Source organism: Barbus barbus (genome assembly GCF_936440315.1).
Source record: "Barbus barbus genome assembly, chromosome: 3".
Lineage (NCBI taxonomy): Eukaryota > Metazoa > Chordata > Actinopteri > Cypriniformes > Cyprinidae > Barbus > Barbus barbus.
In genome coordinates, this window is record NC_136731.1 from 13,128,655 (window position 1) to 13,272,833 (window position 144,179).

At 38.5% G+C, this 144,179-nt stretch overlaps 7 protein-coding genes across 9 annotated transcripts; 2 read left to right on the top strand and 5 right to left on the bottom strand.

Moving 5' to 3' along the window:
- Window positions 1-9,405: 9,405 nt before the first annotated feature.
- Window positions 9,406-15,947, bottom strand: LOC306846094 (galectin-3-binding protein A-like). The gene is made up of 5 exons (XM_079379207.1): window positions 15,733-15,947; window positions 15,056-15,259; window positions 14,820-14,951; window positions 11,601-11,862; window positions 9,406-10,818 (listed from the first exon to the last, which is right to left on the bottom strand). The coding sequence occupies exons 1-5, from the start codon at window positions 15,797-15,799 to the stop codon at window positions 9,783-9,785; spliced, it is 1,701 nt and encodes a 566-aa protein (XP_079235333.1). The 5' UTR covers window positions 15,800-15,947; the 3' UTR covers window positions 9,406-9,782.
- A 3,027-nt stretch (window positions 15,948-18,974) lies between these two features.
- On the bottom strand, window positions 18,975-21,514 carry LOC306846112 (galectin-3-binding protein A-like). The gene is made up of 5 exons (XM_079379233.1): window positions 21,352-21,514; window positions 20,991-21,197; window positions 20,767-20,898; window positions 20,423-20,684; window positions 18,975-20,307 (listed from the first exon to the last, which is right to left on the bottom strand). The coding sequence occupies exons 1-5, from the start codon at window positions 21,410-21,412 to the stop codon at window positions 19,284-19,286; spliced, it is 1,686 nt and encodes a 561-aa protein (XP_079235359.1). The 5' UTR covers window positions 21,413-21,514; the 3' UTR covers window positions 18,975-19,283.
- Window positions 21,515-44,688: 23,174 nt separating this feature from the next.
- LOC306846103 (galectin-3-binding protein A-like) lies at window positions 44,689-47,202 on the bottom strand. The gene is made up of 5 exons (XM_079379221.1): window positions 47,001-47,202; window positions 46,646-46,852; window positions 46,424-46,555; window positions 46,080-46,341; window positions 44,689-45,963 (listed from the first exon to the last, which is right to left on the bottom strand). The coding sequence occupies exons 1-5, from the start codon at window positions 47,059-47,061 to the stop codon at window positions 44,928-44,930; spliced, it is 1,698 nt and encodes a 565-aa protein (XP_079235347.1). The 5' UTR covers window positions 47,062-47,202; the 3' UTR covers window positions 44,689-44,927.
- Window positions 47,203-50,629: 3,427 nt separating this feature from the next.
- On the bottom strand, window positions 50,630-60,028 carry LOC306846130 (soluble calcium-activated nucleotidase 1-like). Of its 3 annotated transcripts, none has more exons than XM_079379254.1 (5): window positions 59,881-60,028; window positions 55,791-55,870; window positions 53,871-54,532; window positions 52,287-52,490; window positions 50,701-51,816 (listed from the first exon to the last, which is right to left on the bottom strand). In XM_079379254.1, the coding sequence occupies exons 1-5, from the start codon at window positions 59,950-59,952 to the stop codon at window positions 51,446-51,448; spliced, it is 1,389 nt and encodes a 462-aa protein (XP_079235380.1). In that variant the 5' UTR covers window positions 59,953-60,028; the 3' UTR covers window positions 50,701-51,445. The 3 variants fall into 3 exon arrangements, with proteins under 3 accessions (XP_079235381.1, XP_079235380.1, XP_079235382.1); XM_079379256.1 differs by having other exon boundaries at window positions 55,791-55,927; window positions 59,881-60,010; XM_079379255.1 differs by lacking the exon at window positions 55,791-55,870 and having other exon boundaries at window positions 50,630-51,816; window positions 59,881-60,010.
- A 120-nt stretch (window positions 60,029-60,148) lies between these two features.
- On the bottom strand, window positions 60,149-64,870 carry LOC306846226 (synaptogyrin-2-like). Its single transcript, XM_079379445.1, has 4 exons — window positions 64,654-64,870; window positions 63,690-63,927; window positions 62,140-62,273; window positions 60,149-62,053 (listed from the first exon to the last, which is right to left on the bottom strand). The coding sequence occupies exons 1-4, from the start codon at window positions 64,750-64,752 to the stop codon at window positions 61,856-61,858; spliced, it is 669 nt and encodes a 222-aa protein (XP_079235571.1). The 5' UTR covers window positions 64,753-64,870; the 3' UTR covers window positions 60,149-61,855.
- A 2,745-nt stretch (window positions 64,871-67,615) lies between these two features.
- tmc6a (transmembrane channel-like 6a) lies at window positions 67,616-85,026 on the top strand. Its single transcript, XM_079379166.1, has 20 exons — window positions 67,616-67,775; window positions 68,654-68,768; window positions 68,847-68,984; window positions 69,911-70,042; window positions 70,370-70,478; window positions 70,587-70,674; window positions 71,544-71,801; window positions 71,925-72,091; window positions 72,182-72,326; window positions 74,333-74,494; window positions 76,339-76,487; window positions 77,886-77,964; window positions 78,177-78,274; window positions 78,346-78,441; window positions 78,525-78,600; window positions 80,431-80,564; window positions 81,367-81,543; window positions 81,634-81,712; window positions 83,459-83,528; window positions 83,736-85,026. The coding sequence occupies exons 2-19, from the start codon at window positions 68,669-68,671 to the stop codon at window positions 83,525-83,527; spliced, it is 2,256 nt and encodes a 751-aa protein (XP_079235292.1). The 5' UTR covers window positions 67,616-67,775; window positions 68,654-68,668; the 3' UTR covers window position 83,528; window positions 83,736-85,026.
- Window positions 85,027-88,365: 3,339 nt separating this feature from the next.
- On the top strand, window positions 88,366-91,920 carry cenpx (centromere protein X). Its single transcript, XM_079379502.1, has 5 exons — window positions 88,366-88,546; window positions 88,670-88,721; window positions 89,679-89,732; window positions 89,831-89,919; window positions 90,271-91,920. Exons 1-5 carry the CDS (start codon window positions 88,511-88,513, stop codon window positions 90,283-90,285), a joined length of 246 nt encoding a protein of 81 aa, XP_079235628.1. The 5' UTR covers window positions 88,366-88,510; the 3' UTR covers window positions 90,286-91,920.
- Window positions 91,921-144,179: the final 52,259 nt, after the last annotated feature.

Consider the following 144,179-nt stretch of genomic DNA (forward strand, 5'->3'; position numbering starts at 1 on the left):
TTTAAGAAGTCATCCATACATCCATTCTATTATCCAAGTTGGGGGCAAGTTGAGCAAAGAGACCACTTTTTTTTTTTTTTGACTGTCAAGTGCTCACTTTAAAGTTTAAAGTGTGTGTGTGTGTGTGTGTGTATTTATGTATATATATACACACACACACACACACATACATATGCAACGCTCTCATGCAACAATTTAATAAACAACAATTGCCTGTACAGTTGAATAAGACATTTAAATGTAACTTGTTGCTAAGTCTATAAATCTACGCGTTTTCTTTTGTGTGTGTATTTATTTATTTATCGTTCTTACATTTTATGCTTTATTCACAAAACGGGATTCCCGTTGTTTGTCACGCGCGTGCATGAATGACGTTGGCGCGTGAGTTCACACAAGTTCATCATCAGATCTTGGCGCAAAAGAGAATTTCGGGTTTTGTGTCCATCCATCAGAATTTCCCAGACTTCCCGTATATTGGGGTCAACCTATGTTACAGTTGCTTGCTGTCGCATAGTTATATTATGTCATGTCTTTGACTTAATATATTGTGACGTGAGTAGAAATGTCACGTCTTGCTGATTTTTTGTTCTGTTGCTTTTTTTTAAATTTATGATTAATTTAATATCTCTAAGATTTGATTAGGTGCCCTTTAAATTAGCTGAAAGATATTTCCCATCTGTGTTAAGTTTGAATTATTAGGGAAGAAAAATGTCCTTCATTGTGTAAGGATAATATTTATCAGTTTAATTTAATTCAATGAGAGAAATAGGCTAATGCTCTCATTTGGACATGGAACAACAGAATAATGTCTGTTAGGACTGCATTGTTAGTTCATTGTTAGTTCTATATGTAAAGAGAAATAAGGATCTCAGAGCAGCTGAAAGATAATGAAGGAAGTCCATCTTAAATGATTCTCTGTTGAAATCACAAGCAGATCCAGGGAAACACTTCTACATCTGGTCACTCAATCCTCCACCCACACCTTCCTTTTTCTCTTTCTCTCCTAATGACTTTCTTCAATGATGTGCACCTTCACTAATATAGGGTGAATATGGTGCTTTCAAACATATTACGAAACCAGACAACACTGCATGCTTTACCACTTAGTTATGTCTGGCTCTACCTTCATTAGAGAGGGAGACCCTCTTAGTCCTAATACGAGCTCTAGGCCACTTGTTGCAAAAGTTGGAACAAACAGGAATTTTAAAAGTGTAATTCTGTGTCAGTTTCCCATAAATCTAATTAAAAACAAAATGCAAGTGAAACAATCCCTTGCCTCATAATGTGCTATTGTGGTTCACCCTTCATTTATTAGTTTGAGAAGTCATTGTGTCATTGTTTTAAACTCTTTTATGACTTGTACATCATAACAAATGTTTGTAAAGGATTCCAGTGAACAGAATTTTAGTTTTTATGATTTGGTGGCTGCTCATTTACACTGTAGTGTAACAAAATGGTCATTGCTCATTGTTTAAGTGGATATTCCCTTCCATGTGTCCCGCAGCTTAATGCTTTCTTGCTTTGAGGCTTGCCTTAAAGTGGATTTGGCTGTACACATGCATGTGTTGCTGCCGTAAAACAATTTGCCCTTTTCGTGGAATTTCTAGTTAGCATTTATAATTCATATTAATCTGAAATCTTATAAGTAAAAGAAGAATGTGTTTAAAGAGCATAAAAAAGAATAGGTCCTGCCTGTTGGTGACATTCACGATATACTGATTCACAAGTTAAGGTCCTTGCACACTGTATCCAAAATTTTTGTATGCGTCATCCTTTCCTATCAAAATGCTTGCTATGGATGCGAAAATGCAGAAAATCGAACCTGATCCAAATTTTTATGATGGACGAAAATTTTGGAGGCAGTGTGTAAACGTGATTGACATAACGTGAGGTCGTATTTATTTTGTAACGTGTGAAAGTTTCTCAGTGTGCAATGGCCTTTAGGGAGCTAGAGAAGCAATTGAGAAGCACCCTCATATACTTTAGTTTTAGTAAAATTCTGCTTTCATATTATAGCTAATTTAGCTTTTGTTTATGGTGAAACTAGTTGAAACTATTGTTTTATAACAATTTTTTTACTTGAATGTTTTTTTTTTATGTACTTTGATTATTAATAATAGCTCATTTAACTTATGTTTATGGTGAAATTACATTGTAAAAAGGCACAAAAATAAAATAAGCAACATTTTGGCTTATGTCTAAAGAAAATATATACTGATGTGGTATGGTTTTCATAATAAATAACCATTTTACTTGAATGAATTAAATATTTTTTGATTATTATCAAATAAAAACTGAAGATTTATACCAAATCAATAATATAATTAAACATTTTGGTAACACTTATTTTAGGCTCTCTTAACTAGTTGCTTATTAGCATGCTTATTACTAGAATATTAGCCATTTATTAGTACTAATTAAGCACATATTAATGCCTCATTCTACATGACCTTATTCTACATCCCTAATCCTATACCTAAATTTAACAACTACCTTACTAACGATTAATAAGCAGCAAATTAGGAATTTATTAAGGGAAAAGTCATAGTTAATAGTGAAGTAGTGTTCCCTGTTCTAAAGTTTCTTTGTTTTTTGTTCAGTGTATCATTCATGTTCGTAGCATAAACGTGGGATGAGTTACTACAAAGTTAATATATGGTTAGGGGTTTGTTCATATCCTCAATCCTAAGCATGAGTAATAGTAATAATAGTGCACTTGTTTTTATAAAATACTTCTAACAATAATCTCCACATGTCATGTTGGAATAAACACCACAAACCTACGTAAACCACTGTATGAGGCCAATACAGACTTCTAAAGTCACCCATACACAAAAATTTAAGGTTAAAGGCCTATAGACTGTGGCATGTGGGGGCGTCAAGCATAATAGATTCAAGCTGACCACTTATCCTTCCGCTGAAGCTGCCCACATCTGGTTTGCTTCCCACATAGACTACAAAAGACCTTACTGGTGACGTCAAGTCAGAACTCAAGTCATCCCGGCTGCTGTGTAGATAAAACGTGAGGTATGTATGGCAGGGAGAGTAGCCCAAATGAGTCACAGGAATGGAAATCAGTGAAAGGGCTGTACAGCCATTAGGAGAATACTGAGTAATGTTTATAGCATGTGTCATGAGCAACATGCCTTACATCACTGTTCGCCACAGTCCCTCTGCTCTCTGTAATCTCCATCAGAAGTTTCCACTATTTCTTAATCCTTTCTGTTTTATATACACTATATTGCCAAAAGTATTGGGTCACCCCCTTCTAATGAACATGTTTGACTACTTTAGTAACTTCTATGAGTACAAATGTTAATGTTTAAGCATATAATGATATTCTAGGGAATTGTGTTCTTCTAATTTTATAGCGCAGTTTGGACAGGACCCTTTTCTATTCTAACATGACAGTGCCTCTGTGTATAAGGCACGGATCAAAAAGACATGATTGATTCAGTCAGTGTGGAAGAACTTGACTGGTCTGCAGAAAGCCAAGTTCTAATCCCAGCACCTCTGGTGTGACTTTATATGCAGACCTTGAGCCAAAAACTCATCACCAAACACCAATTTCTGAGTCAAGTAAAGTCACAGTTGATCGTCATGAATCAAGTCAAGTCACAGTTGATCTTCAAGAGTCTCGTCACGTCACTGCTGATCGTCCAGAGTCTCATCACTTCTCGTCTGTTCATCCAGAGTCCTGTCATTCCCTGTCCGTCACACCCAGATATTCAAGGTCAGTCCTTCGATATCCCAGTCTGGTATCCAGTGTGAAGGATGCACCGCTGGTGTCTGCACGCGCAGCTGGTATCCCCAAACCCATTCACTCTACCCCTCCTGTTCCTGAACTGATTCCCCTGTCTGAAGCGCTTACCATGATGGGAATCGCCTTTTGGTGTGTTTGGTCTGCGTACACCACCACAGAGCTCCCAGAGGTGGCAGCGGCCACTATGATGTCTCCAGAGGTGGTGGATGACACTGCAGAACCTCCTGAAGTAGTGCAGCTCGCTGCTGTGTTCCCCGAAGTGATGGTGCCCGCTGCAGTTTCTCCAGAGGTGGAGGCGCATGCTGCAGAACCTTTCGAAGCAGCGGTGCTCGCTTCAGCTCATTGCGTGATGGTGGCCCCCAGCAATGCACTTTCAGCCTGTCATTCCATGGTCGAAGGAACCATTGCTGAACTCACCCTGTATCCTGATGGTACCTGTAGAATGGTTCTGTAGAACCTCCAGAGGTGGCGGCACCCACTGCAGATCCTCTGGAGGTGTCAGTGGTACCCACATATGAACTGTTGTTCTGCCCTGTCACGGCTATGGAGGCCATCTGCAAATTATCGCCTTGCCCTTTCACCAGCCGAGGAGGCTATCTCTCAACTCTCGCCCCGTTCTGAACCGGCCATGGTGGCTGATATTGAACAGTCTGTCTGTCCCCTTCCAGTCAATGAGTTTAATCCTGAGCTATCTGTCTGTTCGGTTTCTACCTATGAATCTGAGTTTGCCTGTTCAGTTGTCACTAATGCTCTTGATTTTGAATTATCTGTCTTGTCCTTTTTCAATGAATAAACCTGACTGCAAATTGTCTGCCATTGTTTTCTTCACTGAAAAATCTACCAGTCCAGTTTCAGTCGATGCACCTGGTTATGAACACTCTTTCTGTACGAATGTAGCTTTTGAATCTGACTTTGAACTGTCTGCTGATCCGAGATCTGTTAATGCCAAGTCTAATTTCGAACCATCTGTCTGTCCCATGTTAATTAACAAACCTGATTTTGAACTTTGTGTCTGTCCAGTCTCAACTAATGAGCCTGAAGGTGAATTGTTTTCCTGTCCTGTTCCAGTCAATGAGTCAGGTTTTGAGCTGTCTGCCTGTCCAGTTTTGATCAGGGAGTTTGCTTATGGACTGTCTGCCCGCTCAGTTGTCACCAGGCAAAATATTGATGAACTTTTTGTGTTTCCTGCCTCGGTCCTTGAGACCATATATGCTCTCTCTGTTTCTTGTGTCTCAGTTTTTCCTAGGCTCCAATCTCTGCTGTGGGTTCCTGATCAGTCTGTTACGTCGTGGTGCTCTTCTGTTCCACAGTAGTGGGCTCCTGCTCTGTCTGCTCCGCCGTGGAGGTCTTCTGCCCCGTCTGCTCCACCGTGGTGGTCGGCTGTCAGGCTCTGGTGGTCTTATGCTCTGCACTGGTGGGCTCCTGCTCAGTCTCTTCCGCTGTGGAGGTCTTCTGCCCCGTCTGCTCCACCGTGGTGGTCGGCTGTCAGGCTCTGGTGGTCTTCTGCTCTGCCGTGGTGGTCTGCTGCTCTGTCTGCTATGTCGTGGAGATCCTCAGTGCCACCTATACTGCCGGATCTGTCCTGGGTTCCTGCTCTGCTGGCTTTGCCTCAGTTCCCCGTCACTCCACTTACACATGGACCTGGCCCTCCGTCCCTCCCCCTGTTCCACCTCCGCTCCACCACCCTCCTGTATTGTACTATCTGGGGAGCGTCTGAAAGCTGTTCCTTGGGGGCGGGGGCGGGGGGGGCAATCCCATCATCCATTGCACTGATCACACAGCTGTCACCAATCACTCGCTCACCTGAAAGCTATCACACACACACTATATTAGACTCACTCAGATCGTTCTCAAGATGCAGAGTATTGTCTAGCGTTTAGCACTTTCCTATTGTTAGCTACTTTACCAAGCCATTCCATGTTTATTTTCTGTTTAGTCTCTAGTATTGTTCTGCGTTTATCACTCATCAAGTGATAGCTGCTTTACAGAGCCTAGTTTCTAGTTCTAGTGTAATCTTGTGATTTCATGTCACCTTGTTTCCTGTTTCCTGATTCCTGACTATGTTCCTTGGATTAACCCTTGTCTCGCCGCTCTGACTCTGTTTGTTCCTCGTTTGGATTATTGCTCACGTTATTGGACTACCCCTCTTGTCAAGCCCTCTGGATACTGTTCGCCGATCAAAGACCCACACTTGCCCTAGGATTACTCTTGTGTCTTGCCCATGCCATATCCATTTGCTGTTGTTTGACCCTGCTTGCGTTTTGACTATGTTCACTAATAAAAGCTTGCACTTGGATCTGCTCGATCTACAATGGACAAAAAGGCATGCAAACCAGCTCAAATATATATATATATATCAGATGAAAATCAGATGAGTTTGGAATGATATGAGAGTAAGTAAATGATGGCAGAATTAAAATCTTTGGTTAAACTTCTCCTTTAATCTAGACAAAGGATGAAGAATTTTAATTAATTAATTAATTTATTTATTAGGAGTTATTTTAAAGTTTTGACTTTAATTCAAAAATGTGGGAAATGGTATTAATGAGTAGGTGTTTCTTTTGACTGGTGATATAAATAAATACCGAAAGGATGATACATTGGAATAAAAACTGTATAGCTCACAGTCTGACAGACTGCGTGATTGCGATCTCAATGAATAAACAGTGAAAAAATAGACTAAACAGTGACCTCTACTGAAGAATCCCATTGTTTGGTAGATTTCATTTTTACTTCCTTAAGACCCCTGAGAAAAGTGTGGGCTTACAAGAAACGAGGGTGTGGAGCTCGACATAGCAATTAAAAACTTGAGGGGAAATGACACACTCGAGATGAAATGAAAAGAAATCCATGCCTCAATTCCTCATGGCACGCCACAGCCTGAGGAGAAAAACAGAGATGTCTGCATCTGAGGACAGAGTTAAGCCCTTTTCCCAAACAGCTCATGTCTGAGATGCAGCAAGGATGTTTTTTTATCTTCTATTTTTCCATTTAAGGTCCTCACCTGACTACAGGGCTCTGGGATTCCAGGATCTAATCTATTTCAGGAATTATGGGTCATATTGTTCCACTACTGGAACTTTTTATATACAGAAATTTTAAAATAAATTAAGAGCACATAACATACTTAACATTTTATAAAGGAGAGTACTGGGGTAAGATGACTCTCTAATTTTAAGTATTTTCTGAAAAAAAAATGTTTTGTGTGCTGTTTAAAATATGTATGAAACATATAGAAAACATATGAAACTGGGCATAAAAGTTATGTAACTATAAACTCAAGATGAGCTCTTTACTCACATAACATTAAGTACCTGCTATCTGATGCATACTAATAATAATAATAATAATCTTATAGAGGGATAAAAGAGCTCATCTTGAATTTATAGTTACATAACTTTTATGCCAGTTATGTGAACTGACTAGCTCTGATCTGAACAAATAAACAAGATTATTTTCTCACAAAATGACTACTGGGTAACTACTTAAACTGTTGGTTGAAACTATCTCCACCATAACTGTAATTTTCTACTGTATTAACATTTTGTATATCACATTTTTTTAAACATTATGCAAAACTATGATGCAACAACATTAGAGAAAATCTGAAGCTTTATGTTAGAGCCCTGAAAAGAGAAGTGATACTAACTCATGTTAGTTGTGTTAGTTGTTTGTGACGCATTTATAGTGAACTTTCGAACCAAATGTAGGAAATACCACTGAAATACTATTACCCAATTTTTAAGAAATCTACTGGACCACCTTGCAATGAACCTACATTTTTACAATGATGTGGAAAGAAACCTCTGGCTAACATGAACAGTATTGTTCGATTCAAATTTTACATTTTGAAAATGTGATTTTTTAAAATTCAGTATCAATTCAGTATCCAATCCTTCTAAGTATCATAAAGCACTGAGGTCCCTCAGGGTTCACTTATTGGCCCGCTCCTCTTCTAATGATTCATAGCTTTTCCTATCATTGTTGCATCAATTACTTGCAGCTTTATACCTGTCGTTCCAACCTAACAACACCAGAGACTGTGAGTGAATCTGGAATTGTTTGTGGATTAAAGAGCAGCACCTAAAACTAAATCAATCACTAGAGAAATATTATTTTTTTGCCCCAGATATATTTATAAAATCTTGGTCTGGCACAAGACACCTGTACATAAAAAAGTTTTAAAAAATAGCAAAAATAAATGATGTATGGTAAAACATGTCCAAGTATTAATGTTTTAATTAATTAAAAAAACCCTGTGTATAGTGATCTTAATGTGTAGCTGCTAACAGGTTATTATAAATGAAGAACAAAGTGCTATTTTATCCAGACACCAATAGTGCTCACCAAGGAAAGAACAGAATTGTGCAACTGTGATGTGAGTGTGTTTTTTTATCATGTCACTGATGTGAGACATCTCATAGTTCAAGAGCCTGGCGAGACACAGAACAAGTTCTAACACAATAACTAGTTATTTAATGCATTTCTCAGACCAAGCTCATCAAAACAACATTACTCATAACTTTTGTTTTTTCAAAACTCTCAACAAAAGCTCCATTGAATCCTTACATGTATTCACATTTCCTCTGAAATGTGTCATGGTGCACTGAGGAATTATCTACATCTTCATGCTTCATGCCAACATTTAATTATTTTTAACTCTGTGGCTACAGGAAATCTTGCTTAGTCACTAGAGTGGTAAAATACATACTGCTCATTTGTAAACTGAGTGAACTAGTCCAGACGTTCAGAAGATCTCTATCAGACATGTTTATAAGATTTGTGCATGTGTTTTACCGTTAAGAGGGAACATGTTTACCAAATTTCCTTTATTGAGTTTGACCATGGAGCATTTGACACTATTCAAAAGCTATTCTCAAATGTGTTATGCATGAGAGGTTTCATCAAATCCATTCTGCTTTCTTACTGGACAAATAATTTTTTAGATAGCCTATCTGAATGCAATCATAACAAATGACAAATTACAGAATTTTTAGGCCAGCAGGAAAGAATAATTCAGTGCCTAAATTGTTTTGATTAATGCACAGGGGAATGTGAATATATGGAGCATGTTCTTCTTCAGAAAGTCTGTGCATCCATCCCCATGGAATTAAGATTTCTGTGATGTCTTGATATTATTCATTTTTTAATATTCTTCTTCTTCTTTTTTATGGAATTTTGATTTGTGTAAACAAGATTATTATGCAGTGTAACTGACAGTGTTGGGGAAAGGAATATTGCGTTGCTCCCTTAAAATGTAACTGATTGCATTATTTATATTTTATGGAAAGTAATTTGTTACGATATTTTTGCATTACTTTTTCTCATCTGGGCTTGGCTTGTTTGTTTGTTTTTAATATAAAAAGTTATATTTTTGGAAAATGTAAACTAAAGTGAAATGAATAAGCCCCAGGTTGAAGGACATGCAAATTCATGTCTGTACAGTAGAGGGCACAGCTCAAACACACCAGCTGTGCTCAGATTCTGGACACACTGACAGGAAAGCAGGTTCAACATTCTTCAGCAATATTAAAAAAAAATATTATTATTATTATTAATAAGAATAAATTAAACAGTAATGCTCATTAGTATTGCTGAACTGCATCATCGTAGGCCTACAGTAGGTCCGCAGCAGAGACATTGGTTTATAAAATTTTATTGTTCATACTTTGTCATTTTACTTAGTATATGACACAAAATGATATATGACACAGAAACTTTGTATCATCCTGTATACCGTCATAGGATGGTTTTACGATTAATTGGTTTTAGTAATATAACATATTTTATTTGTATGATTTTAAGTGCATCTACAATCAAACATGTTAATATCTAACAATCTGATCATTACATGAAATAATCAAAATGATTAAAACCCTTCACTTAATATTATAACGATCATAAACTGACATTGAACATTATAAATGAAGGTTAATCATTATTTTAATTTGATTGAACTGAATAAGCAGACCTAAACTTTACCACCGCTAGAAAATGGCATGATGTTAATAGCATGCATTCAGATATACTCTGGACGCACTACAAATCTGAAACTGTAGTCATCAGGACAGGGGTTAGGCAGACCCATACTGCTGTTATTTGGAATCACTGCCATGTTGGTTTTGAAATCTTGGACATGAAATACATTGTTTTTATTCTTACAGCTGAGAATCAACCTGTTGCTGTAGCGAATGGTGCTAGCGTACATGTTCTGATTACCATATTCGAAAAACCTTGCAACAGGAAAAGATGTACATGAAATACCATAGTTAGAGCATTCCTGGGCATTAAGAAACACCTGGGCTTGCCACTGGACCTTTTGTTCTCTGTAAAGAGCACTAGGGTGTGCTGGAGTGGAGAAGGTTTGGATTCTGTTACTTTGGCCATAGTAGTATTGATGGTATGGGTAATTGATGGTTGTGTCATTGATAAATAGACTCCACTCGTCTCCAGTGTAGATTCTGGGTAGATACTCACTACTCATGTTATCCATTTGATTCCTGATCTTAGAGAAGGGCAGAGCATTGAACTGAAAACCTCGGAGGAGACCAGTTAGGTACAGTTTCTCATGATTCTGATGGAGAACGCTTGAGGAAAGCGGTATTTCATACAGTTTATCCACTGGGATCAAGAGGAAGCGGATGTGATTCAGGAGACTGGCCTGTTGATCTGAACTAATTCCATCACCTTTGTCTTGGATCCATCTCTCCAGAGCTTCAAGAAGAAAAGCTTCATCATTCACAATCAGGTCTGAGCGCTGTAGCAGAGCGTCCATCATGTGAAAGGAGATGGTGTTCCACACTGGAGAGCTTATGAGGAACTCGCAGTTCCAGGAAAGATACTGAAGGACGTTCTCTTGCAGAACAAGATCACTTGTGCGGACGCCGTACTCGTACATGGACACCTGTGTGTGGAAGGTGTTGTCTTCAGGGATGAGTAAAGTGAAGGCCCTGCCGACATCCTCCATAAGCTTCTTCACTCCAAAGATAAATGCTAGCTGATGCAGACATTGAGCCGACGTGATGGAAACATCAATCTGACGTGTGTACAAATACCTGAGCAAAAACAGATATTGTTAGTGCTATGTACTATGTCAATATTTAATTCAGACAGGAGTCATTCTCAGGAAATGGTGTCATTTGTGTTTGTAGCTGGTGGCTACAATGACTTAAAATAATCGATTTAAAGGCTTGAATACACTACATAAAAAAAAAACAAAAAAAAAACATTGTCTATCTGCATTCTACACTAGGCACTTATACACCTCATTGCTAAGAGATGCATGACGAACTGCTAAGAGCACTGAGTGCAAGTTTCACAAAACTAACCACATTACAGCTGTTTCTTTCGTATTGGAGGCTTCAATTTAGCGTCATTTTGCCAACAAACAGCAAGAAATAGAGGTTCAGTGTTCGAATTGAATTCAAACGTATTTCGGGCAAACCACTGGTCCCTAATCACACTCACCTTCCCTCTTAGCATCTTAAGAATAGAGCAATTGGATATCTGGTTAAGAAAACGATTTTGACTGGACTGCTAATGGTAGCCATTGACTTCCTTACTATGAAAAAATACTATGGAAGTCAATGGCTACATCAACTGTTTGGTAACTAGCATTCTTAAAAATATATTTGTGTTCAACAGAAGAAAGAAACTCTTACAGGTTTGGAACAATTTGCATTTAGATTTTTAGGGCAAACTGTCTCTTTAAGCCAAAATAATTAATCTAATGAATTACCAATTTAAAAATAAATAAATAAATAGAGAGAGCCAGAGAGAGAGAGAGAGAGAGAGAGAGAGAAGAATAAAGACAGAGAAGTGGTCTTCAGAAAGTTACCTGAGAAAAGCAGAGACATGAGGATGGCAGGTCTGGCTGACATTCACTGCGAGGTTTCTGGAATCATTTGTCATGTTTAGTTCTGGATAAATAATGAGGATCATACTGTGCACACAGAATGTCAATTTTGCCTCTTCACTGATGTCTTCTACGTTAATTCTGAAATCACAACCATCTCCACTGTCAAACAGAAGACCAAGATCATCAGACAGACCCAGACTGTTATCCAGAAAGAACTGACGATCACCGGTTATGTTTGTACCTGCAAAGAGAAGGTAATAAACCAGATCAAAATGTGAAAACATTCCTCAAGTTCTTCTATCCAATACAAATCATGGTCAAAGCACTTAAACCTGCAGTCCGTAACTTTTTTGGTTAAAAATGATCCGAAATAAATATTTGATAAAGTACGGGTAGGTTTTTGCGGGAAATTCGAGCATGCTGCTGCATCATTACGTCACGGCTGTAAACATAAAGAAGTTGTCCCGGCTAGTAGGCTATCGCATGTGAGGATCTCGTTTAGCCTTTTTTCACAGCAGCTAGAATAATTCAATGTATCATTTTGATGGCGGAATGTGATCCAGAAAGGATTATGTGTTTATGAAACACAGGTGAATGAAATTAAATTATATTCCAATTTTAAACATGCTTCTGATTACAGATAGCCTGGGATTACACAAGATTTGTATTCTAAAGAAAACCATTTCAAAGGGAGCATAATTTGCTTTTGGGGTTAAGGTAATTTCTTAATATGAAATTCGAATGGTATGACAATTAGATTAGACTGTACTGAAATTGAAATCTACATGGTAATACAGACTTTACTCATAGGCACGCAATGCTGATGTTGTTACCATTAATAATTTAAGAATAAAGTATAATAATAATAGAAACCGTTTGCCCGGTTTGATGTGATATGAGCTAACCGATCTTTAGATTAAATCACCATTGGTAGCATGGTTTATGGTAATGCTTTTTTCCACAGTTGGGCAGAACAGACGTGGCAGACTTGTTACTTATTTGTTCAGATGATAATATATGGTGAAAATTCTGATTTGAGTCATATATTCCAAGACGTAGGCTAGAATCTGTGATTACATTACGGTGTGGTGACTGACAGCTACACATTTACCTCAAAACATTAGATTCATCTGCGCTGAAGCCGTGCCAGAGTACAGACCACGTAATAAAGATAATTCCGCACCTGACTACAATACCAGGTTTTCAATAGAGGTGGCGACAAAGAGGCAGAATTTGCGGACTGCAGCATTTAGGAAAACAGAGAAAAATCACCAAAATTTATTTTCTTGCTAGTCCAATGGGATTATAACCAAAAATGTTGCTTTTAGCAACACCTTGTGGCCAGTTCACTGTGAACTTCTGTGCCTTGAGAATGAACTTCTGTGCCTATTTTTTGTTAGGCTTATTATGGCCAATGAGTATTTTGCATTTATCCAAAGCCGAACCTGAGAAAGGGGGTCCAGAAGATCCCACAGCATTGCATTTCATGTAATTCACTTAGTTGTAATCAGTGTTGGGGAAAGTTACTTTTAAAAGTAATGCATGACAATATTGCGTTACTCCCTAAAAAAGGAACTAATTATGTTACTTAATTACTTTTTATGGAAAGTAATGCACTGCATTACTTTGGAGTTACTTTTTCTCACATGGGCTTGCTAACAAAAATAAAATTGATAACTCTCCGGTTGTTGATGTAACCTCAGTTCCCTGAGATAACGGAATAAGCATTGGGTTAATGCGCTTATGGGGAAACTGTTTACTCTGATACTGAAGCCTGATTTGTTCATGTGTAGCTGTATATATGAGTCGCCTCTGAGCTCCATTTCATCAGACTAACACGAGACAATAATCAAGGTAACTGAGAATGCGGATTCCCATCTGCCTCAGATTGGAAAACAGGGGACACAGGGGAATCGACGAAGGTAGTCGACCTTATCATTGTCCTTGATCTCTGTTAAATTCAAGCAAAGGCCATTTGGTTGGCCATGGCCTTGCCGTTTGCCTGCACAGTGGCTTTCGAACCATGCAGAGCCAGGTCAGTCGCTGACGTGCACTGTGTGCAGCTCCTTATAAAGGGATCAGAACTTGGGCCAGACTCATCCATTGTGCGGAGAGGTTTGACTTGGAAAACTTGGAGCATCGCCATTGTGTAGCGATGAGCCAACCTGGACAGCTGCCAAATAATCCCTGCCCACTAAAGCAGAGGTGAGGGGGGAGCTTGCCATAACCCTTTTCCTCAGCGCTGTCAAAGGATGTCCTCACCAGAACATGCCCACTGCTCTTATTTCTTCTTCTTTAAAGTCCTGCGAGGATATAATCTTCATGCTGGAGTAAATTCTGATGAAATTGCGCTCAGAGCCAACTTATATTCGCCTCCACCCCTTTTGGTGGGCTGAAGCACGATTTGTTTGTGCAAGCTACACAAATGTGAACAAATCAGGCTTCAGTATCAGAGTAAACAGGAGTTTTCCCATAAGCACTTCAATTACAATACAACTACAATAACCATCATGTTTACTCAGCAAACACAACACCTCTGCACTTCTCAATTCTCTCATCATGGAAAGAAGAGAGGTCTCAGTCAATAAAAGGAAAACGAAGCAACTTGTGTGACTTACTTGAAAAAGTAGCTCAGATATTTTGTTGTAAATTTAAAAGTAATGTGTTACTTTACACACAAATTATTCAGAATTGACTTATAGCCTGAAAGTTCTGTGAATGAGGCCCATCCTTTACATATATTTCGAAATTTACGATGATTAAGTCATTTGCAACTAAAATAAATACCTGGTGAAAATTAAATAGATATTAAATCAGTAGGGGAAAGGCAAGTACTACTTACAGATTGAAAATGCCGAAAACCGGTGGGAAATTAAATGTGAAACAGCGACACCTAGCGGCGGATGGTATAGCATAGTGGGTGACATCTGGGACCATTTTAGTTTCTGCACTTTACCACAGATATGGAGTACTACTCTCATTCATTTTTCAGTTATCGGACAATCAGTACACTTTTTAAAATGACACTGAATATTTGACAATGCTTGCTTTCATAGAAGAAATGTCATTATAATAAAACATCTAAACAAAAACAAGAGAAAAAAAATGAATACAATTAGGCAATAAAGTATTACATGGCCTAAACCTATTCCCATGAGCAAGCACTGTAATTTCAGTATGATCCGGTTGATGTCTTACCAGTTTCACAGACCACTCCTGCATCCTCTTTATGTGAGCAGTCAGTAACAGCCCAGCCTTTGAAGCAGCATTCAGACAATGAGCTCTCTGAGCCTTTACAGTTCATGTCATCCAGCCAGATTGGACCAGAGCCTAAAAAGTACAATAGAACACGGGTTACACGGGTTAAAAACAATACTGTTGTTATCACAGTGCGTAACATTTAAATTCTCTTCTCCACACTAATGTGTTTATACCTTCACCATATTGTCCTCCAGGCGTAACTGATATTGCTCCAGGAAAACCCAGCTGACGACACACCACTTGTGCTTCAGCCATGTCCCATCCGTCATCACAAGCTGTACCCCACTGTCCATCATGGTAGACCTCCACACGACCAGATGAAGCCAGATCCCCCACCAATCGCACTCTGCCCTCACGTTTAGGCTTTGACTCTTCATCTGTCACAAACAATAAACTCCTTTATTTAGAGGGTTCATAAACATTTAAAAGAAAGCCCATGTCTAACAATCTGTGAAAAAATTAAAACTATATTTAAGATAAACAACTTTGCCAAGATTTAAAGGAGATAGTACAGGCAAATGTTGGTCTTGGAGAGCCACAGTCTTGCAGAGTTTTGCTCCAACCTTGATAAAAACTCACTTGCCTGTAGCTTTTTGGTAACACTAAGACCTTGATTAGCCTTTTTTTTTTTTAGGTATGTTTGATTATGGTTGGAGCTGAAGTCTGCAGGACTGTAAACCAATGTCGGTCCTGGAGAGCCACATTTCTACAGACTTCAGCTGCAACCGCTGAGATAGTAGTATAGTCTTATATTTGTGGAGACATGCATTTTTCTGTAATATTTATATATAAAAGTACAAATGCAAATGACATTACATAATTTTAAAGCAGTGGTATATAGGCTACTAACCAAAAAGGTTCCAACGCTGTGCTGACACATGGAAAAACAGCAATGTCCATAAAATATACATGATCATTTTCTTGCTGGAAACTCTTTAAAACAACAAAGCAGGATGAACAAAATTCTTGAAGGTTCTTACTGAAGACTTACAAACTGTGTTGCTTTCATTTAAATATCTGTGCAATGAGGTCACGCATTGTGAGATATCGGTTACATCTACCGCTGTCCAATCAGATTTGAAGTCTACCTTAAGTTTCATTTCATGAGAAAGCCAAATCAGAAAACCTGAATAACTACAGTGTGCATGTTCAAACAAATCCTGTTTGAATGGCTGTTTGACTTTGCTACAAAAATATTTCACACAATGCAAAGAGGAGGTCCTCAAGCCTTTTCTCAACACTGGTGTATGTACATAAATAGTTTATACTCAAATAAACCTGACTATTTTTTGTTTTATTTTACTCATATCCATGAGAACTTTTGAATCTGGGGTTTGGCACTTCAGTGACTTCTGTGACCGGACCTGGCTTTGTAACAGATTTGAGCATGACGCAGCTGAAACACTCATGATTGCTGCAGATTATTGTCACGTATATTATTATACATAGGCTTTTATGTACTCATAACTGTAAATATTGGATCTGAACAGAAATTCAAGAGTTACAGTACAACAAAAGTCTCATAAAGTATTCATGACTCTTTTACAAGACGTTTTGCTGCAAAATGAATAAATGTAAAAAGCTTTTTATGGTCCTTTTATGATTCACTGTCATCTCAGTTTTAACAGGGTGGACCTTAATTTTTTGACGAAGAGACACCTGTTGGCAAAGGCTATTTACACTAATTCCACCCACTAATGTGTGATTGGGTTAGTCAACACTGAAAAAAGATGCTCGTTCAGCATCAGTTTTAGTGGCGTAGATGGTAAAGTTTGTGCTTTTTGACGAGATCGACCCGAGTTCGAGTCCGCCTTTTAAAGAACTTTTTTTTCTCCCTTTTCAAATCTCATATAGCATCAGAAAGGCATTCTTTTTCAATAAAAATAAAGGAAATAATCAAAAAGTTAAAAATAAAAGTATCAGGTAGGGTTAGGGTAGGTGTAGAGAGGGCTTTATTTTCCCAATAAGGTGGCATCCATTTAATAATTTGAATTAAAACTATAATTTACACTCGTTACACATGTTATTATTGCATACTGTTTTATACTGAGGTGCAGATAATTGCCACTATTTTCAATGCGTAGTATAAATAGCAGAAAATCTTGCTATTTTAACAGTGTAAACAGGATCTATAGCTATTTGCACTTATTGTAAATAGCATATCATTAAAAAAAATACTGCCTTTAATTTATAGAGGGTGAATTCATGTAAAATGGGCCGTTTAAGATTGATTGTACTGTGCTCAAATGATTTACACTTTCAGAAATAACAATTGTCTTTTATCACCGTTTCTTAGAATAATAAAACTGTTTTGGCTGATGCTAATGACAGTGGTGGGTGTGAACAAATCTCAAAGGAGAACTCGTGAAATGTAAGTTCTTTGACATTCAAATCTTTATTTCAAACTTGTAAGGTTCCTCGCTAAATCAAATATTGTGGCAGTACTTGTGTTATTTGTTAAGCACAAAGAATTTGTTAACAATTGTTTTTCTTGTAAGGTGAATATTGCTGGTATACAATATATTGCCGGGAAGTCGTGGCCTAATGGTTAGAGAGTCGGACTCGTAATCGAAAGGTTGCGGGTTCGAGTCTCCGGCCGGCAGGGATTGTAGGTGGGGGGAGTGAATGTACAGCGCTCTCTCCACCCTCAATACCACGACTGAGGTGCCCTTGAGCAAGGCACCGAACCCTCAACTGTTCCCCGGGCGCCGCAGCATGGCTGCCCACTGCTCCGGGTGTGTGTTCACGGTGTGTGTGTGTGTGTGTGTGTGTGTGTGCATTTGTTCACTACTCACTGCTGTGTGTGTGCACTTGGATGGGTTAAACGCAGAGCACCAATTTCGAGTATGGGTCACCATACTTGACAATACGTCACGACTTTAACTTTTTTTAACTATACTTTGACTGAAGTTGCTAGATGAAGTGGGCCACTTTGAACCGTCACTAATTCACATACATTAAATAAACTGACATTCACATTCATTATATTGTACATTTAGGCATTTATCAGACACTTTTATCCAAAGCGACTTACAAATGAGGACAATAGCAGCAATCAAAACCAACAAAAGAGCAATAATTTGCGCTGTGATAAGTGTCAGTTAGCCTTGCTAACGTAGCAATATTTTTTTCTTCTCCCCATGTAGAAATGATTTAGAAAACGCAAGTGTGCAGTTAGGAAATTCAAGTCAGAGATGGAAGATGTCACGGAACGGCGAAGGAAGCGCCGTGAAAAAGTCAGGGTCCAAGTGTAGGGAAGGCTCTTTTAATAGAAACAAAAAGGCCAACAAGGCAAAAAACAAAACAATATAGGAACGGGATACACCAAAAGGCAACTATAATTACACAATGCCTGTATCCCCTGAGTCGAATAAACACTAACACAATTACACTTAATTCACCCGGTCAAAGCAGCGGGAGTGTGGTGTATAAGTAGTCCATGATAATGGGAAACAGCTGGGAGTGTGAAGTGTTTACAGGTGTGTGTATTGTGACAGGTGTATGTAATTACGGGAGATGAGTCCAGGAGATGGCGGCCTCCTGTGGCGACAGGGAGAAGCGCAGGACCCGGACTCATGACAGAAGAAAGAAAAGTGAGAGCATAAGAGAAGGTGAGGCATGAGGCTGAAACTGTGGAGTGAAGAAAGAAACAAAGTAAAAGACAATGTAGATGCAGAGTATAACTATTCAAATTATGCTCACAACTAAAATTAATTTAAAGGGATTAGAGAAAACAATATGAATGTCAACATGATATCAGTTGTTTTGAATTTTATGCATGCATTGAGTGAACTTATGAATTTTACTCCTATAGCTTTAACTTACCCCTGTAGCCTAGGCTATATGTTGTTAGGTTTGCAAAATATGTTTGCTTGATAATATACATTAATAGTAGCTGTAAATTAGACACATTAACTCAAGAAGTAATACCTAGTTAATGCCTTATGAATGTGATCATTCTCATATATAGATTTATTAAACAATTACCTGCTGTGCAGCTGTGTCGTGTCAAAATAAAACCTAACGTCTTAAGTGACCACTATTTGTTCCTATGACTTACTATTCTTTCAAAATAAGACAATGACAAATGAGATAATTTAATCAATTTTGATGAGTCCAGTTATATTTAATAAACATCTTAATAATTAACACTGGTCAGTCATAGAGAAATCAAACTGATAGAGATAATGTAAGAAACATTTTTATTTTTTGAAATGCACTTTAAAAATGAAGCATTTTTATTGCTACAGCATTTAAATGAAAACTTTAAAATCAGCAGAGTTTAGCAGAATCAGAAAAGTTACAAAAACTTGATTGAATTTAATAGATTGGATTAAATTTGATTTGAACATACCGAAATGACTGTAAAAAAACTACCTGAAGCCAAATATAACTGTGCAGTCAGATATACTCTGGACGCACTACAAATCTACACCTGTAGTCATCAGGACAGGGGTTAGGCAGACCCATAGTGCTGTTATTTGGAATCATTGCCATCCTGTTTTTGAAATCTTGGACATGAAAGATATTGTTTTCATTCTTACAGCTGAGAATCAACCTATTGCTGTAGCGAATGGTTCTAGTGTATCTTTCCTGATTGCCATATCCAACAAACCTTGCAACAGGAAAAGATTTACATGAAATACCATTGTTAGAGCATTCCTGGGCATTAAGAAGCACCCGGGCTTGCCACTGGACCTTTTGTTCTCTGTAAAGAGCACTAGGGTGTGCTGGAGTGGAGAAGGTTTGAATTCTGTTATTTTGGCTATAATATTGGTAATTGATGGTTGTGTCATTGATAAATACACTCCACTCATCTCCAGTGTAGATTCTGGGTAGATACTCACTACTCATGTTATCCATTTGCTTTCTGATCTTAGAGAAGGGCAGAGCATTGAACTGAAAACCTCGGAGCAGACCAGTTAGGTACAGTTTCTCATGATTCTGATGGAGAACGCTTGAGGAAAACTGCATTTCATACAGTTTATCCACTGGGATCAAGAGGAAGCGGATGTGATTCAGGAGACTGGCCTGTTGATCTGAACTAATTCCATCACCTTTGTCTTGGATCCATCTCTCCAGAGCTTCAAGAAGAAAAGCTTCATCATTCACAATCAGGTCTGAGCGCTGTAGCAGAGCATCCATCATGTGAAAGGAGATGGTGCTCCACACTGGAGAGCTTATGAGGAACTCGCAGTTCCAGGAAAGATACTGAAGGATGTTCTCTTGCAGAACAAGATCACTTGTGCGGACGCCGTACTCGTACATGGACACCTGTGTGTGGAAGGTGTTGTCTTCAGGGAGGAGTAAAGTGAAGGCCCTGCCGACATCCTCCATAAGCTTCTTCACTCCAAAGATAAATGCTAGCTGATGCAGACATTGAGCCGACGTGATGGAAACATCAATCTGACGTGTGTACAAATACCTGAGCAAAAACAGATATTATAAGTGTCTAACACTGATAATATAATCAGTTCTGATCTACACTCAATGAGACAGTTGGATTGAGCTATGAAGTGATGTGGTCTTCAGAAAGTTACCTGAGAAAAGCAGAGACATGAGGATGGCAGGTCTGGCTGACATTCACTGCGAGGTTTCTGGAATCATTTGTTATGTTTAGTTCTGGATAAAACACGAGGATCATTTTGTGCACACAGAATGTCAATTCTGACTCTTCACTGACGTCTTGTACATTAATTCTGAAATCACAACTATCTCCACTGTCAAACAGAAGACCAAGATCATCAGACAGACCCAGACTGTTATCCACAGAGAACTGACGATTGCTGGTTATGTTTTTACCTACAGAGATAATGTAATAAAATACATTAATACAAATAACAGAAATACATATGCAAATATATGTAGTTGCTGAATTTCTTACCAGTCTCGCATATCACTCCTGCATCCTCTTTATGTGAGCAGTCAGTAACAGCCCAGCCTTTGAAGCTGCATTCAGACAATGAGCTTTCTGAGCCTTTACAGTTCATGTCATCCAGCCAGATTGGACCAGAGCCTTAAAAAAAAAAAAAATAATTGGATTAAAAATGTAAGACAATTATTTTTATCATAGTGTGTAACAAATAAACTGTGCTGTGGTGTTTATACCTTCACCATATTTTCCTCCAGTTGTTACTGATATTGCTCCAGGAAAACCCAGCTGACGACACACCACTTGCGCTTCAGCCAGTTCCCATCCATCATCACAAACTGTACCCCATTGTCCATCATGGTAGACCTCCACACGACCAGATGAAGGCAGATCCCCCACCAATCGCACTCTGCCCTCCTGTTTTGGCTGCTTTAGTCTGTCATCTTCATCCAGTGACAGAAGATTTAGAAGAAGACAAAAATTTAGAGATGTTTACAAATATATTTGTGACTTGTAGTCATTTCTTTGCGACTCGAGAAAATTATCCAAATACAATTACAAGTAATTTAATTCAAAAGCAAGCTTTTATTTACTAACCAAACAGGGTCAGACGCTGTGCTGAAACGTGAAGAAACAGTAGAGGCCATAGAAAGTACATGATTCTTCTTTTGCTGGAAATATTGCAAACAGCAGCGACAGGAACACAATTCACAACTGAATGAGTTCTAACACAACTTCTCTTCTAAATAAGGTCCAAATCAAGTCAACTACTGTGAAACTTGGACTAAATGCTGTGTAATCACATTTGAGGGCTACCAAAAGTTTCATTTCATGAAAATGCTAAATTTGGGAAGTTTCATTACTGCAATATGTACAAGTAAAGGAGTCATGAATTGAGAAATCAAATTTCTATTCATCTTTTGACATCTGGTTTCAGAACTCAAACCTTATATAAAAACAGCTTATATTGAAGCCAATCTGCCAAAACAACCTGTTTTGTAATTTGCCACATTATAGTGTGATGAAAGACCGCCTCTGCGAAATAATAATGTTACATAAACTGCCGGACACGGAGGTAGGTGTAAAAACACAGTGAGTTTATTACAGGATCAGTGAATCAGCGTTGATAGATAAGGTGATAGAGGTGAGTCGTGATGTTCAGATATCTTGCAGGTAATGTGTCGGGATTCTGATTGTGGCTTTGTTATTTACAGGAACGTGACAGAGATAGCTTGGAGCACAGGAGAGCAGGAGTATCCACCACAGCGTTGGACGATCTGGAGACGGGGAAGACAACGAGGAGGAGAACAGGAGGTTAGTATAACCAGGTAAGGAATTCAGAGGTAATACTCAACATACGGAGTCCGTTGAGAGTGAGTCCACGTTGCATGAACGAGATCGGACAACTGAGTGAACTGTGGTGAGTGCTCTTATGTGGTTCTTGATGACAGTGGTGATGGGGTGCAGGTGCGCGTGATTAGAACTCAGGTGAAGTGGATCGTGGTAGTTGGCTGAGGGAAGAGCCTGGCCGTTCTGTGACAAATAATACCCACTAATTTGTGCATATAGTATGTAAATAACAAGAGAGACAAACACAGGTTTACTAAGCAACCAAACAATAAAGAGGGCTCCGAGTATAACAAGACGCTGTACAGCGCCCAAGTAAAAAAACAAAAATAAAATAAAACGCAGTCTTTGCATTGCCTTCCTTCTGATCCTATAACATTAGAAAAGATTGGATGAACTTTATTTTAATAAATTTCCATATCATGTCAGTAAGAAACTGGTCGTTTGTTTGCTTCTTTTTTACTGTCGATTCATTTTTAAATGAGATGCAATTTGGTGCAGAATTTTCAGAGAGAAAAGACAATGATATGCAGACTATATATCAGAAAGTAATGTCGAAACACAAGTGTGAGTAACTGTGTTTTTATTATGTCACTATGCTTTGTCTGTTACACATAGCTTGACGTACCATGTATTTATGCATTGTTTCACCTAAATTACAGCAGCGTTCATCTGTGAAGTATGCAGACTGTTAAACATACACAAGTGGTAGCCAATAATAGCAGTGGGCGTTTACTTCACAGTCTACAATCTACAGTCTACCGCCACACCAAAAGTGATGAATACTCCTAAGTAAATGAAGGTGGCACAGACAGAAGGCTGTTTTAATGTTACTTGCATGTTACCCAAACATTCCAATATGCGAATGTTTTCATAACAACATGAGCCGCTTAAAATGATGAATGTGAATGAGCTTTATTGGCCAAGTATGTTTACACATACAAGGAATTTGTTGTAGTGACAGAAGCTCCACAGCGCAACAGAAAGACAGTAACAGGACAGGACACAGGTAATAAAAACAAAATAACAACAAATAGCCAATAACCAATGTACAAAGCAACAAAAAACAAACAAACAAAAAAAAAACTATATATAATATAGACAACTATGTACAGGTCAAGTATGTGCAAATTAGAAATTAGAAATGAGAAAAATAAAAATGAAATAAGTGAGTGTGGTGAATGGATAATGTTTTAGGTGTGTGCCACGTTTATTGTTGAGTGTTCATGAGATGTATTGACTGAGGGAAGAAACTGTTCCTGTGTCTGGTCGTTCTGGTGCACAGAGCTCTGTAGCGTCGACCAGACGGTAACACTTCAAAGAGGGAGTGTGCTGGGTGTGAGGGGTCCAGAGTGATTTTACCAGCCCTTTTGCTCACTCTGGATGAGTACAGTTCTTGGAGAGTGGGGAGGGTTGTACCAATGATTCGCTCAGCAGTCCGGACTACTCTCCGTAGTCTTTTGAGGTCAGATTTGGTAGCTGAGCTGAACCAGACAGTTATAGAAGTGCAGAGGATGGATTCAATGATGGCGGAGTAGAACAGTTTCAGTAAGTCCTGTGGCAGGTTGAACTTCCTCAGCTGGCAAAGAAAGTACAACCTCTGCTGGGCCTTTCTGACAATGGAGTCTATGTGAATATCCCACTTCAGGTCCTGAGAGATGGTGGTGCCCAGGAATCTGAATGACTCCACTGCAGTCACAGTGCTGATCATAATGGTGAGTGGGGGGAGAGCAGGGGGGTTTCTCCTGAAGTCCACTATCATCTCCACAGTTTTGAGCGTGTTCAGCTCCAGGTTGTAAAGACTGCACCAGACAACCAGCTCCTTAACCTCCTGTCTGTAAGCAGACTCGTCACCGTCCTGGATGAGGCCGATCAGTGTGGTGTCGTCTGCAAACTTCAGGAGCTTGACAGAGGGGTCTTTAGAGGTGCAGTCATTCGTGTAGAGGGAGAAGAGCAGTGGGGAGAGAACGCAGCCCTGAGGAGCTCCAGTGGTGATGGTTCGAGTGCTGGATGTGAATTTGCCAAGCTTTACTAACTGCTGTCTGTCTGTCAGGAAGCTGTTGATCCACTGGCAGACAGAGGTGGGGACGGAGAGCTGGGTTAGTTTATTTTGAAGGGTTTCCATGATGATGGTGTTAAAAGCGGAGCTGAAGTCCACAAACAGGATCCTCACACAAGTCCCTGGTCTGTCCAGATGCTGCAGGATGAAGTGCAGTCCCATGTTGACTACATCATCTACAGACCTGTTTGCTCTGTAGACAAACTGCAGGGGGTCCAGTAAGGGTCCAGTGATGTCCTTCAGATGAGCCAAAACCAGTCTTTTAAATGATTTCATGGCCACAGACGTTAGGGCCACAGGTCTGTAGTCATTAAGTCCAGTAATTTTGTGTTTCTTTGGGACGGGGATGATGGTGGAGCGTTTGAAGCATGAGGGGCTTCACACAGCTCCAGTGATCTATTGAAGATCTGTGTGAAGATGGGGGCCAGCTGATCAGCACAGGTTTTTAGGCAGGCTGGTGACACACCGTCTGGACCTGGTGCTTTCCTTCTTTTGTTCTTCCTGAAGACCTGGCACACATCTTCTTCGCTGATTTGAATTGTAGTTGTGGGGGAGAGAGGGGTTGCTGGAGGTGTTAATGGTTGTGTGAAGAGGTGTGGGGTGATCATTCAAAACACAAAAGAACTCATTTAAGTCGTCTGCCAGGTGTTGATTCTCCAGAGTGCTGGGGGATGGTGTCTTGTAACTGGTGATATCCTTCATTCCTATCCACACTGAAGCAGGATCACTGGAAGATAATTTGTTCCTGAGCTTGTCAGAATAATTCCTCTTGCCACTCTGATCTTCTTTTCCAGTGTGTATTTGGCCTGTTTGTACAATACTTTATCCCCCTATTGGAGAGACTTTGACTGTCAGGATCTGATTTGCAATTGGATGAGTGAACCCCCTGGGTGCCGGTTAGAGCACAATATTATATAAGGATGAGGAGACAGGCGTTGAGTTTAGATGCTGTATTGGTAGGATATTATCGAGTTACAGGCAGTAGAGGCATTAGTTTGTAGGTCAATGACTAACACCTCAATGTAACAGCGGCAGGATATCGCAAATCAACAAGTAGAAATGTCCTTTCAGCGATCGACTCGACATAGGTAAACTTGAGCAGGCAGGAGCGGCTGAACTAACGTTACTGCTCAGACGACGTCAGAATAAAAGCCCTCTCTTAAAGGAGCCTTTACAACAGCCGCCCCCAAAGATGTGAAACATCTTTGTATTCAGGAAAGGCGACTCTATACTGGAGGGTTCAGAACCCCAGGACCATCTGCAGGGAAGGTCGGTAGGACAACCAGGCGGGCCACCGGTCTGGTATAGATATGATCCTTGACCTGCACATCTGCTGATCTAATGTGGCCATCGGGACTGAGGTGGGTCTGAATGACTTTACCTACAGGCCATAATCCTCGGGGCAACTGAGGATCGACAATCATGACGTAGGTGTGCTCTCGGAGGTCAGGAGGTGAGGCTTGCCATTTTTGCCTGGTCTGTAGGCTAGGGAGGTAATCACGGATGAATCGAGACCAGAATCGATCAGCCAGGATCTGGGAATGTCTCCATCTTATGCGGCTTAACATCTCTGATTCTGGGTAAATGACTTGAGGCAAAGATCCATCAGGCCGCCCCATTAGGAGACTACTGGGGGTCACTGGGTCAGCATCAGCCACATCAGAGGATACGTAACCCAAAGGTTTTGAGTTAAGGATAGCCTCGACTTCCAACAAGACCGTCGTCAGGACTTCCTCAGGAACCGACTGGGAACCCAAAACGGTGTACAAGGCTGACTTGACCGATCTCACCTCCCTCTCCCAAACTCCACCAAAGGGAGGGGCTGATGGGGGATTGAAGCAAAAACTGATCTTCTGACGTGCAAGATGCCGCTGTAGATCAGGAGCTAAGGCGGCATATGTTCCTCGCAACTCCCGTTCGCCTCCACGGAAGTTGGTCCCTCGATCTGACCATAACTGCGCTGGGGTGCCTCTCCTAGCAATGAACCTCCGAAGGGCCATAAGAAAGGAATCAGTGCTTAGACTAGGGAGCAAGTCTAAGTGTACGGCTCTCGTGGTGAGACACTTAAAGAGAATACCTCAGCGCTTCTCTGTACGTCGGCCAATCTTGATTAGGAAAGGACCAAAGCAATCCATCCCACATGAATGGAAGGCGGGCTTGTAAAGCTGAAGGCGGGCAGAGGGTAAATCAGACATCCGAGGCACTGAAGGCTGGCCTCTCCATCTGCGACATTCCAGACAGGTATGCTGAAACCGACGAACAGCTTCACGGCCTCGCAAGATCCAATAATGTCTCCTGATCTCAGCAAACAGCCGCTCTGATCCAGGATGATGCAACTGGTTGTCGTAATGGTGAATTATCAGGCGTGTAACTGGATGCCTAGAGTCTAAGACTACAGGATGGACCACAGAATCGGCAAGGTCAGCCACTCTCCTCAAACGACCACCCACTCTAATCAAGCCGGTCGATGGATCCATCTCAGGGGCCAAGGCAACTAGCCGGCTTTTAGGTTTCACTGCCTTCCCGGATTCCAACAGGTGATAATCTTCAGGGAAAGATTCCAGTTGTACGCATTTAAGGGCATGGACTTCTGCTCGTTGATAATCTGTGGCTTCGAGAACAGTATCAGGATCTGACTCACCCCGTAGGTCTTGTGCCGTGGCATCCAGCAGTCGATCCAGGTAGGGTAACTCCATTTATCGGGGTGGCTAGAGGCTGTTGGCGAGGTAACAACTCCACAGAAGGTGGACTTCCGCAACTCAGCTGGATTGTCATTAGGCTCCGAAGCAGGCAGGACAGGCCATTCTTGAGGGTCAAGGAGAAGGAAAGGGGGTCCGCGACACCATCTGTTCGGGGAAGTAAGGTAGGAAAGAGATTTCCCCTTGGTGAGGTCATCGGCAGGGTTATCTGCTGAACCAACATAACGCCACGAGCACCGATCAGTAAGCTCCTGGATCTCGGCAATCCTATTTCCAACAAAGACCCGGTAACGACAGGACTCAGACTTCAGCCATTGAAGGACCGTAGTAGAATCTGTCCACAGCACAGTAGAATGGATAGGCAGAGTCAACTCACCCGCCAGCAACTTCGCAAGCTGGGCTGCGACGAGGCTCCCACAAAGCTCCAATCGAGGAATAGAATGTACTCTCTTAGGGGTAACGCGGGACCGAGCAATGAGGAAGGAGAGGTAGGTCTGATCAGCCGGATCAACTGTACGCAGATAAGCTACGGCTCCGTAGGCTTGCTCAGAGGCATCGGAGAAGATGTGGACCTCGCGAGTAACTCCTTCAATCTCTACTGGCGAGGGAACATAAGGCCGGGGTAAGGAGACACTAGGAAGACAGTGAAGTTCTTCTTCCCATTGCATCCAGGAATGGAGAAGGTCAGGAGGTAGGTTAGGATCGTCCCACCCTCTTTGTTTGTTCCAGAGGTGTTTAATGATCACTTTGGCGCGGGTTGTGTAAGGAAGGAGCAGTCCCAGAGGGTCATACTGGGTAGCAAGGACCCTATAAATGTTCCGCAAGGTAGGGGTCTCATAGATCACGGGTCTGTGCTTATAGGACAAGGTATCAGACTGCCAATTCCAGCTCAAACCTAACGTGGACTCAGGAACATCGGCCTTCTCCTGCGTCAGCCACAACTCCACACTGGTTGCTCGAGCCTCAGGAGGCAGGTGTCTTAGTGCAGCAGGTTTGTTACAGGCCCACTGCCTTATCTCAAATCCAGCCCCAGAAAGGATAATGCGTAGGCGATCGATCAGACTCCGGGCTGCCTCAGCGGTAGGTAGGCTCTGGAGGCAATTGTCCACGTAGAAACATCTTTCCACAGAGAAACGAATCTCCTCATCTGTTAAGGGGTGCTGACGAGTGTGGCACTGGAGTGCGTAGGTAGCACAACAAGGGCTGGAGGTGGTGCCAAAGGGTAGGACCAACCACTCGAAGGTCTGAGGTGCCTCATCCATCTGCAGGTCTCGCCAGAGGAAGCGGAGTAGAGGACGATCTTCAGGTAGGAGGCGAACCTGGTGGAACATCGCCTTTATATCTCCACTCACGGCTACAGGATGCTCCCGGAAACGAAGGAGGACACCTAACAACGAGGCTCCAAGGGTAGGTCCAGGCAATAGGTACTGGTTAAGGCTCTGACCTCTGTACTGATGGGAACAATTGAAGACAAGACGGGACTTTCCGTTGTGGCTAACCATGTGGTGAGGAATGTACCAACACTCAGGGCTATCAGGCAAAGAATCAGGTACTACACAGACAGCTCCAGTCTCAAGGAGTCTACGCATCTCTGCTCGGTAGGTCTCGGCTTTCTCAGGATCCTTCCGCAGTCGCCGCTCCACGCTTCGGAGATTAGGCAAGACTGAATCTCTCGTAGCATTTAACAAAGGCATGTCTTTATGACGAAGAAGGGGAGTGGCAAGGCGACTAACACCCCCAATCTCAACGGTAAGGGTCTTGCGGCCAAGCAACTGAAGGGCTTCTTGGTCCTGCTTGGAACGGGTAACTTCTTTACTCTCCCGGTACGGAACTGTATTCAACTGCCACAATCTCTGTACGTGGTGTAATAGCTCATCCTGGACAGGAACCAAAGAGGTAAGCATGCACTGGCGAGGGGTGGAAGGACAAACTACGGAACGAACAGGTCCCTGAAGTGTCCATCCTAGGCGGGTCCGAACAGCAACTGGAGCACCTGGGCCGCCCCATCGAACAGGCTCAGTAGGAGTGATAAGGTGGGGTTGGTCAGAACCGATGAGGAGCAAGGGCTGGACCTCAGTAAGGGTACGAATAGGCAGGCCCCTCAAGTGTCTGTACTTTCGCCGCAACTGTTCCACAGGATAAGACTGGCGCGACAGGTTAAGGCGATCAGCAGTAAAGGCGTGACTAATCTGATAACTGATCTGTGGTCGATAGACGGGAGAAATCTGGAAGGCAATGGAACAACCACGAATAACCTGAACATCGTCTCTGACTGTCCGTAACGGAAGGTCTTCAGGAACACCCTGAATACCCAGGGCTTCAACGGCAGCGGAAAGCAGGATCGTTCTCTCAGACCCATCGTCCAAAAGGGCGAAAGTATCCAGTGTACGATCCTCATAACTCAGGTGCACTGGAACTACTTTAAGCATCACACGGCCGCTAACGGAAGGTTTATCCAAGAAGAACCTATCAGAGGAGAAACTTGTAAAGCAACTCTTCTCTCCTGTAGTGGATTCCTCAGTAGAGGAAGGACTGATGTTGACATCGTGAAGGGGACGAAGATGTAGGCCACGGCAAAGACTGCAGGGCTTCTTCAGGTCACATTGGGCAGCATGGTGGGATCTGGCACAACGCCAACATCGATTGTGACTACGGATCCAGGTCTTAACCTGATCAGGGGTAAGCTGGGCAAAGGCAGTGCACTGACTCAGGTAATGCTCAGATGCATCACAGAAAGGACAATGTCGCTTCGTTCTAGTGGTCTTATCTGGCTGAACATAACCCCTACGGGACAAGGATGAGGATGGGGCTCCAACTCCATGCAGGACAGCAACAGATCTTTTGCCAGCATGTGAGCTCCTGAACATCAACTCTGCATCATAATTATGACACCAGGTCTCATAACGAAGCCAATTAGAAAAATCAACAAGGTTAGGCGTGGAACCAGGTTGAAGGAACATGTGGCGACGGAACTCCGCTCTCTGCTCTGGAGGAAGCTTACTTAGAAGGCGTGCGACATGGGAGCCACAACTTAACTCCGACTCCCCATCGTGTCCTAAGGTCCTCAATAAGCCAACTAGAGACTGGACTTGGAGAGCAAATCTTTGGAAGGCTGGGATGTCACCTCGTCTAACGTCCGGACTGTCAAGGACACTGGCTATCCTCCTCAAGGCTAACTGATGTGGCTGGCCGTACTTCTCATGAAGTGCTGACATAGTATCGGTAAACGGGGTAGGGGAATTCAAGTTAGCATCAGCTATCATCTTAGCTTCCTCTAGCCTAAGGTGGTCTACTAGGACCTGGTACTTAAACAGCTCAGTGCCATCAGGGGGAAGCAGGTTTTCCAGGGCTATACGTAGGCGAGCAAACTCACTCGGATCCGGATGCGTAAACTTAGGGATGGTAGGAGGGGGGCCACGATACACAGACTCAAAGGAAGGGACTACAGGGCGCACCCTAGGCTCTGACTGAGAAAGAAATACTGGGAGGCTAGGAGAGGCAGGCACTGCCTGGTGGTGAGCAGACCCTGGTTTGGCACTAGGAGTGAGCAACTCTCTGAGGTCTTGAGGAGTAGGAGGTGGAGGGAACTCACCAACATCAGGAACACTAGACCGAGGAGGGCCCGAGCAAGTGGCAGGGAGGACTGCGGGTTGCTGCTGAGACTCTGAGATCACAGGCCGATAGGAAGTAGCTGCATCAGACAACTCGAGGGCACCAAACCGTCTAGCTAAGGCTTCATCAGGCTTAGGCCAAGGTGGCGGAGGTAGATCAGGGAAAGGATCCCAATCAACTCCAGGAGTGGATACACAGGGCTTCACTGGAGAACTGGGCAATACTGGGGGCTGCACTGGCGAAAGAGGTTGGCCTCTGGCTTGGCTAAGGTCTGCCCTAAGGGACTGCGCTGCTTGAACCAACTCTCGTACTTCTGCATGAACTGCTCTCAACTCTCTCAGATCGGCTTCGAAGGCTGCACGCTCCTGATGTAGGTGCTGTAGCTCACTGCGATGGGCAGAAGCAATTGAATCAGCCGCTGAAGTTGGGGACGGGACCTGCGAGCCATCAGGACAGGCATGGTCACCACCAGAGAGGGCAACACATGGCTGAAAGGACAGGGACCAGGCTGGGACAGGCGTCTCCACGGTGCGGGATACACCCGATGCTGAGACAGGCCTCCCTCTAGGATACTGCACCTCATACTGCTCTAAGTAGGCTGGAGGATGAGTGAAGCGTTTAGGGCGTGCTCCACCAACAATCTCCTCATCAGATTCCATCATATCCGAAAGGAACACTCATCCGGCTCGAAGGACCACAATATTGGAGAGACTTTGACTGTCAGGATCTGATTTGCAATTGGATGAGTGAACCCCCTGGGTGCCGGTTAGAGCACAATATTATATAAGGATGAGGAGACAGGCGTTGAGTTTAGATGCTGTATTGGTAGGATATTATCGAGTTACAGGCAGTAGAGGCATTAGTTTGTAGGTCAATGACTAACACCTCAATGTAACAGCGGCAGGATATTGCAAATCAACAAGTAGAAATGTCCTTTCAGCGATCGACTCGACATAGGTAAACTTGAGCAGGCAGGAGCGGCTGAACTAACGTTACTGCTCAGACGACGTCAGAATAAAAGCCCTCTCTTAAAGGAGCCTTTACAACACCCCCTTTCTGTGAGCATCTTCTTTGGCCTGACGGAGCTGTCTGATTTTGGCAGTGAACCATGGTTTGTCATTGTTGTAGAATAGATGAGTCCTGGTAGGAATGCACATGTCCTCACAGAAACTGATATATGATGTTATAGTCAACGTTATCAACGTTACTGATATTCAAAATGGTAAGCAAGCACTGCTTTTGTTTACATTTCGTATATCTGCGTTTATCTCGTATATCTTTGTTTCTGTTTCTGACAAATATTTACTATTGATAGCTGCTAATATAGACATGTAATTCCTCTCACGTATGTGCAGAACGCACATGTTAGTTTGCAGTTGGCTATAGTCTGCGCGGTGTGTTCAAGCACAGCTTTTTAGTCTGATGCTGCTGACGCGAGGCAACAACAACGTCAGCTTTTGTCACCACTAGTTTTTTTATGTCGGCTTGGTATGTCCCAGCCTTTAGACCCACCTGGCTCTTCTGCTCCACCTGGTCCTGCCACAATGCTTTCTTTGCAAAGTCTCAAACCCCTTTCAGACTCTGTGTTTTCATCGGTGCGACCAGCCCTCCATGGCCTCCCTATAATTCTGGTCAGCTCTGGGTACTGTCAGGATTCTTCCCTCTCCTTATTCTCATTTGCTGATGTTTTCTATGTTTGTTCCAGGACCAGAGTTGACCAGGGATGGGCAACTCTGGTCCTGGAGGGCCACTGTCCTTGCAGTTTAGCTCCATCCCTAATCAAACACAACTAAAAAAATCTAACCCGTGTCTTTAGAATTATTTTAAAATGACAGATATGTGTGTTTGATTAAGGATGGAGATACACTCCAGGCGCACCATTTCTCATCACTGGTTTAGAGCTTAGCTGTGCAAGAAATTTCCCTCTATATATATTTATCATAGAACGATAATTCATTCAACACACACAGAGACAGACACACAGACACGCACGCAGACACGCACAGTTAGGCTTTTATTTGTGCAACTAACATAAATCCATCATCTATCCATAACACACCTTATATTCAGCATCAGGCACCATCTTCTGAGAAAAGGTGGGAATTAATTGGGCACGACCTTCACAGAGCATTATGGGTATTCGTAACCATACTTCAGTTGAACACTCATTATTGCATTGCATTATGGGATTTATCAAGAGCACTTGATAAAGACCACTACAAATGGCTGTCCCCTCAAAATAGTGCCCTAATTACGAGTATTGGGGGGATTTCAGACACAATCCTTGCTCTGTTAAATTCCCCTCTGTTCTTTATATACTCCCACCTAGTTTTGTCAAAAGTACTCACTCAACAGATATGTTCAAGTTCAAGTTGAGCTTTATTGTCATTCCGCTACATGTGGGGACATACAGTGGAACGAAATGTCATGCCTCGCAGGACCACGGTGCTACATAAATACAGACATACAACAATGAAGTAAAAAAACACTATAAACCTATACACAACTAACCTACTGACAGATTTAACTATAAGTATACTATATATAAGTATGTACCCTATACAAACTAAAAGAATAAAGGATAAAAAATACAAACTATACGAATGCTTCACAAATACTGTACATGTGCAAAGAGAGACATTTTGAGTCAAGCAGCTGGTTAGGGAACAGAGCAGGATGATTTGTAGTGCCTGAGCATGTAAACATACATGCATTGCTGAGTCTTTTGTGGGATTGTGTACACGCAGCAGTGTGTGTAAAGTGTCTAGTGCACACTGCACATAGAGGAGAGTGTGTTACTACAGGTGGTTTGTACAGCCCCACTCACCTGTGTGTAGCACACTTCGAATTGCACAAAAAAAAGTTCCATACAGTTTCTTTTTTGATGGGGGGGGGGCTCTGATGCTCCGGTACCGTCTTCCTGGAAGAGACTGTGGGAGGGATGGGTGGAGTCCTTCACGATGCTGTTGGTTTTGCTGGAGCATCGTGTAAGGAAAATGTCCAGGATGGAGGGGAAAGGGGCACCGATGATCTTTGCAGCTGTGTTCACTGTCCGCTAGAGGGTCTTGCGGTCAGCAGCACTGCAGTTACCGTACCAGACAGTGATGCAGCTGGTCAGCACACTCTCAATGGTAAAAGTAGTTAGAAATTCAACATTCATAAATACTGACGTTAAACACACAGGGGAAATGTGTAACGGGCGCATCGCAGATACAAACGGGATAAATAATATTTTATGTTTTGATTAATGGCAACTGTCAGCAAAACCCTAAGAATTCACTTTTTTTTTTTTTACTATAGTGCTCTCTCATTATAGTTATGTATTATAGGCTTTATGACAGTAGTTAGCCTATTAATGTCCTGCTTTTCTGTTTTGAGTTGCGCGCTCTGAAGATGACCAGTAGAAGCATATGATAGCAGGTTTTTAATCAATGAGATTTAACTCATTTATCTCATATAGAATATGCTTTGTTATTTATACAACATAATGTTAATATCACGATTTATATAGCTGCACAAAATGCCCCGAATGCATGAACGTGTCTGGGCGGCACAAACTCCTTTGTGGACGCGTTCTTCATGCAACAACGTGCAGAAACATGGCAACTAAACTCTAAAAATTCACAGCGTTTTATAGTCATTAATATTATGCATTGGTGATTGTCCTGCTCGTGCAGCGTGCTGAAGAGATAGGCTAATCACCTTAGCACTACAGTGCTTTACTGTAGCGTAACTCTGAGATATCTTATATGAGATAAATAATAGATACACAATATAGATAAACCGACTGAAATGTTTTTAAATCACTTGTACCCTACCTGATCTTAAAAAACAGTCAATCACTCTGCCCGTGTCAGCTTGAGTCTTGCTAAAGATTTAAATCCATGCCGCCAAGATGCTTTTGTCGGTCACGGATCATGGAAAGTGAAACTTAAATCTGTAGGGGTGGTTGGATTTATTCACGCACGTTAAATTATTTATTTAAAGCTTCTTTCTTTACAGATTTTTATTTTATTTACAGCATTATCATAATAGGCTATATAGCACCCCCATATAGCCAAAATGGCATGATCATAACATCCGCAAATATTCGACTGTGAGATTGGGAGTCGAATCAGGCTCCTCCTATCGAAGCAGCGAATCGTCGACTATTCGGGACCACCCCTAATATATATATATATATATATATAATGAAAATGTTAATCCAATATAAACTGAGGTCAAAGCACTTCAGGAACAGACAGAAAATTGCCAACATTTCTGTGGAAAAGTTTCTTGCTAGTCCATTTTAATAACAATTTTTTTTTCAAGTTGCAGAAATTACGCTCACTGTCCTAATGCGATTTTTCATATATATTTCCAATTTCATGATGATAAGCCATTTGCAAGTCAAATAAATACCTGGTGAAAATGAATCTGCACAACTCCATCGAGCTAGGACACCAAGAAGGCACTTAAGTATCTTTTATTTTATTTTCTACACACTCTTCTTTTTGCCCTCAATATAAACACTTTATATTGATGGGTCCATAACCTCCAGCATACTAAGAAACATTGCAAGTATGTCAACTTATTCTACTAACCCTAAACCTAATTTAACAGTCTACTCTGAGAGTTAGTGGACATGTAGACATCCATTTACTTTCGGGGTGTGCAATCCGGACGCATACACGGACAGCGTGGATGCGGATTATTTGTATTTATACTACCAAAAGCTTGCGCTGGTGGTCCGCTCCGCGGACGTGTTCCATGCATGCACAGTAAATCGGCTTGAACAGTAAACAAACATGTGAACAAACAATTGCCCAGAGTTGCACATCTGGCTGTCTTTATATTGTTTTATCGACGGATTATATAAGTGCGGGTAGCAACGACCGTCTTCACACACACGCAGTTGGTGCTTTTGCAGCCTACTGACCGCGCATACTTGTCCACGTGGTCACAAAAAATGGGAGGCACGCGGATGTCCACGCACACACTCCGATGACGATTTTTACGTCACGCATACCATAGCAGACCCTAGCAGACCCGCGCACGCAGAAAGTATAACAGAGGCTTTACGCTACAGACTCACTTCTAGCTTAATTTGATTTCAAATGGCTTATTACCACAAGAACTCACAAATCAGGCAACCAGCTCGACTTTATTTATGCACACAATTGGATTCAAGGATTCAAAGCATTTATTGTCATGTGCACAGTGTGAGTAAAACAAGTTTCACTTACACTGTACAATTTCTGTACAATGAAATTCTTGCCTGTACACAGTAAAAAAATAAATACAAATAAATAAAAACACACACATGCATACAAACAAACATAATAAAAGTAAAACTTTGTTGCAGAAGTAGAAATATAGACTATGTAAATATAGACTCTGTATGTGCGAGTGTGCAATATTAGCCCCGTTTCCACCGCAAGAACTTTTCCCAGGAACTAGGGACTTTGGGCTGGTACTCGGTGTGTTTCCACCACAGGAACTAGGATAAAAATGGATACAAATTTGCCCCTCAGAAAGTCCCTGCTCACGAGGTAGTACTTTTTCAAAGGTCCGGAACTTTCGGGGGTGGGACTTGGGCACTGAATAGGCTGATTGGTTGAGTTCACGCAGCATTGTATTTCATCCACCATATTCACATATTTTTTAAATATTACTGTAGTAGGGGTTATACATTTATAATATTAATACGTAATTTAAAGAAATAGTTTAATTTAGCTCAAAGGGAATAATTTATGATTTTATAAGGATTTGAACAGAATCAGTCTTATGGCGATTCACTGAACGAGCCTATGACAAACTCTGCACTGGATATTAACATCCAAAATATAGTGAAAACACTATTAAATAGCACAGTAACGAAATCGACAGATTAAGGCATTAACTTGTGAGCAGAAAACACAAGATACTTCTCTTTTCAATATAAATAAGATTTCATTGGTATAAACCTAAGACATAAACTAATCTAACACATGAACACAAGCATTCACACATTCACACGTTGCAGAAAGAGAGAAAGTGAGGAAAGGCTGAGTTTAAGAGAATGGAAATGTGAAATCCCAAGTTTACAGCAATATGTTCAATTGCATAGACCAGGGGCCCGTTTCAGAAAGGAGGTTAAGTGAAAACTCTGAGTATGTTAACCCTGAAATGAGGGAAACTGGGTTTTCCGTTTCAAAATGGGAGGTTTGTCAAACCCGAGAAAGCAGGGTAAGTCAAGCCTGTTTCTGAAAGAGAGGTAACTTATACTCGGAGTCAGTTACCGTAGTAACTTACTCTGTGAACCTAACTTGGTCGGGAGCAGGTTTTCTTCGGTAAACCCAGAGTTTCTTTCGGTCTCCTCCCCCTTTTTATAGTGTTAGAGAAGTTTAAATACCTTATTCATTCATTCACGCTGCAAAACTGATTTTCTTACTGAGTATTTTTTTCTTATTTCAAGTACAAATATAAAAAAATTCTTAATGTGCATCTTGTATATGAAAAATTGTCTATATTTAGTCTTTTTTTCTGGGGGATTTTCCTTTTAAGTGCCTTTTACATAAAACAAGTAAAATTGTCCACCATAGGGTAAGAAAAATAATCTTAATGCAAACGAAAACAAGAATACTTTTAATTTCTTACCCTATTGGACGATAATTAGCAAAAAAGAAAAATGCACTTTAAAACATCGGAGATGCAGAGCACATAAGTCCGCTGTATGCAGATTCTGGAAAGTGTGCATCCCTCTCACACCCATTTTGAGAATTTTTTCCTGGGCACAAATCCGTGAAAGAGGGGTTTCACAGGACTGTAAGTCAGTGGTATAAAAATTGGTGTAAATGAGGCTGATCTGATAAATGATGTTCACTTGATAACATCTTTCTGTGCCGTCTGAAAGTAACCCAATAATCCAAATTTCCTTCAGGACTTCCAGTGTGGAAGCTTGGATGCATTGGTGACAAGCATATCCCCACCATCGCCCCTTCTGAAAATTAAACTGATTACTTTATGGAATGGAAGGATGCCAGATGGAAGGGTAGTACAAGCCGTAACCACCACCACAGCTGTTAAATAAACTAATTATTCACAATTTTTTTGGTCATCTTTATTTCCTAATACAAAAGCAAAAATTATTCTTTTTACTTTAGGATTTTTAGAAATCTTCCAATACTTGACCATCTCCTCTTCATCTGTCAGTGGTGTAGGTGCAGGTTCTCCCCCCTTTTTGGGAGCCTCTGCCTTCTTGCTGTCGACAAGTCAGTAGTTAATTTTATTACTGTAATTAAGAAATGTAACTTGGATTAGAGAATATTTATATATGTGAAAAGAGTGTTAGACTATGTGGAAAAAGCTGCAGCGCATTGAAATTGAATGATATTTAATGTCAAATGTTTGTAAAGTCATTCAGCCCACACCCATGAACCTTTCATGTTTAAAGCTTTACCTGGATTGAATTGTGTTTTTATACTTTATTTTTAGCTGCTGCCACTTTTTTGTCTTTTTACGGGGTTTTTTTGTGGCCATGGGATACCATTAAAATGAATATTAGTTCAATAATTTACAGTTTTCACCTGATATTATAAAAGTTAAGTTATTGGCAGTTATTAAGAATTAAAGATACGCATTGACGGAAGTACGCGCGCTGACATCCTTTTGGCGGGAGCTGTTGCCATGGTGAATCGTAATTTCGGCGCTCCGCTGATAATGACTTTTCATAGTCATGGTGCACACGCTTAACTCAGAGTCAACCTACTTAGAGTTGAGTAAACTAACTCAGTTCAGCTGTTTCGTAACCGAAAACTCAGAGTTTCCCATCTCAGAGTAAGTCAACTCTGAGTTCAAGTTTAAACTCAGAGTTGGTTGAACCTCCTTATTGAAACAGGCCCCTGAACAACCATCAATCACTTATTTAACCCTCGCTATGAGTTTCTCAATGAGGCTAAAATTGACATTAAAGTCACCAATTCAGAACTTGGAGGCGTTGCTTGCCTGTGTTACGGGGTTTCCTTTGTGTCGTCATTGCAGACAGAGGGTTCCCCGAAGTGTCTGATTGGCTGGAAGTTCAGTAGTCTTTGAAGTGAGGTCTTGGGCGTTGGCTTGCTGGAAGTTTGAAGCGAGTGCAGTCGGAGCTGGACTTTGTAGCAAACTTACATTAACACACGAAACTCCACGGAAAGAAAAGGAACTAAAGTAAAAGAATAAAAATAAAAGGATGTAACGAGACTAAGTTGTTTTCTTCTCATTATGGCACGTGGGCCAGAAGAGAAGAAGTGAGAGAGCGCAGCCAGAGAGCGGGAAAGAGCGTAAAAGAGCAAAAGGGTACCAAGAGAGTGAATTTTACGATGTCCTGAGTTTTTAAACTCAGCTTCCAGACCGTCCCCTCTGGACGTCTTGACCAATTAGATACTGTCCTTGCTTGGGGTGTTGCTCTGTTCCTCCACCAAATCATAAATCAACTTGTTATCTGTTCAGTCAGAGGTCCAAACTTTACAGGCTCGTGCAAAGTATACCTTTTCAACATTGATTTTTATAACAAGACTATGATGCATTTGACAAAGAATTGATTGGAAGAAACATTTAAAGCATGGATTTTCAAGCTCATACATACTAAATATGCAATATTTCTCTTTAAGGCTCAAGCTATTCAATACTTATTAAAAGCAAGACATATTGAGTGATTAAAACAAGGATATTTGAATGTTCAAATGGGTTACATACACATTATGCAGTTATGCATAGAAATTATTAGTTTCATTAAACATTGAAAATGAAAGTCTTTTATGCAGTTCTATGGAGAACGACGGCATGTTCTTTAGACAAAGGAATGTTGGTTTGGTCTGTCTTCTATGTGTGGAGACCCGCCCAAGAGAGAGTCTGTAGCTAGTGATTTCCTATCACAGGTTTACATGTGAACATCAGTCTTGATTACTTGCAACAAATTTGACAGTCTCCTTCTTGAATTGGAATTATCAATAAGTGTTCGTTTGTCTCAGTGTTGCAAGCTGTTTGGTGACAGAGGCTCGCTAAGTTAGGATTGCTTCAGCTAGTTGGAGCTAGGAATCCGGACAGATTTATGATATCCTGTTTCTTGGAGCCTCTCTTTCTGGAATGTCAGCTTCTCATGTTTCAATGTTCTGATCGCAGCTTCACTTTGTCTGATTCAGTCTCTGATATCCTACACTGTTATTGTGTCATGAAATGTACTTACAGCCTTAGCTTAGTTTTAAAAGTATTTCAGGCGAGAATAGCTGTTTAAAACACAAATCTGCCCTTTTGAAAATGCGCTTCGCAGATTTCGGAGACGTGAGCTCCACACGATCAGCGGGCGCTCAGTGCTCATGTATCCCGGCGAGAGTAGCCTAACCTCAGCTGGTCCTACTGACATTTGTCGCTGGCTCTGATGTCTCTGTTGTGGTTAAACTTGAGATATAATTAATTTTGGGTAAATCTAACAGGTAATCTTTGGTCTTTATTCTATTAATATGTTAAAATGAAAATGATGAAAGGCAATACTGTTTGATATAAGATTTAATTTCATTGTAATGTATGTGCATTCCCTGAATTACATTTCTGCGGCTATTAATGTTTAAATGAAAACGAAAAGAGGCAGCGGTGTTTGATATCATATTTCGTCTTTTTGTAAATACAGTGAGGAAAATTGCAGTAGCCAAGGCGAGCTGACTGATGTTATCAATATGCTGTTGTTTGCAGAATTACCATATTTGCGTCGTCCCATCTGCGGGAGTTCACATTCCTTGTGTCGAACTTGTGAGGATGCAAGTCTGAAATTTGCGTACTTGGTATTGAGAAGCATGAGCAGTCCTACGTCACCAGACTATTTGCCTAATCTTCTCGGTACTTTAGACCATGATGGAAACGCAGACAGAAACAGATCTGGGGGGAAAAACGTTCTTGGGACAAATTGTTCCAGGTAATTTTGGTGGAAAAGCAGCTATTGACTTACGTACAAAATAATAGTACAGTATAGCAACAGGAACATGTCCATGTTTAGCAGTAACATATGTAGTAAACACAACATGTAGTAACATTGTAGTACAGACAACATTTTGGTAAAACCCCTACATATCCCTGATCACTTATTTATGACATTTAACCTACATCTTACTACCTGTGTTCCACTAACCCCTCTACCAGTTACTTTTAGGCTAAACCAATGCTCCCTTTCACCCTCCAATCTTTCTTCTGTAACACCATCCTCTCTTCACTCACCCACCAATTTCTCATCTCTAGATGTGAATGCAGCAACTGACACTTCATTCTACACTTCAACCTCTTGTCTTGACGATATGTCCTTTCTCCTCCAGGCCAGTGCGTGCTACCCCTTCTAACCCCTGGTTATCTGATGTTCTTTGTGGTCCAAACTCATGGCAGCAGAAAGAAAATGGAGCAAATCAAAAGATCCATCAGACCGGAGTATGTATATGTATATGTATATATATATATATATATATATATATATATATATATATATATATATATATATATATATATATATATATATGCCTTTGCTTTCATCTTTCTCTTTTGAAGTCCATAATGCACACTGACAAATCTTCATATTTCCATAACAAGATCAACAGCTTTTCAGACACATGTAATCTCTTCAAAACATTCAATTCTCTACTCGGTCCCCCTCTACCACCTCTTTAAAGGCTGATGACAGAACAAGCAACAGTAAGTTTTCAGCTCCACACACAGGAACTCAAACTAACCACATCCACTTCTAAAACTCTCCTCTCCTCCTTCTGTCCCCTCACTGATGCAGAAGTATCTGAACTTCTCCTCTCCAGTCATCCTACAACCTGCCCTCTAGACCCAGAGTGCTATGGCACAGTGTGCACACAAATTTGCAAAGAATTACAAGAGGCAGGATTTGAGGAAAACTAATAGTCTTTCCTTAAAGTCCTTCTTGAATAAGCTCAACAAATCAAGCATCAAAAGCTGTTGAGGAAGGTACAGATCCACAGTGACTTGGAGGTAAAATGTCCAAAAACAAAAAATAGTTCCCAAATATGCAGGTCAAAAAGATCTGGGTAAAAGTCCTTCTAAGTAATTCAAGCATGGGTCCCAAGAGAACATGCATTCACCAAACCTAGAGTAGACAGAAGAACTTCAAGAATGAGCAAAGTTCCAAACAAATGCAGGTCTTATACACACACACAGACACTCACTGTGGCTGTATCCAAAAACTGAAAAATGCTGCCTTCGAAGGACACATTCCAAGGTTGAAAGGCATCAAGTCATATCGGCATCCAAAGTTAGCTTCATTTCCTGTCTCATGAGATACCTTCATCTGATCGATTTTTGAAGGCAGCATAGATGCATCGTTCCCTGCCTTTTATATCCCACAATCCTGTGCGTTCCATTCTGTGACGGTTGAGCCAAAAAATGAAGATGGCATCTGAAAGTGGCATTTGGTTTGTGTGTAAATGTATATTTCTGATTAACTTTTTGCACTTTCGATGTTATTTCTAGGGAGAAATCAGTATTATAGTAATTAAATATTCGTTTAGTTATCACCAAAACTCGTTCTATTTTGTTGTAGGTCACAGGTCTCAAACTCAATTCCTGGAGGGCCACAGCTCTGCACAGTTTAGCTCCAACCCTAATCAAACACACCCGATCCAGTTAATCAAGGTCTTCAGGATCACTAGAAACTGCCAAGCAGGTGTGATTTGGAGCTAAACTGTGCAGAGCTGCGGCCCTCCAGGAATTGAGTTTGAGACCACTGTTGTAGATCATTGAACATCTAACAAGCCAGGCACAGGTGATATCATTGAGCTAATGAGCAGAAAATCAGGAGGATGTTGTGGAAGGCCTTGTGATCATTGTTTCCCTCTGCTGGACAGACCGTGGTGTGAATCCTGAAAAATAAATTCAAAACTCCAAGATAAACTCAGGAATTGTGAGATTATATTGCAGTTTTTATTTTGGAATTATGATTTTATAACATGAAATTTCAAAGTCAGAATCAGTGTTACCAAGTCCACATTTTTCCAGTGGAATTGGGCAACTTTGGGCTATTGGCCTTGTCTATGAAACTGGGGGATAAACTCGCAATTGTAAGAAAATAGTCTTTTTTTCCCCTCAGAAATGGAAACAAAGCACTTGGGAGACGACTTTAAACAAAGCATGTAAATGAAGTAATCAGGTATAGCAACTTGTGCCATTTCACCAATCAGTCATAATCCAATCAGCATAACTCTTCAAAGACTGGGGCAGTAGCACCATTACAGACAAAGTTGAGAGTCACAGTAATCTGGCTCATTTGATTTACAATAAAGTGAACAGGAACTGGCAAGAACCTCTTTGTATTGTGAGATATCGCTTACATGTAATCCAACCACTGTCCAATCACATTTGAGGACTACCTTAAGTTTCATTTCAAGAGAAAACAAACTCAAGAATAACGGCAGTGTGCATGTTCAAACAAATCCTGTTTGAGCTTTCCACAAACATCTTTCACACAATGCAAAGATGAGATTTTCAAGCCGTATGTACATTAATGGTCTACGCTCAAGAAAAGATGACTGTGTTCTGTTTTATTTTATTCATAATCACGAGACTTTCTGAATCTGAATATTGGCATTTCAGCAACGTCTGTAACCGGACCTGACTTTGAAATGGATTTGAGCATGACATAGCTGAAACTCTTATGATTAGTGTTGCTTTTGATGCAGATTATTGTCATATATTAGTAAACATAGGCTTTTATGTACAGATAACTGTACATTTTGAATCTGAACAGAAATTCAAGAGTTACAGTGCAACATAAGTTTCATACAGTATCTTGTACAATAAAAGCTATTGTGAATTGAATAAATTCAAATTTAATAGCTTAGAAACACCCTTTTACTTTTTATGGTCTATTGTCATCTCAATTTTAACAGGGTTGACATTAATTAACAGGTGGACCTGGACAATAAAGCCCTTTTTTTTTTGTTGACAAAGACGATGTATTGACATCTGTTGCAAGACTTAACAGACTTAAAAATAATAATAATAATAATAATTTTTATAAATTGATAGAGGGTGAATTCAGGTAAAGTGGGCCATTTAAGCTTTCTGTTTTACACTTTCATAGCATAACAATGGTCTTTTATCAAAGGGATACGGTTTCTTAGAATAATAAAACTAGTTTTGGCTGATGCTGGTGGGTGTGAACACATCTCAGAAGAAAACTCATGAAATATAATCTCTTTGACATTCAGATCTTCATTCCTAAGGTTACTCTTGAAAACAAATATTATTGTGACAGTATACTTGTGTAATATGTTAACATGAATTAACATGCAAATATTTTGTTAAATTTTTTTATTTTTTTCCTGTAAGGTAGTTAAATATTGCTGGCCCAGTTTGGCTGAAGGTGCTTAATAAAGTGGGCCACCTTGAACCTTCACTAATTCACATTCATTAAATAAACTGACATTCACTGATTACCTTCATGTAGAAATGACGTTTAGAAAACAAAAGTGTGCAGTAAGGAAAAGTCAGAAATGGAAGAAAGGAAAGCGGAAGCAGCAAGGAAGACCAGGCATGAAGCTGAAACTGTGCGGTGAAGAAAGAAACAAACAAGAAAATGTAGCTACAGAGTATAACTATTCAAATTATGTTTACAATTAAAATTCATTTAAAGGGATTAGAGAAAACATATTTACTGTTGTGTGTGTTATAGTCACATTTTAAATGCGTTGTAGTGTTCATTTTTATCAATACGCTGTTAGATGTCCTCAAAATGGAAATTGCTATCAGTTATTTTGAATTTATGAATGAATTGAGTGAACGTATGAATTTTTCTCCTATAGCTACTTACTCCTGTAGCCTAGGCTATATTTTGTTGTATTTGCTAAAAAATGTTTGCATGATAATGTACAATAATAAACCTAATAGTTGTCAATCAGGCGACACATTAACTCAAGATTGGTGAAAAAAGTATTCAATATCTAGTTAATGCCTAATGAATTATTAAACGATTACCTATTGTGCAACTGTGTCAAAAGTAAAACCTAACATCTTTAGTGACCACTATTTCTTCCTATGACTTACTATTCTTTCAAAATGAGACACCAATGCCACCATTTCCGTTAAAGGCTATTACAAGTTAATGGTTTTGAATTATTAACTGATTTTAATCAATTTTGATGAGGCCAGATATATTTCACAAAACCATTTGAACAATCAACACGGGTCCGTCAAAGCGGAATCAAACTCACAGGGGGTAATGTAAGAAATATTTTTATTTTTGAAGTGCACTTTCAAAATGAAGCATTTGTATTGCTACAGTATTTAAATGAAGTTTAAAATCAACTAAAACATTTGAGAGAAATCACTGCAGAATGAATAACATTATTAATGATAATACAAAACTTGATTGAATTTAATTTATTTGATTAAACTAGATATGAATATACTGAAATGCCTGCAGGAAACTAGCTGAAGCCAAATATAACTCTGTGCAGTCAGATAAACCGGGGACGCACTACAAATCTAAACCTGTAGTCATCAGGACAGGGGTTAGGCAGACCCATACTGCTGTTATTTGGAATCACCGCCATGTTGTTTTTGAAATCTTGGACATGAAATACATTATTTTTATTCTTACAGCTGAGAATCAACCTGTTGCTGTAGCGAATGGTGCTAGCGTACATGTTCTGATTACCATATTCGACAAACCTTGCAACAGGAAAAAAATAACATGAAATACCATAGTTAGAGCATTCCTGGGCATTAAGAAACACCTGGGCTTGCCACTGGACCTTTTGTTCTCTGTAAAGAGCACTAGGGTGTGCTGGAGTGGAGAAGGTTTGGATTCTGTTACTTTGGCCATAGTAGTATTGATGGTATGGGTAATTGATGGTTGTGTCATTGATAAATACACTCCACTCATCTCCAGTGTAGATTCTGGGTAGATACTCACTACTCATGTTATCCATTTGATTCCTGATCTTAGAGAAGGGCAGAGCATTGAACTGAAAACCTCGGAGCAGACCAGTTAGGTACAGTTTCTCATGATTCTGATGGAGAACGCTTGAGGAAAGCGGTATTTCATACAGTTTATCCACTGGGATCAAGAGGAAGCGGATGTGATTCAGGAGACTGGCCTGTTGATCTGAACTAATTCCATCACCTTTGTCTTGGATCCATCTCTCCAGAGCTTCAAGAAGAAAAGCTTCATCATTCACAATCAGGTCTGAGCGCTGTAGCAGAGCGTCCATCATGTGAAAGGAGATGGTGTTCCACACTGGAGAGCTTATGAGGAACTCGCAGTTCCAGGAAAGATACTGAAGGACGTTCTCTTGCAGAACAAGATCACTTGTGCGGACGCCGTACTCGTACATGGACACCTGTGTGTGGAAGGTGTTGTCTTCAGGGAGGAGTAAAGTGAAGGCCCTGCCGACATCCTCCATAAGCTTCTTCACTCCAAAGATAAACGCTAGCTGATGCAGACATTGAGCCGACGTGATGGAAACATCAATCTGACGTGTGTACAAATACCTGAGCAAAAACAGATATTATAAGTGTCTGAACACCAATAATATAATCAGTTCTGATCTACACTCAATGAGACAGTTGGATTGAGCTATGAAGTGATGTGGTCTTCAGAAAGTTACCTGAGAAAAGCAGAGACATGAGGATGGCAGGTCTGGCTGACATTCACTGCGAGGTTTCTGGAATCATTTGTTATGTTTAGTTCTGGATAAAACACGAGGATCATTTTGTGCACACAGAATGTCAATTCTGACTCTTCACTGACGTCTTGTACATTAATTCGGAAATCACAACTATTTCCACTGTCAAACAGAAGACCAAGATCATCAGACAGACCCAGACTGTTATCCACAGAGAACTGACGATTGCTGGTTATGTTTTTACCTACAGAGATAATGTAATAAAATACATTAATACAAATAACAGAAATACATATGCAAATATATGTAGTTGCTGAATTTCTTACCAGTCTCGCATATCACTCCTGCATCCTCTTTATGTGAACAGTCAGTAACAGCCCAGCCTTTGAAGCTGCATTCAGACAATGAGCTTTCTGAGCCTTTACAGTTCATGTCATCCAGCCAGATTGGACCAGAGCCTACAACAAAACAAATAGACTGGATTAAAAATAAGACAATTATTTTTTATCACAGTGTATAACAAACAATTTGTTTTGTGGAGGTTGTACCTTCACCATATTTTCCTCCAGTTGTTACTGATATTGCTCCAGGAAAACCCAGCTGACGACACACCACTTGTGCTTCAGCCAGTTCCCATCCATCATCACAAACTGTACCCCACTGTCCTTCATGGTAGACCTCCACACGACCAGATGAAGGCAGATCCCCCACCAGTCGCACTCTGCCCTCCTGTTTTGGCTGCTTTAGTCTGTCATCTTCATCCAGTGACAGAAGATTTAGAAGAAGACAAAAATTTTGAGATGTTTACAAATATATTTGTGACTTGTAGTCATTCCTTTGAGACTCGATAAAATTCTCCAAATACAAGTAATTTAATTCAAAAGCAAGCTTTTATTTACTAACCAAACAGGGTCAGACGCTGTGCTGAAACGTGAAGAAACAGTAGAGGCAATAGAAGGTACATGATTCTTCTTTTGCTGGAAATATTGCAAACAGGAGCACAATCCACGATTGAGTAACTGAGTTTCAAGACATCTTGCTTTTCCTTTTATATAACAACCAAATCAAGTCAACTATGTTGTGAAACTTGGATGAAATGCTGTGTGATCACATTTGAGGGCTACCAAAAGTTTCATTTCGTGAAAATGCTGTATTTGGGAAGTTTCGTTACTGAAGTACATACCATTTAAACAAGAAGTGTCTGTCAGCATGTCTGGGATAAGATTAGCCACATGCAGTTTAAGTGAGATCAGTCAAAACAAATTCACACAATACAAAAAGTAAGTGATTGGATGATTTTATATGTATTCTCCCTGTCACAGCCAAACCGGTGACCAACCAGCTCTTTGCTGACAAGCTAATTCTGTCAGAAGGCCTGGTCATTGTAACCAAGGGTGACTGAGTCTGACAGTGTTTTCCCAGGGTTCCTACAGCCTGCCATCCCAACAGCTGCTGTCAAACTATTCCTTTCCCTACTCAGTCTCACCCCATCTGGTCCAGTCCTGCCCTGTCCTGTCTAGATCAACTTGGACTTTCTGCTCCACCTGGTCCTGCCACAATGGCCCTGTCCCAAATGGCACCCTAAACCCTCACAGTCTTCCCGTCACTGTCAGGATTCTGCACTCGTGTTTGTTCCAGCACCAGAGTTGACCAAGAATGGGCAGCTCTGGTCCTGGACCAATCCCTAGTCCAGCGGTGGTAAACTCCTCTGTTCTGCAGAGTTTAGCCCCAACCCTAATTAAACACATCTGATCCAGCTAATCAAAGTCTTTAGGAGTGCTAGAAACTTCCAGGGAGCTACACTCTGCATGTCAGTTTGACGTGCCTTAATCAAACACAACTGCAAAATCTTACCCATGTCTCCAGGATTGTTTGAAAATTACAGGCAAGTGTGTTTGATTAGGGACGGAACTAAACTCCAGGAGTGAAATTGGCTATTCCTGATTTAGAAATTAGCTGTGTTTGAAATTGGGCCCTATGCCTACATTCACTATTCCCTACGAGTGAGCAAATTCTGACACTGAGTACGGCGGTGCTAAGTGTTATACTTGTATATAATTATACGTGATGTATATGTTTATAATACACATTTTAAAATTGTATTGCATACCTGCTGCTGCCATAATAAAGACCCATTTCGAATGTTGACCAGCTTTTCTTCTTTTTCTGCTCCCAGTCGCTGTGGTGGAGCAGTTATGAAGTATTGTTCTTTTAAATACTTTCCAGCATTTCATAAAAAAATATGTATGCAAATTACACCGAAGTACAACGTTACGGTGTTCAGAAGTGCTCAAGGGTTTAAACACTGAATTTTGAATCGATTTTTTCTCGTAAACTCAGAGATGTGGATTCGGACGGCAATTAAATTACCCCACGACCTTGGTGTTTGTCAAAAAAACAGTAGATAAGTCGGCCAGGGATTTTTACGGGGGTGGTGAGAGAAAAACACAGACATCCTGGATTCGGACGGCATTAAAATCACCAACTACCCCCTGTAAATGGTGAAAATCACTTGCGTTCCCCTGAGAAACATGTCGAATAGGGCTCATGACAGAGTTAAGCCCTATTTGGACAGTAATTGTTTCTCACGGGGACATAAGTGATTGTCACCATTTACATGGGGCACCATCTTCTGACAATAGGCGGGAATTCATTGGGCACGACCCTCATAGTGCATTATGGGTACTCGAGCTGTTGAGTATACATCAGTTGTACACTTGTTATTGCATTGCATTACAGGATTTATCAACTGCACTCGATAAAGACCACTACAAATGGCTGTACCCTCAAATAGTGCTCTATTTATGGGTATAGATGGTTTCATGGGGCGCACGCACCTGGCCCTAAGTTAACTTCCGGTCTGTGTTTGTTTATACTTCTGGCTAGTGGCGCCAGCACAGTTAAATTAAAGTGATGAGTAATGAAGTTGAGCTCAGTTTGTTGTGCTCTGGGAGGTGTTTCCCATACATATATTTATTTGTGAAAACCTCTTTTTCTCCAGCTTTAAAGCATCTCCTGCTGGCAAAGAATGAATGTGCATTTTCAATAAACCCTCTGATTTACGCAGCAAACATATTTAGCTTGTTATCAAAAAATAATCTACTCTAGAGGGATGTTGTGGAAATTCCCAATACTAATCTGACTTCACCACTGACAATTCGAACAACCTCCAGTTGTCAATAATAAAATACAATACTACAGTTTCAATACAGTACTACAGTACCTAATATATTTCCAATACTTCGAGGTAATTCCGTTCTCGAAGTAAGGTGACGGTGTCCCATCAAGAAGCTACTATCACCACCTCAATCACACATGAGCACACAGGTCTTTAGCATCATACACTCTCACCGCCCTTCTCAGCTGTACACCACAACCAAGAGAGAATCCCTGACCAGAAAGATACATGTACATTTATACCTTGTAGTTGAGTAAAAATCAATATCACTCAAGTCTTCTTCTTCACTGTAATTGGTTCTGGTGATTGGTTTATAATGATCTAAGCTAATCACGTGACTGTTAGTTTTACTGTAAGTTTACATGATCTTTGACCTGAGCATCCTTAGTCTGCATTTTCTATACATTTCATGTTGAAAATCCTTTTGACCAATTCTAAAACCAGTACATAAACCATTTCCATCACAGGGACTTGGCTATTGTTATTGATTCTATTTGGATGTCTACCGGAAGTTAAGTTAGGGCCACAAAAGCGCATATGCGCAGTAACGTTTGTTTATGTTGTTGCCGTTGAAACTGTCTATAGGAGGTGATTGCAGAAATAAAAATTGTTTTGTGTCATACACCAGTGTTTTTTGATTTGTGCCATTTGCTCTAGCTCTCGTGTGCTAGGCTTTCCCAGTCAAGCCCTGTCCTGATCCTGTTTTCTAGCCCGGCTGCCCCATCAAAGATCTGCTCAACCCAGCATCTGGACCCTCTGCATGCCTCAGAGCTCAAGGAGCGTCTCGCTGCAGCCTACAAGATCCAGGGTGCGTGGTTGGATCCAGAGCCATATACCTAAACCTACCCATCTTCACCCCCTGATCCCTAAACCCACCCCATCTCCACCCCTAAACCTACCAATCTCCACCTCCTAGATGTGGATCCAACCACGCCCCCTGGATCTTGTGGACTGCAGCGAGCCCTACTTGCAGAGCTCTTCCACCTCTCTCAAGCCCTTTGGTTCTGGTTGCCAGTTCTGGACCTGACTTTGCACATGGTTTTCCACTATGCTCTGTCTCCTCTTCATGGACCTGATCACACCTGGTCATATTCTCTCGGCTTGTGTGGCAGCTATAACTTGGTTACAGTAGCAAAACAAAATTGACTGTTAAAAAGTAAAGGGTCAAGAGCCCAACTAAACTAAACACTGATTGCCGTTACGGTGAGTCCTTTCTCACAGGCAGATCCCTCAAGGTTGGAGCAGAGGGGTGTCTTTCACATAAGCTAACCACTGTGTCTCAGGGAGTGCAAAATGCTTATGGAAAAAAAATTCTGGGTACTTTCTTACTGGCTCAAGTCAAGATTCCAAATCTAAGAAAACTCAAATATTTAATTTGGCTATATAGTGATTATGAATAAACACATAACTGTCTACAACCACATATCCTGTGAAATCAAATAAAATGTGATTTATTTTGTTTTTATTTTATATTTTTAACAAAATCCCTAAAACCACATAAACAGATTAATTTAAAAAAACTGGATAAAATGAGGTTCACTAAACTCTTAAAAACCTTCAATCTGTTGTTTTCATCAGAAAAAAAAAATCAAAACAAAACAAAAAACGCCAACAACAAATAAATAGCTCTGGTGCATCAATGACAAGTAAAGTTGATTCAGTTTTTGTGACAGTTCAGAGCTCTTTTTTAAAAATAGCTGATCTGCTTAAGACATTGATCAAGAAAGTAAAAAACAAAAATGCAAGATTAAAAAAAGCATTCAAACAAAACCACACGGCATCTGCAATAATGTGTGTAGAGTAAACTATTTTATGCATGTACTAGTCTATCACTTCACTTCATTCATTCTGTTACATTCATTACACGGTAAGTACAGTACTGGCGTAAAACCACTAATGGTCATTGTTGAAAATGGCAATATTTAATTTTTGATGAAGGCTCTGATAAGTCTCTCAAAATAAAGGTTCAACATGTACTAGTTTCTTTAGTCTCTAAAACCACAACAACGTTTCAGGCAATGGCTGCCAATAGCCAGTTGGCATTATTTGAACATCTTTCAACTATTTCAACATAAAGACACCTCAATGTCCCCATCTAGATGTACATCATCTAGAAGAAGTTATTTACCAGTCCTTGGCATGTATTTACCTTCATACAATACCTTTGACACTAAATGAATTCAAGTCCTTCATACTTCACGTCGCCAATCTTAGTTTCAGGAAGCAGGATTCGGCCGTCCAGGGTGAACACCACAATGTAAGTGGCGATTTTCCCTGCATCCTCCTCAGACTTTAGAGCAACAATAATCTGATCATCTGTGTTGGGGACAAACTTGAAGGATGAAAAGCCGTGCGTAGGGTTCAGGAGCCCAACGTTTCTCACTTTAATGTCCTGGAAGTCTGGCGAGCAGCTGAGCATTAGATTGGTGCCCCGCTGCTCATCTGCCGTCTCATCGTATCGCTCGCTGCTAGCACGTCGTGGCAGGAAGAACCAGCGTTGTAATGTGTCACTCCAAGCAGCAGACTCGTGTATGAGGTACCCTGAGATGACAATAGAAAGGAAATGAACAGGGACTGGAAATGAAGCATTCATTCTTAGTGACTGAATACTAAAATCTCACAAGACTTATAAGAACATGCCATAGAAATCATATTTTACCCCAAAGTTAGAATTTTCATGAAGAAAATTAAGTCTGTTCACTATGAAAACATTCTAACAAGTGTAGCCCAGTGTAATATGGGATGTTATAGAAAACACACAACATGACTGCTGAAACACTATTAGGAAAAATTATATACTGTTCGTAATATGGCAAACCATCAGACAAGCATTTATTAGTAATATTTTACAGGGTCTACCCTGCTTACTGTCAATGGTGTGTACTTTTAATGGCTTATGTGCTCAGCTGCACACTAGACGGCGTGGAACTTGGGTGTTAAGACTTGCAATATCAATGCCAATTTTAAAATACAAAATTCATGCTGCATATAAGTGAAAGGCTGCTGCTTACCAGGCAGGCTGATGCCTGCAGCGCTGCGGAGAGCGTTATACTTAGGAACCCAGTTCTGGTGCTGTACATCTCCATGGAATCCCACCACTTTTACCCACTCAGGATTGTCATTCAGCACTTCTCCATTGGTGGTGGTCCACTCCTTCCCCAAACCCCCCACATATAGGTGCTCATCCTTTACTGCAAGCCACTCGGCCTTAAACCCTAGAGAACGTCAGAAAAAACAAAAACAAAAAAAACAACTGAAATCAGATATCATGTGTGAACTGATTGCTTTGTATTTCATCATTATACATTTATTTTAATAGTTTCTGACTGTTACCTTATAGTCAACCCATGATGAAATGCTACATTAAAGTATTTTGAATGTAAAATTAAGTCCTTAAAATGTGTGTTTGGGGGCTGAATATTGAAGCAACTACACTCTCACAAAATATGCAAAAACTGTACAGCTGGGAATGTCAATCAAAGTGATACCTTTGTACCTACTTTACCCCTAAAGGGTACATAATAGTACCATTAGAGTACATACTACCTTAAGGGTACATATTACTACTCTAAGCTACTAATACGGACTCTTTAGGGATAAAGAAGGTACAAAGGTGTCCCTCTGAGGGAACTGCCCCAGTGACAAGCTTTTATTCTTCTAAAGATACAAAGTGTGCACCCTCTAGCGGTTGATGAATAAAACTACAAGTCACTGAGAAGCATTGTTTTGGTAATTACAGTACAGTAGTTGTGCTTCGGCTCCATTATTCTGCAAATATTAATCTAATGGTATGAGGTGCACCGCTATGCTCATGGTTACAGGTGATCGTCATATCAGTGTGAAGGTTGCTAACAACATCAAAACTCTCCCAATATGTCTAATGAGCAGGTAGATCATATGCTGCTATTGTTTTGACTTGTTGAAATCAATTTGTAGCAAAAGTTGACAATCTTGAGATTAGATATAACGATTACCATTCATATCAGATAATCGAGGAGAATATAACTTGGTAAGGTTTATTTATTGGCTATAGATTGGTATTACTGGAATATTAACACTTTCCTTTCTCTCGCAAACTCTTTTCAGACTCAAGTTACTTCCACTGCTTATAGAAGTAGCCTGACCTTCATAAGTGTTCAGTTCCATTATCACTTGACCCTCAGAAACTGTGATGGAATCTGTGAGATGTACTGGTACCAGCACCATCTGTGGCCATTGAAGCAGTTGTGGCCTAATGGTTAGAGAGTCAGACTTGTAATCCAAAGTTTACAGTTTCGATTCCCAATACTGGCAGGAAATGTAGGTGAAGGGATGGACAAGAGCTCTCTTCCACCCTCAATACCCACGACTGAGGTGTCCTTGAACAAGGCATCTTATTGCCCCCTGGGCACTACAGCAAAAATGTGTGTCCACTGCTCCAGGTGTGCATGAACGGTGTATGCATTCAATACTCATTGCTGCTAAAGTGTGTGTGCAGTAACTTAGATTGCTTACATTCTGAGGGTTATGGGTTACCATACTTGGCCTTCACATCACTTTAAAAACATTTAGGCTTTTTTATTTTGGTGCAAAAAGGGTACTTTAGCAACACTAACCTTTTGAAACCGAGCCATCCCCATCTGGCAATATGACCCAGGGAACTGCTTTAAGTCCATCTATATTATATACAACACCCGTGCGATCATCCACGCTGTAAAGTTTGCCATTAAACACCACTAATTCGGAGAGCTCCATGCCCCGACCCTTCTCTGCCAGGTGGCTTTCCAAGACCACCCTGTCCTGATCCCATTCGACCGCCACTGTATCCCCACTCTCCGACACCAGGAGATGACCCTTCAGCATGTAGCTGAACCAGGTTAGCTTCTTGTCACTAAGTGAGTTCGTGTCCAGGTCCGCGATGACCGCTATACGGTAGCGTGTCCCCTGTGCCGTGCGCTCTGGTGGACTGAGGGGGTATGTGTCATTGTAGCGATCCTCGGTTCTCACCTCCTGATGGTTTAACTTCAAACCATATTTGCCTCTGGGTTGGGGGTGGAAGGGCAAAAGCTGCATGTAGATGAGGAGGACGAGGATTAGTGCTGATGCTACCACCACAATGGCTTTCCATTTGATGCGGAAGCGGGGGTCGGTGGTGTTGGTCATGGAAGCCAGCATTGGGAGCCCTCCAACAGAGATGCGCAGAGAGTTCATAGGTTCATTTTGGTTAAGATGTGCATAGCCTGGAGAAACAGGCATTAGGGAGGGACAGCAGCCACACCTACGCAGGGAATAGAGAACATATTTAGGTCAATGTGACACATGTACAAACATCCCACCTCTCCCAGACATCCCGGGAGACTCCTGAATATTGATAGTGGCACCCTGATTGCCGCTAATTACATGCAATATCCTGGAAATTGAGCAAGCAGGAAGCCCTGTTTCCACCTTGTATGTGACCACTTCTGTTTGGTTTTCATCAAGACAAGAGTGCTGAGAGAGGCGCACAATCATCACTTATGAGCAAGCAGCAAAGGAATGAATAAACTCTACTCTTTCCCTGTCAGTCAATCATCACAACCTGCTTATCATGTTTATTTTATTTTGTATGTTTGTTTGTTTTTTTCTTTTCACCTCATCATCGAAACCTTTTTTATTCTTATGAGAAATACTAGATCCACCCAAACATGGTTCTGGAATACAGACAGTTAAAAACCAAAATGAAGCCCTGTGAAAACAACTGTCAGTTGGCGACCCCCAGTGTTAATTTCACTGAATGTGTTGACGTCTGATGACACATCCATGTGAACTTCTCCATTCTGGCTACACTCAATGTGCCTTGGTTGAAAAAAAAAAAAAAAAAGACTCATGCCATACCATTTCGTCTTGCTTTTACAAGTCTAAACTGTGTCATTTCTGTATGTGCACAAGAAGCACCAAATGGAGCTGCAATAATGTTCTTCAAATCTGGAACAGTTATCCAATCTACTATTGGTCAGACCAAACCAATAGCTCCGCCCCAAACTCACACCATTGGCTGAGCCAATGTGTTGGGCTGCTTTTGATGTGCAAACAAATTCAGAGCAATAATCTGATACCACAGTGTTGATTCTCTTCAGGAATATCAACTTATCAAATTACTTAGCTTTGCATGCTAACCTGGAATAGGAGAAAATGTTTTTAAAAAGTCACACCACTTTTAATCCCTTTTTCATTAGGGGACAAACCCATTTAGCAACCTTGTTTCTCTATCATTTAATTTAACAGTCAATCCTTCAATGAGACAAACAGGTGCAAAGGTTACACATTTACAGACAATGATTTTCATATCTCCAGCATAACTCCTCTGCATAAATTTGTAAACCACAAGTATAATCCAATAGATTATCAAATAACTAATCCTTCTACATTTCAATGATAAAAAACAACTTCAAATTAGATGCTCTCATCAATAACAACAATTACAATCAAGTGTTAGAACACTCTTGTCCTACAAAAGACATGACTATTTAGTTAGACCCAAGACACCAAACACTTACCAGCTACGACAGGATACACTGATGCCACAGCAACACTTCGTGTAGAAAATGAATAATGTTGACGTGGAGGTAAGGAGTGGCTTTGGGAATGGACGGAAGACACACGGAGTGAAAACAGGTACGGCTGGATATTACAGCTATGATGTGACACAAGTTAACCAGTTTAAAATATTTAGCACAATTCACATGTTTAAATCATTGTTAGCAGCAGCCCTGGTCTTGTTTACAAGCGTGTAATGTTCATTACTCCAACTTTTAGACTATGTACTGAACCATAACATACCCTAAGGGACTATAGCAGTGGCATTTAGTTTGTTAATGATTTGTTTATCTGAAATGTTAATATTTAACACAGCTGAAAGCCTAAAACAATACCATCTCTGAATCTACATGGACAAAAGAAAGGCTGATCATTGTTAAAGGGTATAACATCATGGCATCCCTTAAACACTTCAATACGGCATGTACCCATTTACAGCAGATCCTGTGTTCAGTTACATATAACCTTTATGTTGAATAAAACTAAAGGACCATCAAAATCTCCAAATCAGGGCCTTAAGGCAAAACACTTCTGGGGTGCGTTTCCCAAAAGCGTCGTTAGCTAACTATGGCGGTAAGTCCCATTGAACTCTATTGGTAACGACGTAACTTGCGACCATAGTTGCTTTTGGGAAACGCACCCCTGATGAGTTTTAAGGCTTCTCAAGGACATTTCACAAAAAAAAAAAATCATCTAGTCAAGTAGGCAGAGCGTCACACTTTCTCCTTCAGATGTCCCTCAGGTTTGGGCTTTCCGTAGTGTAATTCATACTACATTTGTGAAGCTGGTGTACAAACCCGATTCCAAAAAAGTTGGGACACTGTATAAATTGTGAATAAAAACAGAATGCAATGATGTGGAAGTTTCAAATTTCAATATTTTATTCAGAATACAACATAGATGACATATCAAATGTTTAAACTGAGAAAATGTATCATTTTAAGGGAAAAATAAGTTTATTTTAAATTTCATGGCATCAACACATCTCAAAAAAGTTGGGACAAGGCCATGTTTACCACTGTGTGGCATCCCCTCTTCTTTTTATAACAGTCTGCAAACATCTGGGGACTGAGGAGACAAGTTGCTCAAGTTTAGGAATAGGAATGTTGTCCCATTCTTGTCTAATACAGGCTTCTAGTTGCTCAACTGTCTTAGGTCTTCTTTGTCGCATCTTCCTCTTTATGATGCGCCAAATGTTTTCTATGGGTGAAAGATCTGGACTGCAGGCTGGCCATTTCAGTACCCGGATCCTCCTTCTACGCAGCATGATGTTGTAATTGATGCAGTATGTGGTCTGGCATTGTCATGTTGGAAAATGCAAGGTCTTCCCTGAAAGAGACAACGTCTGGATGGGAGCATATGTTGTTCTAGAACTTGGATATACCTTTCAGCATTGATGGTGCCTTTCCAGATGTGTAAGCTGCCCATGCCACACGCACCCATGCAACCCCATACCATCAGAGATGCAGGCTTCTGAACTGAGCGCTAATAACAACTTGGGTTGTCCTTGTCCTCTTTAGTCCGGATGACATGGCGTCCCAATTTTACAAAAAGAACTTGTGTCCAATCTCTGTCTACCCCACAGATAGCAGCTAGTGACCGATCGGCCCATCACTTCAAGCACCCACGGCCAAAGGAAAGGATCACGCGGCACTGCTTTGGAGCACCGGACACGTTAGCACCCACCTCACCACACTTGTTTGTTCAATAAACACCCCTCCGGGGCATTTACTGCACCTGCAGCTGTCGTGTGATTCTTCAGCCCGCTACAGTACATTTAACTTTTCCGGCCTCTTATTGCTACCTGTCCCAACTTTTTTGGAATGTGTAGCGCTCATGAAATCCAAAATGAGCCAATATTTGGCATGACATTTCAAAATGTCTCACTTTCAACATTTGATATGTTATCTATATCCTATTGTGAATAAAATATAAGTTTATGAGATTTGTAAATTATTGCATTCCTTTTTTATTCTCAATTTGTACAGTGTCCCAACATTTTTGGAATCGGGTTTGTAAATTATGCAAGTGTTTCACTATTTTGTAGCAAAGAACAAGTCTATCAACAGTTTTTCTGGTTTAAGAGTTGCCCTGTGGCATGACATAGATGGGGAACTGGAACCATAAGCACTTAATTTTGGATAGTTTACAGCAGAAGTGAAATTGACTATTGGTGCCATCTTTGACCCCCTAAAGACTTTTTCATTAACTCTTCCCTCCTGATGGAAACACCTGCCCAACTCAATTCGAGCAGCTGAGTCCTTAGCCATCTTCAAGAATTGGCTAAAAACATCTCTCTTCCATATTTACTTGACCATCTAACTCTAGCACTCTTTCTATTCTTAAAAAAAATAAAAACGCCCCTTTTAGACTTGCACTTTATTAATTTACTAACTGCTTGTTTTCATTAAAACAAACTTCTTTTTTCACCTGGATGATGGCCCACCACTTGCATATCATTGCTCTTTTGTTGGTTTTGATTGCTTCCATTGGCCTCATTTGTAAGTTGCTTTGGATAAAAGCGTCTGCTAAATAACTAAATGCAAATGTATCTTTAGCAAATCAATTTTAATTTTCAACAATTCCATATTCATGATATTCTGTAATTTTGTATCGGAATTACACCCTGCTTTGCTCTAAATACTGTCTAGAAACTGAAAGGGGGAAATCTACAAAGGCAGAGAGGGCAAATGAAAATGACTGAACGTTAACATTTGAATTGCCTTCAGTGTACTCTCAATGCATGGCAAAATGCAGCAGCTACACAACACTGGAACTGAAGAAATGGCTTTTTTTGTATTTTGATTGACGTGATATGAATTCCCACACTACATTTTCTCGTAATGGTGAATGAGTAATCAGGAAGAGTATCAACTGTATATATGCTCAGTAAGTTTTTTTTTTTTTAATGCATCACATTAATTACACTTTTGATGTTTTGCAAAACATCAGTTGCCTTTTTGTAAATTCAGTTGTGTGAAAACCTTTGTTCCATTAAAAAAAAAAAAAAAAAAATCTATGATATTCACATTCCCATTTTACTCAAAATAAAATAAAACATAATACTCTGATGTACAAATACTAATTAGAGTGGTAACGATTCTATGTTTTAAAAAGACTAGGCTAAATTATTATGTGTAAAGCTTATATAGTGCAACAAATATCAATACTTTTCATTTAATAATACTCATTAATAAAATCAATACTCAAATAACAAAATATCGATGTTGAGATGTATTAAAAATACTAATAATTGTAATTTATCTTCAGCTTTGTGGCACACTGCAGTTAAAATGACAACCTTTAATAACACAAGAATGTCATCAGTTCTTGTTTAGTAAGTATTTTACACTACAAGTAATTTAGGGCATTTGTAAATCTTTGGCAATGACTGAATCTCACATCATCTGATCGCAACGAAGACAAGGCTTCAACAAAATAGCCAAATATTGATTTGCATTGCATTTTGTTTCCTGTTATTTTAACACTGAACAACTGGCAACGGCAACGTAAATATTGATATATATTTATTGAATCATATATCATTTAACTCATATGTATGGATTCAATAATAAGAAATTCAATAGGGCAGCTGAACTAACTTGCAAAATCTTTAATCACGTGATGTAAACATCCACTGCTGGACCAATCAGAGAGCTTCCTACATATTCAATCATATATTTGATACACAAAGATATTAAACACGTTGTTGCAATGATACTTTATATCTTCTCTATCTGTTTGGATAAATATTTGGGAGTAGTGCTTAATACAGTAGGCTATATTTCACTAGAGTTCATCTCTTACCTTCAACTATTACTATTATCTCACATATTCGGTTATGAAAAGATGGCACACAAACCAAAGGCTACAAAACTTTATTTTCGGTGAAGGTGTTTCTTTATTTTAATTAATTTACATTTTATTTCACAAAGTCGTGTTTGTTTGGCCCACATAACAGTGACATGGCTAGACCCTCCATGAGTTTCTGCACGAACCCAGTGCACTCTTCTCTAGCTGGAAGTATTTTTTAAAGCGTGCTATACTTACGGTAGGGTGGAAGACAAGGCTGAAAATGAATCCGGGCTGTTGAGGATCAAACCGTGACTTGTGAGCTCTCATTCCTCACGGATGCATTCAGGCAGCTCTGCACATCTCTTCCACTTCCGCAGTCGAGGGCGTGATCGAAGCAGTGCGCGGCGAACCAGTTCTTTCCGCTCGCACTTGCGCACTTTTTACGCATACATTTTTGAGCTACGAAACAGCACTGAAAACATTTCATTTTACAGCATGTAATAAACACGTTACAGATAGGCTCAGAGCAAGGCCATGACCTAAGGAGAGCATGGCTATTATATAATAGTAGCAGCAACATTGCAAAGTAGCTAACACTCTAATTATCTAAACATAAAATATAGTATAGATCTCTAGAGCAATTTCAGTTTGTCATATGCATATTAGCATAAATCTATAGTCTCTGATGCAAAGCACAAAAATGTTTTTAATAGTAATTATACAGCCATGCAGTACGTTGTACATTTCATAACATTTACACAATATCCTGCAGACTCTGTGAGATGTTATCTGACCAATACTCAGCACAATCCTTCATTTATTCACCCTGATGTTGTTCCAAACACGCATGACTTTCATTTATTGAATTTAAGGAACATTGTACCCCTTTGACTTTCTTTACAGATTCAAAAATACAAAAAAAATAAAATAAATCAATTTATCTGAATCAGAATATTTTGTAAAGACAGAAGGGTGTGAACTATCCCTCAAATCATTAGATTTCAAAAAGGAATCAACAACTCTTTGATATCTTTTAACATCGGAAAGAATCAAGTGTTTATTGTGCAGCATTTCCTTACAAAACAAGAATGTTGCAACACCTGCTGTTCCAAAAAAATGTTGCAAAGTAAATTAACAGAAAGACACAAAGATTACGTGTTATAACAGAACGGTGTAAAAGAAATGTCCCTACCTTCAACAAAACACAACCATATTGAAAACAGTTTCGATTTAGTGGCCAACTTAATTAATATTCATTCTAGTTTTTCTTTTTTCATTTTAGGGAAATGAAGCAAACAGTAAAAGTGGTCTAAAATAGTCAAAGCAGAAATACATTAATAGAAATTCACTGAAATTATTTCAATTCTTAGATATTAATTTCAAAATAAGGCACAATTTCAATAGTGAGAGGTAGAAATCTTGCAGTGAATTTGGCCTGACATAAAAGAACACAATTTAAAGGTAAACTGCTAGAAGTCGTCAACAATATGACATTATATGATTGTTTAACACTTCAATGCTCAGGTGCTTAAAGATTACAAAAATAAGGCTTATTATCCACACAAAGCCTATTGTCTGTCACAAATTAAATTAAAGCATGTTTACAGTAGTTTACGTATTCATTTCCTACCTCACAATCTCTATTCATCAGTTATCTATTCTAGCCTCAAGAAGGCTGAAGTTAGCAGTTAAGGAATCCATTTGGCAATAGATTTAGTGCATACTTTCCAAAAATGTGATATATGGCAATGCAGTGCTTTTGAGGAATTACTCAATTGTGGTAATGTATTTGGCACAGAGAGTCTGTTCACTTTCTATTGTCTGCATATGAGGAATTTTGTTTTCGATTCTACTTTTGAGGCACGCCAATTCTGTAGATTTCATACATTATGTGATTGTGCATTCAAGACATGGAATAAATTAAATTCCATCCGTTTTATAAATTTAAAAACTGCAGCTGGTGTTGAATCTGGATTTCAGAATCTAATTTGCAGAAATTAGCGAGATAATTCTGCAGATGTGCAAGGAACTTTTACACTTAGGGTTATGTTTAGAATTTGCATCCAAATAAAATAAAAATAAATAACTTTTTTTCAAACATGAATAAACACACTAGCAAAGCACACCAATCCCAGGTCACAATTTAAACTCTTATGGAACAGGAAAAAGTGGAGCATATGAAACGGACCACACAGGTGAGCCTCTCAGAAGCGTTAAAATGCCTTCACCCTCAGTACGCGGGAGGCTGATACCCTCCCTGTCCCCCCGCAGGACTGGCGGCAAATGGGGACTGCTGGTAACCCTCTGGAGCACCAGTATATGCTGAAGGGTACGGGGAAGTTTGATCACTGGTTGGATCATTGTAGCCTAGGCCAACCTCGTTTATTCCTTGGCGGTATCGTTGTAATGCGAACATGGTAAGCAGAGCCTTGAGAAAAAAGCGTGAAACTTGTTTCAGTTTATCAAATATACAAGCAGACCGTCAGGCAGAAACAGGATGTGAGATGTGCTTACCCAGGTGGCAGTGGAGAAGAAGGAAAAGGCCACCACAGCTCGAGCTGCATCAGCTTGGATGAGTGTTTGAGTAGTGTGGGACCACTGATTGGCTAGGAGGCAGAAACACACAAACCACAGGAACGTCCACACTCCTGATGAGAAAGCAGAGAGAAACATAAAGGGTTTGTTCACCCAAAGGTGAAAATTCTGTCATTGTTTACTCAACCCCAAACGACTTTCGTTCATCTTCAAAAACACACATTAAGATATTTTTAATAAAACTCGAAGTTTCTGTCCCTCCACTGAAATTACATGCAACCAAAACTTTTTTATAAAGACAAACTTATCCAAACAAATAATTTGTTCTATTGCGTGATGAATGCACATGCGATGCCATATTTGATGCGCTCTATGCACACGCGTTGATCGTAAAAAGTCAAATAAACCCCTTAATTTTAATCATATAAAGTGATCAAACCGCAGATTTATAAAGATGTGTTTTAAGACGCCTGTATGGCCTTTTTGGATCTGCTATGTTTTGGTTGTGCAACTTTCAATGGATGGAAACCTCTCACCACATAAAAGTGGGTAAATAATGACAGAATTTAATTTTTTTGGGTGAGCACATGACTAACAGAAAGTATGGCTCTTTTTCAAACCATAATGAGCATTTAAGTCATCATACGTGTGCTTCAGACATGAAGCTGACAACCTTGCTTTGTCCACCAAGACATCACTGCATGTATCCTTCATAGAGAAGGAAATGAGCTCCATTTAAAAAAAGTTAGCAAGTTAGACAATTATAAATATACTTGTATTGTATTAAATACTGAAAAGTATTGATAAAAAATAAAAACACTTTTTGTCACTGAGACACTATTAATTCTGGTTTAAAAAAGAAAGAAAAAAAAAGCCTATTTTATCCAATAGTTGTGTGTCCTGTGTATTTTAATGCTCTCTGGAGTATCGAAGTCATTCCTATGTTCTCCAGATTTATATGGCACATGAGGAGGAACTATGTCCACCAGGCTATAAAGTACGTTAGCATGCTAACATCATGGAAACTCAGCTGGAATCAACTGCAACTTTTTACTTCCAATGTAGAAATTGTTCCACGTCACCCAGTTGTGAAGTTTCATGACAAATATGATGCCAACATTTTTGTCTTGGAACTGCCTGGTTGCTAGCAGACCTTTTTAAATCTGGTTGCCCTAATAATTAGTTATGAACTGTGCCAAACACAACCGAACCCAATTAGAACTTGCACTCTGATTACTTGAGCTCTACTCTCTTTACTGTGAGATGTTAGAATACTTCTCACAACTTTGACGTGCCACTGGAGATGTCCACATATAGTTGGCAAAAGTCATGGATGCCAGCTCTCAAGGAATATAAATTTAGGTCGTTTTGCTGTTGCATTCGCTGGCAGTGTGAACTGCGCTTTCAATGCTCACTAGGTTTTAGATCCAAGGAAATATGGGGCTTTTAGACTCTGTACTATAAATAAATGTATTCTGCAATTAAACTTAAAGTGACTGATAAAAACATAAATCTGTAATAATTCTTACCAGAGAAACAAAGATCACCCAGCACAATGTATTTTCTGTCACTGGCACTGCTGATCTGGGGGAAGTATGCATCCAGCACAATAAAGACAACACAGGCCAGGAAGGCTAAAATTCCAACACCGATTCCATAGCTGCAAGCACCGTCATTCTTATTGAATATGCATTTAGTGACATCTTCATGCTGTTCATTCATGTAGCCTTCAGAAACTATGGTAGCAAACACCACTATGGCGAAGAGCTGTGATGGAAAGAAACAGAATTAGTGACAACAGCACAATCTCTTTAATAATGCATCATCACAGTTGTAATCTCACACACACACACACACACACACACACACACACCAAATAAACTAATATTACAGAGAACAACAGTGTCATGTGGAGGCGTGACTCTCACAAGATGTCTACTTTGGTTAGCAAAAAACAAACAACAACAACAAAACTATAAGACTATATCTACACAGCAAAAGAAGAATTAGGTCAGTGATTCAAGTATTTAGGCCCCTACACCTGCTTTAAAAAATGCTCTGTCAAAAGATTTAACATTTCAAATCTAATATATTTTTAGCTTAAAATGTGTTTTCATTCTCTTTCTTAAAAAAAACGTTTTTTGCAGATAAAATAGAGTGACCAGTGTAAAATGTAACAGGTGATGAATGTTGTTGTAAATGAAAAGAAAGAAAGAAAGAAACTAGCTGCAAAAACAAGTATTACAGAGCTGTGGCATATTGAAATCCTGAGTTTACCCGTGTTAACAAGTCACATGATGCAGACCTCAACAACAAACTCTCAAACTACTGCTGACATATGGTCTGTTTTGCAACTTGTGACAGCAGAATTTAGTTTTGCGATTAACTTCGGTTAAACTAGCACAGTTTGAGGCCAGTCAGAGTATTGCAAACTTTCACGGAGCAGTAGGAGCACTAGCTCGGTTAGCTAACGATGACTTTGATCTGGCTCACCCAACTGAACAGCCTGGCGATGGTCTGCGGTCGCTTTATATAGCTCCAGAAGTCAAAGGCTCCGCCGGCCAGCGATGCACCGTAAGCACTCGTCTCCATGTCCGCGTTTGTGAGACTCTAACCCCTCTTTATTTGTCAGCGCTTCGGCAAATCGTCCAGCTTGATGATATGCTATTTACTTTCACAATTGTTTCCTGAAAGTACCGCACCACCCTTCAAGGAAGTACACGTCACACCAGAACGAACTTTCCCACATTAGAACCGCCCCCCTTTAGAGAAGACCTCTATCTATCTATCTATCTATCTATCTATCTATCTATCTATCTATCTATCTATCTATCTATCTATCTATCTATCTATCTATCTATCTATCTATCTATCTATCTATCTGTCTATCTGTCTGTCTGTCTGTCTGTCACAATAATAGTTATAGGCTATCATTTTGATGATCCAGGCTTCAGTAGTCAGCAGCTATTTGACATATGGACATGCTTAAATATTTATGAGTATAAAGACTTTTCCAGTGTTGTGCTGTTTGTTTTGGTGTAGTCCTGATGTTTCATCACTTTGCACACAAGGGTTTGCCCTTGAGTTTACACAGCTCTGTGATCTAACTGCAGAAGTAGCTCATTGTTTGAGAGTTGACCACGTGGCCTCAATCTGTAGGGACTCATTCAAAGTTTTTACACACACTTTAACCTCTTAACTGTCACCCCCCCTTTTTGAAAACTTTTTGAAAGTGCACTATTTAAAGTTAAATTGTAATAATTCATGAATGCTTTTGAATACAGATCTAAGATTGGTCTCCTTTTAAAGAAGACAATCAGCAGATTATTGCAGAAGTGAAATATTTTCAAAAAACGAAAGTAAAAAAAAGTTATAAAAGTTTAAATTTACTGTAAATAACATGTACGATACTATTATTATTATATATTATATAAAATAAATATTTTACAAAATATATTTTAATCCAGATTTGGCATAAAATTAAAGCCATATGTCTAAATATGTTGTGTTCCAAATTTGAAGTTGATATAAAAAAAATTGAGGTTACTATGCAATTTTGTTTAGGCGTTATACCACAAACAGCCACCGGGTGCCATTCAAACCCCATTGAAGTTTTTTTATGCACTTTTCTGTAAAAAATGGATCAATTTCTCTCTCACTCTTACTCCTATCACAAAATAACCACCAAATATGGAATCCTGAGACTCAGACCTTTCCGATGATATGTATTTTGTCAAGATTATAAAAAGTTTTGATTCTATAAGACCGTAATACATTTAGTCACCACTAAGGGGGAGGAGCCCGCTAAAATATTTTAAAGTACCATTGCTATGGTGACGCAATATCCGATTTCAAAACGGTTTTCACAGGATGAATTGTGAGATTTTAAGCTTTCAAATGATATATAATATATGATGATTACTAATACACGTGATAGGAAAAAAAGGAAACTAATAGAATTTTTGTGTCAAAGGTCAGCGCTCCTATTATGGTGTATATGTTTTGAGGTGCGCTCTTGTCATAAATTAATCTATTACTGCTCCTACATAATTTTTTATAACAAACAGTGGTGAAATATCTATTTAGGAGTCTTGGACCTTTCCAATGATATATAGTTTGTCATGATTAGATTAGGATTTAATGGTAATATATTGAAGTAAAGTTAGGTGTCCCGTATACGGGACGGTGACAGTTAACAGGACACACCAAAATACTTTATTTAGTTTGTTGTACTTTGGATAGAGAGTTGGACTTGTAACCCGAAGGTCGAGGGTTTTAGTCTCAGGTCCAGCAGGGATGGTAGGTGGGGGAGTGAATAACCAACACTCTCCACCCTCACCCTCACCCTGAGGTGAGACCCTTGAGCAAGGCACCGCCCCCCAACTGCTCCCCGGGCGCCGCATCATTGGCTGCCCACTGCTCTGGGTGTATGTTCACTACTGCGTGTACACTTGGATGGGTTAAATGCAGATCACAAATTCTGAGTATGGGTCACTATACTTGGCCACACACCACTTCCCTTTAATGATTCTTTCAGAACTCTGAAAATATACAAGTACTAAGTCCTCTAGGTGGCGCTATTGGTCTACTTTTAATTTAAATGTTCACCTAAAAATTTATATTCTTCATAGCTCGATGTCTTCCAAATCTGAAATAATTTATGTAGTGAAATACATCAAAATAATGATATTTTGAAGAATGTCTAGTCAAAATGTTCTACATGTAGCCTGTGTGTGTGTTCCATAGAAGAAACAAAGTCATATAGATTTGGAATGGCGTATAAGTAGCTGATGCTAGGAATTTTCATTTTTCAATACAGTGTAAAAACAATACAATACAAAACAATAGTTACTTCAATACAGTGGACTCAAAAACTATGTTAGCAACAATAATAAAAGTCCCATTATAGTTGCAAAGATGCTGCAAGTTCTGGAACGCAGCCAGTTTTGTGTACACACACACACACACACACACACATATATATATAAATATGTTTGCAGTGTAGATGGAGATGCTCTCTGTCTGACAGACAAAGAGGGTTTCTTTCAGTAGAAAATGATTTAAGATACAGCCTTATTGCAGATGTTATAGTAATGGATGCTACTGTTGCCATTACATTACCAAACTCAAATATGTACTGTTTGTAATTGTAGCTATCTAATGTGTTGTTACAGGTGTGATGAAAATATGACACGGCCATGAGGTCTGTACCGTATGACTGAGTTGTTGACTGTTATAGCTGACATTTTCAGATGAAGGCTGAGTTATGGTAAGCAGTCTCTACCATTGTATGGCCTCGGTTTACAATTTCACATACCACACTGTAATGTAAAATACCTGTCTCCCTATATACAGTGTTGTATGTGATAATAGTACCAAACCAAAAAAAAAACAAAAAAACTGTAAGACGTCAGCCCGTTCTTGTTTCTTCCTCTCTGCATGTTGCCTGTGGTTTGTCACTTTGAATGCAGTCTGTCAACTGTGAAAATGTTTCTGCTTATTCTCAGAATGGGGATTGTTGAAGTACCAGTCACTTTTTATACATATGAAAACTATGAACAGTGTATTTTCTTCTTAGACTGTGCTGGAAACTTTGCTTAGCAGCAGCTGTTTAGGTGAGTATTGGTGGTGCTTTATCAGAACAAGATGGGTGTTGTTAAATGAACAGCTAAAGTGAGTTAATATAAAAACTAAAATTAGATCTACTGTGATAGTATACTTTAGCATACTTTTTAAAAGAGTACGTACTATGAAAATAATATACTTTAAAATAATATACTTAATCTTGAACTGAATGTAATGTTTGCGGACAATATTTTTGCATGTTAACTTCAATTAAATGAAAATGTATTATAGTTTAAATTTATACTAAAGGCAGGTAATTGAATATACAAAGGCATTTATGCTAAAGCTATAACATTCTTTAATGTCGTTTTTAATGATTAGCATATTTAACTTTAAATTTTAACATCAAATAAAAACAGTTACAGTTACATTATAATCAAGTACTTTACATGTGTGTTACTATGTTAGTCAACGCATCAAAATAAGTGTACTGACAAAATATAAAACAGTGATTTCAAATGTATAATTTGACATTATTACATAGTGGACTTTAGTCACATGGTCACAAATGGTCTTAACGCACGCTTTTATGGCATTAATATTATAGTATCGTACAGTTAAATAAAAACACTTTTAAGAGTTGACCACATTTAATACAATTAAGTGCACTTCTTTTTTACAAGGAATGGATTTTTAATGTAAGGAATGGACAATTATTTATTCTTAGAGAATGTTTATTATGTTATGGCATCTTATGATGTTAATTTTGACATAAATGAAAGACACACTTTTTGTTTTTATTGTTCATTTATGTGGTTTATAAGTAAAAATGCTCTGAAAAATAAACAAATATCGCCTTTTAATGCAAAAATTAATTTCTGATATTACTTATTACCCATCACAACATTTTCTGCTCTGATACTCACAGCTCTAGACAGTCTCGATGGCTGCATCCCAGATCATGGAGATGACTTCCAGTGAAGATGAAGACCAAGACCTGATTGAGCTCGAGTCTATTAGAAGACCATACAGAGCAGTGAAATGTGAGTTCTACACAGCCTGGCATATAGGGAAGAAATAACTTGTTTTAACTCTAACTTCAAACTTTTTTCTGTTTGTAGTTGATCTGACACATGCAAATCAAGAAGACTTAGAAGCTCAGCACTACCATGAGCCCAAACACACGAATGCCTTTCACAGGAATAGCTGGTCCTCTTCAACCCAAAGGGTCCTGTCCTCCATGCCTAGCCGCTCTATCAGTAAGAAAATGTTTTGATGCTGTTTTTCATATAGATTTGCATGCTTTACAATTAATAAAATCATAGCTGTTTCACTAAAATATGCTCTTGTGGCTGTAACACTGGTCCCAAACATAAAAATATATGAATTAATGCATTAGATAACAAAATAATAGTATATGCAAGCAAGCCCTTATGAAAAAGAGCGTACTTTTAGCATACGTTTAAAAAGAATGCCGATTCTGGAAATAAAGAATGCAAATGTATTAACACAATGTTTTTGGACTCTTATAGTTGCAAGTTATTTACAATTATATGAAAATATGTTATAGTACATCTTTATACTGTATTTGATTTCATTATTACTTCTGTTGTGTACAGTTCTGTCTTTGAAATATGGATAAAGTGTACTGCTGATAAGCATTTATGGTTTTAAATACATTTGTAATCACACAATATTATATTATCTGCAAGTACATTTTTTTTTTAATTAAACATATACTTTTAGTATTTGAAGTACACCACAAGTTCTCATTCAATACAATTAAGTTCTAGAAGAGTCCTCTTAACTGACTTTGCCATTTCTTTAAATCGATTGCTAATTTGGTGATTTTTTGTGGTTGTTCTCCTCAAGTTCACACAGGTGTTCTAGCAGAGGAACCCTGTAAAAAAATCACATTAAATATCAACATACACTAATGTTCGACAACCACAAAAAGTCTGTAGGCCTTTTGTGCTTGTCTTTTTTTTTAAATAAATACCACTATTTTCCCTGTTAACTGCAAGTCCAATTGCACATTATATTTTACGGTACTTGTAGTTAGTTACTTGTAATACAGCTATTGCACATTGAGATACAGAAGAACAGAGACTTCTCAACTAACAATGTTCCAGTTTCTAGTGCACAATGTCAATTTATGAGCCTTTCATGCATTGCCCTTTCTCAGGATTTAATCAGTCGACTGCGCTTTCCCGATCCACCGATACACGAAGAAGACGACCTCTTAGCGTTGTGTCCACCGCTTACTGCGATACAGACCAGGATGTCTTCAGAGGGCAGGAGGGCTGCGAGAATGATGGTTTGCAGCAGTAAAACACTCACGATGCCAACTATTTGAAGCAAATAAGACTCATATCAAGAGGAATCAATTTTTTTGATTGATGTACTTTGAAACGCACTGCAACTTTCAGAACTTCCTCCTCAGTGATAAAGAAAGTTTACTGAAACTACAGTGCAACAACCACTTGTTCTATACTTCTCTAATTTAACTTCACTCTTATTTACATAAAAGTCTGAAAGGCCCAGCAACAAGAAACAGGATGTTTACAGACATATTTGGAGAAAAGAATCTTTATTAAGTTTAAAAGTGGACTTCTAACACTTTGTTTCTGTATTCTGGTCCTAGTGATCCAAAATGAAGACCTGCTAAACAAACTACAAGGTTTGTCTGCTGGTGAATGTGTGCATGTGTTGCGTGAAATGCCCCTTAGTGTCTTGGAGAAGCGCCGGATCAGGTATAGAATTCAATGTATACTCACTTTTAGACAGCGTTATTACATCTTTAAAAGAGTGCAATAATTCTGGTTCATTTCTTTGTATCTTATCTAAATGTGTCTTTTTAGAGCTTGGTTTGTCTGTTGGGATTCTGGACTGCCTCTCTCTGCTAACAGAGTCCTGTGCTGCCATCAGTATAAAGCTTGGTTCTTGAAGGTGAATGTCTTCTTGCACAGTAACATTAAGATCAACATTAAAGGGTTACTCCACCCCAAAATGAAACTTTTGTCATTAATCACTTACCCCCATGTCGTTCCAAACCTGTAAAAGCTTTGTTCGTCTTTGGAACACAATTTAAGACATTTTGGATGAAAACCGGGACGGAAGACATTGTCAAAATAGTCCATCTGCTATCAGTGGTTCAATCTGAATTTTATGAAGTGACGAGAATACTTTTTGTATGCAAAAAAAAACAACTTTATTCAACAATTCGACTCCTCTGCGTCAGCATAGCACCATTTTGGAGAGTATACGCTGCACAAAAACTGCGTACGCTCTTTTGTGTCAGCGGCACCACATGGATACGTTGATTTGAACGAAAACAGCATATCCGTGTGGTGCGTCTGACACAGAACAGCGTACGCAGTTTGCATAAATAGATGTCTTAAATGTCTTTAATACTCAGTAATTTTTTTTGCAGTTAATTAAATATCAGGCGTTCCTGTAGCTCAAATAGTAGAGCATGGCGCTAGCAACGCCAAGGTCATGGGTTCGATACCCAGGGAAAGCAAGAGCTGATAAAATGTAAAAACTGTAACTTGAATGCAGTGTAAGTCGCTTTGGATAAAAGCGTCTGCTAAATGTAAATATCAAGGGTTTTATCTACAATCATTTTTCAGTTTTCTCTCAAGGCTGATTTTATGCCTTCATTGCTTTAACAAAGTAAGGGGACACTAATTTGTACCCTATTCATACAAATAACCATTGACTGTGGTAGTTTGAATATTTCATATGTAGATTTTCCGGAGTTTAATCAACAGTTCTTGGTTCATTAACCTGTATGCACACTTGTTTGTGCTGCGTAGGTTTTGTGTGATGGCTGCTACGGTAGAGTCTTCCAGCAGAAATCCATACAGCTCTGGCAGGGAGTGCTTAAAAACATCAGCGCTCACTTTGGCACTGGGATTCTGTCCTATTTCATCTTCCTCAGAAGACTGTTACATTACAACATCCTCCTCTTCCTCATCACCGGCCTTTTCCTGGTCCTACCACAAATCTCTAATCCTCCATCATCAAAAAACATACCCGCAGACACCGCTGATCTCTGGATGCTTACTGGCACGGTAATATATGTATATTTTAAAAAGTTGGTGCTTTATATTAGAGTTTCCTCTCCCTGGAAATTTAAGATGGCCCACATTATATTACTTGGACTCTGAATGCTTTGTTTTTTTGTTCCTCAACAGGGCATTCTCACAGACTCTGTGATGTTTTATGGCCACTATGCCAACTCCAACAATGGAAACTGCAAAGGGGAAACGAAAATGTGTCCAGAAAATTACAACATACCACTGGCGTATATTTTTACTATTGGAGCAGGCATGTTTATCACATGTGTAATGCTTGTTTACAGGTTTGTCTATTTTCCTTATACATTGTGTTAATTCAATTTCACATAATTAGCTTGCTCTGTGATTAAATCAGATTTTCTTCATCCTTTCAGGATATCTAAATCATTCGGAAGGAGTTTCCGCACATTCAAGACTACCAGTAACCTAGCTTTAAAGGTTTTCTGTTCTTGGGATTTTAAAGTCAGCAAGAAACAATCTGTTAAGTTGCAGTCGGGAAAAATCTGCATTCAGCTGAAGGTTTGTGTCAATATGACTCTTCATGTTAAAAACTCATTTATGCTCCAGAGAAGTAATAATTGCAGTGAAAAATGCCATACACAAGCATGTTGGGATATTTGAATACATGTGTACACCGTAAAATCAGACAAAATGTTCTGGTTAAGGTCAACATAGTGATATGAATAAAAAACACTCGTTTAGCATATGAAACTAGCATACATTGAAAAAAGATTAGGGGTGGATAATATAGATTATAATTTTGTCTAGTGTTCTTATGAATGCTTTTAGCATGAAGTTTAACTTAACATTTCTTCATGATTTTGGTCTGTGTTTGCCTTACTGAATGTGGTATCCTGTGCTGTCAGCAATAATTTACCACGGGATTTCCATGGGCTTTGTTTGGTTACTGTCAGTTTTGTGCTGACTGGTGCAGTTCTGCAAGATATTGCTATGAAAACAAATAAATGCCAATAATAATAAACCAATTTTGGTCAAATCTTTTGTAAATAAGATAAGAAAAAGATATTGCTAACCCTAAACTGCAACTTCCACTTTATTAACTTTCTAAAGTATCAAAAAGACAATGCCAAAGAGGCTTATAATAGCTGGATCTGGCAACATGACGGAGGCTGTGCCTGTGCCCTCTCTCACAAATCTCTCAAGTAGGCTAATGTTAACTCCGTCAGCATCTCGCAGACACAGTTCTCATTTGTTTTCACACCACGATGGACACTAAAAATTCTATCAAACTGACTAAATTGAATTAGCTATACATGCACACACTCATAAGGAGTTTTAAATGGCAAATTAGTCAGATCTGATTTTTGAACATGAAAAATTTAATTCAGCTAAACCGTTCTCAAACCAGGTTCCCACAGGCTGGTCAACCACTTTAATCACCCAGAAACCAACCTGAGTGTTGTAAAAACCAGCAATAACCTTATGCTGGTTTTAATGATGTGTGCCATTTGCAAACACTTTAGAATACTGTTCTGTAATTAATTAATAACTAGGAACAAATTGGTTACACGTTATTAATATTGTAGTTAGCAATTTTCGACAAGAAACGCTGATTAATGAATTAAAGCACATAGTTTTAACTCACTATTTTTTTTTTATTTTTTTTTATAGTTTTTCAATCCTCCCAGAGAACTATTAAAATACATTAAACAGTATAGTAGTTTCATCTAATAAATAACTAGGCTGCATTAACATTTATTCATCATCACTTACACAATCAATAGCAGACTTTTAAGTTGTTTAAGTTGTTAATAATTAGTACATTTTATCATTCCTTTTACGGATCTGTTTACTGACTATGGAAAATTTGAAATTCTGTTTTCAGTACTACTCCTGTTGTTAATTTTCTGGCATTGCTCTGATATTATTATTTGCATTCATTTAATTTTTACACATAATCACAGCTTAAATGTCAGCTCAAGTCCTCACTTCTTACTGACTCGTGAGAGCATCACAGAGACTAACATTTTGAGTCATGAGCCAAACCCCAAATGCCAAAACACTGTAACTTATGATTTATTTATTTAATGTACCTCACTGAAATGTATGGTTCTATGTATGTCTCCTACCATAGTTTTGGATATTAGGAATGGTGAGATTCTGTGCTTTATGATTAGGTTTTGTAAGTATCAACATCCTTCAAAAGGAATGAATAGCTTTTTAGAACAGTATTCTAAGGTCAATATCATGGTAACCCACTAATAATGACTCAAGTGTTACCAAATCCATTAGAAGGAATTACTATCCAAACCCTTGTTTCTTGTTAGTTAATAGCCATTAGAATGTTAATATTGCATTACTCATTTGTTCCTGTGTTATTTATTAATGATGGAATAGTATTCTAATGTTAAAATACTTTCTCCAAACCTACTGCATAAGCTACAACTGTGTTTGGGGACACTAGTGGAGCAGAAGTGACACACTTGAACTATACGTAACATTCCATGCATTTTGTTGACTTTTACAAAGAAGCTTGGATTTGAGTGATTCTATTTTTGTTTTAGGAGATGCTGTCTGAGCTCAGCTGCAAAAAACAGAAGAGAAACTTGCATTCAACTTTTGGCTGGTTGAGTCTACATTTTGTTGTATGGTTCATTTGCTTGCTTTGCATAGCTGCCTGCATGCTGGCTGTTTACCACCTTCACACTGACCAGGGCAATTCCAAGGTAAGGGTCTGGTCATAGTCTTGAATAGAAAACAGGAAGGCAACAGGATGCTTAATCACACAGTTGATGATAGAAAATACCAGTCACATCCTGTTCAGTTCACGCACCAGTTATTTTTGCTGCCTCATTACAATGCAAACAGCTTTATTTTCAACAACTGCATTTTATGTCAACACTGTCTGTTGGGCTTTTGCCTTATACTGATGTAAAACTGTGACCCTGTCAGTTTATCCCTTGCAAAATTGAGAGAAATTCTGTGCTCATTCACAATACCATTCATGCAGTGTTGGGGAAAGTTGCATTTAAAAGTAATGGATTACAATATTAGGTTACTCCCTAAAAAAAGTAACTAATTCTGTTACTTAGTTACTCTTTAAGGAAAGAAATGCACTGCATTACTTTTGCATTACTTTTTAAATCTGGGCAGGGCTTGCTCGTTTGTTTTTAATTAAAAAATAATGTTCTATTTTTGGCAATTGTAAAAAGCCCCTTCAGACCAAAAGTGAAGTGAATAGAAACAGCAAACAGAGCAGCTCAATCAAACCTTTCAGTTGTGCGTCCATTCTGGATTGCATAAAGAATAGGGTGCAGGAGAAGAAAGTTCAACACTCTTTAGTAATAAAAAAACCAAAAACAAATGCTATTTTTTTCTAAAGTATTTTTTGCTTATTAGTATGGTTGAATTGGATAACAGAAGGTCAGCAGCAAAGACATTGGTAAATAAAATGGGATTAAATATATAAAGGATATTTGTGTTATTTAACATTTTTTAATATTGCAGGTTTGTGTCATATTCTGATTTTGCATTTCACTGATTTTATTCATTTTGAGGAATACTGAATCTGTTTTTGTGCAAGTGAGATGAGTAACCGCATGTTCACATTTAGTCTAGAATTACAGTAAGCATCATGTTTACACAGAGCACACTTGATGCTTTATTAACAAAGTTCGGGAGGAGCACGATCAGATAATTAGCTTGAGAGGAACACAATCACTAATCAACCCAATTAACAAGATAAGAGGTTTATATACACAGAGCAAACTTACCTCTGCTCCTTGACAGGGTTTGTGTGTGTGGGGGGGGGGGGGGGGGGGGGGGGGGGTATGGGGTTTACTCTGGGTTTGGGCCAAAATTTAGAGCTTTGAGCCCTCCCCTTGGACAACACGCCAAATATGCATAACCTTTACTCTGTTTATTATATGTAAGTGTGAACTTGTTAGTGTCAGTCAATAAATGAGAAAACAAGTAGCTGACGTTACTTATTTGAAATTTTTTTTTTTTGTAAATGAAAAAGTAATGCACTACTTTACCAGTTACTTGAAAAAAGTAATCTGATTACTCGTGTTACCTGTAATCCGATTACTCGTGTTACCTGTAATCCATTATCCCCCAACACTGCATTCAAGTCCCCACAATTTACTAGTGATACATTTAACAGGATACTGTACTTGTTACACAGGAAAAAAGTTTCTCAGAATAAAAAGATATACAAAAGCTGGAATGCTAACAGTATGCACACTTTAGGGATAAATAAGCTACAAAGGTATACCTTTAGAAGCCCTGCCTCAGTGATAATATGCACTAATTAACAACTTGATAAATGGAAGTCTTCTGTTTAGAGTGTAATGCAAACAGTTACTAAATACAAGTGTTTTAATTGTAAATGCAAATTTGCACATTTGTCCCCATGGGTTTTATAAAGAAAAAAAAAAGCTTAGACTGCCAATGTTAATTTGTCTAGAATTCTTTCTGCATTTCTGTAAATTCTTCATTTCTTTGTCCTGTAGAACTAAAATAGAATACTTTATTTGATATACTGTGTGTTTATGTCTGTCATATGTAGATGAACTCTTTTGAGAAAGCTGTCGATTTGCTGAAACTGCCTTTGGTCATGTCTTGCATCAGCCATCTATTGCCTGGATTCTTCGACATGTTATCCAGGATAGAACGTTACGACTCTCCGAGAACTCAGATTTACGTGTCCATTGCAAGGTCAGGAAGGCCATAACTTTTTTTTTGCTTACCATTCGTTCACCTAATATTTATTCACTTCCTCACTAATTGTGCTGTGAGCTAAGCTGTATTTCCTTTTAGTGCAGCAGGAAACAAGTTTAACATGCTTCAATGCTTTAAATGTTTGCTGTTCACTCTAGTGTGACATTTTAATTTTAGCATGACTCTTATCTTGAGAAATACCAATAGCAAGAAAGTCATTCAAACAATCTATTAATTTGCATCATTTACTATGTGTGTGTGTGTGTGTGTGTGTGTGTGTGTATCACAAGCAGTTATTTTCATTTAGATTTATATTATGCAATTCATACAGACAGTGCTTTGAACTATACGATTATATAATATGATATGTATTTGATTATATTGATTATACACTCTCATGACAGTGTGTCAAGGTCAATAAGTAGAGTATCTGATCATTTGACCTTTTTATGACACATCAAGATTATGAGATTCTCACATTTCAAATAACCCTTCAAAACCCCGTGATATTTATGATGTCTGTAAGAAAGTTTGTTACTGCAGGCTTGTGTTTGTTGTGTCTTGTGTTTTGTTCCCCACGTGCCCATAATTGGTCCTTCCTGTTTCCTGTCCTCGTTTAGTGTGATTATCTGTTAATTTGGTTCCAGGTGTGTCTAGTCTTCCCCTCATTATGTTTAGTATGTTCCTGGCTATCTTGTCCATTAAAGTCTGTGATCGTGAATCTCCTTCATCTTCTTCGCTGTAGCAGCCGAACCGTGACAGTTACCTAAAAAGTTGTTCAAATGTGTAATTTAAGAGCATGAATGCATGAATGAAATTAATGAATGAAATGAAATTACATGTACAGGATTTTTCTATGCATTTAAAAAAAAAATCATAATTTTGCAAACTTTTCTTTCTTCATTTAAATATATATCACTAATAACAAATACCATATCTGTTCAGTTCCTAATAGTTTAGTCACATTCACACTGTAGGCAACCAGCTTCAGTAGATTTTTGAGTTTCCTCAACTTTTTGTTGTATAAACTTAAGAAGTTGATCAAAGTCAAAAATCTGCTGAAGCTGGTTGCCTTAAACGTTTTAAGTTTGCTCAACTTTTTATTTCAGTACTGTAAAAAATCAAAAGTTGAGAGAACTTAAGCGTTTAAGGCAACCAGCTTCAGCAGATTTTTGACTTTGATCAACTTCTTGTTTTACGTTTATACAACAAAAAGTTGAGAGAACTCAAAAATCTCCTACAAAAATAAGTTGAGAAAACTCAAAAATCTGCTGAAGCTGGTTGCCTTAAACTTTTAAGTTTGCTCAACTGCATGTATTTCCTGTTAAGTTTGTGGTAACATGAGACTTCAATCAAATAACTAAGTCACTGAGTTTTCGGTTTCTTCTTTCGCAGGAACCTGTTGTTGAAGGGTTGCATTTTTAGTGTATTGTGTTACTACTGGCTCAAGAAAATTTCACAAAGTACAGGGCAGGTGACCAAAAACATGACAACTTTTTTTTTTTTTAAATCCAGAGACAGTAATTGGCTGTGTGAAAATATTAGAACTTTTAATTAAAGTTAAAAGTTGAATTAAAAGTTTAATCTTAATTAAAAATATTCTTATGAAAATAAATATTGTTTATATGAGATAATTAGTTGAATATGAAATGAAGAAGGCTTGTTTTCATTTGTGCTTGCATGCAGTGCTGGGAGACATTAGTTGGTCAAGAGCTTTACCGTTTGGTTTTAATGGATCTGCTATTTGCGATGTCGTACATCATCTTAGCAGAGTTTCTGTGGGGGTAAGTACTCACGTTTCCATATGATAGCAGTGATGTTTAGCTGGATGTGTTGACTCTTTCTGCCCCTTCAGGCTGTGTATTAGAAACATCACATTAAGAAAAAGAAAACTAGAGTTTGACATCGCGCGAGATGTTCTGGAGCTCATCTATGGTCAAACGCTTGTGTGGTACTGTCATTTCCTCATGAAGAATCATTACATTGTGTTCTGGTAGCTTTTCACTAACAGTCTTGTCCATGTTCTCTTTGTAGGTTTGGTGTGCTGTTTTCACCTCTGTTGCCTGCAGTTCAAATTGGGAAACTGTTTCTACTCTTCTACCTCAAAAAGGTATAGTTCCTCCCAAAAATTATTTCTGTAATCATTTACTTACCATCATGTTGTTCTTTGAGCACAAAAAGGAGAAGATATTTGCTGAATGTATGTGCTTAGGATAGCAAATGGGTATTCTGGAATATTGCCAAGCACCAAAAAAGCATAATAAAAGTGGATTATGTGACTTACAGTACAACAGTACCGTTACAGTACAACAACTTTGTGAGAAGCAACTGAAAAATTAAAAGATTAGTTCACCCAAAAACGAAAATTCTGCCATTAATTACTCACCCTCATGTCGTTCCAAACCCATAAGACCTTCGTTCATCTTCAGAACACAAATTAGGATATTTTTGAGGAAATCTGAGAGCTTTCTGACCCTGCATAGACAAATGACCTAGAAATGTAGAAAAGATATTGTTAACATAGTCCATGTTTCATTAGTGATTCAACCCCAATTTTAAGTAGCTGCACAAAAATACTTTTTGTGTGCAAAGAAAAGGCATCAGAGACTGGTATGGAAGAGAAGAAACTGTTGAATAAAGTCATTATTTTTGCGCAGAAAAAGTATTCTCGCAGGGTGAGTAATTAATGACATAATTTTTGTTTTTGGGTGAACTCTCCCTTAAAGTTGTTATTTACTCATTTGCATCACTTTTTTTAAACTTCCCATGTCGTAATCGGCCACATGAAATTCAGGAATCAATGGGATCAATGACATCAAACCTGGTGCAACACATTTAAAAGCTATTTTACTACTACAATCCATCCCTCTCCATTGACTTTTTACGGGAAGCTGCCTCCTTGTCATTTCTGACTTATAACAAAAAACAGAACAATGTCCAAAAGCTGCTATTTGACAAAGTGTGCAGCAAACAAGCTAAAAAACACAGAACTACAATTTAAGCTATCGACCCAAAAAAATTAGCGTTTAAAGAGTTAGTTCACCCAAAAATGAAAATTAGCCTGTGTTTTAATGGGTGTTTCTCGAGGCATCCTAGGTGTGATATGACTTTCTTCTTTCAGATGAATTCAATCAGAGTTATATTAAAAATTGTCCTTGCTATTCCAAGTGTTATCATTGTAGTGGGCGGCTGTTTCTGTTGAACAGTCCAAAAGATGTCAAATAAAGCGTGGCGCATCCATAATAAAACGTGCCTCACATGGCTCCGGGGGGTGGATAAAGGCCTCCTGAAGTGAATCCATGCATTTTTATAAGAAAAATATCCATATTTCAAATGTAATAAACACCTACAAGGAGGCAGCTTCCCGCAATACAAACTCAGTGGAGAGGGTTGCATTGCCCCCGCCCCCGGTGTGGGTGTGGCCTAAATGTGCTCTGTCTCTATAGTGCTTTTTTAAACCTTGAGAAAAAAATGTAAAAACTTTACCTTTAGAGGCACTGCATTGACAGTTTTGTACTGTATCTACCCTTAAATGGTTCATAGTAGTACCATAAGGGTACATATTAATATATTGCAACTCTAATATGCACCTTTTGGGGGTGGATAAGGTACAAAGTTGACCCTCTATGGGTGATCTTGGTGGTTATGTATACCTTTCTTTAACCTTTCACCATCCAATTTGTATGGAAAATGGAAAAGAGCAGCTCTGGCTGTTTAACATCTCCTTTTGTGTTTCATGAAAGACAGACAATAATACAGGGTCAGAAAGAAAACAATACAGAGTTGCAATGACATGATGTCAGAAGTTTCATATGTTCCTTTTGCTGCAATGTATTATATGAAGAAATTGTGTATTTAACTTTATAATTAATTAGAGATGTTGTATTTATGTCATTATCCAGGGTCAATTACATGCATATGTTTGTTACTCCCTTTATAGACTAGTTTGATGATGAACTTCCAACCACCCAGGAAACACTGGAGGGCCACTCAGATGAACACATTATTCATCCAACTCCTGTTTTTCCCCTCCTTCACTGGGGCCCTTGCATGTGTCATTTATACAATGTGGAGGTTTGTCTCTTCAGAGTATACATTCACATTCTCCAGAATATTTCCGATGGAGGACCAAATCTGGTAAAATCAATAATAAATAATGTATTAATTCACACCCCGGAGCTTCCTTTCTACAAGGTGATTTATCATACTGGTAAAAAAGTCAATTTGATGATTTTAAAGGGAGAAAGACAAGGAGAGACTCAGGTTAGTGCAGTTAGTAAACACACTGTGATAAAGCAGGGAGATGAGCGATGCAGGATATCAGGCGAGTATGGCCGGATCTCTAGACTAGAGACTTAGCTTGTGGTTGGAGATCAGAATCTCCTTTCTTCCCAAGGGAAAGTCCTTGGTAGCGGATAGGATGATGACAGGCTTTGAAAACAAGTGCAGGCAGCCCTGCGGTCCAGAGAGTGGATCTGTAGCAGAGATCAACAAGACTAGATGAAGAGTGAGGGGCAGAATGTGTTCTTAAAGGTGAGCTGATGACTGTGAGCAGGTGAAGGTGATTAGAATTCTGGTGATTGTGAACGAGTGGGTGGTGCTGGAAGGTCCGATGCTGTGTTGTTGACTGGATCCATGACAGAGCTGTTTCAGAAATAATTCTCATATTGTTCCAGATCCCTCTGTTTTCAGTGGAATGCAAAAGATATTGAAAGAATGTTTCAGCAGGTTCTGTCCTCCATGTGGTCCTCCATAGGCAATCTCATATGTGCACACACTCAATCTCATCATTTTTACTGCATATTTGTCTTGACACAAAGCAAATTATGTCAGTTATATAGAGTCATTAAAGTGCAAGTGTGTTTTGTTCTTTTAGGGTCAGCCCCTCTTCTGATTGTGGGCCCTTTAGTAACCTCGGCAGCATGCTTTTCTTAGGCAAGAAATGGATCAAGGGCCTGGGCACGTCGAACCCCAGTTTTGTTTGGCTCAGCTGGGCTTATATTAACCTGGTGGACAACCCTTTGTTCCTCTTCATCACTGTAGGCCTGTTCCTGTGAGTACTCCTCACTCGTGAGGCTGTTGGGTGCATGAGAGATCAGATTTGGGTCTTTTTTTTTTAATTGTCATCTTTGTCTCTTTCCAGTGCCATTATATACATTCACATGCAAGTTTTGGATGGCCAAAAGATGATCATTGCTAGGTTACAAGAACAAATAGACAATGTGAGTAGTATGAGTACACTAGGATTTCAAAAGTAATATAACATTACTTTTGAAAGAATATACGTAAGTGTGAACTTAATTTTATGTTTTCGGGCACTTAAATGCATGATAATTGCAGTTAAATGAAAATGTATTTTAGCTTAAATTTATATTAAATGTAATTTGTTGAACTTAACAGTGCTCTTTCATGCACTTAAGTAGGACTTAAGTACCTTAAGTAATTTCTAAATTCTTTTAAAAACGTTTAATTTGACATGATCAGAAATTGTCTTAAAGGGGACCTATTATGCTCCTGATATCTCTGATGTCCCCAGTGTGTGTATGTGAAGTTTTAGCTCAAAATACCCGACAGATAATTTTTTATAGCTTGGTAAAATTGCCACTTTTAAGGTATGAGCCAAAACGCTCTGTATTTGAGTATGTTGCTTTAATGCAAATGAGGTGGTGCTCCCGGAAAAGAGGGCGGAGCTTCAAGAGCTGAAGCTGTCGCATTAGCAGTGCTAGCCTTTGCAAATAAACGTTCCACTATTAGTACAAGCCTTTTATTTTTACAGAAAACATACTCGGTCAGTCATCTGATTATACTGTGCATAATAAATTAGTGTTTATGAATGACACAGATGGGGAGCATGGCAGGATAAAAATAACAACATAGCTGGTCTCATGGTGCATGGCATGCTATCACAAACTTTATAAGACCCACTCGTGATTATGAGCTCAACAAACTCAAGCGATCGACTCACATTGCTTTCATATGCAACTTTTAACGACCACATTACTATTCCCGATCATTCATGGGCAGCACCAGTGAGAACAGACAGAGACAATGGTAGCTTTAGCATCATTAGCCTTACAGAGTGCCAAGAAGCTCCTTCAGAAGGGCAATTTGGAAAACATACGTGTGAAACTTACTTTGTCTGGAGCTGGCGTTCACGCACGAAGCGTTGGTATTGATCCCTACACGTATTGGGGACTTTACCAATTTTTTCTGGGACATTTCCTTAGACAATGAAACTTAACCACAGTGTCCTCAGCGGCTCAGATGGAGGGAGTCTGTGGAGACTCCTATGTTAGTTAGATCATCCCAAAACACAACACTTGAAAAGCCTCTTTGGCGCTGACATTGTATATCTCCAGCAGCTACAGTAATCAGTAACGTTAATGGCGGAGGCGGACCACAGCTTCTTGCTCAGGGCTGTGTTTATGCTTATAGGGTCACAAATGGGCAGGACTTTTTCCCGCCCATTTGAAACTGCTTGTACTGAGAGACTGTTTATGATTTTATTAGATTATAAATAAATGAGTGGGTGGATTTTTTACCATTATACGCTGGTTGTTTTCACACACTGCGGCCACACAACTGTGTTCAAACACCTTATAAAAGTGATTTTTGCATAATAGGTCTCCTTTAACATAATCATGAAACTAAGTCTCTGAGTGATTGGTTTTTATACTATAAATAAAAAATATATTAAATAATATATAATAAATATAAAAATATATACTTTATACTAAATAATAAAAAAAACAAAAAAAAACTTTTTAGCATGTTTTTAAGCCATTTGGTTTACGAGGAAAGACAATCCTCTCCTCAACCTGCCATGTGATTTGAGATGGCATTCATTTGTCTAACACACTCGGTGCGGGATCATTACAACACAATAGCAATGCCTTCATAAGCACCACAAATTACAGTGTTTTTGACAGCCTAATAATTTCTTGTTATCATCTCATCTGGCGTCTTAGGAGGGTGAAGATAAGAAGTTCCTTATAGATAAACTGCAGGCCCTCAATGAGGCGCGTGCTCAGCAGTAAGGTGAGCTTTCAGTCTGTCCTTTTAACTAGAAATTCCCATTTTGCTTTCCTTTGAGCATTCAGGATGTTTGATGTTCAGATAAACGAATGTTTGACAGATCAATGCAAATTCCACAGCTGCCAGCTTGTTGCAGTAGTTGATTTCCTTCTTGTGAACAGGGCTGTGTTTCCATAACCTTGTCATCTGTTGATTACTTGTTTTACCCAGGAAGTCTGGATTCTACAGAAATGAATCTGGAAGAATGCATTGGGGTAACCCCTTCAAAAATATACCTGAGAAACCGGTGCATCTTATATACTCGAACAACAGCTGTTTTTTGGAGACAACTTACACTGATATTTAGTAGTGTTATTGTTATTTAGTCATATAAAAATATTTCTAAATGTAAAGGTTCATTTTTGCTTATGGAAATGTTTTTGTCTGTCAGCTCTTTATGCCACTGCTCAAGGACTCGATTTTTTGTATGGATGAGGATGTGATAGTTTTAAATATTTAGAGAACTATTTCAAAGAGCAACAGACTATCAATAGTGTTTCTTGTGACATGTTAATGTCAAGTCAAGTTATGTTAGTATTATTTGTATAGCGCTTTTAACAATGCAATTTGGGTCAATGCAGCTTTACATCAGCTTGATATAAAGCTGGGTGGCTTTATATCAGCTTCACAGTATTTAGACGGGGAAATAGTGTGTTGAAATAGTGTCATTCTCCTCTGGTTTACATTCACTTCAGTAAAATTCACTTCAGTTGATCTATCTGCTGTTGTTTTGAAAGTTTGAAATCAATGAATAAATGCAACATATCTGTAAATGACAATTATTTGTGAATAATTGCTGTTATTTTAAATGACTATTCTTGATATCACACAATTCTGTGAAAAACCTGTGTCTGATTTGTCAAATGCCGCATTCCTGCATTTATTTTTTGTATACTGTATACTGTATAACATCTCCACAGTGCTAATGTCTTTTGATGAATAATTGTTAAATAAATGTTGTGATAGAGATCAGCTGACAGAACACTATACTCCTTATTTTCATTGGTGTATTTCCCTTTGAACAAAGACTGCTGAAGCCACTTAATAAGACATTGTAATGTACAGTATGTGGTATGGGCTACAGATTGAACCTGTCAGACTGAAATCTGACCTGAGCTCAGAATCCCATCACATAATGCATTCTGTGGGAGGAGTTTCTTTTATCTGTCTGACATCCTCCTTATAAAGGAGCTGTAAGGAGCTACTTTAGCTCATTTGGCTCCATCATCACACCATATCAACTACAACAGTCATTAAGTCACCTGAGGAAGGTATGTGTAGTTTAGGCTTTACCAATTACATTTACATTTTCTACATATCTTAATCATTGAATTAATTGGTTAACTTTGTTGGTTTTGTGTAATTGCTTGTTTTATGGTTCTTTAGCTAATAACATTTTACTGAATCTGTATAGGCACTATAAAACATGATTTTTCAAAGTTGTAAATAAAACCAGATTACTAAAGTATGTCCAAGAAATTATTTCAGTCGTGTCTTTGTGACGTTAATTTATGAGCGAAAACAGTTAAAGTAAATCCTACCATTTTTTTCCCAGTGTAGTTTATTCAACAATGCAATCCTCTCAGCGTTTATACATCCACCTCCCAGATGACTATACAGAATTTCAAACTTCTGGAGAATGGGTAAGCTGACTAATTGTTGCAATGTCAGAAATTTCTTTCCTGCCAGGAATTGATATTTCAAGGCCATTTTATACCAAATAATTAATTCATTCTTTCTAATAAATTCTTAATTTGAATGGCTGTTAATTATAAAATTAAATCAACATGAAAACTGGGTATAATCCAAAAGATATAATAGAATAATACAAAACACATCACAGCTTTAACATGCAAAATGACTGACAGGCAGAAAGAAAGAGGCTCAAAGTCATCTGATTGGCTGAACAAAGGAACGAACCACAATCATATTTGTTTTTCATGTTGCCAGCTAGTTCCATTCCATAAACAATCGTTTACAATGCCTTTAATTTTAATTTCAATCTGTTTTAGGCACAAGCTTGAGGTTTGGGGTGAGATGCCGTGATAGGCTCTAGAATACCTTGATGCTAGACACATAAGTGATTTGGAAAACGGATGAATGGAAATATGCAATTTGATTGATGTCTTGCCTACCTTTCTTCATAGGACCATGGGATTGTTATTACAGATTTGAATCCATGTTTGACAGAGAGAGAGCTTTGCAGCTACTTTGAAAAATTTGGGACAGTTACAGAATGTGTAGTAAGTACTTGTATAACTGGGCAAATATATGTTATATGTTATATTAATGTTAATGCTGACGCTAAATCAACTTCTACAGTTGGTGATGATTTGTGTTGCTTTAAAAAAAATAGACCAAATGAACTGTCTTGCTTGCAAATATTTAAAAATAGTAGAGTTTAAAAACAACAGCATCTCAGTATGTTTGATCAAACATTTAACCCAGTCAATCTAGTGCTGAATTTGTCCATATTTTGACCCAGGGTTGGGTTGCCAAACTTTTGTCTGTAGTGTACTTAGATGACCTCATATTTTGACAATCTTTACTGTAAAACTTTTACTCCTCTTGTAATTTGAGAACTTTTCCCAATGAACAGTTCACAATCGACAAGTCATCAGGATGGTCAAAGGGTGTGGGCTTTGTGAGATACTCATCTTCAGAGGAGGCTAAAGTAGCAGAAGAAGCTGGGCCACACTACCTTGGAGGTTTTCACTTACAGATCAACAAAGTTGTTACACCAAAAGTGAGTCAATCTGCTGTTTTTAGCAAGAAGGCCTGTAATTCCTTCTTAAAAGACCAGCTTAGACTTCCATGCTGGTCTGGATTTGCTCATGCTGGTTTGGTGCTGCTTATGAGGGTGACCCAACATAGCCATGTCCTTCACCAGCAAAAATGGTGCTTCTGATTAATCTGTGCTGTGTTTTTCAAGAGCAGCTATGGTCGCATATTCTGTCTTTACCAATAGAGTTCAATGGAACTTAGTTGTCTAACGATGCTTTTGGGAAATGCACCCCAGGTTCACCAAAATAAGCTTGCTAAGATTGATTGAAGGTGTGGTCACATTTACTGTGGCTCTGCGAAATTTTGTGTGTAAGTTTCGCTCATATTCAGGTTGGTCACATGAATTCGCTATTAAACCTGCTTGTTTTGAAAGTGGCTTCTGTGTAAGCTTTTACGTCTCTACGCTATTGAGTATAAGTTGACAGCGGACCTTTCATTACATGCAAAATTCCGCTGCAGCTTTGCTAATGTGATCGCACTCTATAAGGACACTAGCATCCCATGCCAAGGACCAACATCCAAAACAGGGCGGATCTTTTCAAAAGGATTCCTCTAGAAATCTATTCAGTAACATACATTTATTTCAATATGCCAGTTGCTTGGTTTGGGACTGTCAGCCAATTGGTGTTGTCATGAAGTCATGAATTAGTAGTCACACGGCAAGTTTAGGTGATTGGCTCAAAACAACCTGACAGCAAAACTGTATGTCTATGAGCTGCCATGAGCAGATTTCATAGCACATACTGCCATTGAGATGAATGGAAAAGCTAAAGGATTGTGCTCTCCAGGTACTACAGACCTCATTTTATGCTCTGGAATGGAGCAGCACACCATGAACCCAGTTACATCTCTCTCTCTCTCTCTCTCTCTCTCTCTCTTTTAGATGACTCTCCAGAACAGAATTGACAACCAGTTAAACAGTCTTCCATGCCAATCCTTTCAAACAGACCTGTGTGTGAATTAGAAGTGGAATAGAGCACCGACAGTTGGAGTGATTAATACTAAACCTCATCCTACTACAATGTGAACTAAATGTTGTTGTTTTTTTTTTGCATGATAATCCAGTGTTAAATTTTCTACCTAACATTAAAACCCTGTTTGATTTAATGTCTGTATCCCTACTGTAAATGATCACTTTTATATAAGATACCTGAAACGTTGAATAAATTTATTCACAGAACAGCTCTTATTGATGTTTATTGAAAGATTTTTTGTTATTATTATTATCTTCGGCTTTTACAACAGAGAGCTTAAGTAGAACTAAACTGACTTTTTAACTGAAAATTGTATTTACCAAGACTCAACTAATCTGAATTGACTTTGCATCTTGATACAGCAGCCTAATAAAGAGAAAGCTTGGAGAATAATAGCAATTTTGAGTCAAAATTATTATTATGTTCCTGTGGAAAACATCCTTTATTTTTATGTTTATTTACTTTGAATTGTTTACACTTTATTTTAAGGTCCCTGCTATTAACAAACCATTAACTATTACTTTTGCCTCAATAAACTCCTAATTTGCTGCTTATTAATAGTTAGTAAGATAGTTAGGCTAAGTTTAGGTGTTGGGTAGGATTAGGGATGAAAGCAGAATATGTACTTTATAAGCAATAATAAACAGACAATATGTTAATAAACAACTAATAGTGAGAAGTGGTCCCTATACTAAAATTAAAACTCTGAATTTGTAAACATTAAAATTGGAAATAATATAGGAACACTTAAATTAGTTATTGAATAACTAAACTTTTTACTCGGCACATCTCAGTCAATAATATCTCTTTAAACTTGGTGAAAATACCATGCTATTTGTTCACATTCAAATGCATTTCAAGAAAGCTTATACGGACCAAGGAGCTCTAAAATATATGTAGACAATAAAAGATGTCAACATTCTAAACTTGAATAGCATTAAGATATTTCCATCAAATATGTATTCTCCATAAACGCGCCAACAGCCATTCGTGTTGTGTTGTATTAGTGCGCTAGGGGGCAGCAGCAGGCGTCTCTCTGATATGACATTCAGCAAACGAAGAAGCCGATTCTCTCTACTTCTCTTCTCTGATAAGCTCCACACTCCAGCACAGTAGGTGGCGGATATGCACCTTAAATGTTAGTTGCCACCGCCATTATATAAAAACAAAACGAGGAAGCGTTTCAGAATGGCGAACGCGGGAAATGAAGTCGTGTTTAAAAAGGTATATTTCAATACGTTTAAATGTATACGTTTTCAACTCTTTAACAAACAGTTCGTGATAAGATATCAAGGTCATTGGCGTTACAGCGATTCCCATTTTTAACGATAAACATGTGTTTTTAAGGAAACTGTCGCGAAACTTTTGTCACGCTCTTTCAAGGAGGACAAAACTAAAGGTGAGACAGCTCTTTTTGGGAAACAGTCAACCACACACACAGGGTTCACAACATTATATTTGCTTCTCTTGCCAATGTGTGGTAAAGAGAGAGACAGAGACGTTATTGCTCAAGAAACTGTTGTGCATTTAAGTTTTTTTAGTCAAAGTCATGTTCAAGTCAGTCTCTTGGTTATCTGTCATAATGTCAAAACACACCATGATCTTGTTCTTCATTTTGTGGCCAGGAGTGTTATGCAACTTACACATATCCAAAAAATAAAACCAATTCCTTTGTATTCCCAGCTAAACGGCTGGTGGTAAATTTAGCATTTATGTAAAAACATTGAGTTTAGAGTGTATTACTGGGTTAAATGGTACATGTAATGTGTGTAAAAGTGTTACATTTGTGCAGACAAGAAACTGAACTAGTGAGATGATCTGTAGCCCATATTTTCCAGACTAAAACAAGTATGTGGTTCACCCCTAGTTTGATCACTCCTAGTGGTCTCAGATATTGTTTGTTGGTCCATTTTTTGGTAATTTGCCCTTTTGAGTCCCCTGACATTTGAACAGCCAATGCATGGTTCATTCATATAATTTGAGAAAGATTGTATTTATAAGTTGAACGCAGTTGAATTGGGGACACTCAGAACTTTCTTTAAGCCCAGAGTTTCTAAGTTGGGGATGGTAAATTTGTTAAAATGAATGAAATGTTTAACAATAAACCCATCCACACGATAGAATATGTAACGATTTAATTTACATCACCTTTATAAAACATAAAATAGAAACACACTGATGCATACTCATATTGGTTCACTTAAAGTGTTTTATTAAACCACCCTTACATTATCAATTAGTACAAGTTGTTTTTGCATACGTGTGTGTGAGGGTACAGATAAACATAATTAAGAAAAAATGGTCATCAGGATCAGGCAGCTGAACGGCATTCAGTTTTGAAGTTTTTTTTCCACAGTCAGCAGTGATGCTGTCATACTTGTAGCAGAGATGTTGAAAGTATTTGTTGAAGGTAAGGACAACTTTACATAGGCAGTCATTTTGTACTTTGTTACAGTGCAGTGTAATATAGTTTCCTTCAGTATTATGACAATTGTCTGTGTGCTACAGAGGCAACACGCAGAGCTGTAAAACAGGCTGACAGTGAGGACTGTGACACTGTTGATCTTGAACACTTTGAAAAGATTCTGCCACAGCTGGTGAGTTTTACATTTATGCATGTGCTCGATGTATCTAGGTTTGATTATTTTGATTACAAATAACGTATAGTCGTGTTGTTTGGCCCTCTGCTAAGAATTAATCTGCTCAAATTGATTTTTATATATTTACACATTTATATTTCTATAAATATTTACATATTAAATCACTTTTTTTTTTTTCAAAGAAAAAGGATTTTGAAATGTTGCACAGTTCTGTGCTCTTTTGTCACTTGTTTTTGTGCTTTTATAAATTGTAAAGTATTAGTTATTTGTCGGCCTCATTTTGTGTGTTTTCTGTTCCTTAGTAAAACGAATTTCTCACAGTGTATTAATATGAAATTTCCTTTGCAGCTTCTTGACTTTTAATTTTGTTGAGGAGCCAGCAGATGGCGACATAGCCTAGTTCTTCTGAAAGTGGACATCCTGGACATCACTTTGAATATTCGCACATGCTTCAATCTTTAGAAATTGTATTAAAGTGTGTTAGATGTATGACTGATTTAATAAAAAAACAAAATTGCCATTTTATTAAGTTATTTTGCATGTCCTCATCAGCTTCTCTTAAACTTTCATATTGTTTAGTGGTTTAACTATGCGGCGCTAGCAGTTTTCTGTGACGATGGGCCGATTGGAATGCCTGCTGGGTAACAGTGCTGTTATTGCCTCCTGGTAAAGAGGGCTCGAGTCTCACCCCGTGGCTCTGCAGGCCACCTGTGCTCTGCTCAGCGGCAGGTGCTTCCAGCATGCTTTGCCCTGCTCCCCCATCAAAGCCTATTGAAGCAGTTGGAATTGATTAAAGTAATAAGGGAGGCAGCAAAGACCCTTAGATGATGACAAGTGGCAGGAAAAAGAAGCACCCCCCTCCGGCCACTTTGAAGTTCCCCCCTTCCCCTCGCTGTCCTGCAATGTGGTATAGTTGAAGGTGTCACGGAGGTGAGAGGGCACAGGGCGGAATGTGTGAGTGTGTGCGCGGAGAGAGTGTCAGCCTGTTAAAATTATTGCGACCACACGCATAGTTGTTCAGTTTTAGTGGAAGCATAACAAAACAAATTGGAACCAAAGAACATGACACAGGAAGAGAGGGGTGTAATTTTGAGCGTAAATAAACAAGACGTTGAGTCGCTCAAGGGTCTTTCATCAAGGCAGAGAGAAAGCTTTTTGCTCTGATAATTGCAGTCTTGGAGTTAGTCGAACCTGCCGCCACTGAGTTTCCAGTTGTGATGTTAAGGGCTTTGCTTGAATGGGTTTGTTATTAGATAAGCAAAGGAAAGATCAACATGTTGTATTTTGTTAGATCCTGTAGTTAAGAGCAATAGCAAGACATATAGCTTGTATGTTGGAAACAAAAGCTTATTTGCTTTATTTTTTATTTTTTCAGGTCTGGAAAATGAATTTAACCCGAGGAATTTCTTTAGTGCATATATGTGTGTGTATATGTATGTGTATCTATCTGTATGTATGTGTATATTTATTGAAAATAACTGCTTTATAAAATCATACATCTTTGAAGTTAACTTCAAACTTTGTAATTAAACTTTACTAGGCAAATAATAAATGTTTTGTGTCCACTGCAACTTTTTTTATAAGACTTTTTTGTAGAATTCATTTTCACCTACCTTCATAGTCGCCCATATTTTATACCTGTTTTACATTTCTTCCAGGTTTATTCCAGTGAACATACTGTAGAAGATGTTGATCCCTTTTCTGTCTTTTGAGAAGGTTTGTCCAACCTTTTCAGAAAGAAGTAGCTTTCACCTGATGAAAAATCCTTAGGTTGGAAACCATTAAAGGAGACCATCAGTATACTTGGCATTTACCATTTGTGAAAAAAAGTCAATTTAATAGCAAAACATCTTTGTTTAATTACTTTGGGTGGTTCTGTCTTTCAAGAACAGCTTTGCTTATTTATATGAGTCATTGGGAGTTATTTCAAACAACTCATTATTGTAAAAGTCTTAGTGTTAATTATGCAGAATTAAAAACAAATTTCTGATTCCTTTACAGATTTTTGTTCACCAGGGCTCATTATTTCCTTCCAATTTCATGCAGTCTTGATAATGATTACTGTTTAATGTTATTAAATAACTAAATTCATTTAGATGTATCACTTTCAACATGTTCATGGTATGCATGTCTATTGTGAGATTATATTTCTAGCCTGTCCATTTTAGTTTTCTGTTTGGCGCATATGATCATTGTAACTCCTTGTGCATCTTAGTGGAACAAATTACATCTGAAGGCAGCATTATTAAACATTTGAAAGTAGTTAAGACAAGAATGGAGGAGTGGGTTGAAAAGAGTAATGAGTTAAAGCTTTTCTTTATCCTACATTAAAGACTGGGAGTGTCAACAGCCATTCCAGACGCTTTGGAGAATCTCTGGAGCGCTGAGCACTTTCCCTGTGAGACTGAGACTGATCCGTCTCCAATTCGGCAGTAGAGCTTGGATGGGTCTACACATAAGTCAGCATTCAGGTCTGTGGTTTGTGAGTAAGGCAGTGAATTAGATATGATGTTATGAAGGCAGGAGTTACTACGGCGTGGCATTCTGACTAGTAAGGAGATCAATCTTCTACAGTAGCTCCATGGGATCCCCCCCCCTCCCTTCCCAAATTCCCTTTGATGTATTAGTAAATCTCATTACGTAAATCTCTGGAGTAGTTCCTCAAGGGAATATTCCAGCATTGAGGTGGGGAAAAATAAGTACATAGAGCTTGTTAGTGAATTGATTACAACACAAAATCATCCATCTTAAGGGGTAACTACTTGGTTGGGCAGGATTGTGTTACAATGAATAACTTGCCTTGTTACCCACTTAACATGATCACAGCAATAGAGCTGAGAGGGAGATCGAGCTGAAAGATTGGAAGTAACTTTGCACTGACAGGGGTCTCATTCACTAATAAGCTGTATGCATATTGTACAAAAAGGAGCATATGCAATTTGTCAAAGATATGACTCGATTAGGAAGCAAGCTAAAGAACAGGAGAACTGTGGGTATATTTCTTCTGAAAGAATATAGCATATACATTTTCTGGAATGCTTTGATTTTTTTTATTTTTTTCATCCTTTATAAAGCTTGCGATAATCAGTCAATATTCAGTGACATTATTGTCTTTCAGAATTTCTCTTTGTATGTTCCACAAAAGAAAAAAAGTTGAAAGTTTCTGGCACGAGATGTGAGCAAATGATACCATTTTTGAACTGTTATTTTAACTTGTAACTTGTTGTTTTAATGCCAGTGGTGTAGTACAAGATCAGAATCAGACATACATCTGTCCAGAGTCTGAGTTCAAGGCAATATTTTCATGGTCTTGTCATGGACTCTTGTGTGTTGCGGGGGTTTGCGTGACAATGACATTCATCCCAAAGGAAAGTGTATTTACACTGTTTAATTCATTCAGACCCTCTTGAGGTCTGTGTCTTTACTTGAACTTGGTCTGGAGTACAACTTTGACTAACACTAATGAGCAATATTTGTAATTTGAGACCTTCTAATAAGACGGTATTATATTTATACCCCTTATTTTAAAAGTGCACTCAAGGACTCTTTGAAAAGAGAGTTAGTTTGTTCTTTGTTGCTGAATGATGCCACACTGGAACAGTCACCATGAGACTGATGTCATAGAGTTCTTTATTTCTTTACTTTTTCAAGCTCTACATTATTAGGCCGCTTGTCTAAGTCATAAAATATACTTCAATCCAATCCATCAATTGTTGTCTTTATACTGAACTGGACAAAAGTTGAGCTGCCAAAAATTTCAAAGAGAATGTAAAATAAGTCTGGCAGTTTAGGTTCTCCATAAAACTTGCAGTGTATTCATAAAACAAGACGCAGTTTGCTGTCAAATTTCCAGTGGTTGTGGAAATAGTCAATCAAACCGAAGACCACTTAGTATGGTCAAAGATAAGAGAATCAATAGATGAGTCTGAACGACACAGTTTTTATAGATGAATTTGGAAAGACCTACATACATTTTTACAAGGTAACGCCTGGAGAGAAGCTCACTGTTTGCCTTTGTGACCTGAGCGGGGGCCATAAGCAACCTCTGAGGGGCCTTCCTCCAAAGAGTGGCTCGGCTTGAACGGGGAGCCTCAGGCTCTGTGTTTGTGCTGATAAGAACATACCTGGCAGCTTCAGACAGTAGGGCACTTTGCTGGGATCACTCCTAAGTGCTTTTGGCGCTTGGCTGTTTGTCTTGAGCTGAGGTCGAACCTCTGCTGTGCTCTACCTATTGGCCGGTGCTCTCAAAGCCTTGGGGGGCGGAAAAGACTCTTCCGGAACAAGTGAGGTGGATGATGGGGTCAGTGACCTTGGCTTGCAGCTGAGGAGGGGAAAAAGTGCACAAGAGATGAACAATTAGGCTGTAGACTGGGCTATTTCTGGAGTCACTCTGCCCTTTCTTTTGCTAGTAACCACAATGCAAGTCCCACTAAATGCCGAAGGCACATGCAGTAACAAGAAGGTAATCCCCTTACATAACACCAGCCTGTAAGTGCCTTTCCTTCAATTAGTTTTGGGGAGGCCTCTAAAAATAAAGATCTGCACTGACTTGTGACGTCAGAAGGTTAGGAGTGACTGGGGCGACGGGTAACCCAAATTAGAAGTGACTTTTCTGGAGGTTAGCAGAGCACTCTATTTTTAGGTCTTTCAAAGGTTGAAAATACCACTGCAGAGGCCCTGTATTTACTTGTCCAAACCTTAGTAGACCTAGTGCATCATAATGTCATGTGCTCCAGTGGTGATATTTGAAAAGGAGCAACTAATGACTGAAATCTCTTTAGGAGCCTGCAGGGCGCTTGTGGTGAACACAGTATGGCGTCACACCATAGTTAGGCCTCATCCATTAGAGCTAAGGTTGGCACGGCATTGTTTGAGAAAGTGTTAGATTGTAAACCATCACTTCTTCCAGCATTCATATATCAGAATGTAGTTTAATGATGGGTTATCACAATTATGCTAAATGGGGAATTGTACAGGAAAAGTATAAGATCAAAAAAGACAAAAGTATCATAAAAGTACTAGGACTTAGCTTTGTGTAAAGAACGGACCAAAATTTAAGCCTTAATTCAGTTGCTGAGTTGAATTGTGATAATGATTCCAATTCCTCTGAATGATTTAGATTTCTTATTGTTTCCATTAGTTATTGTTTGCAGTTTTTACAGCATACACTGCTCTCAGCATGCCACCAAATGAGATAAATTCAGGTTTCAAAAGAACAGATGCATTTGGCAGATCCGTTTATCCAAACTAACATATAAAACATACAGGGTATATATTTTGTCAGTTCTTATAATTTCTCCAAAATATTATGTTCCTGCTTGCACGTTTTGTGACACTTAAAGTGAAATGCCTTTGAGAGGTGTTAAAAGTGCAGTTATTTATTGTGTAGTTGTATCTGAAACAGATGGGTGTGAACCTGGCAACATTTAATTAATTTGCATTGCTTCTTGCACATTTTGCAATACTTTCCAGGGAGTGGCACTAAAAGTTTAATATACCACCAACACTATTCCCTTCTCTAAACCTAACCAACAGTGTTAACAAAATCAAACTTGATAAAACCACATTTGCTAAAGCAGCTATATCATTTTACCTTGCTTCTACAAGTCTTTGAGCTTTTTTATTGGGACTTTTGTTTCACGGGACTCGTACCTGAAGCATTGCAAGTGATGTACTGTACTGGGTGAGCTACCAAGCAAGTATACTGTGCTAAAAAAAAAAAAAAGATACTTATGGAGCTTACGTGGTATAAATGCTAAACACTCTGTATCATTTCCTCTACTGAAGCTCTCAAATGGAAGGGCTAAAATGGTAGGACCAAACGCCACTGGATTTTGTCACCAGACTTCATAATTTGATTTAATAATTGTGAGAGAGTGCATTCCAAAGAAACCGTTTTTGGTCTTCTACACCCCACATCCCTTCAAAGTACTGACTCTGGAGGGTAAACCCTTCAAAGGGATTAGGACACAAGGATGAGCCCTTCAATGGAATGCATAAAATATTTGGAATGATCACATGAATTAGAGTAATTGAGAAATGGGCCTTGCTGCTTTTACTACACCACTCACATATGGATAATATATGAGGAGATTTTCCTTGCAACAATTTTAAATGTATATGTATACACATACACATTATATATATATATATATATATATATATATATATATATACAGTATATGTATGTGTATATATACAGTATATGTATGTGTATATGTATACACTCACCTAAAGGATTATTAGGAACACCTGTTAAATTTCTCATTAATGCAATTATCTAATCAACCAATCACATGGCAGTTGATTCAATGCATTTAGGGGTGTGGTCCTGGTCAAGACAATCTCCTGAACTCCAAACTGAATGTCAGAATGGGAAAAAAAGGTGATTTTAAGCAATTTTGAGCGTGGCATGGTTGTTGGTGCCAGACGGGCCGGTCTGAGTATTTCACAATCTGCTCAGTTACTAGGATTTTCACGCACAACCATTTCTAGGGTTTACAAAGAATGGTGTGAAAAGGGAAAAACATCCAGTATGCGGCAGTCCTGTGGGCGAAAATGCCTTGTTGATGCTAGAGGTCAGAGGAGAATGGGCTGACTGATTCAAGCTGATAGAAGAGCAACTTTGACTGAAATAACCACTGGTTACAACCGAGGTATGCAGCAAAGCATTTGTGAAGCCACAACACGCACAACCTTGAGGCGGATGGGCTACAACAGCAGAAGACCCCACCGGGTACCACTCATCTCCACTACAAATAGGAAAAAGAGGCTACAATTTGCACGAGCTCACCAAAATTGGACGGTTGAAGACTGGAAAAATGTTGCCTGGTCTGATGAGTCTTGATTTCTGTTGAGACATTCAGATGGTAGAGTCAGAATTTGGCGTAAACAGAATGAGAACATGGATCCATCATGCCTTGTTACCACTGTGCAGGCTGGTGGTGGTGGTGTAATGGTGTGGGGGATGTTTTCTTGGCACACTTTAGGCCCCTTAGTGCCAATTGGGCATCGTTTAAATGCCACGGCCTACCTGAGCATTGTTTCTGACCATGTCCATCTCTTTATGACCACCATGTACCCATCCTCTGATGGCTACTTCCAGCAGGATAACGCACCATGTCACAAAGCTCGAATCATTTCAAATTGGTTTCTTGAACATGACAATGAGTTCACTGTACTAAAATGGCCCCCACAGTCACCAGATCTCAACCCAATAGAGCATCTTTGGGATGTGGTGGAACGGGAGCTTCGTGCCCTGGATGTGCATCCCACAAATCTCCATCAACTGCAAGATGCTATCCTATCAATATGGGCCAACATTTCTAAAGAATGCTTTCAGCACCTTGTTGAATCAATGCCACGTAGAATTAAGGCAGTTCTGAAGGCGAAAGGGGGTCAAACACAGTATTAGTATGGTGTTCCTAATAATCCTTTAGGTGAGTGTATGTGTGTGTATGTAAGCAATAAGGTACATCAGTGTAAGCAGAGGCTGAATCATGGCTGAAGGGCGTTTGTTAGGCACGATGCGAAGCACGATACAGCACGGCCTCGAGTACCTTTTTGCTTTTATAAAACGATTACCACACAGTAAAAAAATATTGAAACCAAATATTTATGTATTGAAATGTTACTTTTTTGAAGCAAGTTCGTTAAATGCTGTCCTTCCACTAAAAAATAGTTCCTGACAGCAACAGTTAACGGCAAAAGAATGTTCTGAACATGCCTCTCATCAGCAAAAGATAAATGAGCTTCACAAATTAGTGAAGTGGCTTTAAGACAAGAGCTAGAGCAGTGAAAATTCCCATTTCCACCATCAGGGCAATAATTAAGAATTTCCAGTCAAGAATTTAGTTTCCAGTGTAATGAAACTGCCTGGAAGTGGACGTATGTCTATATCAGTGATACTCAAATATGCCTCGTGAGATCCACTTTCCTGCAGAGTTTAGGTCCAACCCTGATCAAACTCACCTACCTGTGATTTTCTAATGATCCTGAAGACATTTATTAGCATGCTCAGGTGTGTTTGATAAGGGTTAGAGCTAAACTCTGCAGGAAAGTGGATCTCGCGAGCCAGATTTGAATATCCCTGGTCTATATAGTCCTAATGCACGGTGAGGAGGAGAGTTTGAGTTGCTAAAGACTCTCCAAGGACCACAGCTGGTGAATTGCAGAAAATAGTTGAGTCTCGGGGTCAGAATGTTTTTATTTTTTTTAAATTGTCAAACAGCACCTACATCACCACGTTGTTTGGGAGGGTTACAAGAAACATTCTCCTAGCTCATCCAAAAACAATCTCCAGCATATTCAGTTATCAGACCTGACTGGAACTTCAAATGATGAACAAAGGGATAAAAAGTAGCCCATGTGTACAATGAAATATCCTGTTGTATTTTTGATGTTGTGGGCCTATATTTCTGCTGGAGGTCCTGGACATCTTGTTTAGACACATGGCATCATGGATTCTATCAAACACCAACAGATAAAAAAATCAATAAGTGACTGACTCTGTTAGAAATCTTATAATGGGTCATGTCTGGATCTTCCAACCGTATCCAGACACAAACCTCAAAAACAATACAAAAATGGGTCACTGAGCACAAAACCAAGCTGCTACTATGGCCATTCCAGTCCTCTGACCTGAACCCTGTAGAAAATGAGTGAGGTGAACTGAAGAGAAGAATCACAGTCATGGAGCTGTGAATCTGACGGATCTGGAGTGATTCTGGATGAAGGAATGGTCTCTGATCTCTTGTCAGGTGTTCTCTAACCTCATCAGGCATTATAGGAGAAAATTTAGAGCTGTTAAACTGGCAAATGAAGGTTTCAAAAAGTATCGAATAAAAGGGTGCTGTTAATTGTGGCCAATGTGTATTAGAGAGATTTATTTCATAATGATATTATTGTGGTAAGTGCACCTGTTGTGTAATTAAATTGTATCAAATATAAAGACTTTTATGATTATAGTAATACATAAAACCTCAAAAGAATCTGAATGTTGAGTTAAGAAGGAAAAATTGAGGTGCTTAAAAGCAAGGCCTCTTTTTTGCTTGTGGCAAGAGACCAAGGAGACGATGTTCAAACCACGTCTCTGTGGCTGGGAATCTAATAAAACAAAGAGTGAGCAGCTGAGGTGATTTACCAACCTGTCTTGACATCAGAGCTGAAATAAAGCAGAGCTGTTGGAAATAGGTTGGTTTGAGGGAGTAAAAGGGTAGAGCTGTTACGACACACTCAGATGGTCCACAGTGTGGTTCAACACATGACCATCCGAAGATATTTATGCATTTCTTTAGACAGACTGCTTCGCAGACTAGAGATGAACTTGTTATTATGGACTTGTTATTATGGGGCACAATTAATAGACTACAGAAACATCTATAGATATAATGGTAACATAATGATATCATTTTAACATACCAAGCTTATTCAACTAAGAAAATGTTGACCTTTAAATGCAGTGAGAAATAACCATTATAATGATGCAAGTGGTAAAACAGAAAGTCACTTGATGAATCAGTTTGTTGAAAGTAGCTTGTACATAAAACGTGACCAAGGTTCGTATGTAGTCTGTGTATAGGGTCATGCTCACAAACACAAAAACACAATCAAGGTACCACACATGACACCAAAAGAATGCAATTAACTAAATAGTATGGAATGTAGCACAAAACACCCACTGATAGCAAAATATAAAGGAAATTAAACTATTAAAATAAAGCAGAATTATATGTGGCTCGTCACGCGGGGACTTCCGAGAATGACGTTTTACAGTTTTTTTTTTTCACTGTAAATTGTCTGATAGTTAGTTTGTATTGTTTTCACTTCCAGAAAACATCAAATTGACAGCATTTTAGAGTAAAAGTAGATCAAATGTGATGTTAAACTGTTTACAATAATTAATTGAACAGTAAGATATAAATGATGTGACCATAGGGAAATCTGTTTTTGCAATGATAAAGTTTCAAATAATAGAAAGAAATAAAGAAATCATGATAAGATCTAGGTAGTTCATTAACTGGATTATTCAACAGTAGTCATTACCACATGGTTATTGAAATTATTTGAATTTCAAGCAATAATTACAGTAACATGTAATTACTCATACTGTGATGAAAGAAATTGGTCATGCTCCCCACCCAATTATTTCTGCCACAGGCATAATGATGCTATAATATGTATAATATAAATATACATATACTAAAATAATGTGATTTAATTTAATTCATTTAGACATTTAGCCAGATGAGGCAAGTCTATGTGAAAGGAAATAGTTAAATGTGCCAATAACCTCTGAATACAGGCCCCGTCCTCCCTCATACTCAGCGTCCTCCTTGATCTGAGCGTTCTACTCCTTCCCAGACATGAAAAGTAAACCCACTCCAAAAACAGCACCAGTGCAGATCCAATCTCAATGAGCTGTAATTTAAAAAACGGCCTGCTGGAAAAACAGCAATAAATTTGTTAAGCCTTCAAAGGAGCCGCCTGTGCGTTCACCTTTTTGTACATAAAATAAAAAGACTTTAGCTATTGGCTATGAAAAACATTTCACAACATGCTGGGACAGATAGCAGTACATAGAGACTATGGACTGGCATAATTTGTGTGTGAGGAGGGGTGTTAGTCAGGCATGCATCCATGAATGCCGCTAAGGTACCCATAATTGTAAAAAGTAGCTTAGCTTAAAGCCCAAAGTTTTCTTTAATTTTGATGCCAATTTAAACCTTTAAACTAGAGTTGCGTCCCTAACCCCAAGCATTCCTCAACACGGGTGTCTATTGTTGTTGCTGTCAGGGTTGCCAGGTCTGTTTAACAAAACCAGCACTACTGGAACTCAGAACTAGCTCAATATATAGCCAAAACTAGCCCAATCAAATTCTGGGGGAAAAAGGTTATCAAAATTGCTCCAAAATTGCATTCTGTGGGGTCAAAACCTCCTTCCCGGAAGTTCCGCCTCTGATGAAATCGTGTACCGAGGGGCGGGGGATTTCGCTTCAACAGCCCACGGCAGCAGTATAAAAGTAGTCCAGTTCCACGGGAAAACTGCGGACTTGGTAACACTGGTTGTCGTCTGTATTATCATGATGTTCTGTTTCTACAGTTTGTTTGTGACTGTGAAACTACGGTTGAGGCCAGTGTTGCCATCTTGTGGACCAACTAATTTATTGCAAAACAATTCAAGGTCCATGTGTGACCTGAGCACAGATTACACACACAGAAGAATCAGATTGTGTATGTGTATACACTGATGACAAAATGTACATCAAGCACATTGTATGCATATCCTAGTGTTCATATGAAAACCAAAATGGGCTTAAGTCAAGCTAAACCTAAAACTACATTGAAGTGAGCAGTGTTCAGCCTTTTCATTTACATAAATGGTCTGAAGAATCCGATTCACTAAAATGATCAAGACTGCAAAACACTATAAATAAGATTGAGCTGTGCGATTATTACCTCAGCTTGATACAATATAATGAGAAAAAAAAAAGAGAGAGATGGATTTTGACACACTACACCGCAACTTGTTACTGGAAATACTATGGTATTTTAAACACGAGCTACTCTCACGCTACTAAAAATGTAAAGTTTTTAATTAGTCACTCCACATCACTCCTGTCTGTCCTACAATAAGAGGTGAAACTGGCTGTTATCTAGGTAGCAAATCAAGGTGCTTGAACATTAGCATGGACAGGAGATGAGGATATTTAAATAAGCCTGCATTTTCCCCCATAGAAGCAAACAAAGTAGTTCCCCAGTCAACCACGTCATGGTTGTGTTTTGAAGGTTCCCTTGGAAATGAGTGTAATGTATCTGGTGAACCCTCCTGCTCTCCTGGAAATGAGTGTTCCTTCACCTTTGTTTGGCAAGTAGCTTCTGAAAAGATATCAATAGGAGTACAATTTCCTGAATGTATGACCGACTGCTTGGAAAGAAAGGGCCAAATTTTCCCCCTACATCAGTGCCCCTGTCGTCCAGTGAGCTATGACCCTGGCACAGGAACTCGGAGCACTGAGCTGTGGAGACTAAGCCATTCCATCAAACCATGGTCCTTTCATGCCAGTCCAGTTTAGCGTTCAGTACACTACAATACCAACAGTTGACTAGACAAAGGTTATATTTTCGGCCACTGTAAAGGCCCTTTCACACCATAAGTGAAATGAATAAGTATCAGGCTGAAGGAAGTACCTCTGTCTCTGCACCTCACTCCCAGTTCCTCTCAACAAGGGTATAGGAGAGGTAACTTGCATTGCATATTTAAAAAAGTAACTCAGATATTCTATTGTGAATTTAAAAGTAATGCGTTACTTAGAAAAAAAAAGTTACTTGAACAAGTAATCTGATAACACTGATAACTCGTGTTACTTGTAATGTTTTAACCCCAACAGTGCAAGTATGACAACTTATTCTTTGGACATTACCTGCTCAGAAGCTGGTAATGTTACGGTTAATTTACTTCAGAGTTATTCATGCTCTTTTGATGAGGCGCCAGCAGATTTTTGTGACAGATTTTTGTTTTACCAACCTTTATCTTTACTCATAGAGAGCAGTGTTGCTGCAAGATACACACACAAATACATGTACATCCATTTTAAGAATTTTAGTAGCTGCTGACTTGGTGGCTTTATATCATCTTGATCTCCACTGATTGTGGAAATATTGCTACAATATTAAAAGGAAGTCAAGGCCTCTTAAAACAATGTTAAAGCAAAACCATCTAAGAAGTCCTGCCCTTCTATGCATTTGTGATATTTAACAGAGAAACAAGACCTGTCCACCTACAGCTGAATAAACTACTTAAGTCGATCATATACGGAGAAAGGCATGGTCTCAGTGACGGGAAAACCTAAAATGTGGTAACAGAAGAAGAGATAGATAAACATAGTGTTTGAAGTCTCATGGATCATAAAAGCTTATAACAAAGTTTGGTTTCTCTACAAACCGATCACCTCACTTTGATATTATCTCTTGACAGCATACTGCAGTTACCAAACACAGTGTCTTGTTTTCATAGTGTTTTTTTTTTTCTTTCTTTCTTTTGCCAGTAACATCTTTACTGTAAATTGCATAAACTGCTTAGTCTTCAAAGCAAGTTATCTAATTTCCGCAAGACTGGTCATAACTTTTAAAAGTCAGTTACATAAAATTCTAAAAGTAAGACTGATTACCACTTTGTTTACTGATAGTTAGTCAAACTAGTTCTTAAGACACAATCTTACCATAAAGACCGTGTATGCAACTGGCCCCTGAAGTCATACAACAGCTTACTTCTAGGAACGGACCAGAATTAGTAATTTTTCACTGCTAATTTGGAATCTTTTATATTGATGATCAAATCAGCTATGATCCATTGATATGTTTGTGAACTTGTGATAAAATGTGAAAAAAAAAAATGTTTTGGTTAAATTGGGGGGTGGGGGGGTGTCAGCATATCTGTTTTTGTTATGTTTGGAGATTGACAGCCAAATTTTTCATTTTAATTTATTATGTTAAATACACTGTATGCATAAAAATCTGCAAAAAATGGCAAAGCTACTGATTATTTTCTGCCAGGACACTAAGTAAATGGAATGTTTACGGACATTACTTTTAAAACACAACACAATGCAATGTGTTATTTAAATGATGGATAAAACACCTGTGGAAAAACAGTACATTGGGCTATATATTTTCAGACTTATGTTAGAGTGTAGCTTTCTGTATAGCATCACCCTTTGTGTTTTTTGAAAAAAAAAAGCGTTGAAACAACAGACAAAATTGAGCTTATTGGACTGACTTTTTTAAGATATGAGGTGAGCAGTGAAACGGTTTCCTCATTGTCAACTGTAAATATCTTAATAATCTCTTTGTGTGGCTACAATGGCAAATATCCTGACTGGAATTTGGTCAGCTGTTAACATTGTGTGACCGTTTACTCTTTGCACTTGTGTACTACCTCTAGTTCCAGCCCATGTTTAGTGGACACGACAGTGCAGTCTTTAGAATGTGGAGAAACAGATTACATATACTAGAACACGCTGTGTGGAGTGCAGAGCAGAGGAACGTCATACTTTGATCTGCTAATTACTGTGGAAAATTACCTGGCAAACCACAGGCGTTTTTTTATCTAACTGCATTAGCAGACTTTTCCACTTTAAAAGGACCTTTATTGAACCATAAATATGTAAAAGCACTGTTATAGGGTTGTGTACTGTTCAAGTGCCAAATGATTAGTCATTTTTAGGTAAAACGCAATCGGATGCAGACCTCAGAAGACAATGTTCTTTTTTTTCATATGACGAGGATTAGGTTTGTCAAACCTTAGCTCTGTGTAGTTTGCAGAGTTGTTTTTTAATGGATAGTGTTGATATTACATCTATTGTTGATTATAATATTTCCTTTCAATAAAATTCAAAAGAATGTTTAACTGTCATCTCACTTTGAAGTTCTCCATAAAAGGTCATATCTGCACCTTGGTGATGCCTTTAATTACCATTCAACACTGAGTAACTACAAACATAAATGGCTCCAGGTTTAATGAGTTGTCCCTAAAGTAACTGCCATGCCAGCTCCGGCAAAAGACAGCTTCCTAAATCCAACTTCCCAGGCAAGAGGGATCCTAGGAGCACCAGCACCCCTCAAATTGCCATCTGCTGTGCTTTCACATCACCTGCTTTTGTATATGAATGCATTTGTGTATATTACGCCTACATATATAAACACAACTCGCTCCCACTCGCATGCAAAGACAAGCAGCAAACAAAGAGCGTAAAATAACAAAGGCATCATGCAAGCCCCTTGTCAGATTTAAGATGGGACACATAGTTTAGTCTCACACAGAGTCCTCCGCCCCCCCAAGGCCTGTTGGTATTGCTTTGATTCTTTATTTCGCACTGTGTCCTCTCTTGTCTCTTAACCAGCTCCCCCTGCCCTTAAGTCCAGCTGATGGGAGACTCTTTTGTTCAGTAGCACCCAGGCAACGACATCAAAGGATCCAGGGTACAACTAAAGAGTTCCCCTAAAAACAAAACAAATTAAAATCTAAAATAGAGTTCCCAAAGAGGTTGCTGGAAAGGAGACAAGCTAGGAGTGAATCTATAATTGGCTGATTGAACATTTTCAGGCTGAATCGACAAGAAGTTTAGAAGCTAAAATGTTCAGTGAATAAGGATTTGTATAATGCACATCTTATATGGACTACATTGTATGCAAGATTTCCTGGAACAAGTGTTGGGGGTAATGCATTGCAAGTAACGCAAGTTAGGTAATCGGGTTACATTTTCAAGTAACTAAAATAATACTTTTTACAAGAAAAAATCAGTTACTTTTTCAAATAAGTAACGCCATTTACTTTGTTTTCCCATGTATTGACCGACAGCTCTCCTGTACTCATGTTGAGAAGAAATCGGGACAGAGGCGTTTTGTGCGGTAAGTAAGATGTTACTGTAGTTCTAGACTAAATGTGGACATGCATTTACTTATCTCACTTGCACATAAACAGATTCCTCAAAATTAAAATCTAAAAACAGTGAAAAGCAAATTCAGAATATGACACAAATCTGCAATAATTAAGTTTAAATCCCGTTTTATTAACGAGTGTTTTTGCTGCTGACATTCAATGATCCAATTTAACCATACTAATAAACACTATTAAATGCAATTTTCATTTCACTTTTGGTGTGAAAGGATTTTACATTTGCCAAAAAATAGAACTTTAAAAACAAACAAGCAAGCCCAATTCAGAACAGTAATGCAAAAGTAAAGTAACACATTACTTTAAATAAAAAGTAACTAAGTGATGCAATTAGTGGCTTTTTATGGAGTAACACAATATTGTAATGCATTACTTTTATAAGTAACTTGGTCTGCTAAACATCTCATTTTGGGTTCCATGGAAGAAAGAAAGTAATATGTTTGAGTATAAGTATGAGTAAATGATGACAGAATTTTAATTTTTGAGTGCGCTGTTCCTTTAAAGACAATCCCCAGATTACCAACTATAAATTGAGACCTTAAGATGATTTTTTTCATTGATCTCTCAGGGAAGACTCCAGCATGTATCCTTGTAAAAGCCATCCATGTCTGTTGTCCGCCATAGGGCTGGTTTCCCGCTCTAATGCTGGCACCAGGTTGCCAACCGATGTTGTGCAAGCCCTCTATTCAGTCCGACGACAGAGACGCTCCTACATCCGGGCCCAGCTTGTAATTAAAAGTCCAGACCTCAAAGAGCACAACATTTCAATTTTAATGGTAGGCTTCTTTTCAAGGCCCTAGTTTAATACTAACGCAGCACCCATAAACCAGTGATGTGGACAGAAAGGAAGAAAGATATTAAGACTACAAAGTGCTTGCGTCCCATCTCGGATTTGAGGTTCACTATCCCTTTGTAGTACTAAGTGGTAGATGCACACAATCAAAAATAATAACTTAATTTGAGTCTCCCTTATTGTCTTGTCCCTCGCTCTATATTAAGACTGCACAACAATGTTCAAAAGCAGCGACAGGAAAATGTCTGGGAGAAAATTAATGCATTTCATGTTTAGAGAGCATGTTGTGCGATTAAGGGAAGCCCACATCAAATGGTGCGGCTTCAGAAAACCACCACTTGAAAAACAAGGCGCTTCTTCTTTGTGGAGCTGTGGAGAAAAGAGGAGGTGTTGTTTTTAGAGAGGACCAAGCCCATGTTAACAGTTTCCTGGAGCGATATGAGTCAGGAGACATATACAAAACAGAGACTTGTTGAATAAAGAGCAGGCGTGCAAGTTTGTTCAAAGAGTTAAACAAGTGTAACGAAGCCATCAGCAACCTCAAACAACATGAGGAGATCTCAAAGCCTCAACCAACTGTCCAGCATTACATGCAGTTGCGTAAACATAAATCGGACCATAACTTGGACACATAATGTTATAAAATGTACTCTGGAACCACTGACAGCAGTTTTTGACATTGTACAATGTGAGATTTTGTCTTTGTCTTCATATGCGTGGCAAGGTGAGGACAGGTCCTGAATCTCTTATTCTCATCTCAATATTGTAGCCACATGTGTAAGGTTGTTTACTTTGTTTTTGACTGGTGGAATTTCATGAATCAGACCACAACTTAAATGCCTAAATTATTAGCATGTTGTTTTTCTCCTCCAAAACTGCACAGACTTTCCTATTGAATAAATGGGCTTATACACATGTACACACTTATAGTGGGCCCCCGACAGGCCTTTAGGTGAGGGGATGGCAAATTTATTTTTAGAGGCCTAATCATGGAAATCTACTCATTAGACATTAAACTTCGGGATCACGTCAACCACATCAGAAGAGAACCTAGGTCAGGAGTGGTCACAGGGAGGCTTTGGATAATGATCAAGCTCGAAGAAAGAGAGGTGGGTGGGGAAAGAGATTGTGAAAGGGAAAGGGTAGGGGAGAATGGAAAATATATGGCTTAAAAGAGGAGGAGTTTGAACTACCGAGGTTTGGAGAAACTGGCCTTCTGATTGCATCCTTGCACAAATAAACAACCACTTAACACTCTCTTCAGAATAAAGCTGTGGTGTAGAGAGAGAAGCTTTTCTTTTGCAAAATGCTAATTTTATCTATAGGGGGTATTACTTAATGTGGGAGAGAATTAGAAAGGACAAAACAGACCACTTTTATTTGAAAATTCAGTTCGGTGCACTCTCTTTAAAAAGAGAAACTCAGATGTTTCAAACAGCTTTCTTTGAAGTTAAATGGCATACAGAAAACAGTGTTTGTTTTTATGTTTATATATACTGTATATATATATATATATATATATATATACACATTAGTGGGCAAATGTACAAAATCAGCTGGGGATCAAATCATTTTTATCCCCACTGTATGTGTGTATGTATTATACTGTATGTATTGATATTCACTTGCCCATCGCAGAATATTCAACATTTTTTTTTTTACCTTCAAAAACTTGCTTTTACTGTATGTTTTAGATTAGATTAGATTAGATTCAACTTTATTGTCATTTATGCAGAGTACAAGTACAGAGCTAATGAAATGCAGTCGAGTTTTGGGTCGTCGTCCATTTGTACTATAAAGTGATTATCAACCTTGCTCCATTTGACTGAATCTGGGCAGAGAGTATATCCCTATACACTTCAGAATTCTTCCGACTGCTTCTGTCTCCTGTCACATTATCAATAAACACAAATAAACCAGTTCCACTGGAAGCCACGCATGCTCATGCCATCACACTGCATCTTGTTTCACAGATGATACTTTGGATCGTGAGCTGTTCCAAGACTTCTTCCCGTCATTCAGGTACAAGTTGATCTTAATTTCAGCCGTCCAAAGAATGCTTTTCCAGAAGTGGTATGGCTTTTTAGATGTTTTTTGCAAAGTCTAATCTGGCCTTGTTTGCACCTTGTGGTGAACCCTCTGTATTTGCTCTCGTGACGTCTTCTCTTGATTGTAGACTTTGACAGTGACACGTCTACCTCCTGGAGGGTGTGCTTCACTTGGCTGTGAAAGGGTTTTTATTTACCATGAAGAGAATCCTCTGATCATCCATCACTGTTGTCCTCCGTGGACGTCCAGTCCTTTTTATGTTGCTGAGCTCACTAGTGTGTTCTTTTTTTCTCATAATGTACCAAACTGTTGATTTGGCCACTCCTAATGTTCCTGCTATCTCTCTGATGGATTTGTTTTGTTTTTGAAGCCTAACGATTGTCTGTTTCACTTATGAGATCATTTGACTTCATGATGTGGGTTCACAGTAACAGCTTCCAAATGCAGATGGCACACATAAGGCCACTTCACACTGAGCGCGATGCAAAAAAAAGTGAGGCGAATTGCTGACGAATGTTGCTTTCACACTGAGCGCGAAACGATTGATCGCCTTCTGTTAATTGAAGCCTGCACGCTAGGTGGCGCCGACCAACAATGAATATGTGTCTTGTATATGGATTTAACATCGCCCGCTGCTCAATATACATCAATAAATTAAGACAAATGAAGTTTGTTTCTATGCCAGAAACACAAACTATCTATAATGCTTAAGATATAATGCTATAATGCTTACATCTTAAAATACAAACAAAAGTAGCATTAAGCCACATTTGAAAATTTATGTACATTAATTGTTAATGTTTTTGCTTAAAACCCACTTTAAACCATCATCGAGCGCTTATGTAATAACTTCCGATTGTGATCTATAGTTGATTTTGATTCTATAGTAGGCAAACAAGCACTCTTATGTTTAATAACGCCACACTGCTTATTGTCAAGTCACCTTTATTTATATAGCGCTTTTAACAATACAGATTGTGTCAAAGCACTTAACAGTATCAAATTGGAGGTTAGAGTGTCAGTAATGTATAATAATAAGATTAAACACTCAATTTTCAGTTAAAGGCATTTCATTATTGAATTCAGAGATGTCATTGTCTAGCTCAGTTTAGTTTAAATAGTATCTGTGAAATCAAATTGACGATAATCGCTAAAAAGTGTCCCCAACTGAGCAAGCCAGAGGCGCGACAGCGGCAAGGAACCAAAACTCTCTCTGAGACAGAATGGAGAAAAAAACCTTGAGAGAAACCAGGCTCAGTCGTCGGGCCAGTTCTCCTCTGGCCAAGATATTATTGTTTATTTATTGTGTAATTATTGATTTAATAACAATTTTAAATGTATAATTGTATTATATTTCTATTTTTATATTGTTGCAATTTCTGATTTTGACATTCTAGGTATTATCAAATGGCCAGAGTTTTGAGAACGCAGCAGACGTGGAGGACTATAATGTGATAAGAGCTCGCTCAAGCACTGAGGAGCTAAGCCATTCAGGGCTTTATAAGTAATTAACAAGATTTTAAAATCTATACGATGTTTGATAGGGAGCCAGTGCAATGTTGACAGAACCGGGTTAATATGGTCATACTTCCTGGTTCTAGTAAGGACTCTAGCTGCTGCATTTTGGACCAGCTGTAGTTTGTTGATCAAGCGTGCAGAACAACCACCCAGTAAAGCATTACCATAGTCTAACCTTGAGGTCATAAATGCATGAATTAGCATTTCTTCATTTGAAGTTGAGAGCATAGGTCACAATTTAAATATGTTTTTGAGATGGAAAAACACAGTTTTACAGATGCTAGAAATGTGGCTTTCAAATGAAAGATTGCTATCAAACAGTACACCTAGGTTCCTAACTGATGAAGAAGAATTGACAGAGCAGCCGTCAAGTGTTAGATAGTGTTCTAGATTATTACATGTGGGGTTTTTAGGTCTGATAATTAACACCTCTGTTTTTTCAGAATTTAGCAGTAAGAAGTTACTCGTCATCCAGTTTTTTATAGCGACTATGCATTCCATTAGTTTCCATTAGTGTGTTTCACTGGGCCGTGAAGAAATAAAGAGCTGAGTATCATCAGCATAACAGTGAAAGCTAACACCATGTCTCCTGATAATATCTCCCAAGGAAAACATGTAAAGCGTGAAAAGTAACGGCCCTAGTACTGAGGCTTGAGGTACTCCGTACTGCACTTGTGATCAATATGATACCTCTTCATTCACTGCTATGGCGTTCAGATAAGTATGATTTGAACCATGCTAATGCACTTCCACTAATGCCAACAAAGTGTTCTAGTCTATTTAAAAGAATGTTGTGGTCGATAGTGTCGAACGCAGCGCTAAGATCCAGTAGAACTAATAAAGAGATACAACCACGATCAGATGATAAGAGCAGGTCATTTATAACTCTAATGAGAGCAGTCTCAATACTATGATACGGTCTAAATCCTGACTGGAATTCCTCACAGATACCATTTTTCTCTAAGAAGGAATTTAATTGTGAGGATACTACCTTTTCTAGTATCTTTGACAGAAAAGGGAGATATGAGATCGGTCTGTAATTAACTAGATACTTGGGGTCAACAGCCAATTTGAAGGTTTTGGGGACATATCCTAATGACAATGATGAATTAATAATAGCCAAAAGAGGATCTATGACTTCTGGAAGTAGCTCTTTTAGTAGTTTAGATGGAATAGGGTCTAACATACATGTTGTTGGTTTAGATGATTTAACAAGTTTATACAATTCTTCCTCTCCTATAGTAGAGAAAGAGTGGAATTGTTCCTCAGGGGATCTATAGTGCACTATCTGATGTGATATTGTAGCTGATGGCTGCATGGTTACAATTTTATCTCTGATAGTATCGATCTTGGAAGTAAAGTAGTTCATAAAGTCATTACTGCTGTGCTCTTGGGGAATGCCAACACCTGTTGATGCTTTATTTTTCATTAATTTAGTGACTGTATTGAATAAATACTTGGGGTTATGTTTGTTTTCTTCAAGAAGAGACAAAAAGTAATCAGATCTAGCAGTTTTTAATGCTTTTCTGTAGGATAGGGTACTTTCCCGCCAAGCTATACGAATTACCAGTTTTGTTTTCCTCCAGATGCGCTCCATTTTCCGGGCTGCTCTCTTTAAGGTGCGAGTGTGCTCATTATACCACGGAGTTGGACTGTTTTCTTTGATCTTCCTTAAGCATAAAGGAGCAACTGTATCTAAAGTGCTAGAAAAGAGAGAGGTCCATAGTTTCTGTTACATCAAGTTTTTCTGTTCTGTTTGATATGATGAGGCTTAAATGCTTAAATCAGGAAGATTACTTACAAAGCAGTCTTTTGTGGTAGAAGTGATGGTTCTACCATACTTGTAACAAGGAGTAGAATTTACAGTTTTAGCTATATGGAGTTTACACAAGACTAGATAATGATCTGAGATATCATCGCTTTGCTGCAGAATTTCAACACCACTAACATCAATTCCATGTGACAGTATTAAATCTAGAGTATGATTTCGACAATGAGTAGGTCCTGAAACGTGTTGTCTAACCCCAATAGAATTGAGAATATCTATGAATGCTGATCCTTATGCTGATATCTTTTTCATTATCGACATGGATATTAAAATCGCCTAGAATTAAGACTTTATCTGCAGCCAGTACTAACTGAGAGAGAAAATCAGCAAATTCTTTAATATTTTAGAATTTGACTAGTAAGTCAATTCTCAAATGACTTTTGTTCTACCCACTTAAATGATAGAAGTACCCGCGTTGTCCAATCTATACAGACTGTGTCTGTCCCCCGAATAGCGAGGTCAAAATATAAATTTAATGCAGGATCTAGAAAAAATCTGATCGTGATTAAACCAGAAAAACACAAAATAAATGAACAAAAACAATTTTTGAAGCTTGGGCTCCTAAATATTAGATCACTCGCACCCAAAGCAGTTATTGTAAATGAAATGATCACAGATAATAATTTTGATGTACTCTGCCTGACTGAAACCTGGCTGAAACCAAATGAATATTTTGGTCTAAATGAGTCTACTCCACCGAGCTACTGTTATAAACATGAGCCCCGTCAGACTGGTCGTGGCGGCGGTGTGGCAACAATATATAGTGATATTCTCAATGTTACTCAGAAAACAGGATACAGGAGGTTTAAGTCATTCGAAATACTTCTGCTTAATGTTACACTGTTAGATATGCAAAATAAATCTCTCTTATCTCTTGCTCTGGCTACTGTGTATAGACCGCCAGGGCCATATACAGATTTCCTAAAAGAATTTGCAGATTTCCTCTCAGATCTATTGGTTAATGTTGATAAACTGCTAATTGTCGGAGATTTTAACATTCACGTTGATAATACAAATGATGCGTTAGGACTTGCGTTTACTGACCTAATAAACTCTTTTGGAGTCAAGCAAAACGTCACCGGGCCCACTCATCGTTTTAATCATACGCTAGATTTAATTATATCGCATGGACTTGATCTTACCGATATAGATATCATACCTCAAAGTGATGATGTTACTGATCATTTCCTTGTATCGTGCATGCTGCGTATTACTGATATTAATTATATGGCTCCGCGTTATCGTCTGGGCAGAACTATTGTTCCAGCCACCAAAGACAGATTCACAAATAACCTGCCTAATTTATCTCAACTGCTCTGTGTACCCATAAATACACATGAACTAGACGAAATAACTAGCAACATGGGCACTATCTTCTCTAATACATTAGAAGCTGTTGCCCCCCTCAAATTGAAAAAGGTTAGAGAAAAACGTACTGCGCCATGGTACAACAGTTATACCCATTCTCTCAAGAAAGAAACTCGTATTCTTGAGCGCAAATGGAGAAAAACTAACTTGGAAGTTTTTAGAATTGCGTGGAAAAACAGTATGTCCAGCTATAGACAGGCTCTAAAAGCTGCCAGGGTAGAGCATATCCGCAAACTCATAGATAATAACCAAAACAATCCAAGGTTCTTATTTAGCACAGTGGCTAGACTAACAAATAAACAGACACCGCCCGATCTAAATATTCCCTCACAATTTAATAGTAATGATTTTATGAATTTCTTTACTGATAAAATAGATAACATCAGAAATACAATATCAAATGTAGATTCTACTGCGTCTAGTATTTCAGCTTCATTCATCGCACCCAAAGAAAAACTGCAGTGCTTTACAACTATAGGACAGGAAGAGCTAAATAAACTTATCAGTGCATCTAAACCAACAACGTGTTTATTAGATCCTATACCCACTAAACTACTGAAAGAGTTGTTGCCCGTAGCAGAAGAACCGCTTCTCAATATTATTAACTCATCGTTAGCCTTAGGTCACGTCCCAAAACCATTCAAGCTGGCGGTTATTAAGCCTCTTATTAAGAAACCACAACTAGATTCTAATGAACTGGCAAATTACAGACCCATTTCAAATCTTCCGTTTATGTCAAAAATTTTAGAAAAAGTTGTGTCTGCTCAATTGTGCTCCTTCTTGCAAAAAAATGATCTCTATGAAGAATTTCAGTCAGGTTTCAGGCCTCACCATAGCACAGAAACTGCACTTGTTAAAATTACAAATGACTTGCTTCTTGCTTCAGATCAAGGCTGCATCTCATTGCTAGTATTACTTGATCTTAGTGCTGCGTTTGACACTATAGACCATGATATACTCATAGATCGACTACAAAACCATATTGGTATTCAAGGGCAGGCTTTAAGGTGGTTTAAATCATACCTGTCCGATCGCTACCACTTTGTTCATTTAAATGGAGAGTCATCACAATCATCACCAGTAAAGTATGGAGTACCACAAGGATCAGTCCTAGGTCCTCTTCTATTTTCAATATACATGTTGCCTCTTGGTAATATTATTAGAAAATACGGGATTAGTTTTCATTGCTATCCTGATGATACTCAACTATATATCTCAACAAAACCAGGTGAAACTTCTAAACTATCTAAGGTAATAGATTGTGTAAAAAGTTTAAAAGATTGGATGACCAATAATTTCCTCCTATTAAATTCAGATAAGACAGAGATATTACTTATTGGACCAAAAAACAATACACAGAATCTCTTGGATTACAATTTACAACTAGACGGATGCACTGTCACATCCTCTAAAGTCAAAAATCTGGGTGTTATATTAGACAGCAACTTGTCCTTTAAAAATCATATTTCCCATGTTACAAAAACAGCATTCTTCCATCTTAGAAACATTGCCAAGCTTCGAAACATGCTACCTGTTTCTGATGCAGAAAAGCTAGTCCATGCATTCATGACCTCTAGACTGGACTATTGTAATGCACTGTTAGCTGGTTGTCCTGCATCTTCAATAAACAAGCTACAGATAGTCCAAAATGCAGCGGCTAGAGTTCTTACCAGATCAAGAAAATATGATCATATTACCCCAATTTTACAGTCTCTGCACTGGCTACCTATTCAGTTCCGTATCATTTACAAAATATTATTACTTGCCTATAAGGCCCTAAATGGTTTAGCACCTGCGTATCTAACTTGTCTTCTACCACGCTACAATCCAACCCGCTCCTTAAGGTCGCAAAACTCTGGACTTTTGGTAGTGCCTAGGATAGCAAAGTCCACTAAAGGAGGTAGAGCTTTTTCACATTTGGCTCCTAAACTTTGGAATAGCCTTCCTGATAACGTTCGGGGTTCAGACACACTCTCTATGTTTAAATCTAGATTAAAGACACATCTCTTTAGCCAAGCATTCACATAATGCATTTTATAATCTTGTACTGTAGTATATCTGATCAAATGTACATTATTATTATTCTTTAGCTTGGGATGAACAAATCATTTTTTTTTTTTTTTTTTTTGCTTAGATGGAACAGCAGCTACGCTAATTATGTTTCTATTTGTCTCTGTTTCTGCCACGGGATTAACATCCCGTGGTAATTAGGAATGACAGAAGCTTCAGTCTGGATCCAACCCTTAAATGATCTGAGATGAACGAACACCTGAGAAAAGATAATGCCAACCCCTCAGAGGACCTAAGAGGATGCCAACGCTCAGACAACATACAGAATTACCAAATGACCACTGGAACTAGTTGAGACCTTACAATCTGACTTTGCTGCAGTTAAATTGAACTGCTGGTTTGTTGGCCAGAGGATTTTGATTTTGATATTGTGCAGTTGCTTTGACACAATTTACATTGTTAAAAGCGCTATATAAATAAAGGTGACTTGACTTGACTTGACTTAATAAAGTCTGTATGGTGGCCTGTATACAGTAGCCAGTACAAACATCACAGGGGATTTATCAATAGCACGTGTTTCTCTAGATAATGTTATACGCAGCACCATAACTTCAAACGAGTTATACTTAAAGCCTGCCCTCTGAGAAATACTGAGAATATTGCTATAAATTGTAGCAACACCTCCCCCTTTACCTTTTGGACGTGGCTCATTTCTATAGCAGTGATCTTGGGGGGTGGACTCATCTAAAGTAATGTATTCATCTGGTTTTAGCCATGTTTCTGTAAAACAGAGCAAATCTAGGTTATGATCATTGATCAAATCATTTACAAAAAGTGCTTTTGTAGAAAGGGACCTGATATTCAGTAAGCCAAGTTTTATCAGTTGTTTCTCTGTATTGTAAAAATCTTTTATTTGTTGAACATCAATTAAATTGTTACTCTTAATTTGGTTTGGACGTTTTCTGTATTTTCTAGTTCGGGGAACAGATACAGTCTCTATAGAATTAACTTGACTTCTGTGACGTGAGGCGGCTAGCAGATTGTCATAAACATCCTTTGTTGTTATAAAATACCACGAGCTGCATACAGAGCACATAGAAAATATATCATCATAATCATATGTCCATTTGCTTTCATATTTAATGTGTAGAAATATATTTCACTCATTTTTTTTTAATACAGAAGATCTAGAGAGTTAGCTCTGACTCATAACACTCCCACACATGGAAGAAAACGGACATTCCAGATAACATAATTAAGTGGAGAATTAATAGAAATTATATTAAGAACAGATGAGAGTAAATCTGTTCTCAGATACCAAAGATAACAAGAACTCCGCACTCTCTCCCTTCTCTGTCGGAATCGCTTGGAATACTGTTCTTTGGTGTTTGTTTACACTGGTTTTCGAAACATCGCCACCACTCTTTGCCCTTTTGTACAACAGCAGCTGCTCCATGCACGTGATCTAAGCTCAAATCTGATTAGACCATTTGACCATTTCATCGTGGAGCGACAGGGTAAAAATCAACACTTTTTTACTTTTTAGCGCCACAAATGATTGCGCCTGGTGTGAATAGCCCCATAGGGATCTATTGTTTAGATTCAAAAGCATCATCGCGCCAAACATTCACGGCGAATTTTTGCGTTTAGTGTGAAAAAAACCCTTTGGGATCAACTCCAAACTGATGTAGAAATAACAAAAGAATGTAGAGCTCACGAAAAAGAAAGCAAAAGAGAGAAGCCCACACCTGTCCATGAAACAGCTTTTGAATCAATTGCCCAATAACTTATGGTCCCTTTAAAAAGGGTGGAGGTTCATATTAAAGAGCTGTAATTCCTTAACCTTTCCTCCAATTCCGATGAGCTCTAATTAAAGCTCAGAGTGAGCACTTTAAGTCCATATTCATTGTATAACTGTAACTTGTATATGTGTTGGTCAGCAGCTAAAATAATAAAAACTGTGTCTGTGACCAAATAAATATATATATATATATATATGGACCTGACTCTGTGTGTGTAAATGTATATGTGTGTGTATATATATATATATATATATATATATATATATATATATATATATATATATATACCTGGTTTCTCCCAAGGTTATTTCTCCATTCTGTCTCAGAGGGAGTTTTGGTTCCTTGCTGCTGTCGCCTCTGGCTTGCTCAGTTGGGGACACTTAATTTCTAGCGATTATCGTCAATTTGATTTCACAGATACTATTTAAACTAAACTGAGTTAGACAATGACATCACTGAATTCAATAATGAAATGCCTTTAACTGAAAATTGAGTGTTTAATCTTATTATTATACATTACTGACACTCTATCCTCCAATTTGATGCTGTTAAGTGCTTTGACACAATCTGTATTGTTAAAAGCGCTATATAAATACAGGTGACTTGACTTGACTATATACATACATAAGTAAACTCTGTGACCGATAAAAGTTTATGATTCTTACGTTTTGTTCATCATGATAATGTTCACAAATAAAGATCAAGACATGAATTTTGAAGCCTAAATACAATTGCCAGAAGTAAAAAGAACTCAACGCCACCACAAGCTCCCGAAAACTCAATATTTAAAATCTACAAGCTGAAAAATTAATTAAATTAGTTTGATAGAGCTTGATTATAAACACAATGAGGCTGTGAAAGCTGTACATGAGTTTGATGTTCAGCATAATGATGTTGAATGCCTGTTTATTAGGCCCATTTAGCTATTTGTTAGCAACCACCTTTTTCAATAAACATTTAAAAATATCTTGAGTGGGGTACTACTGATGCATTTTATGTCACAGAATAAACTGAGAAGTGCTGTTTCAGGGCCGAAAGTGATGTTGACTGTGTTTTAGCATCTGGGGACAGTGTCACGGTCAGGGATCCACTTTGAAGAGTGTAATTATTCTCGTGGTCCAGCTGAATGGTGGAAGATAAGCTTGAATGGAGGGACAAAACAAAGCCATAGTTCTGGCCACATCTGTGAATGTCTTTCATTCACCTTTTTCAACTTTGTCCTGTATTTATCTCACTCACACATCAACACTGCCCAAAGCATGAGTAGGCCCTCATTGGACAAACCAGATAAGTGAGTTCTATTTTTTGCCAAGTTGATCAAAGCTCTCTCAATTGTCCAACTCTCCGATATCAAACGCTGATGAGGTCACAGGCATCGGAAATGAGCATGAATGATCCACATTTCCTTAGAGCAGCTCATGGTAAGAAGGCATCCGTTAAGTTTCAGACCTATTTAGAGTTAACTTTCCTGGCATCCTGAGATGAGGATGCTTCATCTCAGGGGAGATTCCAGTGCTCAGGATGCGGCTGTGCACCTGCTTATTGAACTGTAGTAAATCCTAAGACAATTTCCTGTGAGTAACCTCCGCTCTCTCTGCTGTACATTTGCCAATCCCTCTTTTAACGCTCCTTTTCAATTTGTAGCATGTTCATGTAATCTTTTTACTTCTATCTACTGATTTCAGAGTTGTGAAATTTTTTGACATTTTTATCATTATGAAAGAAAAAACAAGAACTGAATTGAAACACATATTTGAACCTTTAAAATAAATTAATTAATTCAAAATTATATGGACAATGGACAAGCGGCTTTGTACCTGCATCTTTCTCCATTAAATTTAAACTTTGTAGATGAATGACATCTTACATTTCATGCACAGAATACAACGAATGTTCACAGAGGAATGAAATACGCGCTCATGAAGACCACCCACATAGAGAGCAGCAACATGACACTGACAGCCTGCTATGGCCTATACAGAGACACTCCAGGGATTGAAGGGGTTTTGTTTATGGCTTTGATGTCTCCACAATTTGTATATGTCCAATGCAACCGTTGCGGTGCAGGATGAGAAAACAACCTTTACATGCATTTACTGGCTCACATGTCCATATGCAGCAGATTCCATTCTTTGTATTATTCATGTGGAAGACTTGCACGTGTCCGTAAAGACAGACAATTGCAAGCAAAGAGGTGAATTCTGGCATCTAATGATCCTGATAATGACAAGAAAACAGACGGAGGAATGTTGAGCTAAAAATAGCAACGAAAACTTTTCCATCCGTGTTCCCTATCCCAAGCTCCATGCAAGAGGTAAACAGAGCTGGCAAAGTTTATAGAGGCATGTTGTGGAGGAAAATAAAGTCCCTTTCCACTCATCATTGCGGTTTCAGGTGGTTACAACAAATGTGTGTTTACTGAAATGCTTTCTTTGCATATACCTATGGAACTGACCAATTGAAAGTATATGTTCTGCAAGTTTCACTCCTTTTTATAATTCCGTATAATACCCATTTGAGAAAGGATTCGGTGCAAGTGGTTGTAAGGACTTCTACTTAAACCTTTCTACAATATAAATCAATGTAATAAAGTGCCAGAGATTATTGAGGGGGACTGTGTCAGGGTGCTTTTCTATACTGTCAAATTACTGATTTCTGTTATTAATTTACATCATAAGGTCCTTTGAAGACGTATGAACATCCCTCCTCATTAGGAAGACAAAATGTCTGGTGGATGAAAAAGGACGCCTTAGCCCATAGAAAAACAGTTGTTCTTAGAAAATCAGTGGGCTCTGTCCTATTGTATAATTATTATTTTTCTGCTTCATTTTTCAAGCAAAACATCAGGTCCTGACATCAGTGTATCATTGTCATTTCAAACGTACCCTTGGAAGCGGCACACAAGCTGTGATTGAACTCAGAAAGCTGCCCCGGAGCATTACTTTGAGGGAGAAACCACGGAACCACAGCTAATGCCTTGCAGTCCCCTGGCCTGAACTACTGTCAACAGATTTTCACTCTGTAAAATACTTGAATATGATTGTCATTCCAAATTCTCTGTCAGCAGAAGCCTCGGCACTGCTGACAAATGAGATGAGATTAAAGCAACAACTGCTGAAACAAATGTGAGCTCAACTGTTTGCTTGACAACAAGCAAAGACACCGGGAGAGTCTGAACAGAGCTGCTTTAACGTAAGAACAAACACTGCTTTTGCTGTGAAGCAAAAGAATATCTTTGCACAACATCAAGTTACCTCAAAGAATGTGGAGTCAGCTGGGTTCTCTTTGGAGAAGTTTCTTTGACATGAGGGGCAAGGGTAAAAGAATAGAGCTGGATAGACTTTTCAGGAGAAATTGGTCTGGAGATTCTCCTTTCATCCCTCACCACAAGCTGAAGAGACATATAAAAAAGGTTTGTGTCAAAGTTGCAATAGTTGTTTTTAATTCAACCAAAACCAATGTGAAAGGTCTAATTACAGAAGAGTGAGCAACCCAGCCCTTTTTTTCAAATGGCTGTACAGTAAGTTTGATGTTTTGTGTCCTTCATCCTGTTTTGTTTCTTTTTCTTTCCTTCATCTTGTGTTATAAAGAATGCCATTGACTCACTTGTGGTTTACATTTAGTCAAAGCGTGTGTCTCCTTCTGCACCCTCATGTTTCCACCCTTTTCCTGGCTTTGATCATCATGGAGACTAAACTGTCTGTCCCGTGGTCTCATGCATCATGTGTCCGCTCAGTACCAATGTTACTTACACTTGCTCTGAGTAATGTGCATTGCATTTGCATGTTTACACGCATTCCTGGATAAGGACTAGGTGAGTTTTGACAAAACTATAAATAGCCTTTAACAAAGCTGAAACGAACAAATACTACATGGTTTTTTTATACTAAAATAAATTTTAATCATTTTCAGTTTTCATTACAAAGCATCTCTCAGGAATCAAGCGAAAAGGCATCCAGTCTGCAATGACACCATTCTTCAATTCAACTATCTCTATCTCTCCCTTCTACCCTCAACATCCATCATTGTTGGGCAGGGTTTATTGACCCAAATCAAAACAAAGTTTCCATCATTCCTTTTAAATTCTCCAATGCTCTTGATCTATTATATGGTGCTGTCACCCTCTCCTCTGCTATCCTCATCAGAGACTATCCATCCATTCAATTTTCCAAATTGCTTATCCTATGTAGGAGCCTATCTTAGCTTCTTGGGCCATAGGCCATTAGAGATCACTTTAGACTAAAACAATCTTTCACACCTTACAAGCAAGTCTTGGTGCATCCACCTGGGTCCTCGATCCTATCCTCTGCCCTCTCCTACATGAAATTTCCTCTCTTCCCCTTCTTTGTCTTTCTTCTACTACCAGTGCATTTTCCAAACAGCTCACTCCTCTTCATTACCAAAAACAATGGAATGATTTGTTTTAATCTATAGTGGAAGTATTCGCAGAAATATCAAATTTTACCTATGAAGTTAAGTCTTCTACACTTGTCAAGCTTCCAACTTGGTCACATTACTGTGTCCAATCCTGCTCTTGGATGGAGGGCCACTGTCCTAGAGTTTGTGTTGGGGCAAGTTAGAGATAAACTCTGTAAGTGGTTAGCCTTCCATCTGCAGGTTCTGACATCTCTTTTTAGCCCTGTAACCAAAGCAAACTAGTCTTATCAGTGTTCTGCTGATAACCTTAAACTCCATCTTTGATTTGTACCTTCAGCTGTTTTCTGTGAACATATCCAACTGGCTGTCTACTTAACACCTCAAGTTCCAGCTCTTCTTCTGATGCAATAGTTTTTTTTCTCTTTTTTTTTTTCCTATCACACCAGATGGATTCATAGTTGATATTCAGGTGTATTACCTCATTTGGCATAATATTACTTGGCGTACATATTACAAGAACTGCCAAGACCAACCATGAGCAAAACAATACCCCTTACTCAGTCTACTTCAGGCCCTGAACATCTTGTGGCTAAAATACTGCAACTCCCTCCTATGTGAACTACCTGCAATGTCCATAAGCCTCCTTCTTCCACAATCTTTTTGCTTGTCCTGTCTCTCGTGTCTCTTTGATACCTGCCAATTTGTCAATTCATGGCATTGTTACGGACTCACACAAAGTTGTCATTGGCCAAAAAGCCTACATTTATTACATCATCGTACATTACAGCCCAGCTCAGTTCAGACTGTGTAAATTGACACCTCTATAAGACACACTTATTCTATACACAACCCTGACTCATTGAAAATATATACTTGTGGCGACATTTCTGCAGCACGATATTTCTTGCCTTATTGCACTTTTTGTTGCATTACTTCAGGTGTGTATTGAAGTGGTTCAGAATCCAAATGTCCACTGAGTGTTGCTAAAAGGTTAATGTTCTATCATGTTGGAAAATTACACCGTACACCAAACCCAACCCTAAACCTACCTGATAATAAAGGGATAGTTCACACAAAATAGAAAATTCTGTCATTAATTACTCACCCTCATATTATTACAAACCCAAAAGACCTTTGTTCATCTTCGGAACACAAATTAATATATTTTTTTATAAATCTGAGAGCTCCCAAAAAACCCAAAATCTGAGACCCTCCCATAGACAGCAAGGGTGCTACCAAGGACGTCGGTAAATAGTCCATGTGACATCAGGGGTTAAACCATAATTTCACAAAGCTACAAGGATACATTTTGTGCGCAAAGAAAACAAAAATAATGACTTTATTCAACAATTCTTCCTCTCCTCATCTAGTCTCCTGTGACGCGCTGCCATCGAACCCCTGATATCACACAGACTATTTTACTGATGTCCTTGCTACGTTTCTGGACCTTGATTGTGGTAGGACACTTGCTGTCTATGGGAGGGTCAAAGAGCTCTCTATATTCAAAAATATCTTAATTTGTGTTCCGAAGATGAACGAAGGTCTTTTGGGTTTGGAACGACACGAGGGTGACTAATTAATGATAGAATTTTCATTTTTGGGTGAACTATCCCTTCAAGGAAAACAAAAGGGATTTAAAAACACATTTGCTGATGCAACTGTGCTATTTTAACATCTTTATACATGGGCTAGAGCTGTTTTTTCGAACCATATTTTTACAGGAATTTCGGGAGTGCTTCCTACAAAGCAAACCTACTTAGAAAACCCATATATATGACGCTGTATATGTGGTCAAAAGTATCAGTTTTAAAATCTTGCAGCATGTTAAAATTGTTTCGAAGTCATAATATTGTGCAAGGAATTGTGTGTAAATATAATAGAAAGAGGTTTTCCGAGTTGTACTGCTTTAGTGTTAATTTCAACTGGAAATGTCAGAGATTTGTACAGCTATATTTGTATAGCTATGTTTTCTAAAAAATTGCATGGTGGTAGAGGCATGTATTTCCAATGAGCCTGGGTAGTCTATACATCAAACCGTGGACTCATGCATAGAAATAAACATATACCCGCATATTCTGTAGCAACTCATTATCATTCTTATACAGGTATGCTTTTGTTAAAACTAGCATTTCAACTGACTCCAACCCCTTTAGACTAGTTTTTCCAAGCTAGTGTTTATTTGAGAATGTGGTGAAATGTTGAATGACTCCTATTACCACTAACAGCAATCGATCTCCTCAGATTAGAACAGTACTGATCTAGTAAATCAAATCCAATTTTGGACTTCCAGGATGCATAGATAAGACCCACAAGCACGCTGAGACTTTGGCAGACTATGGAGCCTAGACCTCATTGTGGAATATTCTAATAAAGCCCAACCACTACAAGATTGAGCAAGGGACAAAGACATCAAAGTAGAATTACACAGGCTGTTTGATCTCTTTCCGTTTCCCCCCTCTTTTTAACATCATGCTGTACTGTTTACACTCTGTTCCTCATTATGCTCTTCATCCATCAGACTCATTCTGACTCCATCAGGGAAAAGAACATGACTTTTAAGATGATGTTGGAAAACAGTTCTAGTTTATAAGCGTGAGGCAATATTAGTGTGTAATTCCTATTTATGCTAACAAGTGCATTGACTGATGGATTTTAGAGAGCAATAATTCACTAATTTAATGCTTGTTCTTTCACTAAATTTTAATGTTTGTACTTTCACAAATGGGAATGCAATAAAATGCTTTTTTATATAGATGCCCCCTCTCTTCTCAAATAAATCCAGAGCCATAAAGGGCAGCTTTTAAAGGATTGGATAGCCACATATTACAATTAAAAATGCGGTCTTGGACAACGTGCAAAGGGTTTATATAGAATCATATCGCATTTAGTTAATAAATCGATTTTGGATCTTGGTGGGGCTGTATTTATCAAATGTGAGATTCTGACAGATTTGGTACACAAACTCTGCAGATCCTGCCAACCTGTGCTAGTGAGGGAAGTCATCATAGTGTATAGTTCAAGCATTCCTTATTATCAGACATTCAAGATCTCCAATTTGAGGGGAAGAGGCCACAGTAGGTTCACCTTACTGGAGCAAAGGTCTTTTCTCCCATCTGGCAGTCATCGGTGTGTCAAAGTGTGTGAGTGTTTGTGAGCAATGTGTTTGTATAAATGTTTGTACAAATTCTTACCCAGGTATTGTATAATGTGTGTGTGAGTATATGTGAAAGCACAGTGAGACAGAGACACTTGTGCCCATGGCGTCAGGGAGAGCTCGTGACTGTGCCTGTTTAACTCCACTAACAGAACAACCATCCTCAAATGCAATCACGCAACCCACAGATGGCCCACAGAACACAGACAACCACACAGAAACTACAAGGAACCATAATAATCTGCAACCCCACAGCATAGACACATAAACCAGGGAGACTACAAACTTATCCCAAAACAGAACAACTGTGCTGTTTTCGCAACACCTCCCACCTGTTTTCAAGGAGTGGAAAAAGTCCTTGAAATTCCTTAATTCTGGGAAATGGATCTGAATCATCACCTATGATAAAAGGGGTCGTTGGTTTGCCATCGATGACCTCAACTTGAACGTACAGTCATTTAATCACTAATTCTATTCAATCGAATTCGGGGATTGTTGAAATTTGAATGCAATATTGAGAAATACTGAGGCTTCATTTATTTTAAATGAAAAGTTACAATAAAACAATTAAAAAATACTTGTATATCGAAATATATTAGTTTGCAGTGACTTGAGAAAATTTTACCAGCCATACATATTTTTTTACTGTCCATGAAACTGCATGTACACTATTTCATTAAAAACAGGCTTGTTACAGGCTTGTTACAGGCTTGTTGCTTTTCACTCGCATTTGGCACTTGACAAGTGTTCATTTTAGGCCCTTTACAACCATCAGCGGTTATTTATTTACATCTTCATGCATGCAGTTGATACACACGTCCATGTCTGTCAAAGGATGAACATTATCAGTCTCATTAAGTCAGTTCCCTACAGAGTTAATGACTCAACCAGCTATAGCTGCCAACTCTGGGAACAATGAATAGTGTGTTCTCATGGCCTTGGCATTGACCATTAAGCAGTTCACACCAAACTATTTAAAGAGCAGAGAAACCTTATTGTCTGTATCAATGACATATCAGAATTATATCAGAATTTTATAGATGTGACATGTAACGTTATTGCATTATTTAGATTTGGTGACTAGTTTTCAGCTGTAATGCCTCGACCCTGTTTACTTGTTTTTAGCCAGAGTTACTTCTGAAAGTAAAGCATTATAATATTGCGTTACTCCATAAAACAGTAACAAATTGCATATCTTTTATATGGAAAGTAATGCGTTGCATTACTTTTGAGTTCATTTTCGTCACCTGGGCTGGGTGCTTATTAATAAGCGATATGTGATATTAATAAATTTCAGTCTAAAGAAAATGCCTTTGCCTCTGCACTGTGAATAAATGGGAAAAGTGGCTCAGATATTTTGTTGTAAATTTAAAAGTAATGCGTTACTTTACTATTCACGTGAAAAAAAAAAACTAACCTGATTATGGAACTAGCATTACTTGTAATGTATTACCCCCAACACTGGCTAGGTAGTAAACTAGCAGTATACCTATAGTTGTCTTGTAGTATAACTTACTAATACTACAATATAGTTCCAATACAAAAGAAAAACCTGATGTAAACTAGTACTCAATGTATTCTTTTATAAACTAAAAGGTTGGCCAGTTTAGGCCCAATAAGTATTGAAATACTAAACCTACAAGTAAACTGTTAGTATATTGATTTAAGTATACTTCCACTTCCACTTCCTTCATCCAAAATGGATGTTAATATCAGGTGAAACAGGATTTAGATGTAGAAACACCTCCACCTCCTTTGGGTTCCTCAGCATCATTTGAAGCTAAAATTCGTCTCCCACAGGGCTGATGTCTGTGAGGGATGCTAGAAGAAGGACATGAGCATGACGTAATTACTGCTTACTGTAGCATTTTCACCGCACTATAAAAGTCTGTAACCCCAAATATAAAACGTCATTTCCTAACTGAAGAGTAAACGGTAATAACAATAATCTCTCTCAAAGCTTTTATCACATAATACTGTTTGCTCAACATTGCAACAGTCATTACGTTTTCATTATTTCAAAGTCTTTATTCATTTATATCTGCATTCCTATCAATTTGCCTGCAGACCTTAAAAATATGAGAGGCTGCCTGTGGCATCAGAGACGCATATGATCTTCCCAAGTTGTTTCCTTTGCTTTGATGAAACCAACACTGCTTGAAAATCAATGGAGTGGCTCTGGAGAGTGAGAGGTCAGAGTAAGTGCTCTTGTGTTGTTGCAGTCGCAGTGGTGTGATGGGAGCAGACTCAGGCCAGCATGTAATGTGGCCCCTCACTTCAAAGGCCCAAAGAAAATACATAAATAAGAGCCATTAGGCGGATTGTTTTCTTAACTTAACATTTCAAACACATCGTCCACCATCATGTGTTGAATCTCCCCTCCACACTGCCTATGTTAATGCTGTTTTTTAAAGTGTTGGGGCAGACCATGGTACTGCTGTTGGAAGATCCTTGACATCCTTGAGAAAGGGGACAACAAAGAAAGTTTGAACTGAAAACACACTACAGACTGATCAACACCTCCTTTGGTATATGGCTCTAGTTGTCCACCAAACACTACAGGCCTAGATACACTTTATTTGGTGCATTCTTGCTTTGTCTTAGCACACAAGCCTTTCAAAGTCCACTACACTGACGTAGTACGGAGTACGGATGGACACATTTGTTGCATGCACATTACCTATGGACATTTGTTTTTAATTGTTCAATCACTTGTACCTTTGCTTTTGTCAATGCACAATTTAGTCCATCAAATATACAATTATTTTTCAAATCACATCTAGGGTTCACACAACACGATTTTAGCCCAATAGTGCATATTATCAAAGACGCAATCTGTGGTGCCAATGCTGTGAGATATTTGACTTGCTAAATATCTGGACCTGTCTGCGACTCGGAGTCCTGCAGTGTGTGATGAGTTTTGACTGGAAATGACATCGGTGATGACTTACAAACAATGAGAGAGCAAGATAGAGGGCAAGGGAAAGTTCAGAGGGAGGAGTCATAGATCTGTAACAAACATCAGCAAGCAACCCATCTCTCTACATATTCTACTTTGTTTCATTTTTATTTTCACTGCAAATCAGCGTACAGATCCCAGTATATGACAAATCAAATTAGTAATTTGTTGAGTAAATTGAGTGCTCAATATAATAATTTGTTCTACTTCCTGTCTGCATTCTCATAAACCGTTGAAGATGCCTCTCACTTAAAATGATTCCATGCAACACTGCAAGGCTTTTTAGAATGTCTCTATAACTTATTCCCAACTCAAAATAAATCCCAATCAATTTGTCTCCGTCCATAACCTAACATAACAGCAGCAACAGATTTATGAGAATGTGGACAGGAAGTAGAATGGCTTATTATATCTTGCACATGATTTACATAAAACGAAGGCACAAATTATTATTTTGTGTGCACGATTTAGTAAACCGAGGGAATGAATGAGTGAATTGTGTTTGCAATTTAGTTTGTTTTTCTTTATGTCATGTGCAGGGCTTCATATACAGGCAACTTTGATTGTAAGCTACCATTTTTGACAGGAATAAATCCATTCCCTAGTTTCTCGTATCAATTCTCATGCGTTTAGTTGTGAAAACTATAGTTTTGATGGAGTAAGCAATTCTTCTTTTTAATATGACATTTTAAAGACTAAATATTAGTTCAGTCCAGCTGAAATTGAACTTTTGAAGTCTATGTAAACACAGAAAGTAGAATTTGACAGTGTGACTACAAGCTAATCGTAGCGGTTGAAGCTATGCTACAAGCTTTTATTAAAAAAAGTAACTAACAACAATGAAGCAATTTCACTGCTAGATTCCCATTGCTTAGTATCAGAGAGAGGACATTTTAGGAGAAATAACAGTAGAGCTCCAGTCATTTTACTAAAAAATGTAGTCAAGATAGTAGCATTTAAGCTCTTCTTTTTGTGAGTTATTCCCCAACACTGTGTAGAGAATGGTGGTTGGGCCTCAAACATGCACACATCCATGGGAGAGAACACCACAAGTCTGGAGTTCACCCAACAAGTTGTAAATGTGGATTTTCAAGACAACATTATTAGTGTTACAGAGGAGTTTGTAAACCGTACAGCTGACACTGTGAACTCTAGATACAAGGGTGATCTTCCATGTAGACAGATTACCACTTCATTAAACCAACAAGGGCTTCAAACAGCAAAAGGCTCGTCAGCATGTATTCCAGTCAGAAAACGAACCACATCAAATAGCAACTGAGTCTGTCTTTTCAACTTATTATAACTCCAAATGTTTACTGGAAGGAAATCGCCTCCTTTCCCCCAATACTACAGTATATTGGTAGTAAACATGTTTACAAGTCCAAGTCCAAAATCATAACATTCTCTTAAGCTATTTTTAGACATGAGAGTTGTAAACGCATTGTTAAAAGACACATCAGAAAACCATTTTAAGAAGAAAAAAGAACTTCCTAATTTTTTGAGTGGTTGGAACATTAGAAAACCCTCACAAACCTGCTAGACAAATGGTTCGATGTTGGTGACCACAGTTTGGAGGTTGACCAGAAAAACTTGTAAAAATATAATGAACCACCAGCATTGGAACCTGTAACAGGCCAAATTTCTGTTAAGTACTGCATTCATGTTTTGCTTCCCCTCCTCTCTCTATATATTTTTTGAGGTCAGATCAATTTTGAAGTATTACAGTACTTTAAAGTGCATACAATACAAATTCAAATATATAAATCCTGTGCAGAGATTTAAAACAAAAGTGCGTGTAGTCACAGACAGCCTCTAACGATGCATTCACAGCCCTCATTCAAACAGAGAAAGTGGTACTTGCCAAAAGTTGTGATGGAGAAACATCTTATAGAGTTTTTAAATAACATAATGTATCATATTAATGCTGTTTCCGTAGCAATAGTTTGTTTTACATGGACGGGTTGCTAGACCGACGCCCAACCCTTCTCCTTTTGCATCCGGGCTTGGGACCAGCATAGGCGGAGTGGCCGGCCACATCCTCTGTATGGAAAACAACAGGATCCTCAAGACGGCCATGCGATGGGTATGCCTTGGCGCCAAACGTCCACGAGGACGCCCCGGAACACCTGGCGAAGAACGTTCCTACAAGATCTGAAGACGCTTAACACGGCATGGGACGATGACAAAGCTCTTGGCCAAGACCGAAGTCAATGGAGAATGATTGGTGCCCGATATGTTACATAGCATGGGAGGAACTAAATCTTTAAATCATATTAATGGGTTAGTATTGTTTATTTAAATTAAAATCATTGACGAATCCCTGACAATATTTAAGAAACAGCTGTAAACTTTGTATTTCTAGCACTTTTTGTGGTATTGTGGTATTGTACACACACACCCTTTCATTAGATTAAAGTTTTGATGCTGATATTAGGGATATTGGTTTTGACATTACTTGGTATCGGTTTAAAAGTATCTGTTTTCCCTGGATTCTTTTCATAGATGCTTGTGCAAAATTGACCGCCACAATGATTGGGCATTGCTAAGATGTTCTGAGTGTTTTTAGTGCATTGTTTTGCAGTTGCTAAGGTGGTTCTGAATAGTATGCCAAGCAAAATCACAAGTCCAATTGCTTAGAAAAGTAATAGCACATCTCTCATGATCTGAGGTGTTATTCATGTCTGTGGATAGAATGAGTAGCATCAAGAAGTTTTGGGGTTTGTTCAAACACTTACTTTGAGCAATATTAATAATAGTAATGCTCAGTTTAACAAGCACTACTGAGGATGGACAAACCTCCAAAACGTTGTCAAGTGAAAAAAAGTTGTTTTGAGTTGACTAGTGAGATGCCAAATTCAGTTATGAAACGATGACAATCTAGTAAAAGGGACAGTTCACCCAAGAAAGAAAATTCTGTCATCGTTTACTCACCCTCATATTGTTCCAAACCTTGTAAGTATTCTTTCTTCTGTTGGACACAAAAGAAGATATTTTAAAGAATGCCACCATTGACTTATGTAGTTATTTATGTAGTCAATATCTACAGCAACTGTTTGGATTCCTGCATTCTTTGAAATGTTCAACAGAAGAAAGGCAACTCGTGCAGGTTTGGAACATCCTGAAGGTGAGTAAATGATGACACAATTTTAATTTCTGATTAACCATCCCTTAAAGGAGGAAACTGCTAATTTGCTAATGTGTACTCTTTATGCTAACAAGTCAGCTTAATGTGTGCTGGGAAATCAGCTAAGGCTGAGTGTTTCGTCTGCTCAGAACCAATCAGAATGGGGCAACCTGCCAACAATAATGCGATGACACCTCTCTAGAGAAGAAACAGACCCTTGCTCACTTCAAAGAGTTCAGGAGTGCTTTCAAACATCAACTGGTAATAAAATACAACAAAGATTCATCGCTTTTCCATGACATGAAAGGAATCTTCAGCATAAAGTATACCTGACCTCAGTATCTGGGAATTGTTCTTCATTTTTGTTCTTCTGAAATCCAGTTTGCTAAGAAGCTTTAGCTGTGGCATTGGTTACTAATGAAGATATTGTTTTACAATTATATATTTAGCTGCACAGGGATACAAAGTATGTCAAAGAATCTACAGAGATCTTCTCGGAGCTGCATACACATGTAAGGAGACTCCTCTGACTGACTGAATCATGACTGTAGTCTGACTGAAACCTTATTTTAGAATGATACAGAATGATTTAGGCATTTGAAACATCACACAACAGCAGAATGGGGATAAACTAAAGGATGAGAGATTAGAGACACATGAATTGAGAGGAAAAATCTTTCCTTTTGCTCTGCAATGTATTGACGAATAGATCCTTGTGCTGTGAGAACTCCCCCTTGAGGTTGCTCATGGTATACTGCAAAAAATATATATATTTTTTCAATTTTCAAGTATACATCTAAACATACATTGTTTTCAAGTATACATCTAAACATTCTTGAATAAAGATGCATTTACTTGAAAAGCAAAATAAGTATTTTTTTCAGAAAAATGTATTCAAGTTTTAAGAAAACTTTTTAAATAAAAAAATAATCTTAATTCAAAGGCTAAACAAGATTATTTTTCTTGCCACATCTTTTTTTCTTGTTTTAATCAAAAACGAACAAAACTTCTATACATTTATCAAAAAACAAGACTTAATTTCAAAGTCGTTTTGCTTCTGAAGTAAATCCACCTTGGAATGTTTAGTAAATTATACTAGAAAATAAGCCAAAAATACAAAGAATATTCTTTTTTTTTTTTTTTTACAGTGATAAATATAGTGTGAGAACAAACCATGCTGACGACAAGACCCTTTTGTATTTACGAGTAAGAAGTGTGTTCTCTATGTAATAAAGTTGCCTGTAGACGGTTGTTGCCTACCGTAAACTGTTATTCCTTTTTAGGTGGGGTACAGCTGTCTTAAAACTAAGCGCACAAAAACTAAAAGACACAATAAATAATTTTGATGTTCAAATACATCAAAGGGAAGGCGTTATTCTTTGTTATCAATGTTATGTCTGTCAAGGTTCGCAGATCCACCCCAAACACTAAATTCAAAATTTACCTTGAGAAATTTAGTGTTGTTATGTACTTCTGGCTCTGATTGTTTGGTTCCCACTCGCTGTTGAAAGAAATTGAAGGAATGACAAAAGCATTTTTCAAATTACAACCCTGCCCATTTACTATTTCAGGGCACACAAGTTAAACCCTTGTCAACAAGTCTACGTTTTTTTTTTTTTTTTTTTACTTTCTCCCTGCATTAAAAAGCATGCTACAGCCCTCTGAAAATACAGAGGAAAGGAATGACCATAATTGCAGTTTGGGACAGCAGGGTAGTGCCAGCCTGGGACCTTTAATCTGCACATCTTCATTTGTCTCTCCCTGGACAGTGTGGTATATTTTGTTCTCATTTAACACGACATGACAACGGTAATTTTCATAATGACCAAAAATACCAGTGGCGTGCTGTCTGTTCTCTCACTGTGCGCTCTCAATATCCACATACAGTAGCCCAAGATATATTAATCATTGTAATGCCTTTATAACAGAGAGGAAATTTCCAGCTGTCTGCTGATCTGCCTGTCTGACTAATACACAATCACAGATAGCTCATAAAGGCATTCAAGGTAAAGAATGTTGCTGATTGCAATTGCTTCCTGGCTGAGTAAGACAGATAGCACTGCAGCGCTCTTGTCTGTGCTGTGTAGACTGATTTATCTGTAATGTTTCTAATTGAGTGAAACGAAGTAGTAATCCCAGTTGATATGGGTTTTCTGTCTCTGTCGTCTCAGTCGCTATTTCTCACTCTCAGGCAAGCTGGAACTCCTCTTATTGTACTTGGAAAGGCTTGCAGCTCTAAGAAATGTGGATCACGACGGGATTGAAATAGACCAGATCACACACCAATGTGCAGTAATAATAATAAAGTCATCAAAACTATGAAGTAATACAACTGGAAAGATGAGCTCTGCACGCTCTGGGTTTTTCTCAACCAATCTGTCAAGGTTTGTCCTGGGATGCTTTTCAAACAGTATTGTAGGATATTATTGAACTGTACTTAAAGAGAGTACGTTTTCATGACTATATTTCTTAACAAACGTAAGTACACTTTTTTGAAAAAAAAAGAACACGTAATAATTTCAAAATAAGTTTTAAAATGTATTTGAAATCACATTCTTTTGTTATGCTATAAAGAAGTATACTTATATTGTTGTGTACGGAAGTACATGCAAATAGTTTTAAACTGTGGTGTTATTCAATATTACGTTTAAATTATATATTTTAAAGGTAGTAAACTGCGGTTTTACATCGTATTAAATATATATATATATATATATATATATATATATATATATATATATATATATATATATACACACACACACACACATAGGCAAAAAGATTCAACATCATAAATTTAGTCTTGTCCAAACATTTGACTGGTGGTACATTTGTACATATCAAACTATTCTGAACATGCAAAGAACACTATGTGCCAAGAACATCAAATGACCAGACAGGGTGGAAAATAACTGTTTAACCACTGGTCTTCTGTGATGTACTAAACTGTCTCTGCGTGCATGTGAATGTGGGTGTGCATCTATCTATTCACTCTCAGTTACACTTTACAGTTGTCTCTGCTCAAATGCACCATCAAAATAAAATGTGGAGGGCAGAGGTCAGGGGTATTGTTGGCCATGGAACACAATTTACTTCAAAGGACAAAGATCCCATTGCTGGCCGTTGTTCTTTTAAGGTTGCAATCAAGAGAGAGGCTCGCACAGTAAATAAAGCAGCAGCGAGTGGCATTTGTGTTCATGTATGTATGTGCTTAAAAAAGAGCTCTGGTTCTGTCTGGCCCAAGGAGGTCGTGCTCACAAAGTCGCACTCAAAAGAGACTACCTTTGAATAATTAGACCCACTGACATCAAAGCGAAACAAGCTATGGTTTAGTCTGCTCAGTCTCTGCAACACAGACACTAAGCAACAACCAAAAAGCATGCCATCGTATTCCGGTCTGTTGTTGTTGTTCTGGATAGCGAAACCCAAAACCATGTCAAACATAATGGAAAATATTTGAGGTCCTCTTTTATTAACCAAGAACAGCTTTGATGTTTGACGTCTTTATTTATTTTAAAAGAAGAAAGAGAAAGGGGGTGACATGGCGTGTCAACAGTCTTCTTTGGAGAGCAGAGACGAAAAAGACAAATAATATAAAACAAAACCAGAACTCCCTCGCTCCATATAATCAATTAAACATCATTATCAGATATATTTGGGTGTTTTAGCAAAGATCAAAGAGCAGTAGGAAATGATCAAAGTGACAGCGTTTGTTTGAGCCGAAAGCCCCTTACTGCTACTGCAGCTCCTCCTCCTGTGTGATTCTGTCTGACTATGAGCTCCAATCAGCAAACAAAAGAAAAACAGTCAAAGGAGAGGCCGAGGCATGGACCCCTCAAAGGGAACACGGCCCTTTCATTCTTTCATTGTTTGTGCGTGTGATCCAGAATGTAACATGCATCCCACTGAAGTGATGACTTTGTTAAATAAACATTTGGTTTGTCGTGTTAATCAATTTCATGTGATTTGCCGGTAAAATTGAAAGATGAAGATGCTGATGAACCTCAACAGACGCATCTATACTCTTTGGACCAGCCAAAGGAATTTCAAACATCTCCTTTATTGTATACCATGAAAAGTCCACATGGCTCCAATATGACTACAGAGCCTCAAAGCATAGAGTCAAAGTGTAACATTCCTAACTATAAGAAGAGAGCCATAGATGTCCTTTAAGTCTTAACCTAGAATTGACATTTCTCAGCTCTGAGGTTGCACTTTTACAGCTTTGGAGATTTAATTGTTCACATTTGCTTCATAAATTTATTTAAAAGAATGTTTCTCCTATAATTATTTTAAAAATTCTTTAAAACTATAACACTCATTTAGGTATGGTTAAGGTGTCTAAAATATGGCCATGCAGAATAATGCATTAATGTGTAACTTAGTAATAAACAGTTGACATGCTAGTATGCATGCTAGTTAATAGTGAGAACTGGTCCTTAAAATAAAGTGTTTCCAAATGTGACCAATAGCCAAAAATACATTGTATGGGTCAAATTTATCGATTTTTCTTTTATACCAAAAATCATTAGAATATTAAGTAAAGACCATATTCCATGAAGAACCATAAATATATCAAAACTTAGGTTTTGATTAGTAATATGTATTGCTAAGCACTTCATTTGGACAACTTTAAAGGCGATTTTCTCAATATTTTGATTTATTTGCACCCTCAGATTGCAGATTTTCAAATAGTTGGTCAAGTATTGTCCTATCCTAACAAACCATACATCAATGGAAAACTTATTTATTATTATTTACAAGAAATTGACCATTATGACTGGTTTTGTGGTCCAGGGTCACAAATATGCATACAACTAACACGACAGTGGTGAGAAAACCGCTGTTAAAGCATTTCTTCATAGCAATGTGGATGTTTGCACAAGCTCTGCAGTTTGTCTCTCCAGTCAAGTCACTTCACATTTATTTATATAGTATACAATAGATTTCTTTAAAGCAAGTATCTTTACAGTATTAAACATGAAAAACAGAGCCAGTGTTGCTTTTAAATATAAGTACGACTTCAACCTCAGTGCTATATAGCAGCTCTCCAGTGTATTTGTTTTTGACCTCAACAGACTGAACAGAAGAAATCTGGAAATTTACACCTTTTATGTAATCACCGTGGACCAATTGTAGGTTGAAGTGCGTACCCATCCCATGCTCGTTGGAAATATGCACTTGTGAGAACGTATTTGCAACATTGTTATTACATATCTTACCGTGCTTTCATGGTAGTTTCAAGTGAATATGTCCAGTGAGTGCAATAGCTGACCGTAGTACATATTTATGACATAGATACAGCCACTTATTAGAAAACCCATACATATGCAGCTGTATATGTGATGCTAACTTTCAAAAGTATCAGTTTTCAAAGCTCGCAGCATATTAAAATAGTTTTTACTTCATAACATAATATTGTGCAGGGAACTGTGGAAATGTGTCTTTCTTAATTGAAACTCTGTTGAAACCCTGTAAATTATACTTTGTGTGGAAAGGAATAAAGGTTTTTAAGATTTTACTGCCTTTAGTGTTCATTCAACTGGAAATTGCAGCAGTACTTTTCTGAGTTTTGCAGGAATGTAGATAGAGGCATGTACAGTATTTACAATGAACCTGTGTAACAGCCTGTCAAATAGTTTCTCCCAATACCAACTCCAAACCAACTTCATTTTGGTCTGATTTTGTCTGTAATGACATCACGCAAGCTCATTCTTTGATTTCGCTAGAAGTAGCCTACATCAGGGCCAAAACACAATTTACCTGATATCTGCTCTTGGGCTGTTCTGGCAGTAACAAACCTCAGTACTCATGGGGGCAATATAGAGTTACAGTACATTTAGATCACTCTTACATGAAACCAGGTATGCTATTATTTAACTCTAATAAACATCTACTTTACATCTAAGAAACATACTAACCTGCTCAGCATAATGAGGGTTTCATAAAGGGGGCAAAATGTACATTTCAGATGTATTTGCCGAAAAGTATATGAGTTGTAATGTATTGGAACAGTGATGCTATGGCAGAGGTTTCAAATCAATAGTAGTACACTGATAATGTTTCTCACTCAAGTTATGATGAGTGGGTTGCTTACAACACTTCTTGAGTGACCAGAACTGAAGAAACAGTTTGAACTCGGACCAAAAACTGATAAGTGGTGACATGCGTATGCGTGAACCAAGCAACTGATTTGAACGAGTGTTCAAAATGAAAGCTTTTCATGATGTCTCATGGTTTATGTAAAAAAGTGAGTTGATGAAGAATACATATGTGTTTCATATCATTATTGGGTGCGTAATAATAGAATTGCAAATATGTGACATCATTGTGTGATTATGCAAATTAACTGGTGATTACTTGAACCAATTCACTCAAACAAACTGTCAGAAAGAACCACTCATGGAAAGAATCAGACTTCGTATCACTACTGTCTAGGAAAAACAAATTGTGATTTGATTGTGATTTTTCTTTCTAATTAGCTCATTTGAATATTACACGTGAGGATTATTTTAGTATTAGGTTATGGTAGTGGAACTTGCTGAAAGCAGCTTGATTTTTTTGCGATACATGAACAAAAAGGCACTTTTATTCCGTAAGCACACGCAACTGGAAAATAAATTCAGAGACTTTGATGCATTTCAACAGAGACGTTTTGCACTGATGTCCAATAGCACATTCCAGCTATCAAAGGCAAGAACCACAGACCTTTTCAAGCCTGTGTTTTTTGCCACTTGAAACTCTAAATGCTTGGCAACGGCATTAAAAAGGCCTTCTTCAGTTTGCTGGCAGTAAGGAAAAAGTTTGCATTGATGTTATGTTTGAGCAAGGGTGTGGGTGTGTGCAAGAGCGTCTGCATGGGAGCTACAGGGTGGTCAGTCAAGTGTGCCAGATATATAGTATGTTTTCTCTTTAAAGTCCTTCAGCATACTTGAGAATTACAGTTGACCTACAGTCTTATGGCTTTCACAGGACCTTCCCATCTAGAAGTGGATGTTGGGATGAGGTTAGGACCTGGGTCTTGGCTGCAGCTTGTTTAGAGACCCTTGTCTACTGGTTCCCCTGATCTGTGGCCATTTCCTGTGAAGTTCAAAAAGACGATCAGCTGGTTTCTTTGCGCTTATACTATTTGCTTTGACATTATGAGGATGTTGCAACGCAGATTCATTGGAAATACATGACTCTGGCTACATTTCAGCAAAAATGTTCCTGTACATACATGTCACTGCAGTTTCCAGCTGAAATGAACTCTAGTGGCAGTAAAACTCCAACACCTTTTGAACCTTTATCACAAATTATGATTACAGGATCAGATTATACTCAACACAAATTTACCATACTGCATGATTTGTAAAAGAATATAATTTTGACATTTGCATCATACAACCAGCTCCATGTGACTTTTCTGGCATAGTAAACTTGCTCAGTAGCTCACCTGGTAAGGCAAAGTCTTAATCATTACATCACCAATAATGTTTCTTATATTTAGTGTAAAGCTTGTATGTAGTCATCCTTATTTGTGTCAGAGCTCAATTCATAGCTCAATGCAGAGAATCTTGCTTGGTATAATTAAAATATTAACCACTTGCCACCTGAATAACAACACAAATGGTTTAAAGGCCTGTATCCCATATGGGTTTGACCTCTATAGTTCTATATATATATATATAGTAAGAAAGAAAGGTAACACTATAGTATAGGGACCCATGCTCACTATTAACTAGTTGCTTATTAGCATGCCTGTTATTAACATATTGGCTGTTTATTAGTACTTATGAATCACATATTCTGCATGACCTTATTCTACATCCCTAATCCTACCCAATAACTAAACTTAACATCTACCATACTAACTAATAATAAGCAGCAAATTAGGAGTTTTTGAGGCAAAAGTCGCACTTAATGGTTTGTTAATAATGAGGATTGGATCATAAAGTGCATATTGCAGGTTAAAAAAAAATTCAGATGAATATATAACCTTGTAGGAAAATATCATATGAGCCGTTATTGCAGGAATTGATAATGTTTTACAAGGCGTGAGGGCACAAATTTTAAAGAAAAAGTGACACTTTCCTTGACAGTTCACAAAAACCGCGTTTTGTTCAACATCGCGTCATATTCATTTGTATTCAGTATGAGCAGGCGCGAGTCAGTGTGTTTTCAGCGGTTTTTATTTCAATTTATCATCGTCAATGTCAATTATTGTGTTTGTTGAGGTTACACAAACTCTAGCCTGTCAGGACATCGAGTCCACAGGTTTCCTAACAAGAAATAGGACAGTATCTTCTGGGCCTTGGTGCGTTTGTGCAGCTGAAGAGACGGGACTTCACTCCAAACAACGCGGTGGTGTGTAACTGAGCGATCACTTTATTCCGGAAGATAATCATCCCGGTGATATGATGCAGTTCAACATTGGATGCCGAAGCAAGAAGCGAGTGAGGCTGAGAGCTGATGCACACAGCAGCTTCATCGGGTCCCTGTGCTTCGGCCGCCGGCGGGATCCATGATGCTCACGGATCTGTCAGAGATGCTGCCCAACCAAAATGTCAACTGTCCACCATAAGTCTTGTTTTTTTAACATTTGCTAACTACCAAATCAGTGAACATAATTATTTATATAATGAGACACAACGAGATGTATATAAGTTGTTGTAAAGCACCGCAGCTAGCTTGTAAGCATTAGCAATATTGTTATAATTTTTAAAAACAGTGTAAAAACTTTACCATATGAGCAGGCATAGCTTGTAAGTTAACCTCAGTTTGCTAATATTATAACCATCAAGTCTAGTGACAGCTTAGTAACATTGTTTGCACAGCTAATTGGTAATGTTTTGTCATGTGGTGTGTTTTTAAGGCTTTGGAAGACAGGAGTGTGAAGATCTGAAGCGGTGGAGGCCAGCTGTTATGAACCACCTCTACTGGACTGCAGCTTCCACTCCTAATGGAGATGCAGATGTGATGGAGGCCAAGTGGAAAAGCATGGTCAGCAGTGAATGTGATCTAAACTTGTGTTTGCTTCTCCCAGCATATGCCGTCTGAGAGAGGAATACTGCAGGTCACCACAGGCTCCAGGAGAACACAGCACTGTCATGTCCACTACACCTGCTCCTCTTTCCAGATCCAAGATGAGGCTGCTGGCGTGTATCTAGCACAGCATTCACGATTTACACACTTTAACAACACATTAGTGTGATGCCCAGACTGAAAGATTATGTTTTTAAATGGGTCAGATGGTATAGTTTTCTTTCGGTAGTATATGTTTGGTGCATCTATCTATCTATCTATCTATCTATCTATCTATCTATCTATCTATCTATCTATCTATCTATCTATCTATCTATCTATCTATCTATCTATCTATCTATCTATCTATCTATCACATGCAGGTAAGGGCTGCTCAGAACACCATAGGCCCAGCGGACAACTTGTCTGTATGATGTCATTATTGACTGTGTTATACCAATGGCATCAAAAAGTGTGACTTACAGGTTAGTTGTGACCTACCTAAATATAGGCAACTTGTAATTGAAATTTTTTTTTTTTAAATTTTATATATATATATATATATGTATTCAGATGATTTTAAATGGTTTTAAATCTTTAATATACTATGTATACGAGTAAGTATATACCGTCATACGAGTGTAAATAAACATTTAAAATTTCCTCAGCATCCGAAATGTCATTGCGATCCATTGTTTTCCTGTGCTTAAAATGGACCGCTCTGCCTGTCATTACGTCACTTCTGGTTTTGGCGGTTTTCAGATGCGGAAGTAAAATTATCTCATAAAAACGACTCCAGAAGCCTTAATAGCATATTTTAAGGTCTATTTTAAATAAAATCTAGTTCCTACATTATTTTTCTATACATCGACTCACTGGCGTCTCTAACCTGGAATATGCCCTTGCAACTTGAGGGTGAGAAAATGATGACAGAATTTTCATGTTTGGGTGAACACTATCCCATTGAGACGTGTTTGCAGTCTGTTGGCTAGGCTTTTGCATTTGAGTTTTCATACTTGCATTTGGGTATTTTCTGGATTCTCACGCAGCATTCTGGGACTGTTCTCAACCAGAGAAAAGTTAAAGCTTAATTATAGAGAACTGCACAAGCTTCCTACTCATGTCCTTCTCAGTTCAAACAGAATATAAAGCAGAGAAAAACAATATTACATCTTTCACTTTGTGCCTAAGCCCCGATAAAACGTTTTTTTTTTATTTTAAGAGAGGCTTTGACCTGTTTCTCTTCTCATATAAAAACAAAAGCTTAGTGTGTGCTGACAGCTGCAGCTCCCGCTACCCGTAGAGAGCTGACGGAAAGCTTTGAAGAACTTGACCTTATGGAACAATAAAACGCCACCATCAAACACTCTTCTGAGACAGGCCACTGACCCCGAGAACCAAACGCCTGCTTGAGAGTTCAGTCCGTGTGTGTGTGTGTGTGTATGTGTTGTCACTAAGCTTGCTTTCGAGCACACCGTTCCATCAATTGTATTGGTCAGTTTGCTGGCTGCACTTGCAAAAGTATTCACTTTGATAATTGCTCAATCTACAATATCACGAAAAATATTTTTACAATGGAAATGTCTGTTGAAAGAAACAAACTCTCCCCCCCCCCCCCCCCCCTCTCTCTCCAATCAAATGAACTTAGACATCCCATTGAACCTGTTGCTAATTGTAGATATTGATATAAGACTTTCTACTTTTTTGCATTTTTTTATTTCCTAGAAATATCTGTCTACTATTTACATATAAAATATTCTGAAAATACACTGCTTTATACTGTCACACATCAAGGACCTGTTTTGTTGTGTTTTCTTCCCTCATGTCTGATTATTGTCATTTGCTTTAGGTGTGTGTCATTAATTACCCTCATCAGCCCTCATATTTAAGTTGTGCTCAGTTCACTGTTTGTTGTCTAGTCTACTACGTCCCTACGTGTGCTCCTGCCTGCCTATTCAGTTATTTACCCTTGTGTGGATTTATTAAAGACTATTTGCATTCATCGTGCGTGTATCTCACTGTAGCTGTGACAGAAGACCAGACTCTAGACTAGAGTTTGCGGCGTGATTTCCTGCATTTTGTTTTTCCATTTTTGAGAATTTTTCTTTGTTTTGTTTATGGAGCTGGCTGCGAAGTTCAACGAATTGGACCGGAGGAGCCAGGATCTGTGGAGCTTCGCACGGTACTTCTCGCTGCTACTACTACCTTGGACGTGCCTGTTTATGATCGGGGCAAACTGCCATTGCCCCATTGACCTCCCACAACCTGTCCGCTGCACTCCCAGTGGCCTCTACCTCTAGATTTCCCACTTACCCTCCCTCTCTTGCCTCCTCCTGTCAGCCCGGTTTCTTCAGCTCCTCCACGGCTGCTTCCTGGCAGCGCCTCTGCTCAGCCTCAGCCCACCATCTGTGCTGTGGGATCGCCGAGGGTCTGCCAGTCTCAATTGGCGTCGAGGCTGGTGGATCCATTGTCTCCACCTCTAGCCTCTGAGTCCAGGACTGCATTCCACTCCACTTGTAGACACGCACTCGCAAACCTCCATAAGCAATTCCCCTTGGGAATCCCCACTGCCATTTTGAAGTGCGTTCCACAGTGAAAAAGCATTGACTGGCCATCCAAGCTCTAAAATAAATGTTGTAATGATTTTGTAAGTTTGATAAACCAATGTGTGTTATCAAATGTTTTCATAAATGATTGATTTCATTTGAAATGATCTAATTTGAGTTCATAATATCAACTTGTGTGGCTTCAAGTGAGGTAACATCTGTGATGTACTTCTTTCGTATAATAATATTTCGTAAATAATAATGATAATAATAAAATAAAATAAATCCAAATACAGCTGGAAAGTTTACAGATGATATCAATTACATCAAACATCTAACAAATGAATAATTAACAGATGCAGGCATAAAAGTTACATAAAAATGACATGAATATATCCTGATATTCACTTCAATTCGTCACATTGTTTGTATAGCATTTTAAACAACACAGATCGTTTCAAAGCAGCTTCAATTCAGTTCAGTCTTTATAATATTACTAAATATTAAACCCCAAATCAGCATGCCACAGGCTTACCCTTGTACTTTCATTAAATTTAACTAAATGAATCTAAAATTTGATCTTTTAGACTGTGATCTTTCCTCACAGATGTGCCTCAATTAAGATGATTCAATCAAAAAACAAAACAAATTGGAGGACACTCACAGTGTTGGCATAGTTACTGTTTTGCTTCTGTATGGTGAAATATCATCACTAAAAGTGGATTTCACCAGGTGGCTTCTTTCATTCAACATTTTAGCAGTCCATCAGGCGTGGCCCCACTCCACATGTTCATTTTTGCTTTCCACTCATAGAAATGCGTTGACAGTATAGATTTGAGGTCAGGGACGGGGCAAAGGTCAAGCTCCTACTGCTGACATGAAAGCCGGTCTAAGCACACCTTGTTCTTTGTCTCTGTCGTTCGCGTCTGAGAACAGCTGTCCATCTTCACAATCTGGGGCTCATCGGGACAAAACAAAAGCCATGTGTTAATTACCTTTGAAGGTGTAATGATTTCAGGGCCAGGACGATCCTTCATCTGGTTTCGGATGTAGGGCCGAGAGAAGGCTGTGCTTTCATGTCTGGTTACAGTTTGCCTTCTTTTATACCTGCCTGATGTGCACACAGCCTGTGGGAAAAATGGCTCAAATGCCTGCTGCACCAAAGCTTTAGATTATGTTTCTGACAAACAGAAGTGATTCACTGTTTTTCATATAAATCAGAATTTGTCATAAACCTATTTCATTGCATGACCAGTTTATTTTATATTCATAAAGCGGGGTCATATTTTCTATAAATAAAGTGGTTTCAAACATTTAAAAAATGCAAAACTAACTAAAATGTTTCAATGTTGCATTCTTCTCTAATATATTACTTTTCTATTTGTTCTATTACAAATTATCATCATCATAGTAATTTGAGTGTATATGTACTGAAAAATGTAAATTAAGAATTTAATATTTTGTATGTCTCTGTACTGCTTGACAACAGCACTCCAGCTAACATGAAGTTTGTGTAAAACCTGCTGATTATGTTTTCCAGCATCATTAAAAAATTATCCAGAGAGCAACTTTGTGCTTAAAGCTTCACCCCCCCCCCCTCCCCCCCCCCCAAAAAAAATTTATCATTGTCATTAATTAGTCACCCTCATGTCGTTCCAAACCCGTAAGACCTTTGTTTAAGATACTTCTGATATTTTTTTAACATTGTTGATATCGCCTTTGAAAATCATATTCTATCCTGAAAATAAAGGAGACACATTTGAGATTACTGGCATGAGAAAGACCTGTAAAGCAAGAAACTTAGGGAGAAGTCTCTATTTGCTTTCCATTGCTATGAAAAAGATTATTGTTGGTGTTTTTTCTTTCATACAAGAATAAAGAGATCAGGAGAAAGGACATAACACTAAGACTCCAAACAGATGATTTTCTGAAATACCTCAGAGGATGCCATGCCAAGATGAGAGCGCTGATGTACAAAGAGTAATATCAACTAAGCGCTCAGATGTGCATGTTCTATCAAAGACAAAAACAGAGATGCTTATTCCAAGAACCTAATAGTACATTCCCAGAGCTGGAAACATGGATGGAAAGTAATCAGGCTCTGGAATGATGTCATCTTGATGAAAGACACATCATCAGGGAGCTGGTTGGAACTGGCACAGTTTGGCGCAAACTGAGCTACATCATATATAGCACAACATCAAAGCAGGTGCCAGGCTCTTAGAAAGGCCTGATTTGTGCCAGCAGCAGTTATGACTATGACATCTCACTG

Bases quoted from the DNA above. Each gene is read 5' to 3' on its own strand.
- LOC306846094 (XM_079379207.1), bottom strand. From the start codon at position 15,799: ATGATCATGTATATTTTATGGACATTGCTGTTTTTCCATGTGTCAGCA. The intron at 15,260-15,732 runs GTTAGTAGCCTA...TGTTTGTGACAG, and splicing joins ACAGCGTTGGAACCTTTTTG to ATGAAGAGTCAAAGCCTAAA. The intron at 11,863-14,819 runs GTAAGACATCAA...TTCTCTTTGCAG, and splicing joins AGGAGTGGTCTGTGAAACTG to GTACAAACATAACCGGTGAT.
- LOC306846112 (XM_079379233.1), bottom strand. From the start codon at position 21,412: ATGTACTTTCTATGGCCTCTACTGTTTCTTCACGTTTCAGCACAGCGT. The intron at 21,198-21,351 runs GTTAGTAAATAA...CACTGGATGAAG, and splicing joins ACAGCGTCTGACCCTGTTTG to ATGACAGACTAAAGCAGCCA. The intron at 20,308-20,422 runs GTAACTTTCTGA...GTTTTTGCTCAG, and splicing joins CATGTCTCTGCTTTTCTCAG to GTATTTGTACACACGTCAGA.
- LOC306846103 (XM_079379221.1), bottom strand. From the start codon at position 47,061: ATGTACCTTCTATTGCCTCTACTGTTTCTTCACGTTTCAGCACAGCGT. The intron at 46,853-47,000 runs GTTAGTAAATAA...CACTGGATGAAG, and splicing joins ACAGCGTCTGACCCTGTTTG to ATGACAGACTAAAGCAGCCA. The intron at 45,964-46,079 runs GTAACTTTCTGA...GTTTTTGCTCAG, and splicing joins CATGTCTCTGCTTTTCTCAG to GTATTTGTACACACGTCAGA.
- LOC306846130 (XM_079379254.1), bottom strand. From the start codon at position 59,952: ATGAGAGCTCACAAGTCACGGTTTGATCCTCAACAGCCCGGATTCATT. The intron at 54,533-55,790 runs GTAAGTGTTTGG...TTCCCTGCGTAG, and splicing joins AGTGTATCCTGTCGTAGCTG to GTGTGGCTGCTGTCCCTCCC. The intron at 51,817-52,286 runs GTAAGCAGCAGC...TTGTCATCTCAG, and splicing joins TGCAGGCATCAGCCTGCCTG to GGTACCTCATACACGAGTCT.
- LOC306846226 (XM_079379445.1), bottom strand. From the start codon at position 64,752: ATGGAGACGAGTGCTTACGGTGCATCGCTGGCCGGCGGAGCCTTTGAC. The intron at 63,928-64,653 runs GTGAGCCAGATC...TTTCCATCACAG, and splicing joins TCGCCAGGCTGTTCAGTTGG to CTCTTCGCCATAGTGGTGTT. The intron at 62,274-63,689 runs GTAAGAATTATT...CTTTCTCATCAG, and splicing joins GGGTGATCTTTGTTTCTCTG to GAGTGTGGACGTTCCTGTGG.
- tmc6a (XM_079379166.1), top strand. From the start codon at position 68,669: ATGGCTGCATCCCAGATCATGGAGATGACTTCCAGTGAAGATGAAGAC. The intron at 70,043-70,369 runs GTTTGCAGCAGT...TTCTGGTCCTAG, and splicing joins GGAGGGCTGCGAGAATGATG to TGATCCAAAATGAAGACCTG. The intron at 70,675-71,543 runs GTGAATGTCTTC...TGTGCTGCGTAG, and splicing joins ATAAAGCTTGGTTCTTGAAG to GTTTTGTGTGATGGCTGCTA.
- cenpx (XM_079379502.1), top strand. From the start codon at position 88,511: ATGGCGAACGCGGGAAATGAAGTCGTGTTTAAAAAG. The intron at 88,547-88,669 runs GTATATTTCAAT...TGTGTTTTTAAG, and splicing joins ATGAAGTCGTGTTTAAAAAG to GAAACTGTCGCGAAACTTTT. The intron at 88,722-89,678 runs GTGAGACAGCTC...TTTTTTCCACAG, and splicing joins CAAGGAGGACAAAACTAAAG to TCAGCAGTGATGCTGTCATA.